The following is a 144,179-nucleotide window of genomic DNA, read 5'->3' as shown; positions in this document are numbered from 1 at the left end:
ACTTCCTGTTCCTAAATTTACTGAGAACTTCCTCATAAGCTCAATACAATTTGCCTGATTCATTTCTTCTCTTAGAGAATTTGTAACCTATGAAAACAAATTATAATACAATAGGACATTTATTAAAGGTAAACCATTCTATTTTAACATATTCTTCTAGAGATCTTAACACAATTCTCTATATTGAGTGAAAGTACATTGGACAAGATTAGAGAGATATGGGTTCTAATCTTGGTCCTGACACTAAATAGTAACCTGTGTCTGTAGGTAAATAATTTCATTTTCTAGTTCTTGGTTCCTTTATTTCATAAACAAACGTTTTGAACTATATGGATTTGAAATTCCATTATAGCTTCAAGAGGCAGCTTGGTAGTAGACAGAGAGCTGCTTTAGAGACAGGAAGAATGGGATTCCATTTCAGTACCTGACACAAGTGTTCTAACTGATCAGGAAGGCTACTTAATCTCTTAATGTTTCATATAACTTTTTATGACTAGGAGGAGACAAAACTATATTGTAAGAGTGTTTCTGTGTCCAAAATCTTCTACAACATAAAAAGCATGATTTTAGTCCCTTTCTGACTTATGAACAAAGGTAAATAATATGTGATAAAGGACAAGAAAAATAGCTTTTTTTAGGGAAAGAGATTTGGGAATTATTTATAGTTTTTCAATTTTGTTGACAATATAACATTTCACATTTCATATAACACTCTATAGTTAATAGGCACTTTCTCACCTATTGTCCCATTTGATTTTTACAATAACCTTGTATAGAGGCAGCATAACTTAACGGACAGAGAATCAGCCTTAAAAGCAACATCAAAGACCTGGGTTCAAGACCCATCTCTGGCACATGTTGGATGACTCTGGGCAAGTTGCTTAACCATTCAGTGTTCTAGGCAATTCTTTTTTTTTTTTTTTTTTTTTAAACCTTATCTTCCATCTTGGAGTCAGTACTGTGTTTTTGCTCCCAGGCAGAAGAGTGGTAAGGGCTAGGCAATGGGGGTCAAGTGACTTGCCCAGGGTCACAAGGCTGGGAAATATCTGAGATTCATATTTGAACCTAGGACCTCCCATCTCTAGGCTTGGCTCTCAAATCACAGAACAACCCAGCTGCCCCCTAGGCAATTCTTTAAGACAATAAGATGAATGGAAAGTGTCAACTTTCATTGACAGAGGGAATTCTCTCATCTAGGAGCAAAGATTGTACTGGAGCCACCTAGTAAGGACTGGCAAGAACTGAATATTTAAATGTTACTCTGAGCATTTATGCCTTTAACCCACTATAAATCAGGGATTGATTTATTGTTTTGTTGATTATCTAGACTAGAGTTATTAAACATGGGGAAATGTAGCCCACAACACACCCCAGGGTAGCCTAAAGTAGATGAAAATTTTGTTCCTATATGATTTGAATGTGTTAATGTATGAATAAAAAAGGAAACATAAATGTGTAGTTTATTTTAAGTTAATATCTAACCAGCAGGGATCATATGGTTAGTTTATTGGCCATCATACATATTTAAGTTTGACAACACTGGTCTAGACTTTAAAGAGGACTGAAGAAAATGTTAATAATGCAGATTAAATTTAACCTTGTGTCCTGGTACAGTCTGTTTTTTTTTTGTTTGTTTGTTTTTAACATACAGATGTTAAACATTTAACAGTACTTCCCTGGCTAGAAATTTCTTTTTCCAAGGAAATCATAGACCCAGTCCTTATCCTATTCCAATTCTAAACTGAGTAATGTTAATAATTTCTAACTCTGGGGACAATTAGGTGGCTTTAGAGCCTGGTCCAAAGATGGAGGGTTCTGGATTCAAATCTGATCTTAGAGACTTTCTAGTTGTATGACCCTGGATAAGTTACTTAACCCCATTGCCTAGATCTTATTCCTTTCCTCTTCTTCTTTGGAACCAATAAATAATATTGATTCTAAGATAGAAGGTAAGGATTTAAAAATAATATTAATCTCAGACTCTGCAACAAAATCTGGAGAATGGAATAACTTTTTATTATTGTTACATTTAGGTTGGAGAAAAAATTGTCAAGTTGACCTTTCAAATGTTTCTCAAAGTATTTTGGTCAGTATGTGTTAAAATGAAAATTATATTTGTACATACACATTCATATATATATATGGGTAAAAGTGGGCTAGCATAATATGAAAAATGCCTCTTAAAAGCCATTCCGTTTATGTAGTTACCTACATAAAATTAAGTTTTATGTAGTTACCTACATAAAATCAAAGAAAGTAGAAAATGTTCACCATCAGGTAAGAAATTATGCAAACCTTTCTTTTCCAAAAAATCCCTTCAGTTTGATAAACCAAAGAATTTGGCAGGGAAGGAATGGCCCAGTTACCAGAGGTATAAAGGAGGGGATGAAGGATGGAAAATCAACTGTTTGACATCAAGACCAATAATAGGAATTTACATTTGATAGCTTTTGGAGGCAAGCAGCCTACCCTTTTGAACCTCTTTCGTTGGCTTCAATCCAGGCAGGTCAGTGATTTCAATACTCAGTTGTTCCAATTCACACCATTAACATTATCTTGGCAGATATGGCATCAATAAATTATTGTTTAACTCTGTGAGGGGAATATATACTTGGTTCCATTTAAATTGCTGTGGTACTCCAGACAAATTCAGAGCTTGGCTTTTGTTGATCTCTGAAACTACATTATATTAATTGTCTCACTTAACCCTACTTGGTATCATATTCACAAAGGAAAGTGTGGGTTTTCATGTAAATGAAGTCAAAGTTTGCTTTCCATTTTTCCACTTGGCATCCCTGCCTCACTTCTCTCTTTCCTGTCCTTAAATGTGACTCCTTTTCCAACACTCACAAGATATATTTTAACATTTGTTGATGCTAACCTGATCAGCTATTCCTCATTTTCCTTCCCTTGCCTCAGAGGAGGGGCTCCAAATTCAAAATAGCAAACAAAAATGTTAGTGGATCTCACTGGGAAGCTAAATATATGATCAGATACTCAGACGGTAAATTAAATAACCACAAATTCTAGCAGGTCAAAACCTGACTTTGCTAATCCTCCTTACTTCTCCCATTCCATCTCTCTGTCCCTATCACTGAATGCTTCTTAAACTGGAAATTGGGTTCATCCCATTTTAAAGTCTTTTCTGACACCAGTTAAATTGAATGCAGATTGTCATTATAAGCCTCACTTGTGTTTTAGTCTAGGATGTGTCCATTATCACTCGTTTGTAACATGCGTTAAGGAACTGCTAACTCTTTAGACTTGGTGAATGTTCACACATTTGAAACAATGCTGCTGGACTTGTCATATCTGAGATGACTCCTGATGACTATTTGGGCTATCTGGGAAAGTTAAAAAGGAAGCAAAGTTTTCAAAACAATTGTCTTAGAAAGCCATGAAAAAATCTTTACATGTTATACAATTTTAGCCTTCCTTGGATTGGAGAAAAAATATCAGTATATCTTAAAGCATCTGGGCTTCATTTGATTGTAAAGGCTGATGAGAATGCAGATATGAAAATAGGCTTGGTGAAAATTCAGGTTTCATTTGGAACAGTAAATGAATTCTGAGGAGGAATAATCCAAAAGAAAATAATCTATATAAATCCTCAATGGGGTTTCTTTAAGGGAAAAAAATTGTATTTACTTAAGCTAATAGGGAACAATTTGTTCTACCACCCCCAATCTTACCCCTCCCCAATTAGAACCAAAGCAATAATAAAATCTTTCTTCAGCAGAAGAATGAGCTTTAATTTGACTGGCTATCTAAATAAACAAACTTCTACTAAAGGGAAAAGCTGCTCCTATCTAACATGGTAGCTGAAGAAACAAATTCATCTGTGAAGGAAATTTCTGGGGACTGATGAATGGAGACCAATTTATTATCTCTTCCATCACTCAAGCTGCCACTTCATCTTTTTCATGTAATTGACCACAATTACCCAGACTATTGGTCACCTACAGTGAACTACTTGAATTTTAAAAATAACACATGCACATATGTCTTACATAGAGCAAATGAAATTTCTCTGCATTAGAAAATAAAATCAAAGAATAGTTGTAGGATGTACAAGTCTAAATAAAAAAAATCTTTTTAATTTGTCTTGGAAGGAGGAAAAAGTACAGCAAATGGAGTTTGTGTGCTTTGCAAGCAGTTTCTGAAAATGACAATGCTGAGCCTATTTAGCTCTCATAATTACCTGTCATCATGTTTCCAGGGCTGGGCTGGTGATGAGGGAAGAACTCATGGCCCTGCAGCACTGACTGGGAGATAGGGATTTGGGAGATGCCTACGGCTCTCTCTTTCTGCACTTCACAGGGTAGGGAAGCTTGCCCAGCTGACACTTTTCAGTGTCTGAATGAAGACGGTAAGTGGCCCCAAGCAATATCACCTCCCCTAGAGGGTCAAAAGAAAATGTCATGAGAAGCTTGCAAACACTGCCAGAACCCAAAACAGGAGAGACACTCCTATTTTTAGGTAGACACATTTCTTTTGCAATCACTTAAGACTCCATATAAAACATTGGGATGACTTGATGGATTAAATTCCCAGTTTTACTGTGCTGAATTCCTGTAAGGATGAGTTTTATTTCAGACTATGGAATGGTGGGCCAGTCTACATTTCTTCTTTGATTGCTTTCCTAGTGTTGCTTGTGAGGACGAGGCTACATAGATCCCTTGGAATGTAGAATCTTAAACTTGAAAAAGATCTGACTGCTCCATTTGCTTTCTGCCCCCTTATGTTCAGGTTTGCTTCCACCAACTTTCATCTTCACATCAATAATATTAATGGGCAAGAAGGCAGTATCTGGGAAGTGCTTAGAACAGGGGAGAGGCTTTCAAAATATCGTTGAACTCACCTTCCATCTTTCTGCCAAGGACATAGGGATAAATACTGCAATTCAAAAAAAAATGCTTAAGATGAATGAGAGTGATAGAGGAACCTTTGGAGGTTGTGATTTGAGAGTTCCTGTCATTTGAATTTAAGGATTTGTTGTTCATTTCAGAGAAGTTGAAGGAGAATGGTATTCTGTGTAGTAATTAAGTAGGAATCTGACTAGTGCACTGATTAATGAAAAAGTAGAATACTGAATCCTGGTCCTTTGTCCTTCAGTTAGCTGGAAGGCACATTGTGCTGCCAATTCATAATAAAGCTCAGAACTAAAAGAAACATCCATGGAGCAATGGACTGATCCTACCTGCAAAACAACTGTAGGATTTGTCTTCCCTTTAGGGGTTCCTTTTGACTGCTTGAGAAGACTTAAAGAATTCATTAGAATACAGGCTCCCTTGAGGTGAAGGGCTGTTTCACTTTTGTACTTGTTAGCACTTTAGAAACAAGGACTTAATAAATACTTAGGGTTTCTTTTGAGGGAAGAGAAGAATGAAGTGATTTTTACAACTCATGATAAGTATTTCTTTTCTTTTTAATTAAAACCTTGTTCATGTCTGACCTTAATGATTTAAATAATAATAATAATGGTTGACATTGACATAGAACACCAATATGTGTGTTAGACACTGCTAAAAGTTTTATAACCCTCAACTAATTTTATTCCTACAACAATCCTGAGAGGTAGGTGATCCTCATTTTATCCCCATTTTAGAGTTAATTGAAGCAAAGAGAGGCTGGATTGTGCAAAATCATACAGCTAATAAGGGTCGTCTGAAAATAAATTTGAACTCAACTCATCTTGACTCTATGCCCAGACCTCTAACCAGTTCACCACCTGTGTATTTATTCCTAATTCTTTCTCTCACCTTCCTTGAGTTTATACAAGATTCTGGTCATAGAAAGATAAAAGTAACAATAACCCCTGCCATTATCCTATAGAAATGCTATAATATATATATATATATATATAGGCAAATATTTTTAAGGGAAAAATATTAAAAACTAGAGGGAGCAGTAAGAAAACGCAATTTATGGAATATAACATAATGTATATAAAAAGTAATATAGTGTGGCAACTTGTCTAAAACATTTACATGTCATTTTTTCCCCTAAATCTTTAACTTTGGCCTTAGAATCAATATGCTGTGTTTGTTTCAAAGGAGAAGAGCAGTGAGTACTAAGAAAAACTGGGTCACACAGCTAGGAAAGTCTGAGGTCAGATTTGAAACCAGGACCTTCTGTTGCTAGACCTGGCTTTTTCTTACTGCCCTCCACACCCCATATATCATCTTAATTCTCAAAACAACCCTGTGTAATGGGTGCCAGAGGCAATATTATCTTCATTTTATATAATAGGAAAATCAAGGCAAAAAAGATGATGTATCCTACTCATAGTCACAGCAATGGTACATAGTAGAGTCCAGCTCTAAATCCAGTTCCAGTGGCCCAGTATCCAGAGATGTTGCCACTGTGAATATTATAAATCACAGCCATGTTGGGCAGTAGCTAGAGTGCTGAGTCTGGAATCAGGAAGACTTGGCAAAATGTAGCCTCAGATGCTACCTGTTAGGACTCTAGGGAAATGATTTAATATTTGTCTACCTTGGTTTCTTAAACTATATAATAAGGATAATAATAGCACTTACCTTCCAGGGTTGTTGTGAGGATTAAGTAAATTAATGTTTGTGAAGTAGTTTGCACAGTATCTAGCACATATCAGGTTCTATATGAACATTATGTATCATCATTATATTATTTTACATTTATTGTGTTCTTTTCATCCACAAGAAAATACTTTATATATACTTTATATATAGGCTTGAACTTTATGCTGAATTATTTTAATTTTTATAAGAAAGAGTACTTTTAAATGGATAAAGAAAATGCTGTAGATTTAGCATATCTTGATATTGGTAAGGCATCAAGAGAAAGAGTTTCATAATATCCTTTATAAAGGATAAAGATGGAGATTGATTGTACAGATAGATGACTTCAGAAAAAGTTGTTTGACTAGAACCAAAGCATATTCATTATGTAAATTAATGTAAATCTGGAGTTGATCAATGCTGCAGTGCTCTGTCCTTGGCCTCAATCAACATTTGATCAATGACTTAGGGGAAGGCATAGATGACATATTTGCCAAATTAGCAGATATCAACAAGAAAAGAATATATGGGAGACAGAATCAAGATCCAAAAGATCTTATCAAGCTATAACAGAGGAATGAAGTTAAGCTAGAATTTACAGGTGATAAATGCTTATGCTTGGTTTATTGGTTTAAATATTATCAACTACACAAATATAAGATGAAGGAAAAATGAGTGAAAAAAGCTATTTTGATTTTAGTGGAATAAAATCTCATTAAGAGTACAAATGGAAAGTAAGAACCAAAAAAAGTCAACAGGATCTTGAGCTGTATTAACAGAAATATGCTATGCAAAGTGAGGGACTTCTATTCCTATAATCATTATTGTATTTGTTATAATGTGTTGGTCAGACCACTCTTTGAGCTGAACACAATTTTGCATGCTAAATATTAAAAAAGACACCAACAATGTAGAGTTTTGTTGGTGAAGGTCTGGCACACGTACCCTGGTAGCTTGGAGAAGGCTTCCCCATTCCCCCTTCACAGTGCCCAAGGACATTTTTTGCAGGCCCAGCTCCTCTGTCCCGCCACCCAATGCAAGCATTTCCTACCTCCACTATTTAGAATAATGTGAGGCAGGGGGCACACAGGCAGTTAGGAGTTGCAGTGCCAACACTGATCTGAAGCATGTGCAGAGAAGAGTGATCACATAATGAGGGGATAGAATCCATGCAATGTTGTTTGCATTTGAATTAATTGAATGTATTAGCAAAGAGAAGAGAAGACTTAGGTAATATATCATAACAGTCTTCAAATATTTGAAATATTTTCACACTAAAGATGGATTAGACATATCTGAATTTAACATAAGTGGGGGGTAGGAAGGGTAACTCCCAGTATTAGAAATATTCTAATGTATGTTGGTCAGTTTGAGAGGAAATAGTGAATCAGCTCTTATTGGAGGTATGTAAGTGAATGTCATTGAACCTTTTTAAAAAATTTTAATTTAATTTCTCCTCTTCCAAATATATGTAGAAATTTCTAAATTTTGTGTTATTTTGACTATGTCTCCATGATATTTGAAATATGTGTTTTGGGATGCTTGCAATATTTTCTTCTTGATGGGGGAGAATTTAGCCATAATAAGTTACCTTTTTGGAATCTCTTTCAGGAAGTGAACAGTGGATTCTTTGAATTTTTATTTTACCCTCTGGTTCTAGAACATCAAGAAAGTTTTACTTGATAATTGAAAGATGGTGTTTAAGCTTTTGTTTGGTCATGGTTTTCAGGTAGCCCAGTGATTCTTAGATTATATCTCCTGTATTTATTTTCCATTTCAGTTGTTTTCCCATTGAGATATTTCCCATTTTCTACTATTTGTTTATTCTTTTGACTTTGATTTTTCTTGATGTCTCAAATAGCTATTAGCTTCCACTTGCCCACTTCTAATTTTAAATGAATTATTTTCTTCTGTGAGCTTTGTTCCATGTGGCCAATTCTATTTTTGAGAGATTTGTTTTTCTCCACAAATTTTTGTACCTCTTTATCCAGCTGGCCAATTCTGCCTTTTATGAAATTCTTCTCATCAGTACATTTTTGTATGTCATTTTCCATTTGGCCAATTCTGCTTTTTGAAAAATTATGCAATGGAGTTTTGAACCTCTTTTATCAATTGGCCTATTCTTTTTTTCAAGGTATTTTTTTTAAAACCCTTACCTTCCATCTTGCAGTCAATACTGAGTATTGGCTCCAGGGCAGAAGAGTGACAAGGGCTAGGCAATGGGGATTAAATGACTTTCCCAGGGTCACAAAGCTGGGAAGTGTCTGAGAACAGATTTGAGCTGGGACCTCCCGTCTCTAGGCCTGGCTCTCAATCCACTGAACTACCCAGTTGCCCCCTGAAGGTATTATTTTTAAAATATTTTTTGTGTCTCATTTATCAGATTGTTGACTTTTTCCCCATGATTTTCCTGTACCATTCATTTCTTTTCCCAATTTTTCTTCTTTCTTATTTGATTTTTAAAATCCCTTTTGAGCCCTTTGATCAATTAGTTCTTTTTGGGCTGAGACAAATTCATATTGTTCTTGGCTGTTTTGGACATGACAGTATTGGCTTTTATTGTCTTCCTCTGAGTTTTTGTTTTGGTCTTCCCCAAAACAACTTTCTATGTTGAGTTTCTTTTTTTGCCACTTACTTATTTTCTAGTGTTTTTCTTTTCTTTTAGATTAAAAAACAATAAAAAAAAACAAAAGTATAGGTGGATACTCTGTTGATGTGGTAAAGGGAGCACTGATCCAAGCTTCAAGTTCTTGTGTCATTGACTTCATATATACCTCTGGGAATTCATAAATTTGTATATCTTCCAAGGAGATATGATCTAAGGAGAAGTGTATTTAATACGCTTCTGGTCTGTGGTCTAGTCTATGGGTAACTCCAAGAACTCTTTTTCACCTTGGAATTGTGACAAAGGTTTTCTGTACCCCTATATCCACATGCGATGGTGCCTGCTAGTGTTCCTCCTCACCCTGGGACTATGACCCAGGACTGCAACCTGGAGCTAAAGATGGACAATATGACAAGAGACTTGAACACAGAACCAACAAAAAGACCCCACTATCTGAGCAGTTGTCTGACCTTCCCCTCATTTACTATTACTGGTGACTGAGACCTTATGCTACTGATCTAGCCACCACCACCCTCACCACCCCAAAAAAACAAAAATAAACCTTTTGCCATATGAGGCCTGCTTTAGTGTGTTTCTTTGTGCTCCACTTCCCTCCCCCAATGCAATAAATCTTTTGTTAGCCTTTTTTTTTTTTTAACCCTGGTACTTCGGTGTATTGTCTCATAGGTGGAAGAGTGGTAAGGGTGGGCAATGGGGGTCAAGTGACTTGCCCAGGGTCACACAGCTGGGAAGTGGCTGAGGCTGGGTTTGAACCTAGGACCTCCTGTCTCTAGGCCTGACTCTCACTCCACTGAGCTACCCAGCTGCCTCTTTTGTTAGCCTTCTAAGTTGTTTTGGTCTAAAAAATTATTTTACCCTGTCTTTTCATGGGTTATGCTACTGCAGAATTTGTTTTGAGGCATTATATCCTAGTTGTTTGGATGATAATTTGGTAGAGGTGAGATAAGTCCATGTACCTTCTCTGCTGTGTTGGCTTTGCCGCAATCATTGAACATTTGTAAGGGAAGTTGCTGATAGTATTTGTTGAGTAAAAACACCTTTATTAAAAGAATTTGCTTTTGAGTGAACAATTCTGACTCCTATTCTGTTGTATACTAATGACAAAATCTAACTGAATTGCCTCACCTCTTGCTAAAGCTAAATATATGCAAAACTATGTTGTACATGACACTCTTTAGCTGTTCAAGGACCCACCAATGTTGCACTTGACAAATAACTGGGAACTTCCTATTCCAACTTCCTTAAAGGGTATACAGTACTATATTCCACTGGTCCACTGACATGTCAAAGAATGCTGGTTGACTGTGTATTCTCGATAGGACTAAAAAAGCAATATAAATCATGATTTGTGATCTTGGAACTTGAAGCTGCTATCAGCAAGCAAGCCTCCTTGGCATTTAATCAATTAGTTTTACCATTAATTTTATTAGAGCCCAAGTTATACAGATCTACTGAACTCTTGAGGAACTCAGGCTGAAAAATTGCCCTACAGATTCATCATTTGGGGAAGGCTTATACTAAATGATCTCTTTCAATGTTTAAGATTTTTATGATTCTATGAACCTACTTTAAAGTATAAGTCAAATGATATTGGCCAATGTGTTTTTTGGAACCTAATTTATTTATATCACTTTTAACAAATTTTTTTAGCATATAAACAAAGGAAAACTAGAATAACAGAGCCTATGAAGAATGGGTGTCTTTGTGCTTGTGAAGGCTAGCCCCAAACAAAATAATATTGTAAAAAAAAGAGTAAATATAGCAAAATAAAGGGGAAACATAAGTAGATTCCTCTTTCAGAGGAAAAAAGTTCATTTAATATAATTTCTAGAAGCTTATAGGATTCTTCCAAAATGCATGTGGAATTTGGTGATAATTGAAAGTCACTTTCCCTTTTAGTCAGTGAGTAAGATAATCAAGTAGAATTTCTAAAGCAACCATTGGTGCCAGATACTGTGCTAATTACTGGGTTGAAAAACCAAACTGACCCAGACAGAAATTCATTTAATGTATCTTCCTGAACACACAGCAGTGTTCCAGAAGTGGTCCAAACATAACAATTTGCTAGGTGAAGTAGGCTATAAAAATAAATCACAAAGACTAAGACAATCCTCAAAGATGTGTGGGGTTGTCTTGGATTTCTGCTACTGGGTTAAGATGGCAACAGAGTAAAAAGCAGCTGCTTAACCTCTCCTAACCCACACATATAGGACTCCTCAAGAAGACATAAAAACAAATCCAGACAAGGGAAGGGACCACACAACAGGGCGCAGCATTCAAGGTATGTGGAATCAGGACACTTCTATTCTATAAGGGGGTGAAACAGCTCTCACTAAAACGCAAGCTGAACAACTCCCTCCCCTCCCACACCATCTACAGTGACAAATCCAGCTCAAAAGAGTTAGAACAAGTTTGGGTTATTCATTAAGTCCTTAACAGCCACCTGGGATCACCAGGGCCTGCTCCAGAGAGCAGCAAGACTTAAGACCCTAAGAGGCTAAAAAATGTGTGGAGTTTGAACAAAGACCTTGAGAGCAGGCAAGAACCTTGGGTTGGGACCCAGTGCAGAGGGGTACACGACTGTGGAAGTAGCTCCCTGAGACTGTTACAGGAGCTTTGGGCAGAGGAACAAGTAAGGGGACCACCAGGAGGCTTGATCCTGAGAACAACTAGACCTGAGTCCTCAGGAGCTTAAAGAGTGCAGAGAGACTTTGGGTGTAAGGATAAACCTGAGAGGGCACTCAGCTCACAAAGGCAAGCCATTCACAAGAACTCCAAAAGAGAAAGATCCACAAGAAAAAATCTTTAACACTTGACAACTTTTACACAGAGAAAATCCAGACAACAGAGCAAACAGCAGAGGAGAACAAATAAATAATCAGATCCAAACCTTCCCCCAAAATGAAAACTGGTCACAAGCTCTTGAAGAGTTCAAATCTCAGATGATGAGAAAGATGGAAGAGATCTAGAAAGAAAATAACAGTTTAAAAGACAGAATGTCGCAATTGGAAAGTGAGGCAAGTAAATTGAAGACCAGAAATGACCAGACTGAAAAAGAAAATCAAAAGATTATAGCCAAAACCAGTTGGTAAAGGCAAGAATTGAGCAATTAGAAGCTAATGATCTCTCAAGACAGCAAGAACAAATAAAGCAAAGTCAAAAGACTGATAAAATAGAAGGAAACATGAAATATCTTAATGAGAAATTGACAAATCAAGAAAACAGGTCTAGAAGAGACAACCTGAAAATCATTGGTCTTCCTGAAAAAGCAGAAATTAATAGAAATTTGGACTCCATATTAAAAGAAATTATTCAGCAAAACTGCCCTGGAGTTCTACAACAAGAGGGCAATATAGACATTGAAAGGATCCATAGATCACCATCTACTCTAGACCCTGAAAAGACAACACCCAGGAATATAATAATAAAATTCAAGAGCTTCCAACTAAAAGAAAAAAATCTTACAAGAAGCCAGAAAGAGACAATTCAGATATCAAGGAGCACCAATCAGGATCACAAAGGATCTGGCAGCCTCCACACTAAAAGACCACAAGGCTTGGAATATGATATTCAGAAAGGCAAGAGAACTGGGTCTACAACCAAGGATCACCTACCCTTCAAAACTAACTATATACTTCCAGGGGAAAGTATTGGCATTCAACAAGATAGAAGATTTCCAAGAATTTGCACAGAAAAGACCAGGACTAAATGGAAAATTCGATATCCAGCCACAAAAATCAAGAGGAATGTGAAAAGGTAAATAAGAAACAGAGGAGAAAGAAAGAAAGCACTTATTTTTTAAATTTGCCTCTTTAAGGGCTTCAATAAGATCTAATTATTTGTATTCCTATGTGGAGAAATGTTACATGTAACTCTCTGTAGTGAACTCTATTCACTATTATAGTATTCACTATTACAGTAATTAGAAGAATTATTCACAGGGAGAGGTTGGAGTACTAAATGGTCTAAGATAATATAGGGGGTAGGAAAGAGGTGGCGTGAATAGTAGAGGTCACCAAGAGAAACTTGAATGAATAAGAAAAATAGGATATTCTATTACACACAAAGAGGACATGGGAAGGGGAGGGGATGAATACTATTATTAGAAGGAGAGGAACAGAACATTAAGAAGTAATATTTAAACCTTACCCTCAGTGGAATTAACCCTGAGAGGGAAGAGTAGCTATATCCATTGGGATATAGAACTCTATCTAACCCTACTGAGAAAGTCAGAAGGGATAAAACAAGGGGAACAGGGGAATGGGGAAGTAAAAAATGGAGGGGAGAAGAAGGGGGAGGGAATTCACTAGCCCTTAAAAATAAAAAGAGGGGAACAATAAGGGAGGGGATAGAAAGGGAAGTAAATCAAGGGAGGGGACAAAGGTTACTGGCTTAAAGCAACCCACTGGTTTAAAAGGAAATAGTGTAAGAAAAAGAAGTAGAACTAGGAGAGGATACCAAAATGTTGGGGAATACACAACTGATAATTATAACTCTGAATGTGAATGGGAAGAAATCGCCCATAAAATGGAAGCAAATAGCACAGTGGATTAGAAACCAAAAACCTACCATATGTTGTCTACAAGAAACACATATGAGGTGGGTGGACATACACAGGCTTAAGGTAAAGGGATTGAGTAAAATCTTTTGGGCTTCAAATGAGAAAAAGAAGGCAGGAGTGGTGATCATCAAGTCTGACAAAGCCAAAGTAAAAATACATATGATTAAAAAAGACAGGGAAGGTAAATACATCCTGATAAAAGGCAGTATAGACAATGAGGAAATAACAGTGCTCTCAATATGTATGCACCAAATGGCATAGCATCCAAATTCTTAAGGGAGAAACTGGCAGAGTTAAAGAAGGAAATAGATAGTAAATACCATACTAGTAAATACCATTACTACTATAGTAAATAGTAAAACTATACTAGAGGGAGATCTAAATATTCCTCTTTCAGATCTAGATAAATCAAACCAAAAAATAAATAAGAAAGAGGTAAGAGAGACGAATCAAGTCCTAGAAAAATTAGATTTAAAAGATATGTGGAGAAAAATAAATAGGGACAAAAAGGAATGCACCTTCTTTTCAGCTGCACATGGTACATTCATAAAGATTGACCATGTAATAGGGCATAGAAACATTGCAAACAAATGCAAAAGAGCAGAAATAATAAATGTAACCTTCTCAGATCATAATGCAATAAACATAATAATTAGTAAAGGCACCTGGACAGGCAAATCAAAAACTAATTGGAAATTAAATAATATGATTCTCCAAAACCAATTAGTCAAAGAAGAAATCATAGTAACAATCAATAATTTCACTGAAGAGAATGACAATAATGAGACATCCTACTCAACTCTGTGGGATGCAGCTAAGGCAGTACTCAGAGGGAAATTTATATCCTTGAGTGCATATATTAACAAATTAGGGAGGGCAGAGATTAATGAATTGGGCATATAACTTAAAAATCTTGAAAGCCAGCAAATTAAAAATTCCCAGATGAAAACTAAATTAGAAATACTAAAAACCAAGGGAGAAATTAATAAAATCAAAAGTAAAAGAACTATTGAATTAATAAATAAGACTAGAAGCTGGTATTTTGAGAAAACAGATAAAATAGACAAAGTACTGGTCAATCTAATAAAAAAAAGGAAAGAAGAAAACCAAATTGACAGCATCAAAGATGAAAAGGGAGACCTCACCTCTAATGAAGAGGAAATTAAGGCAATCATTAAAAACAATTTTGCCCAATTATATGGCAATAAATATAGTAATCTAGGTGATATGGATGAATATTTACAAAAATATAAATTGCCTAGATTAACAGTAGAATAAATAGAATACCTAAACAATCCCGTATCAGAAAAAGAAATTAAACAAGCCATCAAAGAACTCCCTAAGAAAAAATCGCCAGGGCCTGATGGATTCACAAGTGAATTCTATCAAACATTCAAAGAACAACTAATCCCAATACTATATAAATTATTTGATATAATGAGTAAATTCATTTTGTGACACAAATATGGTACTGATTCCAAAGCCAGGTAGACCAAAAACAGAGAAAGAAAACTACAGACCAATTTCCCTAATGAACATAGATGCAAAAATCTTAAATAGAATACTAGCAAAGAGACTCCAGCAAGTGATCAGGAGGATCATCCACCATGATCAGGTGGGATTTATACCAGGAATGCAAGAATGGTTGAACATTAGGAAAACCATCCACATAATTGACCATATCAACAAACTAAAAAACAAAAATCACATGATTATCTCAATAGATGCTGAAAAAGCCTTTGACAAAATACAGCACCCATTCCTATTTAAAACACTGGAAAGTATAGGAATAGAAGGTCCTTTCCTAAAAATAATAAACAGTATATACCTAAAACCATCAATAAGCATCATATGCAATGGGGATAAATTAGAAACCTTCCCAATAAGACCAGGAGTGAAAGAAGGATGCCCATTATCACCTCTATTATTTAACATAGTACTAGAAACACTAGCAGTAGCAATTAGCGAAGAAAAAGAAATTGAAGGTATCAAAATAGGCAACGAGGTGACTAAGCTATCACTCTTTGCAGATGATATGATGGTCTACTTAAAAAATCCTAGAGAATCAACTAAGAAGCTTGTAGAAATAATCAACAACTTTAGCAATGTTGCAGGTTACAAAATAAATGCACATAAATCATCAGCATTTTTATATATTTCCAACACATCACAGTAGCAAGAGGTAGAAAGAGAAACACCATTTAAAATCACCCTAGACAAGATAAAATACTTAGGAATATATCTACCAAAAGAAACTCAGGAATTATATGAACACAACTACAAAACACTTTCCAAACAAATAAAACTGGATCTAAACAATTGGAAAAACACTGACTGCTCATGGGTAGGACAAGCTAACATAATAAAAATGATAGTCTACCCAAATTAATTTACCTATTTAGTGCCATACCTATCAAATTATCAAAAAACTTTTTCACTGAATTAGAAAAAACTATAACAAATTTCATTTGGAATAACAAAACATCAAGAATAGCAAGGAAAATAATGAAAAAAAAATGTGAAGGACAGTGGCCTAGCTGTACCAGATATTAAACTGTATTATAAAGAAGCAGTCATCAAAATGATATGGTACTGGCTAAGAGACAGAAGGGAGGATCAGTGGAATAGACTTGGGGTAAACAACATCAGCAAGACAGTGTATGATAAACCCAAAGAGCCGAACTTTTGGGAGAAAAATCTACTATTTGACAAAAACTGCTGGGAAACTTGGAAATCAATATGGGAGAGGTTATGTTTAGATCAACATGTCACACCCTACACCAAGATAAATTCAGAATGGGTGAATGACTTGAATATAAAGAGGGAAACTATAAATAAATGAAGTGAACATAGAATAGTATACTTGTCAGATCTCTGGGAAAGGAAAGATTTTAAAACCAAGGAAGAGTTAGAGAAAATTACAAAATGTAAAATAAATGATTTTGATTATATTAAATTAAAAATCTTTTGTACAAACAAAAATGATGCAACCAAAATTAGAAGGGAAACAAGAAATTGGGAAAAAATCTTTATAACCAAAAACTCTGACAGGGGTCTAATTACTCAAATATACAAGGAGATAAATCAATTGTATAAAAAATTAAGCCATTCCCCAATTGATAAATGGGCAAGGGACATTAATAGGCATTTTTCAGATAAAGAAATAAAAAATATCAATAAGCCTATGAGAAAGTGTTCTAAATTTCTAATAATTAGAGAAATGCAAATCAAAACAACTATGAGGTATCATCTCACACCTAGCATATTGGCTAAAATGAGAGAATGGGAGTAATAAATGTTGGAGGGGATGTGATAAAATTGGGACATTAATGCATTGCTGGTGGAGTTGTGAACTGATCCAACCATTCTGGATGGCAATTTGAAACTATGCTCAAAGGGCTATAAAAGATTGCCTGCCCTTTGATCCAGCCATACCATTGTTGGGTTTGTACCCCAAAGAGATCATAAATAAAGAGATTTGTATGAAAATATTTATAGTCGTGCTTTTTGTGGTGGCAAAAATCTGGAAAATGAGAGTATGCCTTCCAATTGGGGAATGGCTGAACAAATTGTGGTATATGCTGGTGATGGAATACAATGATACATGTTAAAACCAGTGGAAATGCGCATCTGCTATGGCAGGGTGAGGTCAGGGGTTGAAGGGGAAAGTAAGATCATGAATCATGTAATCAGGGCAACTTTTCTAAAAAATAAAAATTCTTTTAAAAAAATAAATAAAGTTTCTTCCAGAGGGCAGGGAAAAAAAAAGATTGGGGTTGCCCAAGACTCTTTTTTTGGGGGGGTTTAGGCCATTAGATGAACCCAATCCTATAAAACTACTCTACAAAATGATCTTAGAAGGTAGTGTGGACTTTAGCCACCACAAGTCAAGCAAGATCTCCAATACTTGTAAAGTTTCTGACACATAGCAAATTTTTATTGATTGATTGACTTCTCAAAATTGAAAATGAAATTTAAAAAATATTTAAAATTATTATTAATAAGCACCCTCTTCAGGCTCTGGGTACATGGTTAGGCAATAGTATTCTAAAGATATAAAATTCATTCTGCTAACACTAGTTATCATATTCATAATAGACATAATAATGTAACAGAACTCCTTATGCATTCAATCGTGTAAAGGTTATTTCAGAACAAATGATACTATTTCTAAAGAAAGTAAACTAGAAAACTCGATATTTAATTTTTATCCCCCCCCAAATAATACAGAAAGAAAAATAAATGCTAATTTTTCCCTATACCATTCTTCCATGAAGTACTCAAAATAAATTCTAGAAAAGCCCTCATAAGCTATGTATGCCCTGATGACTAGTTCCTCATTTCTCTTGTTTCAACTTTAGGTTTGAAAGATTTTTAATGGATTTTTATTTTGCTTCTTGAGTTTATTAAATTGCATATGTGTTTTTATATCATGTAAATATTATCACACTGAAGATATGATTGTCTATATAACTATGAGATAAAAGCAGATAGATATAACGGTTAATTTCCTATGCTTCCTAAAGGAATCCTAGAATCCAATTAGAATTAGAACTTTGGTGTTCTTCCATTTGCCCTTTAGTTATCCATTTAATTGGGCTTTATTGGATATATATCCAATAAAGCCCAATATATATATATATATATATAAAGTTTAGACAGAATTTTCAAACTTTGAGTATAGTTCTGCTAGGAATGGGAACAATTTCACATATATCATTATTTTTCAGTTCTCTGCACATATGACAGAATTTCATACTTAATAAGTGATGATGCTTCAGCTAAACATTTAGAATGACTACGGCACTTGTGTTTAAAACCTGGGAGTTGTATATAGTAGAATGGAAGGATTTGCTAATAATCCTCATATTTGTGAAGTGCTTTATGGGTCATAAATTACTTTAAATAGGTGATCTCTTTGATCTTCTGTATAATCTTGTGGGGTTGATATTATTATAATCTACATTTTACTTATACTGCCTGAATTCAGTATAACTCAGATTAATGAATGAAAGTTACAAAGGCAGAGCAGGGATTGTAATGCAGTAGTTCTGATTCCAAAACCTATGTTCTTTCCACCAGGATATTACCTATCACCACCATCATCTGTCAATCAAGAATCATTCATTAGGCACTTAGTACCATATGTATGGAGGACTCTCCTATGAGCTGAGGAACACAAAGACTGAAATGACGCATTTTTCCCTCAAGAAGCTTCCATTCCACTTATTGAGCACCTACTGTATGCAAGGAAATAGAATAAGTGTTGAGAATAGAAAGAGATGCGGGACCAAGTCTATGCTCTTAAAGTGCTTGGAGTCTAAGTGATCAGACATGGCAAGGGAATAAACAGTTAAACATTGACTTGGATAGAGGACAAAGACGTGTTTGTAGCAGAAATACAGGGCAATGCCTCAAGCTTGGCCCTTTACCCCATAGCATGGCTAATTGAAGTTTCAAGTCCATTTTCAAGGCTTGGATGTAAGTTACTGAGGATATCATAGGAGATGAAAAAATTCATTTCCCCTCTTTACCTGATAATCGAGTAATAGCTGCCACCTGTCCTTTTAGGCTGCTGCAGACATAGAAGGAAAGGGGGAAAATTCTTCAACTTTTAGTATGTTAGATATGGTGAGGTAAATCTCAGAAAAGACCTAGGATTGTACTGAAATGTCTTCAAGACACAGACACAGGGCACTTTCACAAATCCTTTACCCCACCCAACCTTGACATCACAGAAGAATCCTCAGTCACACAGAGGAACTCCACCAGATGGCAGCAGCTATTGGGCAAAGGGGCATGAAACGGCAGCTTTAGAGTAAGAAAATGATAGGAGGGGGCAGAGCTTCAGGAGACAATGGTTATGAAAGCAGAATGGAGTATCAGTGCTGTGGAGAAAAAGCAACCTATTTATTAGAATCTGTTGTTTGACTGGATTATCCTCTTTACTTCTGCAGACATAATACACAAAATTTGACTAAATTGCTCTGCGCCTCTCCATTCTATTGTGGATTGAATTCCCCAAAAACTTAGTTGCCTCTATTCTACTTAGGTTGAATATACAAAACCCTGCTGAATATGACAATTTTTAGCTGCACCTGACACTGCAAATGTTGTACCCCAGACAAAAACAAAGATTTTTTTTCCAAGATGAATATTCTTATAGGTGTACAGAGTTGCATTGTGTATAGCTGTATTATGATTACTAACACATATATAGTTTAGGCTTACTAACAACCTTAGGGAAAGGTACATTTAGGGATCTTCGGAATAAAGAGTTAGATTAGGTAAAGTCACTATAGTAATAAGAATAAGTAATTATATATTGTAATTATATATAGCCATGTACATAGTTGTGACTAACAAGATAACTTTAACATACTAATGACTTAGAACTTAGAGTATTAACATCATTAATATAGTTTAAGTAGGATACTAACACAAAAATTAGAATTAGTTGTTTATGTTTATGCCTAGACATAGTTTTATAGTTTTCCTACAAGCACTTTACTTGAAGAGTTTGACCATGTTTAATGCTTTCTTATATTATAAGACAGATAGTAAGTTGAGGTACAGTTTAACCTTTTGCAGGTTTGCATTTGATTGTGCTTACATAGATATTTTTATTGTATTCCTTAGATATAGTTTTTGCAACCTGTATTTGTTGAAAAGTTATGTTTTGCAAAGTTAGACAGAGAAGTTGATTGTTACACACTTGGGTTACTTTGTTTCATGTATTGTCATGCCAGTATATATGGAAACACTATTTTTCCCTTTGTTTACTTCCCTTTCCCTTCTTAGACAGTGGTAGACAGTTAGAATAAGGCATAGGAATAGTTTTATGTTATTAGAAATAGAGAACATAGTTTTAAGTTGTTAAGAATAGGGAGGTTAGTTTGGATATAGTGTAGAAGAAGGTGATGTGTGAAAAAATGTATGATGCCTCTAGGTACTAGAAAACCAGGGTTACTGTGGGATCCATATTTCTGAGAGGGGATCAAGCTGCATCACAGAATTCCATAGGGCCCCCCCAGAACTCTAAAGGAGGGGGCAGTTAAAGGCAGTTGAAGTCCTGGTATAAAAAGTCAGGTCACCTTTCTTGCAGGGTCCTTACTCTTTGCTCTTGGCTCTGAGCAGAGGGACAATCTAGGTAGCTCTGGGCTGGGACATTCAGTCACTGACAGCCAGGGCTGCTTTACCTTGGTAGCTAACCACAAAGACAGACCTTCAAGCAAAACACAGTCAACCTTCAGTTTAGCAGTTAAGGTTTTAGAAGGAAGACTAGGACTTAGATAGGAAGTCAGCCATTCCAGTTACATTCCCCCCCACCCCCTCAAGGGAGAATGTGTTGTTAGCCAACAGTTAACAGTTTTAGCCAGATTACCTTCCCTCCTCTTTCCTTAAACTGATTCCCTTCTCCTATTCCCTGAAATCATTAAAAAAATTTAGTTTGTGAAAGATAGAGTTTGCATATAGTTAGCTGGGAATTATACTTACTACCTTCCTTTCACCAAGCCAAGTATTTCATTTAAGCAGGGGCTGTGACTGCTTTTGCCCTGGGGACCTGTGGTCAGAATTGCTGAAGACTTAACCACATACATTTCCCTCCTGTAAGAGAGTAATTCAAACAAAGAAAGTTATTATCGCAAGGGGTTTAATCTCTGTCCACTTACCATCTTGGCCCAGAAGTTCCAAGCTAGAATATCCTCCATAACCAAACAGTTAACTGACTTCCAACTGCTTACAGAGTGGGAGGAGGTAAAGGAGTACTCCATAGGCTCCTGCCCCTTCCATCCAGTCAAGTCTGCCTGTTTTTCCAAAGACCGGGGATTGGGGAGATTTCATTGCCATCTTACAGTTTCCTTAGTCCTACATAGGTTAAAACAGCAATTTGCTATTCCAAGAAAATGTCTTCAAAATGATGCTGAGTTTCTTTGTACTCTAAGTGGGCCTGAAAAAACAAACTATATAAACTAAAATCCAGAGTCAAAGAAGCTAAAGTTGCTCCCACTAAGCAAGCCTCCTTAACAAATTAATAAATTTCCTTTCATTTCAGTTTGGCTGCTCACTTGATTTGACCTCTAGCCTTGGGAGCAATAGTAGGCAAGATTCTGGCCCTGTCCTTCAGGAACCTAGGCTGGACAATTCCCCAACATGACTAGCATGAGCTCAAGGACCATGCCAAAGGAGTCACATGAGTCAAAAGTGTGAAACAGTAAAGCCTCTCATCTTTTGGGGAGACAGATTCATTACAGGTATCCTAGCTATAAATAAATTATCTGAAGGTATAAATTCTCCAAGGAGTATTCCATTCACTCCCCAGCAAAGGCGAGAGTTATACCTCTTCATATATGGGGAGAATTGAAGGATGCTTTTTACTACTTAAACTTCTCTGTTATTTACCTGGCTACTTCGTCCCAGTGAAATGTTTTGCTATTTTATTTATTGCCTAGGCTTTTGATAGACATTGTATTGGAGTAGGGTTCAAGGAATACTTATTATTCAAAAGATGCCACATGTTGACCTTGAGGTTAATAAGAAGTTGCAGCAGAGGTTTGATCAAATAAATCATAGAGACCTTGAGTATAATAGATCGTTGCATATTGATGTATAGATAGACAGATCTATATAGATCTATAGCTATTTGCATATATATTCATATTCTAATATATATATGTTACCTCTATATTACATATATATTCCTTTCACATAAATCCCTATATAACTATATATATATATATTTTTTTCCTCCTTTCTGAAATGCTTCCAATATATAATTAATGTATGGAACCTCTGGGTAATCTTTGAAAGTCTCTTTGGTCCTCTCTGAGGTCTTTGCTTTTCCAACCATTTCCTCTGTTCCTTTGTTGTGTGAGATTTTCTGTTTGGCTAGGCCTGAGATCCATTGCTTCAGTGAATATCTATTTCTTATTTATTAAAGATTCTTTGTTATATGTAAGAGGCTGGGGAGGGAACAAGGAGAAGAAATAAAGTATCTTCCAAATGCATTCTCTTTCCTCCTTTGGTTGACTTTGCAGTATCTGTACTTTCCTCATGGCCTTTCATAGATGCATGTTTTTCTAGGTCTTTATTGATTGAGTCACCACTACTATTACCTGCTGCATCTGGTTTACCTTTAGGTGATCAAGGAAGATAGGAAATTCAAAACAAATGGAAGAGAATTACACTGCAGTAGCATGCAAATTGTCAAAGGCAAGGCCATGACCAAACAATAACCATTTACTCAGTTGACTGTTGATAGCCTGGTGAAGGAAATCAAATTCTTGATTGGATTAAACCTGCCTACTGAGCACACACAAAAGGCTCAAGTTAAATAAAGCCAGCACCTGAAACAAAGAACTAGCTTCTGAAAATAGCAAGCCCAAGGAACTCTTTCTCTAAGGCATACAGCAAAGTGAAGAATAGCTTTTAATAGAGTTTGCAAAGCTATTTTCATGGAATTTGATAATAGAATTTTGCCTTGCCATGACCACGGTTAAATGAACAGAAGTTGAACCCAGAATGAATAGTGGGATTAATAAATACTGTCCTATGCACTTATTAAATGCTCATCTTATGATGGTAATATAAATACTAATTAGTAAAATAGTCTTTGACCTCAAGGGGCTTATGTTCTAATAAGGAAAGACGATAAATATAAAGGAATTAGAATTGGAAGCTGGTTAGGGGAGCAAAGGGGACAGAAATTTGGTTTGGAGATTGGAGGCAAAAGATCACCAATCAGAACCCACAGTCCAAAAATAGGGTAATGGTGATTAGACTGAAATTTAAAATGAGTCCTTTTTTTGAAAGCATCATAAGGTCATATACCTAGAACTAGAAGGCATCTCAGAGGCCATGTAGTCCTAGTATCTTAGACACAAGGGTAGGCACAAAGGTAGAGCAGATGAACAGTTACCTCCAAAGAATGCTTGAAACCAGTGATGGGCAAACTAAGGCCCCACAGGCCAGATGTGACCCCCTGAAATGTTCTATCCGGCCACACAACATTATTCCTAATCTGACAAATACAATGAGTAGGATATAATACAATGAAACTTCAAAAGAGTTGCTTTAAAAACAGACTGACAGATGAGCATTTCCTTTCCTTTTGTCCCCTCTTTAAAAAGTTTGCACATCACTGCTTTAAACCATTCCCAATAGTAGATAATGGGAGAGAATAGGGCTTGACTCATATTTGTTGTTACAGCATAGGGGTCAATTTTGTCTTTGTATTTCAATTGTCTACATAGTAATCCTCTAATAAATGCTTGTCAATTTGAATTAAAGTCCTAACACTGGTTTTGTTTCTCCTTACATTTTCACAGAAAACCATAGAACCATTGCTCAATAGATTTGAAAAGGACCACAGAACACCATGTGAACAGGTGTCTATTCTGTTATTAATGGCTTCTAGGAGTACGGCATTTAACATTCTACCCTATGCAATGAATATTGCCAGTACTGCTCATGTTAGTTATTCTTTAAGATTCAGTTTCTGCCATAGGCCTTGCATGGATCTTCCCTTGTGGACTCATCACAGATTTAATTTGTTTCAAATGCAAGTCTTGCTGTCTTTTAGTTTTTAATAGCCAGATAGGGAAAAACAAACAAACAAACAAAAAAAAAGAGTTTCAATATTCAAAATGTGACTTTTGTTTCTCTTGTATTCCTTTATAATATAACACTTGGCAGACAGAGTAGGTGCTGAGTGAATGTTGGTTACTGATGCCCTGTCTTAGCTAGACAACGTTATAAAATCTTCACTACACATGACCATATAGGATCATTTGTTTCAAGTTCCAGAGCTTAGGTTTGACTTGCTGCTCCACAATCCTTAAGAGTTTTCATTTTGGCCAACCTAGAACTAGTTCCTCTCTGTGAAATCACTGAACAATTGGGATTAGTTGCATCATGCCTTGTAATGACTCCCAGATTTACTTTAGGAAATGAGAGGCAATGCATTTTATAGAAAAACTATGACTCCTCGCCAGTAAAATCCAACTGGGTCTAATCTGTAGAAGTTTGGGGTGTGGTATAAGACCCATTGTTTTAAAATGGCCTATCCCAATGAAGCAATATACTGAAGGATGCCATCCACTTTCCCCCCATTATGTTAATTGTGTTATTTTTAATGCTGCTAAAAGTTTTTTTTTAATATTGATATTCATTGGATCTTTGCACCTACTGTTCTTGCACCTGGAGGCTACTTAGAAAAGGGTACCATTTAAAAGACACACATGCACAACAGCACACACATAATAACAAACCATCAAAATAAAAATATATAATAATAACATAGAAAAGGGGAATGCTGTGACAGAAATGACTTTTACTAAATTATATTGCTTGGAGATAATCTTTCCCAATGCACATGTTCACATTTGCAAATCAGTTTGCCTCCTGCTTTCAGGCATGTAGCATCCTTGTGCTGTCTCAAAGGGGAAAAGCAGTCAAAAAAAAAAACCCCGACTCACAGACAGCATGGTGTAAACATGCTGATTTCACACGGTGGCATTTTAGTAGGACATTTTAATTCTACTCCAGCCACACCATTTAATAAGAAATTTTTAACATCATTACCACTATCATCACTACCATCATAACAACAACAATGTATCCCCCACCCCCAAAAAAGAGCATTCCACATATGCAGGATCTGATGCATATAACTGGTTTTATTCCATTGCATTTACTTTTCTCAGACAAAGGTCATTGGAGTTTCCATTGCTTTGAGTTTATTAATTTTTTTAACAATTCTGTCAGTACAGGAACTCTCACTAAGCATTTATATTTAGAAAACACCTGGATATAATGGCTAACTTTAATCCTGAGTCATAAGAGGGCCAAGATTCTCTTTCAATACTCCCCCTGTCCCCCCAGTTATCAGAAATAAGGAAATATACAAATTTATCACACATCTAATAGAGCAGAGCAGATATTAGAAGAATGGAAGGGGAGTTAGAGTTCATGTGCAAATGAGCTTCTAGATTAAAGGTATTCTAAAATTAACTACTTCTGAAAGGACAGGTAAGGAATAAACCAATTTGTCTTGTCTGCTATATATCTAGTCTTTAAAGAATTATGGTATCACTGATCCTTTCTCCTAATATAGAGTATGTAAATATTTTTGCCTTCTTTTCCCCCTTAGTTTCATTTTCCTCCCCCATTTGCCCAAGATTTAGTCATTCACCAAGTCATAACCATTATTCCTACATAATATTTCTCAAATTCATGATTTATTGATTTCTAACATAATGGAATTGCAGAATTAGAAGATATCCCATATGCCAAGTCCAAATACCATTCAAACCCAGAATCCCATTTTCAACATTTCTAACAAGTGGGCATCCAGCTTCCAACTAAAGATGTCAAGTGCTAGAGAAGCAGAAAACTTCATTCTGAGATAGCTTTAATTATTAGGACACCCTCCCCCCTTTTAGATGCTTATATATATATTTTAGGCTATGTCTCTATAATTCCTATCCATCAACTAATCTCATTTCTTCTTACCAGAGTCAATAGAGTTAAATCAATTTGTTTTCTTCATGACAACTTTTCAAGTATGTAAATATAGTTATTATGTTTATCTTGGGATTTTTCTTCTCCTTGCTAAACATGCCCAGTTCCTTCATTCAGTCTCCTATGGCATGGTTTTAAGTTCCCTTGTTGGAAGGAACAGAAAAATATAGGTAAACAGGGGCTTTAAGATAGCAAAATAATGGAGAAGGAGCTGGTATGCAGCAGCCTCTAATGAACTTCCCAGGCCAGTAATGGATTTTCATGCCTCATCAGCTTCAATGTAGAGGGCAGTCAGCAACAGTTCCCTTCTCTACAGTCATTCTCTCTGGCAGAATTTTTTTTGAGCAGTGGAGTCCAAAATGAAGACCCTTTTCTGATGTTATTAATCACAAAGTTCCATTTCACTTTTGCCTTCACAGATTGAGAAGCATTAATTTCCTGGGATACATAAGCCTGAATTTATAGTCTTTTTTGCACTTTTAATTGGTGCTGCAGACAACTCAGACTCCATACATATCCAAGATCTTGGTAATTCGAAAAGCATGTGCCTTTTATTGTTATCTTAGAAGACAATGGGCTACCATGGACAACTTTTCAAAAGTGGTCTAAAGATGATACATATTGAGTGTTCTTTGTTGCTCATTTATTATCTTATTGTGGAAAGTACTTCCAATTTTTAAAGTCTTATCTAATGTCATGCAGATAATTAGAAATTAGATTTGAACTCAAGCCCTCTCTCCAAATCTCCTGTTTATTTTACTATTATATCATCTCATCAATTACATCTATTTTCCATTCCAGCTCTTTTCTCTCTTATATGCCCTCTTCCTATTATGTGTTAATTCTCATTCTGAATCTCTAAATCTCCAACTGTGTCCTCCATCTCCCTTTAGAATATTTTTTTGTAATCCACTTTGCTGACCCATGAACTTCAGCACACTGAAAATCTGTCTTTAAATAATACTCTTTCCAAAAGCCTCTGTTCTCCCTCTCCTTACCCCTTCTCCTCCTCCATTTAGAGACCTCAGCATTTATATGCTTGGTTTGCTGCTATAGAAGAAGGACTTTCTTTTTCAGTTAATGCATTTATTCTCCCCAACTGTCTATCTTTTAATAGCTCCTACAACACTAAGCAGTATTCTGCATCAAGTGGGTACAATATCACTAAATATCATTTGACCGATCAAACTCTGAATCCTTGGTGCAATTACAACTAAATTGAAAGGGCTTCCTTTAATAACTAGCATTTTTCCACAGGCAAAAATGAGTAATATATATGTATATATATATTTTTTTTCTTCCATGTGATTGAAAAATCAAATACCACAAGAGTGAGAGTGGAAAAACAGAAAAAAAAAGTTGATTTTCTCCGATCTCATCCTCTACTATCATTGCTAATGTGTGCAGCATATATCTGGTTATTGATGTTAGCTCTTTAGGGCCCTGTATTTTTGTAGCAACAGCTTTGGGCTATGTGATGAAATGACCATTCCCTTACCGTCAGTGGAAATTGCATGTTATTAACACCTTGAGTATTTGTGAGATCGTAAAAATTCTGAGGTGGGATTTGGAAAGTCATTTGCAAAATTTCAGGAAGAATCTTACAAGTTACTGGAATCTTGAGAACAAGGAGAAGGAGGTGGAGCTAACAGATGGTCTGGTAGAAATGTGAAAAGTTAAATGGACCCAGTGGGGGTCATTTTCTATCCTGTCTGCAAATAGGCTGAGAACTGAGGTCTGTGAAAAAAAACCTAAAAGGCAAAACTTTGTGGAAAGTACAACAGATGGTTCCAGATTTGGAGTTAAAAGTAAAAAGTAATTGTTTCAGATTCAAGGAGACATTATCCAAGGAAAACATGGAAGTTGTTCAAGAGGAAGAGTCAAGGACTATTTATTAGCTGAGCAAGATTGTAGCTAGTTATTCTTGGAATTGGTGCCAAGTAATTTTGGTTGTTGTTGTTGTTTCTAGATTGAGGTTATATAGTAGTATCATGGGATCCCAGAAGCATAGTTTTAGAGCTTGAGAGGACTTCAGAGTTGATCTAGTCCAAACCTCCAAGGTCCATCCCATCCACCACCTTCAACTTACAGATGACAAGGTTAAGCAACTATCTAAGGTCAGATATGTAATAAACATGTGAAATGGAATTTAAATCCAGGTCCTGAATTCAGAGCCAATGCTCTTTCCACTATACTAGGCTACCTTTCTGAGGCATTATTTCTGGGTTTTATAAGTTTATAAGTTCTCTCCTATGTGGCTTGTTATATGTTAGCTTTTTACTTTCAGATATTAATAAAGCTCTTCTTTAAAAAAGTAAATCTTGAATTTAGTACAAGACAAGTATGGTATGCTGCTGGTGGGTACCTGATCTCACTAATGTTGGGCCACAAGAGGTGAGGGAATTAAATCATAGAGGGAGCCACTGTAATAGATAGTTCTGTAGTTTGGACTTATTAAAGAAGTAGAGAAAACATCAATTACTATTATTTGGGAGTCAGAACAAGTACTCTTCCTAATTCAGTCCTTTCTTCAAAATTCATCAAATGGAAATAAAGATGATGTGGACTATTCATAAAGGAATATCTAGTATGGAAAGAGTTGTGCTGGGGACATAACTGGAGTCATAGAGCAAGGTCATGCTTTGTGATTTTGAGGGAAGAGTGAGAAACACTTCCAGCTGCCTTCAGGAGTTCTGCCTCAAGATGTTGTACCGACTAACTTTCATACAAAAATGTTTGTGACATCACCAAGTAGCATTAATATATATTAAGATTCTGCTACCTCAATTCTTCCTAATTTTCTGGGATTTTATAAAATTCATTTCCCTAGCCAGAGAAATTTCCTCCTTTTTTCCTTCCTACTCCTTCCCCATCAGATTTCCCCCCATTTCCCATTATATAGCAAAGATGAGTCAAATCACTGTTTTCATCTTAAGTACCATCTCCCTCAGGTATTGAAAGACTATTGGTTCTATTTCCAGCATCTCCTTCACAACCATTATCAATAAGACTGATGGCTATAGAAAAGGGATCCACTGTCCTTGCTATTACCAACATCAACTGCCGATCAAATACTATCTCTGAGCAACAGACAGCTATTGAAGATACAGAAAAGTGAGTTCTAACCATTAAAGCCCTTGGCACTGTCAAATGGTTCAACATCAGAAATAAGTAAGGTTTCATCAGTGAAAATAATGTCAAAGATACATTGCCAGTTTCTTTGCTGCTTTACCTTAAGGACCATGGGGCCTTTTCAATCTGATTTGCAGTTTAAACCTCATACATATTACATATGTATATGTCTGTATATAATCACCCTCATTAGAATATCATCTCCTTAAAAGCATAGGATGTCTTTTATATTTATATTCCTAACACTTGACATAGTGCTTTGCATATTATAAAACACTTAAATTTTTTAATTCATATATTCAGAAAGATGAAATAGAACAAGGGATCATTTAACAACATGGTGTTAGTGGTAGAGATGATATAATAAAAGGCAAAAAAAGGCAACAGTTTCACAAGTGAGATAAAGCCCTTCCTGCTAAAAACTGAATGTCTTTAAATTTAAACCTGATTCTCAAAATCTCCCTCTCTACTGATCTTTTCCTAACCTTCCTAACTTTATTTTGCCCAGACTTACCCATGATAATATTATTCAACTTCTATATCCTTTGCCTTGGAAATAGCCAATCCTGCTGTTTCTTTCTCAGTTTTTCAGAATCTATTTTTCTTGCCTTCAGGGGTGAAGGAATCTAAGACAGAGACAAATCCGGCCCTATATCTTTAAATTCCCAGGATTTCTTATACTGGTCTATGACTATGGCATAGGGAATTTTTTTCACCCTTCTATCTGAAGCTCCACTTGAAAGAGCACTTTTCTATATTGAGTACCAAAGCTATCTCCTAAGATGAGTCAGATAGTCAACTAGCACTTATTCAGTCACTTTACTAAGTGCTGGATAAAAAAAAAATAATAAAAATACAAAACAAAAACAAAAGCCGCAGACAACTAAATCCTACTCTTATGGAGCTCACAGTCTAATGGTAGAGACAACATGGAAACAACTATGTACAAAAAGTAAATATATAGGATGAAGAGAAATTAATTTCGGAAAGAAAGCACTAAGATTGAAAAGGAGCGTACGGTTTCTTTAGAAGATGAGATTTTAGTTGAGGCTTGAAGGAAATCAACAAAGCCAAAAGGCAAAGGGAAAGAATGAGATTCAGGGTAGGGGAGGAAGTCTAGGTTGTGGACAACCACTCCTTTCTTTTATTCCAGTCTCTGTAGTCACTCTACAATATTCTGAACTCATCATGCTTGGAAGTCCCTCTAGATACCTCCCACCTGATTATTGTCCAAAGGGTAGGGTTATCTGTAAGTTCTATATGGACGCTAGAAAGTTATATTATCTCTTGCCTTGCATGATGTTTCTCTTTCTACTGGCTAATCCCCTGGTATAAATTATGCTGCTCAGATTTGTTTTTGGTTTTTGTTTTCCATTTAGTCATTGATTGCCAAGTTTTCTACCATTTATGCCTGGTGTGATATATCACATGACTTGGGGCAAATGCCTCCCTATGTCTAGGTCTACATAAGTCCTGACTACATGACTCTTCAGCCTAGTCTAACTTGTTATGGATTCTTAATTTGAACTCCTACATCAGTCCATCCCTATCTCTCTACAATTATAAGAAGTAACTTTGCTGAAACCCCTAAGGTACAAGAGAAACTAGATAATTTTTTCTCGTCTTTAGCTTAGAATGAATGCATTTTCCCACCTTAGGTTTAAAAGTCACTGTCTCTACTTTCTCCCCTTGAGTATCTTCCATTGAGAGAGATTCTCAAATCATCTCAAGAAAACCAAATGAGCATATAAATATAAATGTTTTTTCACTATCTCCTAACTTTGAACAGGGTCATAACACAGTCGGCTATCATTTAATGAAGGAGGGAGCTCATCTCTTCAATTCCCCTGCCTTAGCTCAGACCAATGGTCTTACGGAAGCATTATGTTTCTAATAATGTAAAAATAAGGGGGAGCAATATCAATTTCTAATTTTGGGAAAAGAATGATGAAATGCTAGGTTACCATGGTTTTTCTATTTGGGCCTGATGCATCATTAGATACAAACCTACACTGACAGTAACCACCCCCTCCCCACAAAAAGATTAATGTGGCCCACCTGTAATTCACCACCCGCTATTCCATATAACTCTGGTAAGCATCTCTGCTGACTCTCAGGAATTATCCCAGCAAGTAATAAATCACAGAAGTAATTAAAAATGCCCCCTTAGTGTATAGCCAAATACTTATACTCAGCTCAGATCTAGACCCAATTGTCTGGGAAACCTTCTTGACACCGATTTAAGAATAGAAATAGAGAAGAAAAAGCAATCCCACCCACATGAAGTTTTGTGAGAAATATTCCCTTTCCATTTCTCCCAATTCTCTTTCTCATTCTTCATGTCCAAATGTAGCCCTGACTTCAGTATTGAATCTGGAATGACTAAGAAGGTACTCTATTTTGGCATTATATTTAAATAACACTTAACTAGAATGGCAGAATCAATATTGTTCCATAGACATCTTACCATCAGAGAAGTTACTGGAGAAAAGACATACATAAATGATGGGAAGGCTTCCATATGGTAAACTAAGGTTTATTATATATTAGGTCAAGTCACTAGGAAGTTATGTAAAGGGGGAAAATTTCTAGGTTGCTAGCATATCAAACCAATTTTCTTTCTCTTTTCGCACCTATCAAGGGGGCTGGAGGGAAGGTAGGGGAAGTAGGTAATCTCATACATTACTGGTCCAAGGGTGATTTGCCTTGTGATAATATCTAAACTGACTAAAAAAGCAAATGACGGAGGTGGTTTCTTTGCAAATACACTAAACTGAAAATGCTGTTAGGTCTTGTCTAAACCCTATCTTGTCTTGAATCTCCTTATCTCAGCATCCGAAAGATGGTTAATAGGTATTTGTCAAATTGAAATGAAGCAGAAAGCCTTTGTAAGTTCTTTTCTTTCCTGAACATCCGTTTTTCAGGTTTACAAATTTTGAAATCAATTCTTACTTTTATACTATGAATTCATATTGTTTAGAAGTCAAGAAATAATAATTCTAGCAATTATTATTGACATTAGTATAATGCTTTGGAGTTTGTGTAGCACACATGTTACCCAGGTCTGGAATCACAGAGATTACTGGCTTCCCTGTGAGGTATTTGGATGATAACTACACCATATTTATTATCAGCACAGTTGGGTACTTCCGAGGTCATCTCAATTCTGTTTGCACCAGGCTAGCAGACAAAACAAGGAATAAACAGATAGAAAGATAGATAGAAGATAGTCATTCAGTAAACATTTTTTATTAAGGCTCTACTATGTACCAGGCACTGTCCAGGGCAATGGGAATACAAAGAAGATAAAAGACAATTATTGTTCTCAAGGAGCTTACAATCTCAATGGGGGAGACAACATATAAACAACTATGTATAAGCGTGTAATGTGTAAGATAAATTGGAGATAACCCATAGAAAGAGGGTGCTAGAACTAAGAGGAGTAAGGGAAAATATTCCTGTGGAATGTGGGATTTTAGCTGAGATTTAAAGGAAGCTAGATAAGCCAAGTAATGTATATGGGGGCCTGGGTAGCATTCCAAGCATGAGGGACAAACAATGAAAATGCCCAGAGTTGGAAGGAGTATCTTGTTTTCAGAATAGCAGAGGCCGATGTCGTTGGATCAGAGTATGCATGGGAGTAATACCTAAAGGTATAAGTAGACCAGGAAAGTGGTGATGGGCCAGATGATGATAGATGATTAAATGTCATACACTGTGCTAAGTACCACTGATGCAGATATAAGCAAAATAGTCCTTGCCCTCAAATAACTGAATGCTAACAAAGGAGATTATGCTTGAAGGGGAACCAGGAAGGAGACTGAGCAGTGGAGACATAGTATGGAGATGGTTGGAAAGTGGTATAGATTTCTTATTCCAGGCAAGAAAAGAAAACACTCTTCTATCACAATTTATGATGGAGACAGGGGCAGAGCCCAAGTTTCCTGTGGAAAAGAGATGGAAATGATGCAGAATTAATAATGAAATAATGTGCAGATTGATAAGAAAGGAAAAATCCATTGAGCATTAAAACAATTAATAAAGGAAAAGGGAGAACAATCCTAGCACACATGCCCTGTGGATGGAAGTCTCATCCCAGAACAAACAGTAGCAAGACAAAACAATTATGAGGAGCAAGGACTGGGTGGATTCAATCTTGTGGGATGGTGATAAATGCACATCCACTACTGTGCACTATTTCTGCTCATTGAAGCATTATATACTTTATTCCAGCTCTCTTCAAGTCGATCTTGACCACTGGCTAGCAGTCTGTGACCCTGTTGACCTCTTTCCATGACCAGATCTTCAGATGTAGGTAGCTATTTCTTTATTAAAAAGTCTCCCCTATTTTCCAAATGCAATCAGCCAGTATACTGAATCTCATAAAAATTAACATCCTGGAAACTTCAATTGAAACCATTCTTAAGGAGCAAGAGTCCTACGGGAAATAGAACCATTTCCCTCTAATATACTCTATTACATTTCTAAAATACTTCACATAAGTTATTTCACTTTGTTCTTTACAATAATTCAGTGAAATAGATATCAGAAAGAAATTATTATACAAAAACAATAGATTTGGAGTCCTAGGCCTTAAATTTAAATTCCACCTGCTAATTAACTATGTGGGTGACCTTGTGTAGGCTAACTAATCAATATATATCTCAAGTTCCTTATCTGTAAAATGAAGCAATTGAACTAGATGATCCTAATATCCCTCTAGCTCTAAATTCTAAGACCTTTGATCTATGATCTCTACTTTGCTGCTGAGGGAGAGAAAGAGGAAAGAGGGAGTGAAGGAAGGAAGGAAGGAAGGAAGGAAGGAAGAAAAGGGAGAGGAAGGGAGGAAATATTATCAGGCATTCACCATATTCCAGGCACTGTGTTAAGTACAAATATTTCATTTGATTCTCAGAACAACCTTGGCAGGTAGATGCCATTATTATCCCAATTTTACAGTGATAGGAACCAAAACAACAGTTAGATGACTTGCCTGAAATCCTATGGCTTGTAAGTGGGAGAGTTAGGATTTGAATCCAAGATTTTTGACACCTAAATCCAAACTCTGTCAATTACAAAGAATACTGTCTGGGTGTCTCCCTTGCTCGCTCTAGCTCAGTGGTAAACAGAAGCAGAAAGCAGAGAATACCACAGCTTCTTGAAACTGAAAGTGACCTGAAATGTTTTTATTCAAATCTGTCATTTAAATTATTTGGTGGTATTTAAAGGATTCCATGTTTAAGGAATCCTGGGAGACATGAGATATGGTGAATGGAAACCTCCTGAGCCCCAATTCTTTTCTCAGCTATTCCCTCCATTTCAGAGTATTAACTTATTTCATTTCTGAACATGGTCATGGTATTATGGATGCATTTAGAGATGGGAGTCTTCCTTCCATGGAAGCAATTGTGCCAGACTTTATTTAAAGTCACCTACTCTTTTGCTGTCCTGTTTCTCTCCCTGTAAGCAACTGAGGTGACAATTGAGTAAAATTAGTCCTTTTTGGTGCCACCTTCCAACAGCAACTCATAACCTACAATGAATCTATGAGAAATAGTAACTGAAAACAGAAAAGTTCTTAGAGACATTGAAGAAAAGGTACTTTGTTTATAGAATGTTTTATGTCATGATTATTCCATAGAACAAATTCTACTACCATGGCACTTCCCAAGGCTTTAAAATGAAGATGTTTGTTATTTCTGAATACCTATTTAGAATTATTTTTAAAACTTTAGGATATTTTCATTCTTTTATCCTTAACTCACCTACTTTGTTTCCTTTTTTAAGAATAATACCTAGAATAATTTGCTGCCCATTTTGCATTTTAATGGAATAATCAGAGTAATCTATCTAGTAAGTGAATTAGTGTTTGTTTTAGAAGTTATTTATGAATACCCATACTGATACAGAAATTAAATGGAAGGTTTTAGAAACAATTGCCTCTAACTATTCTTAAGGAAGTATGATGTACAGAAGAGCAAATTTCAGAAATGAATTCACTGACTATACTGATTCTTGAAAGCAAGAGGTAAGATATTGGCTTCTTTCCCCAGAAATAATTACTACTCTTGGAGACCCATCTGCCATCTCTGAGTCTGTCTTCATTCCAGTTTCTAAAGGGAAGTTCAAATCTTGAGCCAGGGTGAATAAAGGGCTCTCAGGGAGTGAGCTGCTCACCTTATTAATGTGAGCAAAAGTGTTCAGAGGGTGCCATGCTACCATCAAGTGCACTGGAAGAGGTAATTTGCTAAATGATTCCCTGAAGCTGTGCTAATTTATCTTACCCAGATGAGCTATTTATTCTCAAAGAGGAGTTTATTCCCCTAGTTTATCAAGGCATCAGAATAGTCAAATTGGCCAGGCATAATGAAACAGACCCTTTTAGCTTCCAATGGAAAAGGAAGAGTTACAATTAGAATTTGAGGAACTATTGTTTAGACTTTCTTTACTCTTTACCATTCACTCAAATCAGTCTCCTTTATTAGTCAATTGCCAGAAGCTTAGCTTTACTCTTAGCCTGCTCTTAGCTCAGATTCAATGTGAACCTATGTTTTTAAAAAATTTAAATTAATTTTTAAAATTTAGAATATTTTCTCATGCTTACATGATTCATGATCCCTCCTTCACTCACCCCTCCCAGAGCTGACAAGCAATTCCACTGGGTTATACATGTATCGTTGTTCAAAACTCATTTCCATGTTATTGCAGTACAGTGATCTGGTAAAGTCAAAATCACAATCCTATCCCCACTGAACCACCTGATTGACCATATGTTTTTCTTATCTGTTTCTGCTCCCACAGTTCTTTCTCTGGGTGTGGATATTATTCTTTCTCATTGTCCTGGGTCATTGCATTGCTGCTAGTAGATAAATCTATTACATTTTATTGTATCACAATGTATCGATCTCTATGTACATTGTTCTCCTGGTTCTGTTCCTTTCATTCTGCATCAATTCCTGTGTTCACGTGGAATTCCTTCAGTTTATTATTCCTTTCAGTACAATGTTATTCAGTCACCATCAAATACCACAATTTGTTTAGTCATTCTGCAATCGAAGGACATTCCTTCATCTTCCAGTTTTTTTGACACTACAAAGAGTGTAGCTATGGATATTTTTGCACAAGTATTTTTCCTTATTATCTCTTTGGGGTACAAACCCAGCAGTGTTATAGCTGGATCAAAGGACAGGTAGTCTTTTAAAGCCCTTTGGGCATAGTGTGAACCTACTTTGGAAAACAACAGTTATTGAACATACAAGGTGGGTTCCTACTTCATCACCACCCTTTCTCCCTTTGATTAAAGGACATGGCTATGAACACCAAAATCTCAGTTCAGAATGTTTCCTCATTTCTTATCTGGCTACACTACATAGAACTTTACAAAAAAAATTTTTTTTAAACCACCTCTGCCTTGGATACCTTTCCTTAGCTCATCCACTCTATTTTTCAGCTTCTTTTGTATGTTGTCTTACCCCATTAGATTGTTAGTTCCTTGAGGGCAAAAGCAAGGATACAGTGGCATTTATTTTCTCTTGATGTTGTCCTGCTTTCCATATGGAAAAAAACAAAAACAACTGGATGTCAAGGCAGGGTAATATTACTCCTGCGGACTAGATACCATGTGCTTTTTTATACTGTTATGTTAGAAAATATCTTTTTTGAGTTCATGTGGTAGATCACTGCTGCCCAATGTATATTAAACATGCAGAAATTATGGAAGGAAAAACATGACATTTCTCTGCTCAAACATACTTTTCAGCTTCAGAGAAAAACTAAACAACTATGAGGATTCCGAAAAGTCTTCTTATAGGAAAAATTACATCAGGGTGACAGAGAAGTGATTCATTTACATAATACAATCTTATATAGGCCTTTTAAGTCATTAAAGAGAAGCTAGATTCATAATACTATACTTCCTTTAATGTCAGAAAAGTTTAACAAACAATTCAACTGAGCCATAATATACATCCCCAAAGGAAACAAACTTCCTCAGACAAATTCTATTGGCTAAGTAAATCAGTCTACAGATTAAATCACATTTAGAGGGTTCACAAATTGATTAATTAAGAAGGATGATATTCATCTTGCCAAAGAGTCAGATACAATTGAGATTACTCTTCTAACTTCATATCTTAGGAAAGTTTAAATCTAAGTATAGTTTTTTATGTCCCATGAGACAGGTTTTGGTCACACAAGATTTATTGCAGGAGGAATGGTCAAGAGTCCCAAATAATAAAAAGTAATATAAAATCCCCATAACAATACTTTTTAGAAGGCCAGGAAGCTTCGTCAAGCAGGAAGCAACACCAATCAAATTCCAGGAATAGCTTTGTCCAAGGTCTACCTCTTATTAGCTGAGAAAAGGAAATCACATCAGGAAAGCTGGGTCCAATCCCACAGACTCATTTCCCACATATAATTATTTGAAACTCTTAATCTTGGAGATGAAAGAATGGAGGCTCAAAGAAAATGGTTAAATTGCACAAGGTAACACAGGTAGTAAGAAGAGATAGGACTTGAATCTATATCTTCTGACTCCAGAGCCAATGATGCTCTTTCCACTAAACTTTACTGCCTAATGAAGATTGTGGAGTCAGAAAATGATTTCATGAAGGAGGTAATGTGATGTAATGGAAAGACTGTTTGAGAGTCAAAAGTTAGTATAACTGGAACTGGGAGGAATTTAAAATTAACATCTTTTATGACTTCATTTTAGAGATGGGAAGACTGAAGTCTCATATGGAATAAGGAACTTTCTCAAGGTACTATTTTTGGTAAGAGGGCAGTTATGTGGTACAGTGGATAAAGTCCCTGACCTAAAGTCAGGAAGACTTACCTTTCTAAGTTCAAATGTGGTCTCAGCTACTTAGTTGCTATGTGATCCTGAGCAAGTCATTTAATCTTATTTGCTTCACTTTCTCATCTATAAACTGAGCTGAAGGAAAAGGCAAAACACTCCTGTATCTTTACCAAAAACAAAAAAACAAACAAACAAACAAAAACTCAAATGGGCTCATGAAGAGTTGGACACAATCTAAATGACTGAATAACAAAAAATCATTGTTAAGTAGAAGAGCTAGATTTCAAACCCAAAACCTTTGCCTCCAAATCCAACATCCTTTTCCATGGTACCTTGCTGCATGTGGAGTTAGGGAAAATGCTCAAACTGCCTGGGTCTCTGTTTTTTAACCCATAAAACAGAAGCATATGGAATTAGTGATTTGTTAGTTATGCACACAAAGGAATTAAAAGGTATAGAGTAGTGATGGCGAACATTTTAGAGACAGAATATCAGCCCCTCACCCCCACTTTGCCCTCCACCCCCCCATCCTCCTTACTCCAGATAGGGGAGGGGAGGAAGCTCTTTCATTACACTGCATGTGTAAAGAGGGGGAGGAGAGTGTTCCTAGCACTCCACTAACCTCCAGCTGCTCCCCTCTAGCTATGTGCCAAGTTATGTTCCCCTCAAACCTAGTTTCTCTCCAACTCTACCATGGAAGTCACCTTTGCCATATACTCACTGAGCTGCCATCTGTGTTGCTTCCTCAGGCAGCATATGAGTCCCCGGGCCCCTTACCCTAGACAGGGGAGGGTGAAAGTTTTCCCATTGGACTTCTGGGCAGAGGGGTAGTGAAATGAGGAATATCCTCAGTCACATTGAGAGAGGGAGGATTATGGCTCTTCCCTGTGGGAAGCCAATAAGAGAATAGATAAAAATCTGAGACTCCTCTTTTGACCCCTTTTGTGATCCTTGTGATTTCTTGTTGAAAAATATTGTGACCTTATTGAAAAGCTTTAAGTTCCTATCAAACCTGAATTTAAAGGGTTAACACTGTTAACACAGCAAGGAATGCTGCTGCCTGGTATAGCCAAGGCCAAAATCTTAGTGGGGGCAATTTGACCCTGAAAGGGATAATTCCCAACTTGGCTTTCTGATAAGAACCTAGTCAAAATTCAGCCTTGGCCTTGGTCTATTCTGAAGCCAATGTTTTGTGTTTTGATATGACATAATTTGTAACCTCTGCACATCTGAAAAGTTTCAGGGGGGTTCTTTTGTGTGAAATGAGTCTTGAAATATATATATATATATGTATATAAAATAAACTCCATGCTCCTGGAGCTAGAGCTAGACCCATGAGCTGAGGAAAAGATCTTCCCTGTCCTTTACTTCCTTATCAACTAAACTGTTCTTATCAGATTATCTGAGATGATAAAGGGATCTGGATACTTCCCTGAATCTCTCTGGCTTTCTAGTATGAACTCTAGTGGACAACTGCAGATGTGCCCACAGATAGGGTTCTGTGTGCCTCACCATCACTGGGATAGAGGAATAAAAGATGATGAAGAGTTTTTGAACTTTATGATAAGTATTGAAGTAGAGAAATCAGTAAGAGGAGAAACTTTGGAGGTGGAGGATGAATTTTTTTAACATGTTTAGTTGAGATATTTGTATGAAAATAAAGTAGAAATACCCAGGTGACACTTTAAAATTCAGGTCTTAAAACTGGATATGCAAATATGTTGAAGAAAAAGATTCAGGAGCCCTCTGCCTAGAGGGGATGGCCTAAGCCTAGATAGTTTAAGTTCATGAGCAGATCACTTCAGTAAGGGGAATAATTGGGGAGATAATACAAGAGTCAAGAAAAGATCTATGGAGACCACCAAAATTTAGCAGAGGAAACATGAAAGAGGAAAAAGGTCTTTAATATCTAACATTTATTTACTAACAGTTTTAACGTTATCTGCATTATGGAAATTTGACTTCATGTGAAGGACTGAAAGAAATCCTCTTTCAAAAAAAACCAAACAACTCCCCACCCCCAATCTCTACCTATGCTTACTTTCCTGTATAATACTGTGCTCTCTCACTTTCACTGCTCTTGCCCACCCCAATGTGTATGTAAAGGAAAATTAGAAAAAAAAAAAAACAAAAAAACTCTACAACGTGAAATCAGAAGAATGAATGTGAGAGAGTTTGAAAGTGGCCACTATATGATAGGAAACTGGCTTGAGATTTCTGGCATTGAGAGAGGATACTTTTGTACTGCTCAGCTTCCTTCCTCCCAAGTCAATCTTCCATCTTCCCCCAGGTACTTCTGTCTGTCCTTGGACCCCACCTATGGCCATTCTCTCATGTCCATTCATGGCCAACCACCAAAGTGTCTGTCCCTCCTTCTTCCTCTGGTTCTGGCCAGGCCCCCCACATGAGTAACCTCACTTCCTGGTGTCTTCCTCTTTCTATTCTTGCTTCTTTTTCTTTGACCCCCTTTTGTCCTGGAACAGTGTGTCAACTCTCTCCTTTGCAATGGTGTTCTTCCTGAGTCCTCTCTTTCTCTTTCCTAGGTAAAAATTTTTTGTACCACTTAAGTAAAACAAGACATGTGTAGGGCTTACAATATAGTACCAGCCACTGTGTTAAACGCTTTACAAATATTGAATTCACCTTCACAACAACCCTGAGAGAAAAGTATTATTGTTATTCCCATTTTACAGATGAATAAAATAGGACTAGTGAATTGCCCAGTGTCACACAACTAAGAATGTTTGAGGTCAAATTTGAAATGAAGTCTTCCTGAGGGTCTTCAAGCAAAAGCTAGATGACCACTTGTCAAGATGTTGGAATTCTTCTTGAGATGTATATTGGCTTAGAAAGTCTGGAAGGTCTTGTCTGACTAAAATTCTATCAGCCTGAAAATAGTGTTGTGGTAGTTGGAAGGTAGGGAAGAAGTAGTTGGGAGAAGTACTCTAGAGTTTTCTGACTCCAGGTTCAGTACTCTATTCACTGCTACATGTGACTGCCCAGGGTAAATGTAGGAGGTCATAAAGGATAAAGACTGATTAATGCTTTCCTCAAGCAAGGCTTGGAGGCCCTGTCTTCTAAAGACTCCCAGTTGATATAGTTTTCTAGCACCTGTTATTTCTGTGCCCTCCAACAACTCTGAAGGGAAAAGAGAAGGAAGAATAAGAAGGATTAATAGGCTTGAGCCTGAGAGATGAGATTAGGCCAGATGTGTGAGTACAAGCTTAAAGCAATGGGGGGAGCCTGTTGGTTTATGAAAGAGTGAATTGTCAGTCTATTTTAGAAGAGAGGTTACTTATATCTTTAGTTGTCCTAGATGTTATAGATAGGATCCCAGCAGTGGATGAAAGCTTCAGACTGGAACCCTCCTAAATTCCCTTGAACCTGCAAGTTTCTGTGATTTGGTGACAAAGTCACTACTTACTGGCCTGTAAGAAAATAATAACATTAAGTTGAGCAGAAATTAGATTGTTAAGGAGTTGAGGAATGCTGAGGAAATAGAGGCAGAATGCTTTGAGAAGTCTTTTGGGGAAGTTTTCCAGTGAAATAAAGTAGAATTGAAAAAAATGTAGCCATATGTGTTTCTAGGCCTTGAGTAAAGTTTAAAAAAAACTAAAGTAAAAAAAAACAACAACTAATCAGGTTGATAGGCCAAGAAAAAGGAGCTTTAAGAAAGTGAAATTTCAAAGTCATGAAGGAGAGAGTATAAATAATGAAGCAATGATCTTGAAGCAGGTGGAAAGGGTGGAATTGAGGATACAAGTGCATCCTTAAAGCAGTGGTTAGACTTGACTAGAAGGATGGTAATTTCTAAGTGACAAAAGAAAAAAATAGAATAGATCTAGGTAACACAGATGATGAGGACAGATTCTGGGAGGTGGCAAGGTGTTCACATCAAATGGTCAGTCTCCTAACAGTAGAATTTCAAGTCATTTAATAGAAAAAAAAAGATGAAAGTGAGGTAGGTGATTTGAGAAGTTGAAAACTTTCAATCATGGGAGTTTGCTAGTTAACTAATAAAGAGCTTAACAAACAGCAACCTTAAAGGATCTACTAGATTTGTATAGTCTCTTCAAAGAGCTCTCAGTCTTGGTGACTACCAGTTATAATTGAATACAATGTATGGAAATACAGGCTGTCTTTGGAGAAAATTCAGAAAACCTAATTGAGTCAGTGTTCCCAGCAGACACCAGAATCAACAACCCTTGGGCCATGCTGCTTTGTGGCATCTCTTCTGAGCACTTTTCTTCTATCAGATCAGGTGATCAACAGCAGTCTTATTAAAAAAAAAAAAAGCTCCAAGAGTGCAGAAAACAAGTTGTATCTGGGGATTGAGAAGGCAAACATCCTCAGCTCTTTGAAAGAATCCTAAATAGAAAGAAAGGAGATTGAGCCAGCAGTAGCAGTTAGATGACACGGAGCAATATCCCTTTAAGCCTGCTGTCATTATGAATTGTTTTGCTAGAGGTTTTTATTGTTCAGGGTGGTAATACTCAGAGCTGGGAACAGGGCTTTCCTAATAGACCTAAGCCTCAAAACCAAGAATGCCAATAGATGTTTGCTTTCTTCCCTTCTGGCCTGATCCTATCAAGATGGCTTGTAAGTGTCTTATTTGAACTGCAAAAATAACAATTCCTCAGCTGTAAAAGGAAGAAAAGGCCAACTTTCTGGATAGGGTAGTTTTGTTTCAGAAGGTTTATTGATGTTGGTATACTTTTCTCTCTCTTCTCTTCTTCATATCTTCCCACTCCAGTCCTCCTTTCCTTTCCCTTCCCTTATCCTCCCTCTCTTTCTTCTCCTTCCCCTTTTCCCTCTTCCTCTGGTCCTTCTGTTATAGGGGTGCAAATGGTGAACCCCTGGGTACAGGAAAGAAACTTTTCTCAAGAATGAGAGGAGTCCAAGCTTAGCTTAAAAGTAAAAAGAAAGATTAGTAAGATAGGATCAATGGCCAGCAAGACAGCATGAGTGGAACAACCCTGGAGGGTTTCCCTCCAAGAAGTGGCACAGCAGCCTGAGTGGAGCAACTATCGAGGCTATAGAGGTGTGGCCTGGAGGTAATATCTCTTTTGTCTATCTCAACTTAAAGGATGTCCAAAGATAAAGGTCTTTGCCTCTGGAGTCACAAGGACAGGAAGGGGGAAGAGAATTTCCCTGTTCACCATCTGCCTGAGTTAAGGGGGACAGGGTTCCTGCCATCTCTGAACAATGCCCATGCCACTTCTCTTTCTAATACTCTCCTTATTATTTTTCATTTATATTTGTAGGTATATAATAAATGGATATATTATTTAGGCATATATTAAATAGATATATAAATTAAGTAGGTATACTTTAGTTGAAAAGGACTGTGTATATGTATACATACAAATTTTTTAGAAAGCACTTCTTGTTAGATGCTTATGTAAATGAAGGCTAAAATGAAGGCTATTTGACAGAACTACTTCTTTACACTTGGAGTTTCTCTGCTACTCAGTGGAATTCCTAGCTCATGGAAGGTCAGATCCTGAAATGCATACTTGGATCATAGACAATGCTACAAGAAAAAAAAACAAAAAACAAAACAACTATGTTAGATAAGGAGGTCCACATTTATCTTAGAGAAAGCATTGAATTTAAGCATTAGGAGGAGACATGGGTTTTTTTAAAATAGTTTTTTATTGTCATTTTTTTTACACTACCTTGATTTCCCCTTTGCCAAATCATGTCCTTTTTATCCTCTCAGCATTTCTCTTATATATCAAGTTTCTGTCCTCTGACACACCCACTACAGTGGCACAATTTCTCATGCCTGTAATATTGCAATTTTCTGCTGTTTGGTTTGTCCACCACAAGACTCTTCCCCAACCATTTCAGTACATTCTCTACTCAGCTGTCAAGCTGATTTTTCTGAAATGTGCATCTGATCCCTACTCAATAAATTCCAATCTCCTTATCACCTCTAAGATCAAATATAAATACTCCATTTGTCTTTCAAAACCCTTCATATCCTGTCCCTATCTCCCACCTTTCCAGTCATCTTATACCTTATACATCTCCACATACTCTCTGATACAGTGAAAATGTCTGTCTTACTATTCCTAGGGCAAAATAATCCATCTTCTGACTCCTGGAATTTTCACTGGCTGTCCCCCATGCCTTGAATACTCTCCTTCCTAATCTTTGCCTTCTGGTTTTTTGGCCTCCCCTTAACCTTGGATAAAACTCCACCTTCTACAAGAAGTATTTTCCTATTCCCCTTAATTCTAATTCTTTCTCCTTTGTAGATTATCTCTAATTTATCCTGCATTGCTCTTGTTCATATGGAATTATTTGCTTCTTGCCCCTCCATTAGATTGTGAACATGAAGATTTAAGCTGTATTATTTTCTCTTTTTAACCATAGGAATTAGCACAGTTCCTGGCATATAATAAATCTTTATCGACTGACTGACTGACTCCTATGGAGTGGAGATCTGCAAAGGAACTGAGAAATGTCCTTTCCTTGTTCTTTGGGAACAAAATTGTTCTAACTTCCAGTGTTATTTGGAGGATTAAATGAATTTTGCAAACATTAAAGCTATATATAAATGCTACCATTAGTATAAGGATAACTGTTTCACAATGTTTAGGTTTTTCCATAGTTGTGGTTTTTATCTATTAACATAGTAATCATCATGAACATTGTTTTCTTAGCCTTGATTACTTCATTTTGTATCAGTTTATAGAAGTCTCTTCATGCTTCTCTCTATTCACACATTATCATTTAGTATACCATGACAATATTCTTTTACACTCAACTAACACAGATTATTTAGCAATTCCCCAATCAATGGGCATATATTTTTGCTCCCAAGTTAGCCCTAGGTAAAACTGTATTTACCCCATTCTTATTAAAGTTTCCTTCTAGTTTGGCAGTCTTTTACTTAAGAAAATGGTAGAATGATCATTTAAGGACTGTGATCAACATTCTGGGTGCTATATTCTCAGGTATTTGGTACTTCAAAAAGTGCTACAATAAATATTTTGATATATAGAGAGAGCCTAACTTTTTATCAATTAGCTCATTTAAGGTATATGCCTAGCAGTGGAATTTATGTATCGAAGAGACATTTTAGCTATATTACTTGGATAATTGCAAATTACATTCCAGAGTGATTGTATTAAATCACAGCTCTTTAATATATTAGTGAGCCTGTTTTTCCATAACCTCTCTGACATTAACTATTCCCACTTTTTGTTATTTCTCCTATTTCCTATTTGGTTAAGAATTTATTTCCCAGGGCACCTGGGTAGCTCAGTGGATTGAGAGCCACTCCCAGAGAAGGGAGATCCTGTCCTTAGACACTTCCCAGATGTGTGACCCTGGGATCCCCATTGCCTAACCTTACCACTCTTCTGCCTTGGAGCCAATGCACAGTATTGACTCCAAGATGGAAGGTAAAGGTTTAAAAAAAAAAGAATTTATTTCCTACTGATATATGTGAAAAGCATATGATCTACCTCTCTTTAATTTTTTATATGATCTTTAATAATCAGATTTTATTTCCAACTCTGCTGTTTCATCTCTTTGGACCTGAGTTTCCTGAAAATAAAGAGAGTGGTCTATGTTTTCTAAGGTCTGAGATTATGATAAGCATTATTTTTGTGTGTGCTCTCGGGCATCACAAAAATATATCCTTAAGTAGGGATACTGGCTTTCCATGAGAGATCACTGGATACTATGGAGAAAGTGCTATGTAGTGGAGAGAACAAATGAAAAAAGCCTAGAACAGGACCAACTAGCTTTTTGAATTTCTATCTCCAGAGCTTAGCATAGTGACTAGCACATAGTAAGCATTCATTAAATGCATTTTCATTCATTCATTCATCTGATAGTTTGTGATATGAAGTTCCCTTCTAATAAAGATGGTAAATTAAATAGTTTATTCTGAAGAACTCCAAGTGTTTTGTTATCCCTAAATTTGGTAGCCTGAGGGAAAACCATATTTGCTCCTCTTCCAGCTTGGCAGTCACATAAAAGAGTAGTAGTTTGATTTTTTTTAAAGGATTGTGATCAACATTCCAGGATGCTATTTTAATTTCATTTTCTCTCAATAAATTTAGAAGAAAATAATTAGCAGTCATTGCCAAAACAGGCTGTACAATTCAATCTAAATACAATTAAATACTGAGATGTGATCCCAGCAAAATTATCTTATGCCCTGAACATTTGCTTGACACAATTGTGTTCTCCCTGACATATTGGAGCAGAGTGAGAGCAGGGCATTGGAAATGAAATGCTCTGTCTTCTGCAAAGAGGTGGCTGACTTATAAGGCATAGTAGGAAAAATAATATTTGAATTTAATCTAATCTAAACAGGCTACTTTTCAAGCACGGTAAGGAAATCAAAGCTTTTGGTTAAAAGAAAATGTACTAAGAGAACGAACAAAATTGCATGATACCCTCAAAGGACAAGTCTAATTTTCCCTATATACTACTACTGCTGCTACTGCTGCTGCTGCTGCCGCTGCTCCTCCTCCTCCTCTCACTACTATTGCTACTACTACTACTTATCTATCTCTTATTTATATAGTGTTTACTAAGCATACTAATAATTTTACAATTGTTATATCATTTGACCCTCACAACAAACCTGGAAGAAATAGGTACTTTTTATTATCCTCATTCAACAGTTGAAGAAACTGAGGCAAATAGAGGTTGGGTGACTTGTGTAAGATTTCATCTATGCTAAGTATCTGAGGCTAGATTTGAATTTAGGTCTTTCTGACTCCAGGCACAGAGGCTATTATCTAATGAGTCACCTAGTTGTTCAAGATGTACACTAAAGATTCATTTCTCTATCCTGGCTACTTCTTTATCATGCTGAGGCTTGGTGACCCCCGATAACAGTACGAAAAGCTCTTAATAAGAATAATATCTTTGGATTTATCATTAATAACTGTATCATCTTAGGCAAGTCCTTTACTTTCACTTGGTTTCAATTTTCACATGTCTAAAATGAAAAAGGTAAGATTGAATGACTTTAAGGCCCTTTATTTTGTAAAAATTGAAAAATCAAATTATGATACTGGGATTTGGAAGAATAAAATCATTTATTTTGCTCTCAATTTTCCTTGTGATCTTCTTTATATATCATTGTTTGTGCAAGAGGCATCATAAAATCATGACCCAAATATTTTCCTTGATGTATACTACTTGTACACTGTACTACCCCTGAATTGAAACTTAATTATCATTAAAATTTTCTAAATAGCATAAGTAAACAGCTACAGTAACCATCTCAGCTAGATTTCTACAGGAGGTCTTTAACTTAATTTTATATAATTATTAACCAAAAATGTGGTTTCTAAAATAATCTGGGAAGCCTCTGAAAAGAATATATAAACTTGGAGGAAATGAAATATTATATCTTTAAGGAAACCTCAAAGTATCAAAATGTGACTTGTTAATAAGATTATTAACATTTTCAGGGATATCAACTATTCCCTTGAAGTGATACTTCATTTCTTCATTTCAACCAGCCTAGTAGGCCACAAATGTTTTTTAGAATGAGCAGAAAATCACAAAATCACAGTTAGAAGGCATGTAGAGGCTATCTAGTCCAATCTGTATCAGACCAAGAATCTAGTAATTGGTCAACTAGTCTTTTCTCAAAGATTTCTAGGAAATGGAAACATCACCAATGGTTGTTCATTTATTTCACTTTTATATAGTGCTAATTGCAAACATTTTTTTTTCTCATCAAGCCTAAATTTGCTTTTCTGCAATACTTAGAAATTATTTTTTTTCCTAATTCTGCCTTCTGGGGTCAAGCAAAAAAAATAATTTCTCTTTCATATGAAAACATAACCTAGTTTTGAATCCTATATCTTCATTTTAGCAGCTGTGTAACCTTGGACAAGACCTTTTATTTCTTTGGGCCTTCATTTCCTCCTTTTTATAATGAAAAGTTGAGACTAAATGATTTCTAAAGGACTTTCTAACTCTTTATTGATCTAAATCACTCTTGTTTTTAAGAGCACTTTAGATTCTTTCATTTTTATCAATGTCCTTAAAATGTGATACCCAGCACAGAACATGATACTATAAATGTAATCTGATTAAGACTGAGGACAGCTGAAATATCACATCCATGTTCTGGATACATAAATAATCATTTTTTCTTTGATTAGTAAGTCAAAGTATGGTTAGCTCTCTGTGTCTCTTTCAAGTTAGTAAATTCTTGTTCTACCTCTGAATATTAAGGGAGAGTTAATCTCTGAATCCTATTTAAATCATACTTCTCTTAATGTTTAGTATTTCTATATGGAAATAAATTACACGTCCCTATATCCAATTCATATTTTGCTTTGGGTAACATTACTTGCTTTGGAGAATTCTTTTGGACATGTGAGCCATATCTTTTATAATTATTAGCATTATCCTTTTCATGTTTAGATAGGGATTCGATAGTAATCCAATAAATGTTAAAATTGGGAACCTTATACCTGTCCTTAGAGGTCAGGCTTCCCCAGAACTGAACTCAGCACCAGCGCTGATGGCTGGGAAACGTATACAGGGAAACGTATAAGCACCCATAGATTTAGCTAACCTATTCCTCTATGCTAGTTACCAGAGCAAGAGTCATAATAACAATAATCCCACTCATATGAGACTTTACAGTTAATGAAGTATTTTGTAAAATGATCTTTTTGTCCACAAAGAACACAGGAGGCAAAGTGAGCATTAGTAATCATTTTATTGGGATGAAGAAGTAGACATATAGAAGTAAACTGATTTTCCTATATATGTCACCAGTTTGTTACTCTTCTTAATGTCATCTGGAAATTGGAAGACTGGATTGGTCTTGCATGAAAGGATCATGGTATTGTGGGAAGATTAATGGATTTGGTGCCAAAGACCTGGGTTTGAAATCTGACTTTGCCACTTCCTTTTTATGACTTGTGTGACCTTGGACAAATCATAAAATTTTCTCAAACCTCAATTTCTTCATATATAATGACAGAGTTGGATGAAATAATTGTGCTTATTTCTCCTTTGTAAGGGGGAAAAGGGTTTTTTTTTTTGGGGGGGGGGACGGGTTCAATATAATAAAAGATGGTTGCCAGAGGATTGAATTATTGTCAATCCTCAATTAAGAATAATCTCAAGTCAAAATTGATTTTTATGGAAGTTTATTTACAATTAAGAAGAGAGAGAGGAAATAAGAATCTAACATAGTAGGTAATTTACTATGATCCTCTAATTAATCCAAGTAGATCTAATTAATCCTCAGCTGAGAGTCAGAGGGCCAGAGGCCCAGAGGTGAATGGAGTAAACTTCATTCACAGAATCTACTAAAGAAATTTCTTAAGAGAAATTCAGGAAGATTCAGTCAGTCTTTAAACTCACTAAGAGGAATTCAAAGAAGATATTTAAAGCAGTCTCACAAGGGTCTCAGTATTCCAACACTCCTCCATGAACCAGAAAAGGTCCATCACCAGATTTTCTCTTCCACTGAAGACCTCTCACTCACTCAACTCCCTCTTTTTAAAGGGGTTACTTATGCTCCATTTCCTGTGCCTCCCTCTTACTTTGCATGTCCAATCACAATAGACGATTCTAATAGTACTGCCTAGGGGGCAGTCAGTTGATTTTGATTCATCACCCACTCTAGCGCATGTGGGTTACAGACCTCCCAGAATTAGAGGTGTTCTCACCTTTGGTGATTAAATCTAAAGATGGGCAGTGTAGACTTTAATTATCAGACCCTTCAAATTCCAAACCTATGATCCTATGACTAGTTTGTTCCTTCTACTACTAGGCTTGATTTCCTTCAGTGACCAATAGAAAGAAGAATAATGTCCAATTATGAATTTTAGTGTTCACCTCCAGGCTTTTTAAGAATTATTGGAAACTTTAAAATAAAATCATAATATAGACATAGGTTCATAAGATTTAGAGCTAGCAGTGACTTTAGACAGACATATGATATGTTCACAGGTAAGCATGTATTATGATAAAAAATAATAAAGACTGAGATAAATATAGAAATTAGTATTTTAATTAAAGCCATGCTGATAAAGTCATTAGACCACTCGCTTGTAAGAATTCAAAACTGCCGCCTAGCCATAATTACCTCCCCTCTCCTCCTGCGCCCAGTAGCCAAAGAGGAGAGCTAAAGGGCTAAAAAAAGGCTTTACTTTCGGATTTCCTCTCATTTTAAACTGTTCTCTGCGTGGTGATGCAGACGTCCCCACACCCAAAGAACCGGAACTGGAAACCCGTTGGACCACGGGAAATGTAGTTTGATAGTTCCCACGTGTTCATAGAAAATATATATACTTTTAGATGGCATCTCCCAAATTTCACTTTTACACATGACACAAGCCAGAATATGATGGTAGAAAAGGTCAGAGCTAGGCAACACAACCTATGAAAGTTTAGGAGGAGAGAACAATTTCAGCTATGAGAAATGGAGGTGCCACTTAGGCTGGGACTAGAAATGAGAAAAAGTTTCTGAAGGAGAGAAATGAGAGAATTTGTTCAGCTAGCCAATCTATACATATTTATTGGTATTTAGTAGGTGGCAGCTACTATGCTGAGGAGGCAGAGGAAAAAAATTAAAAAGCATTGCCAAGGGGCAGCTGGGTAGCTCAGTGGATTGAGAGTCAGGCCTAGAGACAGGAGGTCCTAGGTTCAAATCCGGCCTCAGCCACTTCCCAGCTGTGTGACCCTGGGCAAGTCACTTGACCCCCATTGCCCACCCTTACCACTCTTCACCTATGAGACAATACACTGAAAGTTAAGAGTTTAAAAAAAAAGCATTGCTAAGCCTCAGAGAGGTGATGTTTTAATAGAAGATAAAAGATGTCTATAATAAATAGGTAAATGCCAAATAAGGAATGGAAAGAAAGTAGCTTAAAACCAGCAGCTAGATAATACTGTAAAAAGCTACTGCAGAAGATAATATTTTATCTGGGTTCTGATGGAAGCCATGGATTCTAAGAAGTAGATTTGAGCAATGTTATTTTTGTTTTTTGTTTGTTTTTTTGTTTTTCATTTTGTAAAGGAAGAAAATAGGATTTTAAGTTTAGGGAATAGATATAAGCTAGAACTGTTCACAACTGAATACTCTGTGTATGCCACAGAGAACAGATCAGTTCTCTTGGAAAGCAAATTGTTGTTGTTCATCCTTTGTTTCAAAGAGGACCAATGGCATCCCAAGGTGATGTCTTGACACTGAAATGAATTAGATTTAAGTAAGGCAGAATTGTAGTTATTAGCATTACCATCTCTTCCACAGTCATTCAAGTCCAGTGGTAGGACAAAAGTCAAATTGATTGATGATGCCCCAAGATGTAGTGGATGACCTTAGAATCTTTGATGTCTGACCAAGCTGGAAGTGCTCCACAGCACCTGTTTCAGCCATATTCTTGGCTGTTAGAACAAATTGTTGTCATCTGCCTGTTCCTCCAGGTGAAATCTTTACATGCTTAGGGTAGACACCACCACTACCAACTCAATGATGGGTTTAAGTCCTGTCAGTTAACCTTCACCTGGTTTTACCCGGATATGGTTGCTACACATGTTATATCTTCTTAGAATCACAGGTAAGAGCTGGGTGAAAGGTAAACATTAAAGGTATTAGAGATAATAATAAAGCATTAAAGGATTTTGAGCAGAGTAATAATACAGGAAGCTATGTGGATATTATTTGAGCATCTCTGTGAAGGATGTATTGGAAAAGACAGAATTTGGAATCTGGAGAACCAGTTTGGAAGTTACTTGCTTAAAGAAAACCTTTAACAGTGGGAGGAGAAAGGAGATACATGTGAAACACGCAGAAATGATTTTAACAGCTGTTTGTATATAGTGGTGAGGGAGAAAGGAAAAGGTCAGAGATAATTGAATTTTCAAGAGACAGACCATTCAAACTAGGTTTTAAAATTGTTGAATTCACTCAAACAACTGGTCATTTGAAAAAAAAATGATGACTTAGTAACAAGTTACTAATCAGTTATTGAAGCGTAAAAGCTATTTTTTAAAATAACTACTTATAATTTTTTGCTGGCTATGAGGAAAAAGACTTTTTTGAACATACTTAGCACCTGACTGACAAAGAAAAAAAGTATTTTATGAATGATTAAAATATGTGATTTGAGTTTCAGAGATGTCCGAAAGGTGGGAGAGATTGAGAATGGAAAGCAAGTGATATAGAACAGACATACAGACCCTAGAGGATAGAAAGACAGTTGGAATCTTTGAAGCAATAAGATGAATATTGTTATGAATGTCTGTAATGAATTTTATTCATTTTTTCCTTTGAGCTCATTTCACCCAAGGAATTGTGAGGCTTAAAGTTAAATACTGATTATTTGCAAATAATCTTGTAATGAGCACCTTAAGATAGTAAATCTCCAGTGAGTCATAAAAATATCAAAAATAGAGCACACACATTTAAAAAGAAATTAGGTTATATCAATCATTTTTGATAAATGAAAAAATCACAATTCCAAAGAATTTTACTCAAAGAAAATCACCAGTTATCTTCCCCATACAGTCTACTTGAAGAGGAAGTTTTGAAGAATAATGAAATAATGTATTTTTTAATTATTAGGGGAAATAGCTATCTTTACATTCACCTATTTATTGTCCCATTATATATCCAAGGTTGTGCTAGACAATCAGAGCTGTAAAGGTATAGCACCTTGGTCTACACCATAACTGAAAGAAGGGCTCTTTTGAAGAAGACCTCTCAAACTTCTACTATGTCTGCATACAATGAAATAATACCTCATGAATTCACACACCTCTTTACCTTTAATTGTTAACCAGAAGATCTAATTAATTTAAAACAAAAGCATATAATGAAATGACAGAGCAAGAAAATAGTAACAAAACCTTTCCTTCCTCCCTTCCTCCTTTCGTTCCTTCATTCATTCTATCATTCGTTTGTTCCTTTCTTCCTTCTTTCCTTCCTTCCTTCCATCTTTCCTTCCTTCCTCCCTCCCTCCCTCCCTTCCTTCTTTCCTTCCTCTTTCCCTTCCTCCCTTCCTAGGATTCTTCCTTCTTTCCTTCCTTCCTTCCCTCCCTCCCTCCTTCCCTCTTGAGTCTCTTTGGACTCTTCTTGCTTCTAACTTCCAAAGAGAATATGGACATTGCCAATCACACTTCAGGTTACTGAAGCAAATGGAAAGAAGCTAACATGAAAGAAGCTAGCAATCTCTACCACATTCCTATCTTACCTTGCTACACTAGAGACATTGAGGAATTTCTCTGAATTATAACTGAGAGTCTTTTTGGTTGAACTCTCTCCGAATTCAAAAGCTCCTTTGCATCGTATTATCTGTTATATATGCTCCTATATATACTTTCCTTGATTTTACTTTTTTGATCAACTTAGATGAATGAATATTTCATCTACCTGCTATTCATAATCATTGTGGAACTAGTATTTAGTGGGAAGGTGGTCTAGCCTTGGTTATAAAGCCTTCAATATTGAAATAACGATCAGAAATACATTAAATCTGAAAACCACATCCCCTAGACTAATAATATTTAAGAGAGAAGACTGATCTAATTCTATCCTAGTACCCCACCTCTCCTTGAGGGAAGCAGAGTAGCTAAATCTCTGACCACAATTCCTTTCTTTCCTAGCAGGATTAATGAAATAATCCTGTTCCTTGGAGAAGGATAAGGTTAGAAGAGGCTAAAGATGCCTGTTTTTTCCCCTTCAAGTCATGCAAAGAAATTTCAATGATACATGGAGAGACAGCCCTCACTATACTGTGATTTCATCACTGCAGGGATTTCCCCATGTGGAAACACTCTCTTATCATTTCAGCTTGCAAACAAGTTATGACTTGTTATATATGTATTAGTGTGACAGTTTTCAAAGATTTACCCTTGAAATTCCTTTATATTCTGGTATATTATTGAGAACTCCAAAGACCTTTTTAGTTTGTGGCCTTTATGTGTTAATATTTTCTATATTAGATATTAAAATGGATCATTTAAAATATTTATTAATTCATTAAAATAATACCACAGCCATTATATGATAATATAACATTTTTATGATAAATAACTATATTTTCCAAGACCAAAAATAGTGAAGAGAATGCATTGTTGATCATATTTTTTTAAACCCTTACCTTCCATTTTAGAATCAATACTGTGAATTGGTTCTAAGGCAGAAGAGTGGTAAGGGCTAGGGGGTCAAGTGACTTGTCCAGGGTCACAGAGCTAGGAAGCGTCTGAGTCCGGATTTGAACCCAAGACTTCCTGTCTCTGTGCCTGGCTCTCCACTGAACTACCCAGTTGCCCCCTGTTGCTCATAATTTTGCAATTTCTTTGATGTTTGGCTTAATGTAAGTCAGCTGTATTTTCATATCTGCTTATGCATTTAATATGTTATAAAGTGCTATTTTGGTCGAAATCTATGAAAAAAATCTGGTTTTATTAGAAATATACAGTTGAAAATAGGAAGAGTAGTTGATAAGGAAATATGTCTTAATATTTTTATGAAAATAGTTTTGTACTCACAAAAGCTTTAAAAGTATCTCGGGGAATTCCAGAGTTCCATGGACTACATTTTGAGAACCACTGTACTAGGGACTTTCATACAGAACATAAAAGAATTGGAAAAAAACCCACAAATTTAATTTGGGACTTGGAACAAAATTGGTTTAGTAAACAAATATTTACTGACTTGCCTTAACACAAAGTTGAAGTGACTTACTCAGGGTCATGAAACTATTAAATATCAGTGTGGATTTGAATCTAGGGCTTCTTGATTATTCATTTTATACAATTAATGACCACTACAGCTGAGCTTTGTGAATTTTAAATAAATGTTTCTTAAATTAATGCTTTTATTGACTCACAGGAAGATCAATTTAATTTGATCCTATTTTTGAATATTGATTCTTTGCAATCATGACATTATTATTTTATATCCTTACCAACAATACTTAAGTAAGTAATAAAATAAGGCATTCTTTGAATCTTACCCAGATCACAAAAAGGGTTAATGTACTCCTTTTGAAAAGTTCACCAGTCTGTCAAGTTCTTGACATCATTTCCGAGCACAAATTTTATCGTTAAAATATTCAAACCATTCAGTGGCAGAGCTAAAATGATATTTTTTCCCCTGTCAAGGGCAACCCGATATTTAAATTAGAAGGCAGGATTGCAGTAATGAAACTATAATGTATGTTTCAGTATTCAACTAATATAGAGTTTGAAGGCTATATTTTTTCTGATGTTACATATATTGAGACTGCTTTATATTGTACTCAAACATGAATCTTAATAGCCTGGCAATGTGTTATTTTTGTATTCCTCAAATTAACATTATTGCATTTACCAGCACAACTTTGAATTTTACCAGCATTATTGTAAATAAGGCCTTTCTACCACAAGTGTTTTTACATTTCAAATGTTGATATTGACGTGCATATTTTTACATAATGCAAATCTGCTTTTGGAAGAAAAGTGTCTTGAAAAATAGTTTAGTCAGTTTATTACCTTAAATATGTTATGATTCAAGTTCCCAACTTTCGTTAATCACAATTTCCTGTGAATCATTAAAAAAAAGAAGCATTTTTCCTTACCATTACCATTTACAGAAAATGGAAATATTAGATAAGGGAAAAGGGATAAATAGAGTTAAATATACAACAAATTTCATCTGTATATAAACATGTAGGGCACTGACAATTCCATGGACACATCTCTTTGATGTCTAGACACTTTTCTACATGTGGCTAGTTAGTGTGGTTAATTTAAAAGCAACTTAAACTTATGGATCAGTTATGTATAAATGGAGATCGTGAACCTTGGACTTCATTCCCCAGAAGTCCCTTAGTATTTCCCAAAATTCCCTTTAATCTCTCCTGAGCCTCTACATTTGCATAGTCATGCTTATTGTTTTGTAGCTCTTCCCTCTCTCTCTCTTCACCAGTGCTGCTTTAGTTAGTTTAGTACCTTTTCACTCTAGTTTTTTATGTTAGTTTTTTATATATAAAACTTTATAAACTATAAAAGTTATTGAGCATTAATTTTTATCTCTATAGTTAGCATTTCTATTTTCCATTGGCATATCACTATTTGACAAATGTGGACTTTAAGTAAAAAGATAAGGCACAATGATTGTACCAATAAATTAAAAAGAACTTCTTAAGCCCTTACTATATACTAGGCACTTTGAGATGGACTGGCATTACAAAGAAAAAGTGAAAATGATTTTTGTACTCGTGAGTCTTACATTGTAGTAAAAGAGATAACATACATAGGTGTATATATATATATATATATATATATATATATATATATATATGACATAAAGTAGTTACAGAGAGAGAGAGAGAGGGAGGGAGAGAGAGCAGAAAAGGGGGAGAGGGAGAAGGAGACAGACAGAAGGACAGAGATCATTCCAGGAAGGATCAAACATAAAAGCAGATAGACTTCCACTCATGAGGAACTGCAAATAGACAATATGTGTAAAATGTAGCATGGATATGTCTAAACTGTAGTATGGATATAGGAATAAGGCATAAGAAAACTGGTAAGATAGAAAGGCTCCAGATAGTAAAGTGCCTTAAATGTCAGAGGATTTTATCTTCAATCCTGGGGGTAATTGGGATCTGCTAGGGTGTATTGACTAGGAAGGTCATACGGTCAGCACTGTACTTTAGAAAATTCTTGTTGGCAGCTGTGGGGAGGATTAGAGTGGGTAGAAATTTGAGATATATAGGCCAAATTGAAAGCTATTGTAATAATCCAGGTGTGATGTGATGGAAAAGGGTGATGGCTATGTGAATAAAGAGAAGCAGATATATACTAAGAAAGTTGTGGACAAAAATGGCAGTATTTAAATCAAAAGTATCAATAAGCACATGAGAAAGTGTTCCAAATCTCTAATAATTAGAGAAATGCAAATCAAAATAACTCTGAGGTATTACCTCACACCTAGCAGATTGGCTAAAATGAAAGAAGGGGAGAGTAATGAATGCTGGAGGGGATGTGGCAAAATGGGGACATTAATGCATTGCTGGTGGAGCTGTGAACTGATCCAGCCATTCTGGCTGGCAATTTGGAATCAGGCTCAAAGGGCTATAAAAGAATGCCTGCCCTTTGATCCAGCCATACCATTTCTGGGTTTGTACCCCAAAGAGATCATAGATAAACAGACTTGTACGAAAATATTCATAGCTGCGCTTTTTGTGGTGGCAACAAATTGGAAAAGGAGGGTATGTCCTTCAATTGGGGAATGGCTGAACAAACTGTGGTATATGCGGGTGATGGAATACTATTGTGCTAAAAGGAATAATAAACTGGAGAAGTTCCAGGCGAACTGGAGAGACCTCCGGGAACTGATGCAGAGCGAAAGGAGCAGAGCCAGAAGAACTCTATACACAGAGACTGACATTCTGTGGTAAAATCGAATGTAATGGACCTCTGTACCAGCAGCAATACAATGACCCAGGACAATTCTGAGGGATTTATGGTAAAGATGCTACCCACATTCAGAGGAAGGACTGCAGGAGAGGAAACATATAAGAAAAACAACTGCTTGAACTCATGGGTCGGGGTGGACATGATTGGGGGTGTGGACTCGAAACCACCACACCAATGCAACTACCAACAATTTGGAAATTGGTCTTGATCAAGGACACATGACAAAACTAGTGGAAATGCGCACTGGCCATGGGTAGGGGGTGTGTGTGGGGGGGTTGAAGGGGAAAGGAGGAGCATGAATCATGTAACCATGTTAAAAATGAATATTAATAAATGTTAAAAAAATGGCAGTATTTGACAATTCATTATCTATTGGGGGGCAACTGGGAGAGAGTTAAGTGTGACACTTAGGTTATGAACCTGAGTAACTGAAGGAAGATGGTACCCTTGTGCATAAGGAAGATTCAGAGGAAGCATGGTTTTGGGAAGAAGATAATGGGTTCTGTCTTGGAACTGGTGAGTTTGAGATTCTTTTGTGACATTTAGTTCTAAACCAGGCAGATGGGAATGCAGGACTGGAGGTGAGGAGGGCTAGGTTTATAGTTCTGGGAGTTTCCTGCCTAGACAAAATTTTCGAACCAATGGGAATTAATGAGACGCCCAAATGAAAGAATCTGGAAAGGAATGAGTCCATGATAGTATCTTGGAATCCAAACACAATATGAATGACAGTAAAGGAGACTGAGAAGGAATGGTACGACAAGTAGGAAAAGAACCAAAAAAGAATAGGGTAATGAAAACCCTGGGGAGCAAAGAAAAGCTCACCCAGCCTCAGGGCAAGTGAGATAAAAGTTCGTTACATACTAGGGTGTCAAGAAACCTGGCTTCTTAATGGGAAGAATTATATTCTATTGGGGTTTGGAAACTTGCCTTCCTGAAATTCAGAATGATGAAAAAAAAGTATTGCTGTATCTTTATAGCAGACTAAAATGCAGTATAGGGGAAAACATGAGCAGGGCCTGTTGATATCCTGCTGTGAGGGCCTCTGAAAAACTCTTCAAGATATGGGAAATGTTACTATGTCCCAGGGATTTCAAGAAATCCAATCCCATAGCAAGTTCAAGCCTGGCTTGATGGTGTTAGATTCACGAACTGTTTTTTACCAGTGACAACTAAAAGTAGATTTTTAGTTGGAACTAGATAAATAGGCTAGAGTTATACAAATGCTATGTGTAGAATGGATTGCTCTTTGTTCTTCCCTCTACGATCAAGTAGAAAATAGCTTAGTGCTCTTTTACATGAAAACCAACCCTCCTTCCTCCCTCCCTATCCTCTTTCCTTCCTTCTTCCTTTCTCTTTTTCCTTCCTTCTTTCTTTCTTTCTTTCTTTCTTTCTTTCTTTCTTTCTTTCTTTCTTTCTTTCTTTCTTTCTTTCTTTCTTTCTTTCTTTCTTTCTTTCTTTCTTTCTTTCTTTCTTTCTTTCTTTCTTTCTTTCTTTCTTTCTTTCTTTCTTTCTTTCTTTCTTTCTTTCTTTCTTTCTTTCTTTCTTTCTTTCTTTCTTTCTTTCTTTCTTTCTTTCTTTTTCCCCAACCTCCTGTCTTAGAATGGATATTAAGTATAAGTTTCAAGTCAGAAGAATGGTAAGAGTTAGGCAACTGGGATTAAAGCGCTTGGCCTTAATCACACAGGTAAGAAGGATCTGAGGCCAGATTTGAGCAAAACACCTCCTTTCCTATGTCTGACTCTCTACCCTCTGACTTGCTTAGCTGACCCATGATAACCTTTCAAATACATATACTCATTACCTCAAAGACTTCACTTGGGTTGATACAATTTAACTACCTTTATATATTACCTTTAGGTTCATAAAGCACTTTCCTCTACAAATCTTAAGTTCAGCTTTTTAATTTCTTTCTTGAAATATAGTACTCTGAACTGAAAGCAACAATGGTAATCTTACCAGAGGACTGAATAGAGTGAAGCTATTAGCATCATCTTTATGAACTCTTTTATTTCACTTAATAGATTCAAAAGTCCTACTACTAGTCTTCTATATTACATTGTTGTTTCACTTTGAGGTTGTAGTCCTAATGTCTTTAAAAAATAGCTATCCAGTTTTGCAGAATCAAATGATATTTTTTGTAATGAAAAATCCAATAAACAGAGATGGATGTAGTGGTCTCTACAACTTAGTCAATTATGTGACTGTAAAGATGCAGTCTGCTGTAGAAAACCATGCATGGAAGCCTACTTCTTCCCTTCCTATAACTTCATTAACATAGCCTCAAGATATGTTTAGATCATTTTCATAAGAGATTTTACATAAGGAAAATCAATTGACATATGGATAATGCCCCTTTCATCACCTTTTTGAAAGTAGCTAGGGCATTTGTGATTTCAGTCTCCTCCAACTTCTATTCTTTCTAATACATAAAAACTGTTAATACATGGTTTTTTTGAGTAATTTTTTACATTCTTGCAAAGTTCTACCACCTTTAGCACAGGCAACTTTTAGTCTGATTCAGCTATCCATAATGCAATTTTTTTTCTACCTTTCAGATAATTTTCAGGCAATTTTATTGGTATGGCACTGAATAAGTACATTGATTTAGGAAGAATTGTCGTTTTGATTGTATTGGCTCAACCTATCCATGAACAAATAATGTTTTTTTTCTTCCTGTTGTTTAGACCTGACTTTATTTGTGTGAAAACTTTTATATTCATCATTAGTTCTAGGGTTTATCTTGTCAGGTAAATTTCCAGGTATTTTATATTGCCTACAGTTTTTTAAATGGGATTTCTCTTTTTATCTCTTGCTGCTTTATTGGTAGTATAAAAATGCTAATGATTTTTTGGGTTTATTTTATATCTTGGAACTTTGCTAAAATTGTTAATTGCTTTGATTAATTTTTGGTTGATTCTCTAGGATTCTGTACATATATACCATATCTACAAAGAGTGATAGCTTCCTAATTGCCTATTCTAATTGCTTCCATTTCTTCTTCTCTTGTTACTATAGCTATCATTTCTAGTATAATATTGAATAGTGGTAGTGAAAATAGGTATCTTTTATTACTAATCTCACTGGGAAGACTTCTAGTTTATCCCCATTACATTTATTGTTTGATGATGATTTCACATAGGTAACTTTTTACCATTTTGAGGAATATTCCATTTATTTCAATATTCTCTAGTATTTTTTTATTGGAATTAGGGTCATGTTTTTTTAAAAGCTGTTTCTTGTCTATTGAAATAGTCACGTGGTTTTTTGTTAGTTTTGCAGCTGAGATTGTCAATTATGCTGATATTTTTCCTAATATTGAATCATCTCTGTATTCCTGGTTTAAGCCTACCTGGTCATGGTATATGATCCTTATGATATATTGCTATAATATTCTTGCTAGTATTTACATAAAGTAATAATAAGTATCATTTATATGCTTTAAGACTTGCAAAGAATTTTACATATGTTATCTAATTTGATACTCATAAAAGCCCTGTGAGTGAGACAGGTGTTATTATTATCCCTGTTTTACAGGGGAGGAAACAGAGGTACAAAGGTTGTGCCTTGCTTAATGTTATACAGCTAGTAAGAAATTGAGGCAAAATTTGAACTCAAGTCCCCCTGATTACAGTTTCTGCATTTTATCTTGTGATACATTGCCTACTCAGATGGAATGTAATGGTTACACTATTATAAACAATGAGATTAGCTTGTGATAGAAATGTTCCTAAATTCTCATTAAATCTCATATTTTATTCCCCTTTCAGCTTCATCTTGAAATGTTTTAGAGATAACCTATTTAGTTGCCTTTCATGCTAAGCTTCCTATAGACTCCCTTCCATTCCATTGCTTTTCAAAGTTTTGTAAAGCAGTGGTTCTCATAATCCTCTGTAACCTTCTCTTTGATACTTTGTTAATGACCTGGGGGGAGATGGGGAGGGAGAGAGTTATTTGGGTATTTTAATATAACAAATAATCAAATGAATTTAAATTAAAAAAGAATGAAAAAAAAAGGAAATGACTTGGTACTGCATTACCATTCCCAAAGGTAGGCTTCACATCATCATATTAACTTTAGATGTTGGGATGGTAAGTAATTGATTCAACACAAACAAAGGTGTTTTTTTTAAAGTGTTTAATCTTCAAACACAGAGTAAACACATACTAGTGATTCTGATTCTACTTGTTAAATCCTGCCTCAATCAGTTCATCTCCAAGATCTTCTCTTGCTTCCTTTTCTTCTGCACAAAGATGATGTATGAGTGACACCAAATATCTCTGAATAGACTTGCAGTGATGGGCAACCTTTTGAGCTTGGTGTGTCAAAATTAGCCAAAAAACCAAGCATAACTTGGGTGGTGTGTCACTTCGAGAAAAAAACCAAAATTTCATGATATTTATAGTTTAATAACAAAAATGTATAATTGTAATATATAACTATATTTAATAAACCAAAATAGGTAAATTAATATAGGTAGAATTGTCATCTATAGTACACAGAGTGTCTACACTATACTACAGCAAAAGTTTCATCCTTGATATGTGGCCCCATACTTCTATGTGTGCAGCTGCATGTGGCCGCATATCATTGAAAATGGCTACATGTGTCAGTGCTGACACCCGTATCATAGGTTCACCATCACCAGAATAGGGTATAAGATTTCCAGTTCTGAAAAGGCAGAAAATCTTGCCCAGTGGGAGCTTGAGATAGAGTGCCAGGACCTACCCCTCCTCCCCAACCCAGACAGAGTGTCATGTCCCACCTCCATAGTGTGATGTGCCCCTCACCCACCACATGCTGGGTACCCTGCTCCCCTTACTCCACACAGGGAGGGAGAAAATACTCCCATTGGCTTGCTGGATGGAGGAGTGGGTAAAGTGAGGAATGTCCTCAGGGAGTGTAGACAGGGGAAGGGGAATGGCCCAAGCATTCTGCTCTGCTGCCCTCCAGCATTTTGTCTGTGAGCCACCCACCTTCCTCACTGTGTGCTCCCATTTGTCTGCAGGACAGAAGGGAGAGGGGAAGCCCTGTGGAAAGGGGGAAGGGAGCAGTTCTGCCCAAGTCCCTCTGCTTTCCTAGTAATAAACTTTGGGGGTGGAGAATTGGGAGGGAGGGTGGCTGAGTGCCCATAGTGTGCACTTTGCATGCCATCTTTGGTACCCATATCATAGGTTCGCTATCACTGTTCTAGAGGGTTTGGGAGGATTCTATGGATGTCACTGTCAATGGGAAAGCGAACTGTAATGTGAAACAAAACAGAACACTTCATATACTTGTTCTCTATATAACAATAGTTACTGACAATCAGTATTACTTAATTCTATGTGATTTGGTATAATATTTATAGTTGACCCTAAGGATTCCCTCTTTGAGAAATTCTATCCAATCCTTAGGACTTGATCTCTCCCTTGTAATGGATAAGAGTCTAGCCATAATCTACTAATAAGAGTTGCCATGAGTTGCCATATTATCCCTGCTTAGCTTTGGGAAAAAGTGTTTACTAGTTGAAGTAATTTCTGAACTCTTTTGGACTCCCTACAATTGCTGTTATTGCTTTATTTCAGCTATATTTCTATAAGAAATGGTCATAATTAGAATCAGTCTTAATTTTTACCCATTTTACATTTTTTGTAGACAACAGCTATTTTAAAGAGAACAAATTGAAGCTGCTATAATCTTAAGAAATGTCTTTTCAACTTCATCTTAAATTGGTGTTGAATTTTAACTCTAGTCAGTGTTTTGACATCACATGGGTGGTTAATTCTAAAATCACTTTTATAGTAGAGATAAATCATTTCTAACCATTAAGCTATATTTAATTTTATTAATTTTTCAATTTCAATGCTTTGAGTCCCTCCTTATAAAGAAACTCTTTGTGATATGTGGGCATAAGCTTCAGAGAGCCTTTGGTCATTTTCATTTATTAACCCTCATCTGTATTTTCAAACTTAGTATAAGAAGGTACTGGTAGGGGATGGGGGAAAGAGATACGACCAGCACTAGGGTGGGAGAGGCTGAGAGACTGTTCCTGGAAGGGCATCATGATATAAAGGAAGTACCATAGAGAAATTCTGAGCATGTTCAGATGTGCAGTTGTTCTGCTTATAGTCTGCTAGCTGTAAGATAAAGGTGAAACATTTTGATTAGCTTCATCATCAAAACTGAGGGTCAATTCCCCCTTGTCTGACTTTTTCATTCTTAGTTATGTGCCAGTGAGAGAAGAGAGTCAATACTCTGAGAAAAGAGACTTTCAGCCCTCCTTATGTAAGGTTGACATGTGGCCGGGGACACAAGCTTTTGTTCTTTGCCTCTTTCTGCTTATTCTTTACTATTTTAGATAAAATAAACTAGAGATGTCTGTGAACTGTGAGTTTCTTGGAGGTTCAGCAGTAGAATTGATATTACATTGGCCGTCCAGATATCAATACACTGAAGAAATAGCCTTAAAATCCAACTCGGAAGTAGCTAAGATGTGTACTCACACAGCGATTGTTATATTTGGGAATGAATTTGGTGGGATAACTGCTATTGTGAAATTATGTTAAGTATGAATCCATTCTTCCTAGGGAATAAGATGGTATGGGAGAGAACAGGTCCTCTAGGCAAGGAGCAGTCGGATTTATATTTCTATTTTTGCTTTATCTGCCAAGTAAATTCCCCTTTTGAAAAACTAATTGACATTAATTGATTAAATAGAAGTTGAGAGTTAAATGTTAGCAGTAAAGCAGAGCAGAATCAGGCATAAAGCCAAGACTTAAAGAAAGACATGCACTACCTTTTCAGGAACCCTAAGGGTGTCAGATGTAGTCAGTTGTATTCTGAAAAAAAATTGCTCAGTAGCTTAAGTTATTCTTTCTCCCCAACCTACTTTTCCAGACTCAATGCCTGTCATCACAATGAAATCAGCAAATATCAATGTATAAGTATTTGTTTTGGGGAAACCTGTTATGTTCATGTGAGAGCACTACTTCATTTCAAAAAGTGGATGTTGATACTTAAGCTTCATTCACTTTTTTTTAAACCCTTATCTTCATTCTTGGAGTCAATACTGTGTATTGGCTCCAAGGCAGAAGAGTGGTAAGGGCTAGGCAATGGAGGTTAAGTGACTTGCCCAGGGTCACACAGCTAGGAAGTGTCTCAGGCTAGGTTTGAACCTAGGACATCCCATCTCTAGGCCTGGTTTTCAATCCACTGAGAAACACAGGTGCCCCCTATTCACTTTTGTATATTTGATTTTTGAATGAATAAATGGTGAGCACTTCAAATGGGTTCCCCAAATAACCTATGAAAATCAATTTTTGTTACTATTGGACACATGATAAAGTAAACCTTGCTAACTTCTCTATTCAACTCTCTGTGAAGAATCTGTGAGCTATCTTTCAAATTAGTTGCAACTTCTTTATGCCTTTTCTTAAGACTGTAAATATGGATGTGGTTTAGTTCAGCTCTCTTGTCGCTGGACAAAGACAATGTTAATAAAAGCAACAGTTAAATCAAATTAGTGATTATGAAACTTGATTCTTTGTGCTCTCTGAACCATTTCCAACAATTCTTCACTGCTACTGTGCACACACTTTTCAAACAGTCAATCAGCAACAGAATTCTTGACCCAGAGTTAGGAAGATTTGAATATCAGACACTTACTAGCTGTTCAATTTACTTAATTGAGACTTTTTTAAACTTAGTTTTCTTATAAACAGAAGGATTCACTTGATGACTCCTAAACTCCCTTCTAGCTTTTTATATGACTCTTCAATCATGTGGATATAAATTGATAGAACATTTACTACAGCGTCAGTACAATTCAAAGTGTTTTATGGGGAGCATATGAAATCTAGTCATAGTCTTGGACCTGAAATACCTTACAATGTATTCAATGAGAAAACAAATACAGTAGCAAATCAGTGAGAGAAAAAGACAATCCATTTTAAAATTATCAAAAGGAATTGGAAAGAATAAGGGCTTTCGAAATTCAGATAAGTGAGAAGCTAATGAGGGTTAACACAAGTGAGTGAGGGTTCATGGAAGAAGGAGGAGAAGGATTAAATTAAGCTCCAAAAGATGAGTTGGAATTCAAAAAGTAATAAGAGGAGAAAAATTTAGGGCGATATATGCTAAGAGTAGAGAGTAAGGGCTGGGAACAATCTGAACACTGACCCCAAAGCTAGGAATTATTTATTGTTGTTTCTGGGTAACTTTGAACAGATTAGATTGGAGTGGTTTATGTGTTTTAGGGATCAGTGAAAAATAAAGTTGAATATGTTAAAATGAGATTAGGATGAATTCTTATGTTTATTTGTTTGTTTGTTTTTTCCCTCAAAGCAGAAAACAGTAGAGATCCATAGAAAGTTTTTTTTTCTTTTTAAACAAAGTACTTATAGGAAAGCAATGTCTTAGGAAGATACTGCCAATTTTATGGAAAATGGAATGAAGATATTGTAATTAGGGAGTCCAACTATGGAGGCTATAACAAAGATACCCACATGAAAATTATGGATCCATTTGAGGCTTAGAATTAAAATAAAGTAGATGTAGGAGTTATTTAGGAGGGGGGCAATGAACAATGACTTGATTACTAGCTAGATATTGGAGAATAAAGGAGAGGAGTTAAAGAAAATTCATATTTTATGGTAGAATTATTGGAATTGCTATTGGCTGAGAACAGAATGTTGAGATTGGAGACAAATTGGGAGGCAAGGAAATTCCATTTTAGTTGTGCTGAATTTTAGTTAGCAGTGACATTTCAATGAAATATCCATTGGATGGAAATGTAGACCTGAGCTTAAGAAGAGAAGACAGCTTAATGTGATATTTAAATGCTCAATAATGGATTAAACTAATGAAATGAAACTAATGAAAATTTCAGAGAGAAAAGGAAAGGGTCAAAGACTTATTAATAAAATTTGGGGATGAGAAGCAAAAAGAACCAATGAAATAAACAGAAGATGTTGCAAAGTTGGGAAAGAGACTAGTACAAAAACTTATCCCTTAAACTGAAATAAGAATGTTTAATAAATTTAAGGAGATTTCATTTTCTTTTTAGTTCAAGTGATGGCTTTGTGGATATTTATTATGTGTTCTATGGGTTCCTTTTGTAAATTATGTCTAAAGTGTATGCTTCACTCAAAAGAAAGCTTATTAATGAGTGGATTTTTGATATTTTTAATTTTTGTATTCTACTCTTTAGAGATTGTCTTCAAGCAGGACCTATCCTTTTCAATGTTTTGCATATAAAGAAGATGATTTAATATAATAGTTTTCACCTTTGATTTTTAGATTATTGGAGAAAGATATTTATTTTTTCTTAATAGCTCATTTTCCTATAATTGGTTATTTGCTATTAATAGTATGTTGCCAAAGATATTAAAATGATATGGTGTTAATATTAAATACATTCTTTACGTCATTAATAAATCAAACAAATACCACATTGATGTCACAGATCAAAGTTTTAAAAATCGAATTAAACTTTTGCTGTTATTTTATTAATGACAACTTATAATAATCTACATATTTATAACTAATGTTTATGGCATATATTAACTTATTTTAGAAGAAAATCACTTATCACAGATTTTTAAGATGACTATATAACTGATGTTAGATGCAATGACATCAATAAGAATAATATTATGCTGATTTAAACTGGGTGCTAGGTTGTTTGAAGAGAGAAAGCTTCATTTTAGAAACACGAATATTTCTCCCACTAAAAAGCTATCTCTTCCCTAGCCAAATTTACTCCATTTTCCCAGCAGCTCTTCTGTTCTTCCATTTTCTCTAGCATGCTCCATATCTAGAAACTTCCTTGATGGATACTTTCATCTCCCATTTGGCCTCATTTTGAAGTATTTATCTTTCTGAGATTCACGTATGAGAAATTAATCAGATGGACCTGAGTGAGAACTCATTCCTTTCCATAAAATACCTAGTTATTTTCAGCTTTCCTGAGCTGCCCTCATTCATTGAATAAATAGTAATCCTGTGTATCAGTATATTTGTGGTGAAAGAATTAACAAAATCTTGGGAGCAGCTCCCTCCCTCCCAATTTCCTCCCTACCAAAAAAGTCCAGTGTGGACTTTTTCTCCTACAGAACATCATAGCTGAGGTTTCAACATTTATGTTTCTATTCTTTTCTTGACTTTCATCTCAATTTTTTGGTAATATTGGTATCAACCTCAACATGGAATATGGACAGGCACCCCTAATTTGAAGATGTCAGTTGCTGTCCCAATTTGAGTGATGTCTTTCTCTTTTTACCTTTATATTTCCTTACATAAATAGTCCTTTGGGCCTTTTTTCAACTGTGCCAAATAAAGGGGTTCATTGCTTTTAGACTTTATTGATTTATTTGATTCTTCTGTGAAATATTTTCAAAACAAAAAATATGCCACTAAAAAAAGACACATTTTTCAATTTTTAATATTGTATAATGAAAAATGGGGAGATAAGAAGTAAAATGTTTAATTAAAAATTCATGAATTATATTTTTGCATATTTCATAATATTTTCAAAAAAAGAAGTCTGTAAACTACTGCAATAATTTTATAATAAGAGTAATTTTGATTATTATTATTATTACTAGAAGAAGAGGAGGAAGAACAAAAAGAGTTATTCATTTCGATGAAGTAGTAGCAGCAGCAACAGTAGTAGTAGATGCTTTGTCATGCCATTCATGTTAGCCTGAATTCTTGAAAGAGTGTGTAAACTATGCTAAGACAGCATACTGAAAAGGTCATGAGTGATGGAATATGTTTAATAACTAGGATTGTTATTTGAAGGCGGGTTGTTGGACAATTAATAATTTTTTTTCTTTTACTGAAAGTTGCGAAGATTGTCGACTAAACTATGAAGAGGTTTTGAATTGTCAGTGAAAGCCAATCCTATTCTGAAGAATTCCTCTGAAACATTTAAATACTTTTATTAGAGTATTAATAATAATAGTAGCAATAATACTAGCAGCAACATAAGAATACAAATTGCCTGTGCCATATACTGAAGAACAGTAATTTTTTAAAAGTAATAACAAGGTAGTGAATTTTCCCTGGCTATCTTTAATCTAAATTCCATAAAAAAGATGAAATAAGTAGTCAAGAAATATGATATTACAGGAAGAACCCTGACCTGAGAGTCAGAAATCATGAGTTCAAATTCTGTCTCTGATGGTTATTACTTGTATGACTGTGGAAAACTGAATCAGGCTCATCATGTATAAAGGGAAAGAGGGCCGACTCAGCTGATCTTTGAAGTCCCCTTTTCACTCTTGATATATGATTGATTCCTCTGAGGATTTTTGATAGTACAGGAGAATAGGTTCCACAGATAATGCAAAGATTATATCAATAATACACTTATATACTGTGTCAAGGTTTACATAGTAGTTCAGTTCAGTTCAGAATAAGCACTGAATGTCTCACCAACAGGTAGGGCATTGGCATTGAGAGGACCACTGAATAGTTTAGGATTTTGGATTAGTATCTTGTCCAGTCTAGGATTCAAGGGGAAAAAGTGGCCCATAGTAATTGTTTTAGAAGATCTGAATATTTTGAATAAATATCTTAAGCATTGTGAAAGGATAATTGCAGATTAATAAACCCAGTGACTACTTCTCTTAAACCTCTGTGGTGGCAAAAAACTGGAAAAATGAGGGTATGCCCTTCAATTGGGGAATGGCTGAACAAATTGTGGTATATGCTGGTGATGGAATACTACTGTGCTAAAAGGAATAATGAACTGGAGGAATTCTATGTGAACTTGAATGACTTCCAGGAATTGATGCAGAGTGAATGGAGCAGAACCAGAAGAACAACTATGCACAGAGACATACACTGCTTGAATGTAACGGACTTATCTACTAGCAACAATGCAATTATCCAGGACAATTCTGAGGGACTTATGAGAAAGAACGCTATTCACATTCAGAGGAAGAACTGTGGGAGTAGAAACACAGAAGAAAAACAACTACCTGATCACATGTGTTTATGGGGATATGATTGGGTATATTGACTCTAAATGAGCACCCTGGTGCAAATATCAATAATATTGGAAATAGGTCTTCATCAATGACACATGTAAAACCCAGCTTTGGCTATGGGAGGGGTTTCGAGGGGAGAAATAGACTATGAATCCTGTAACCATGGGAAAATGTTCTAAATTAATTAATTAAATAAAAATGTAAAAAAATTTTAAAAAGGCAGCTAGGAAGCTGTGAAGATAGAATACTAGATTTTGGAGATAGGAACAACTGAATTCACATCTTACCTTAGATACCTACTGGCTTTGTGACCCCAGGAAAGTCAATTAATATTACTTATCATCAATTTCCTTATCTGTAAAATGAGCAGGAGGAGTGGAGAATGGATGCAATGGCCCTTTTAAATCTATGATCCTTTTTTACCCTCCCTTTTTTGCTTCGTATAAGTGAATCAAGGTAACTAAGGCCAAATTCAATATTGTTTTGCCTTCCTTCCAAAGAACATTTCTGCTATGCCATGATAACTTTTAATAATAACTGTAATAGAATCCATGATACATTTTCGTTAAAAGTAATTAACTTGAACAACTATGCAATTAAAGGTAGCCCTAAAATTATATAACAGCAGGGTTGTGCCACCAAGGGAAAATAATTTGTGAAGGGACTTTTAATTTAAGTATCTGAAACAACAGAAAGGGAGAAAATATTTAAGATACTCTGACACATTTCTCTTTGCATTTTCCTTCCATAGTTATCAGGTGACTTTCTTGAAAAAATAACTGTGGACTTTTCAATTAAGTAATAAAATGTGTATGTATACACATACACACACACATATATATATAGATAGATATAGATATAATCATACATGAATAGATATTCATGCAATGCATATACATATCCACAAACACATATTTGTGCTACAGAGATGTTTCTATTAACTTAAGCTTAAATAATGACACATTAGATTGTTTGCCATCTAATCAGCCTTCATGTTATCTTGCTAAACATTTGCCATAATTTTATTCTGAAAAATACATGTATGCTTATACATATGTACTCACACACATACATATGTATATACAACATGTTAAAATCCATTATGATAATCTCTAAATAACATTCTATGCAACATTATGAATTATAATGTTATATATGGCCATTTGAGCATCAGAATTTGTTTAAATCATAAAAAGAGGCATCTTTGTTCATTTTCAAAGTTCTTTGCTTAATGTAACATTTTAAATAACAAACCTGACATATGCTTTATATCTCAATTAATGCCAAATTTTCTGGTTTATTTTCAGTCATATTTTCCTTAATCTCTTCAATCCTTTTCTTTTGGAGCATGGAATATTTACACTAATATATCATGGAATTTTAATTCTTTTTTACTATTATAATTCCCATATAATTTGGGATGCTTTTAGGGAAAAACTCTGATGCTACCTTTTACAATTAGAAGCAAAACTCACTAAAGACTAGAGTACCATATAATAGACTCATAGTAAACAGGTCATTTAAATTGCATTGAACAGTGGAATATTTGATAGATCTGGAATCAGTGGACCTTTATTCAAATACTAGCTTTACCACTTATTACTTATTTTTGATTTAGCCACTAAATCTCCCTGAGTTTTAGTTTCCTTCTTGATAAAATGAAGTTACTAAACCAGCTGCTTCCAAGTTCCCACTAAATTCCAAATCTAAAATCTTATGAATTAATTTTTATGGAATTATGAGGATGGGATGATCCATATGAGAGCTAATGAGAGTCAGAAATAAAGTAGATAAGATAACAATAATACCCTCTATATGCCAGACACTGATTTATGAGCTTAACAATTATTCTCTCCTTTGGTTCTCACAACAACTCTGTGATGTAGGTAACCTTATTATCCCCTTTTTATATCTGAAAAAACTGAAGCAAACAGAAGTTAAGTGACTCACCCAGGGTCACATAGCTAAGTAATAGAGTCTGAATCTATGTTTTCTGTTTCCAGTCCAAGCACTCTATCTACTGTCCATCTAGTACCCCAGTTTGTGTTACAATCCACCAAAACTTTTAAGCCCCCATTGTAAAACATATACAAAAAATCTACATGTCAGTGGAGTGGAATTTTTGATGTTATGAGATACGTATTGATTAAAAGGTGATTTTAAAAGTTGCAATAATTATACATTAGCAAGTTGTATGCCAAAGAAGGAATACATTCCAGTCATAAGGAATGATTTATAGAAATTCAGAGGGTCATTGAATCAGGTAAGACAAGTAGTTCAGAATCATGAACCATAAAAAAATTTTAAAAGCAATAAGAAGAAATTATTGGAAAGTCTTTCTGAGGCCTTAAATGTCAATTTAAAGGGATTTTGTTATCCTAGAAGCAATAGGGAGCCAATAGAGGTTGTTCAAGTAAAAAAAAATCAGAGCTATGTGTTAGAAATATTATTTTGACAGTTGTATAGAGTATTGGGGGGAAGGATATTGAAGGAAGGTGGATCAATTTGGAGGCTAAAGTCTAGAAAAGGTTGAGTATAGACACAAAAGAAATTGATGCAAAAGATGTAGAAAAAGGCATATATGATATAAATCTATACGTGTGTAGGTGTGTGTGTATGTGTATTTCTTGATTTGTACTTGGGAAGATCTGGGTCCAAATTTCATTTCTGATACTTAGCTGTGTGAACCTGGACAAGTTACTTAAGCTAAGTTAGCCCTTATAAAATGTTACAGCTGAACTTCATGGCCTCTAAAGTCCCTTTAGACTTTGAATCATTGATGCTATGTTTCCTATGAGTAAAAATGAATAGGTGTTAGTATTCAGAGGTGAGGAAGGAGCCACAGTCAAAGGTTTCTTTGATGTTATAAACCTAACTAAGAATGTAGTAGTGTTCTGAAAGGAAATAGAGAAGTCCTAATGAAAAGTGAGTTTTTCTTGTGAAGGGGGAGATGATGAGTTCAATTTTTGATATTTTGAATTTGAGATGGTAGTGGATAATGACTATTAGGTTTTTCACAGTGTGTGACTAGAATCCAAACAAAAGACTAAGAATAGAAATATAGATTAAGGATTAATATGCATATAGATGATAACTGAACTCTTTGGTACAGGTGCAAATTTTCAAGAGAGCTGGGAGAGAGGAGAAGAGAGTTCCAGGACTGTACTGTAGAGGATACAACTGTTTAGAGGAAATTAGCTGGAAAATGAACCACCAAAGGAGATTAAGAAGGAATATTCAGTTAGGAGAACAAAAAAAAAGTTTCAAGGCAGCAAAATATCCATTTTAAAATTTATAAATAAGTGAAAGAAGATGATGACTAAGAATTGGTCTTTGAATTTATCAACCTTTTAAAGAACAGCTTCAGTAGAATGGTGGGTTCGGAAGTTCCATTGCATAGGATTGATGAGTAACTTGTTCATCTCTCATTTTTGAAGAGGACTTATGACATCAGAGGACAATGTCTGGATGCTCATATGAATTGTATGTAAGTGAGATAGAACTGCACAAAATCATCAGCCTTATTCTCTCTTCCAGAGTCATGAAGTTCAGCAACAAGAAAAAAATCAGGACGACCAGTAATGGCCCAGGAGGCAGTGGATGACCTTGTCCTCTTTGATATCTGGCCAAACTCCAAGTACTCCACAGTGTCTGTTCCCTCCATTGTCACAAAATGTTTTCATCTATTCAGTTCACCAGGGGAAGGCTTAGGGTAGATATCCTTTTAACCTAATAGTGAGTTTGAGACTTGTGGGTTGATGAGTAAGTTGGTAATGAGAGAATAAAACAGGAAGAAGCCTAAGGGAGAATGTAAATATATCTGATTTTAAGATCTACACAACTCAACACCTCTGCACAAAAGAATAGTAAAAATGGGGAAATAATACATTAAAATTTAGAATGCTTTCTCTCTAAAATTAGACTACACATTAAAATAAATATATATCCATATTCCTAATAAAAGTGAAGAATTTGTTCCTATAGTATGCACAATCATTATGTATTTAGATTATGGCTAATGCTGAGTATGAGACTGAGGGCATCTAATAGTGATTGTTTGATATTGGGGTATGCCAAAACAGTTGTTAGGACAAAGTTAAGATGTGAACAACTTGAATCTCAACTCCTATGAAAGTTGTGTACAACAAGGTTGGTTTTTGTTTTTTGTTTTTTGTTTTTTGCAGGAAAGTATCCCAGATGTAGAGTGAATTGTTAAATCACATTTACCTCTATACTTTTGTCTAGATGCCCAGTATCTGTCAAGGAAAGAAAATGGCTGGTTATATTACCTTAACTCCTTTGAGAGCTTCAAGGTTTTTTCACTATTCTTTGACTCTTCCTGCAAAAATAAATTTTTAGAAAGTAAAAAAGAAAATCCTGGAACATAAAAATGACGTTGAGATTGATCATAACGTATAATAAAATACTAAATCATTTTTATATTCACTAAGAAAAAGTGTGACGAGTCAAAGACAAGATGCTTTTCTACTTTCTTAGTGACAAGACGCTTTTCTACTTTCTTAGTACTGTGATTTCCACATTAGTAGAAAGCCAAATCAGAACCATCTTTGGTTGTAGTACCCCTTAGTTAACTTTTGATCTATGGTTTCTTCAGAGATTTCTTACCTATTTGATTAGATCTCAAAAGACATGGAAATCAGTCCAGATCTATTCCCAACGTAACAGTAAGGTACTCATAGGTGTTCTTGAGCTTTTGATCTGAAAATGAATTTGATTTCCTGTATCTGTGAGATACTGAGGGAGAAAATGTTCTTATTCAGTTAAAACAGTAACTTTCATCTTGTGGAATATTTACAGTTTTTTCTCTCCTAAAATTTGCTGGATTATGAGCTCACAAGAACTAATTAAGATTTTTTGTGCTCTGGAACTAATTGCTAAGGTTTAACAAAACTAAAGCCATTTTAAAATAAATAGAACTGATTAGTCATCTAGTTCCCAATCAAGCCACTAGGCCATTGACAAAGTGATAGGTCACATTGTATGTTTCCTCTAATCACTAAATTCGATGTCATTATCTAAATAAATTTCATGTTTACATTTCATATAAAAATAACATAATTCTGTTAAAAACCAAATTATATATATTTATATTCTTAAACAATAAAATCACTGGATATTTGTAAATTATTGTGAGAACTTATTCTGACCTATGCACATCATTATTTATTTATTAATTATTCCTATATCTGAGTTCAAAGTTAGAGGCTCCAATAAGTTCTTTGCCTTTTTTAAATATTCCTTTATTCTGAGGAACATCAAGAAATGTTTTCCCTTCATAAAACCTGGTTAGCAGATAAGGGATATAATATCGATTTTCCTATTAGGCTACGTGATTCCTCACCATTCCTCCAGGAGTGAGGAGGGATTCAGAGTCTTGATGGACAACTTTTTCACTAACTATTCACTAATTAGAGATACCTTGAAATGTCTAAGGGAGGGGTCTCATATTTATAGACCTTCATGGAGGAACTTCCTTTTATTTGATGATTGAGAGGATCATAGACCATTAAATTATTGGTTAATGCTAACTTAATCAATTAATTAATATTCTTATCTGGAAACCAGTCTCACAAATTTTAATATTTTACATTTTAACATTTAACATGTCACAATTGTTACATGTAATTCCAGTTTTCCCAAACATTAAACTTCCCATTGTTCAGAAAAATAAAAATAAATTCTTCTCATAACCTTAACATTTTAAATTTGGTAGTTCTATTACTACTGTAGGCCGCATGAAATTCCATAAGTCTCAAAAGAGTATGTATTAAGAAAAGGAGAAAATTTGTTGCTAAAAGCCTTAGAATAGCATTATTTGGAAATAAGATCTATTCAGACAAGAACATTTTATTAATTGTTTTAGAGATATGTCTAAGATTATAATCATGCAAATACTGGTTTGATCATAATTGTGGAAATGATCAGTTATAATAACAAAAAAATTAAAACTATGCCTGTGCATGTAAGGGGAACCATAAAAAAAAAAAAAACAACCACCCAATTACTGAACACAGTTTAGGCAGTAATCAGCTTATTGGCTGATTTTGCTAAATTTAATCAGCTTTTTAATGTAAATTAAGCCCTACAGCTTGTATACAGAGAAAACTTTGGTCAAATAGCAAATTTACTGAGTAAATTAAAAAGTTTGATTAAATATTTCACTCTTCAACTAGTGATTGTGGCATCATGTAGACGAGGACATAATTGACCAGGAACTTTGTTCAGAAACATATCTCCTTATATTTTTAATGAAAGAATTAGAATGCGAAAGTAGTCTGTTTTAGAGAATCTGCCTTCAATCAAGAACATGTGTATTGGAATCTTGCCTCTGACACATTACAACTATGTGACTGTATGCATTAACTTCATAGGACTTCAGGATTTCATAGAACTTGAGATTACAAATCACTGATGAATACTGATCAATAGCTGAATTGTTTCTATGCAGGGTCAGGGGATTCCCTTCAATGAATAGACCAAAAGAAAGAGGAAGCAATTTTTTGGGGTCACCACTGAATTTAATTAGAACTTTGAAATATATTTTTAAAAAAGAACAGTAAAGGGCAATCTCAAACTCATGATATAGCATATTACACAAGGCATGAGTCAACTGTTAATTTTGCCTTAGATATTTCCAATAAGATCTGTCTTGGTATGTATATGTCCTAAATTTTCCTACTATATTTTTGATAGTTTGAATGTTTTTAAAAAGTTGATTTGTTTAGGTGTTTAAATAGATAAATTTAATTATTTTCCTAGAGTACAAATCAAGAGACTATATTTCTTGGTTTTGCATTTTCAAAATGAAAAACATACTCTAAGCTTTAAATAGGAATATGTTTTCATAACAATCAACAATATTTTTACTAAAGAAATATACTAAACAAATGAAGCTAGATATTCTCCAAGAAACAGATGTAATCTGCAAGTGTTACATTATACTACCTGAATCTAACTAAAGGAATTCATGGATTCTATAACCTTATTAACATCCAGAGTTAGAGATTTACAGTTGAGATGATAAATCATCCAGTTTCCATGATACCAGGATACTAAACCATTGGCAAAATGGCATGGCGAATTCTATTTCTTCTCCAATTACTAAAATATTGACAGATTTGCCTACAATTACCTATTACAAAAATGCCACCTGATTGATTTTATTATGTATAATTGGCCCCATTCCATGCAGTAGCATAATTTTGTCTATATGACCATTTCAATAGGCATCACAAATAAAATGTAGAATACATTGAAAATTATTTCTCTGATCTGTCATATTTCAATATAACTAGAATTCATGATTGCTATAATATGGCCTCTCCATCAAACCTTCTATGGGACAGCAAAGGTGTAGCATGGTAAATAATTTTTGTATACTGTTTGATCATAGTAATTCATCAGTAAATGATCAACCTTCCAATGATTTTTCTTTCCAAACTCTGGTAGGCCAAACATCATATAATACATATTTCAGCCATTTTCAGGTCCAAAGACTCTGAAGACTGTTGAAGTATTGTCAAAACTGCTATTCTATCTCTAGTGGCATTTCCTTTGAGAAGTTAGGGTCACCTCCTCATTATGATGAAGTAATAAACTGTAAGGGTTAAATTAGGAGTTTGACAAAATAAGAGAGCAGCTTTTAATGATTTTACTTTTAATGAGAATATAGTAAAAGGAGGGAAACAAAGGAAATAGATAGAGAAATTACCTAACTAATTACTCTATAACTGCCATTAGAGAAAGTCCAGCTGATTACCTTTCCACTCAGCTCACCAGGTAGAATCAATCAATCTATCTATCTATCTCCCAACCACCAACTAATCACCAATTCACACCACCAGCAACCAATACCCAGTGACCAACAACCAAATACCAACCACCTCCCAACCCCCAAAATGTCAAAATACCCCTCTCAGTCCTTTTGCTGGCCTTTTATATCCCCTTATTACCTCACTTCCTGTCTCTCTGGTTTCTAGTTCCTTTCACTATGGGCTGGTGCATATTTATACATCTCTATGGTAAAAGGACCTCCAGGTCCCCAGTGAAATTAGAGAAAGGGATTAAAGAATTCCCTTTTACAACCCCCCTGTGATTCCTTAGGAGACTAGTCTCCCCAATGGATCATTTAAATGTAATTGTCTTATACCTCTAAAAATACTCTCATTAAAGGTGCCTACAATATTACACTTTCTAATAGAAAATTATAATATTAAGAGGAAAATAGAGAAAGGAAAGAGAAAGGAAAGAAAAACCAATGGTAGATAGGCACACTGACAAAAAAAAGCAATTAAGGGGTAATCCCCTTTGGCATTGACGTTTATATTCATTAAATGTGTTCAACCCCCTTCAGTCAATAAATACTTCCCACAGTTCATTCTATATCTTTTGATGCAGTGTAGGTTTCTTTATGGTATCTTCTTAAAATTGTTCATTTTCCTTGACTCTGGGAGTTAATGAGCTTCTTTTCCTGTGATTTCTCAATAATTTTTAAATCTTGGATTTTATGAAATACAATTCCCAAATTACAAAATACAATCTCCAAATTACAAATGATTACAATTACAATTTCAAATAATACAATCCTAAACCTTAGAATTTTTATAAAAATTATACTCTATGGGAAATAAGAATTTGGAGATATCAGTTTAAATCTAACAAATACTATATAATTATAAATACAATCCCCTTATTTTCAGGGGAGATTGGGTTACAATAATGTAGATTTGGGTAGATTTAGAGATAGTTATAACAGGATGAGGAGGAGTTGTGGTGGTTTGAGTACGAGCAGAAATGTGTGGAGCAGGACTGGATAGAGACTGAGTAGGCTCTAATGATGAGGGAGTGTTGAGAGATAAATATCTCTTTTTACTCAGGGGATTTATCAACGTTTTCTCAATGCTTTTTACATAAGACTTGAGATCCCCCAGACTTTCCTCCAACTTCTTTTCAAGTTCACTCCAGTTATTTTCTAGTTCTTCAATGAGAGCTATTAGTTCAGTAAAACTATTATTCTGTTTCTTCCTGAGGATAAATAGGCAAAATGCCAAGCCTCCTATAACTATAAGCATGGCTAGGAATAGTGCTATATAAAGCCACTGTGAAATATTGTGTTGGATAATGAGCCTTTTTAGTTAGACAAAAAACAGCATCCCAATTTGAACTAGACTACTCAATGTCACATTTAATCTAATTGTTAATTTTGTTTGCAGTTCTACTTTCTGTCAGCAGATGGCATTATTTAACAAAAAGGATCAACAGCTGTAAAAGAATTAACTGCTAGGAGATAGTTTCAGTAAAAAGTAAGGAAAGTGATCAGAAGATTAAAAGAATTAGTCAAACTCCTAGCTGTCTCACCAATTAAATGTAAGGGTTAAATTAGGGGTTTTGACAAAATAAGAGAGTAGTTTTTAATAACTTAAGCTTTAATGAGATTATAGAAGAGTTGTAAATTAATATTATCCCTTTAATCCAGAGAAAAGAGAACTTTTAGCAGCTTTTAACAATTAACAATTTATTTTGATTAAAATAGAGATAGTAAAAGAATATAATAAAATGAATATAGTAAAGGAGAGAAATATAGGAAAGAGATAGAGAAAGAAATTGCCTAGCTAACTACCCTACAACTACCTATACCTCTCTATATCTACTGTGATTGCTGTTACAGAAAGTCCAGCTGCTCACCCTTCAGCTCAGCTCACCAGGCAGAATCAATATATCTATCTATCTATCTCCCATCTACCAACAAACCACCAACCCATACCACTAGCAAGCAATGACCAACTACCACTGACCAACTACCAACCACCTCCCAACCCAAAAAATGTACAAAAGCCCCTCTCAGTCCTTGTGCTGGCCTTTTATAAACCTTTCTTACCTCACTTACTGTCTCTCTGGTTTCTACTTCCTTTCCCTGGGGGCTAGCATAACATTACACATCTCTATGGTAAAAGGAACTCCAGGTACCCAGTTAATTTAGAAAAAAGGATTAAGAATTCTCTTTTACAGAACCAAGACATTATTGGAGAATATGTCTTGATGTCTTAAAAAATAAATGAATGTCATCAAATTTACTTTTTTATGCTGATCTTCTTCATCCTTACAACATTAAAATATTACATATTTGGATACCTAAAGCTCTTGTTAAATATAAAAGCTATATTGATATTTTGGATGTTTAAAATAAAGTGAAAATCCTGCAATTGTGTTCATCTATATTCTAGTTCTGATATGAGAAGGAATCTATGTCATTAGAAAAAATTCAAATGAAAATAAAGAGATAATGATTCAAAGCTTGTGAATGCACAATTTTATAAAATTTAGTAGGTTTCAATGTTTTTTTATTAATTATAGGAAGTTAAGGTTGATTTTATTTCTCCAAATTCATTTTCTTATATTAATAAGTTTTCTTTTTGACATCTAGAGAAATGAAATAAAGTGCAGTAGAAAAATGCTGTATTTAGAGTCAGAAAACCCAAATTTCCATTTAATGTATCTGATACTATCTTTATGATTTTGAACAATCTAATTAATCTCTTTTGAACCCAGTTTCCTAATCTGCAAAATGACAGAGTTTGATTAGATGACCTTTAAGTTCTAAATATATGATCCTGGGATCCTATGAAATTTGGATCTCAAAAACTCTTCTTAAAGTCATTGCTTACTGGATAAAAATATATCCTGTTTGAATATTTTGATAGTGCCATTATTTCAACAGGTTAACACTACTTCCATTTATGCTGATTGCAAACTCTTTGTACTGTTTTTATTTTTGTGTGATTTTTTCATGGTCTAATAAAAGAAGACATAAAATAAATTTAAAGTTTAAAATGTATTTCATTCAAACCATATTTTCAGAGGGGCTGGAAATTGTATATGCTGCATTCTAACTAGTTGTGATTATTTAACTACTTGAATTTTTAAGAAAAGATTAGTTAACTTTATAAGGCAAGAAGAAAGATGCTTTGAGATTCATTCTTCCTAGTGTGTCTGCCCTCTATGTGATGTTTGGTATAAGAAGACAAGGGATGAAAGGGGTTTTATATAATAGTTCTTTTATAGAGGCAAGATGATCTGGGCCTTAAAAAATGCCCACCTTAAAATGTATTGTAGCAGACAATAAAAAATAACTTCAAAAGAATAGAATGCCAGCATGATCTTATAAGGAACAAAGTCATTCATACTACATTTACATATTCATCCATTGCAACAAATATTAAAAATGAATATTTTCAGAACACTGTGCTTGATACACTAAAGGGAGATACAAAATTTAACCAAGAAAGTCTCTGTCCTTAAGAGTTCAAGGTCTCATAGAGGAATGAGACATATACACAGAGATAATCAAGTTATTTTATTTTTATTTATTAACTTATTTTCTATTATAACATAGTAATATATTATTATATTTATATTATATTTAATTTAGTATTAATTATGTGCATAATTATAATTAATAATAAATTTATTTTTAAGCATTTTGTACCAGAATTTTAGATAATCAAATACTCAAATGAATATTAGCTTGTAATTTGAGAGATTCCTCTATCTTCCCTGCTTATCCAGTGTGTCTGTCCTCCCCCAAATTCACCACAATGCTCCATCCAACATGCTAGAGGCTTTTCTTGTTTGTTTGTTTTTTCTCAAAATTGTGAACAGAATGTTAGAATAATCTGTCTACGTATCATCCTTTGCTCTTGTCACATGAGCATCTCATCTTTTTTCCCATCACACAATTATTTGATAGTGCCCTTTCCATCTGCTTTTCAGATTGCCTTACTGGTTAGCCATGATGCACCTATCCATTGCTCACCCTCTATGTGATTCTCATTTTTAGTTCTTCATTGGAGGTGGTGTTCACGATCTCATTACCACACAGCAACATCATTATACTTTTGGTGCTGCTGCAAGATACATACTTGCTTTCACAAGAAAGAAGTCATAATCATAATACATGATATATGTATTACTTGATAAATGCATTGGGTAGTTGTCAAGAATGTAGGGGAGATGGGATAAGGACAAGTCACTAGTAAGACCAAGAAAAGTTATTGAAGGAAGTGGAATATAAGTTGAACTTAAAAGAATGAACAGGAGGCAGATAGGTAGCACAGTGGATAACATGTGAGGCCTGGAGTCAGAAGGACCTGGGTTCAAACCTGGCCTCAGCCACTTCCTAGCTGTGTGACTCTGGGCAAATCATGCAACCCTATTTGCCTAGCATTTGGCCTTCTTACTAAGATAGAAAGTAAGGGTTTTTTGTTGTTATTGTTCTTTTTAAAGAATGAATAGAAATTCAGCAGATGAAGAGAGGATATTATTTCAGGTAGAAAGAATAATAAGTATAAAGTTGCATAGATGGAAGAATTCAGGAGGTGGTCAAGGGGCAGAGAGTAGGCAAGAGCTGATGACTTATTGACTTTCCTTCATTTCCTAGCTAACATCCTACCTTGTACAGGCAACCTTTTTGAATTCCCTTTAATTTTAGTGTGTTTTCTCTCTTTTGATTATCTCCAAACTTATAAATCTTGTTCATAAATATTTATTTGCTTGTAATCTCCCCCATTAGATTGTCAGCTTGAAGGTAGGGATTGTTTTTCTTTTCTTTGTACCCATAATACTTAGCACAGTGCCTGGGATATGGTGAGAACTTAACAAATGTTTGTTCATTTGTCAATTTAACTACTTTGAATGGAATAACAATGTAAGACTAGAAATAGGACAGGATCAAACTGTGGTGAACTTTGGATGTCAGACAATGGATTTTGAACTTTACTTTGTAAAAGAGTGACTAAAAATTGCATATATCAATAATACTGTCCTTGTTCCCCTTTTGTTACAACAACCACTTTCTCAGTATTGATTTTAGCTTTATAGGATCATAGGACTTAGAAGTTAAAAGACCTTAGAGATCACCAAATCTAACTACAATTTATCTTTCTCAATCAGAACTCTGTTTTTCAAAGTAGGCAACTCCCTTGGTTGCTAGAAGCAAGGAAAAGGGGTGATAGTGTATTAAATAAGGACAAATTTTTATTATATTTAATGAAAGCTCACATTATTTTAATACTAGAACATTCATCTGGAAATTCATGCATATATTTATTTTGGCACATAAAATGGAATATACATATTTGTTTTGTGACATTTGAAATTGTATATGTCATATTGAGCTCAAATGGTCACATGAATACTAACCTAAAAGTGGCATAATCTACCAAATGCCTTGTCCCAGTCCAGCCTTCAATCTTGACCATGTTTTCAGAAGTAGATACTTTAATCAATGTAGCTAAATCTACTAATTGTTAGTCATTTTTTCCTGACTAAATTAACCAGCTTATGAGTCTTTTTATCATGGAGTTAGAGAGTGAAGAGACCTTAGTTGTTATCTGGTCCAGTTCCTTCATTTTACAGATGAGGAATTAAGCCTGAGAAAGGTTAAATGATTTGCCCAAGTAAGTGGTACAGCAAGGATTTGAACTTAATTCCAATGAGTTTAAAACCAATACGTATTTCCAATCTAACAGAATGCTTCTGATATCTTTTGGTTTTTGATTAAGCTTAAAATACTAATATATGTGATTCCTGAATCATTCACTGAAATTTGAAATATTTTAGTTAATAAACAAGACACTTTTGTTGTATAGTCATTTTTTCATCATGTCCAACTATTCATGATGCCTTTTGGGGCTTTTCTTGGCAAAGTTATTGAAGTGGTTTGCCATTTCCTTTTCCAACATATTTTACAGATGAGAAAATGTTAGTAAATGGAGGTAAGTGACTAGTCCATTTTCACAAAGTTAGTGGGTGTCTGAGGCCAGATTTGAACTCAAGAAGAGGAATTTTCTTGGTTTAGGGCCTGGCACTCTATCCAATGTACCACCTAGCTGCCACCAAAGAAGATACTACCATAAAACTATAAAATAACAAATGTTCCAACCTTCTGAAAAAGAAGTCAAGAACAATCAGATAGTTATAACTAAAGATTCTAAGATTGACTTCATTTGCTTCAAGTCTCTAAAATGTACTTTAAAAGGAATGGTTAGTGATTATATTGAAACCAAAGCATTGATCAAAAGGAGTCAGCATGGCTTAATCAAGATGAAATAATGCAAGCCTAGCCTCATTTCTTTTTGTGACAGCTATTAAATTAGTATACCAGAAAAAGAGTTTTGACTATGGCTAGGAAACTAAGAATTTTTTCCAGAGTAGAAAATTGTAACAAAACTAGAAATATATGGGTTTCTTACAATATTTAAGCTGCTATAAGAAGAAAGCAAGGAAGGAAATTTGTGATTAGAATGGAGCTATAATTGTGCAGACAAGGAGAAGATGGAAAGTGGAGGCATAAGATGAATGAACAGTTTCAATGTCTTCCAAGGTTCTTTACTCAAAAAGTCTAGAGAAGCATTGGTGAAACTTCTAGAGATCACATGCTCACATTGCACCTTCAAGCCACTGTGAGCCCCCTTCATTAATCCAGAGTGTAGGGAGGAAGTGCTCATGGGCTGCTGGGCAGAGGGGTGGAGCACACTAAAATGTCCTTAGGCATGGTGTAGAGGAGGAACAGAGAGCTCCCTCCAGCACCCTGGGGCATGTTACCATGTCTTTGCCAACACTGGTCTAGAGCGTCTAGGCTCCAAAACTGAATGAGTAAAAATGAAGTTGGTCAGGTGAAAAGTAAAGAATAGCCAGTACTTCAGACTCTGATCTTCTATCAGGATCTGGGAAAATTAAAGTTGGACACTTCAGTAGCCTTTACTAAAACACTCTGGGTACCTTCCTCTCCTTCCTTTCCTTTCTCTCCAACCCCACCTCCAGTAATATTACACGTTTAAAGAGGACCATGGGGACCTGAATGGAAATGGTAGAAATTTCTCAATCTTTAAATCTTCCTTTAGGAATCTAGGTGGGTACTGATGTGCAGTAGGGATGGGACAGAGAAGGAAGGAAATGACAATTTATTAAGAGCCTATTCTGTATTAAGCATTGTACTAAGTACTTTAAAATATTTTATCTCATTTCAGAAGTGTAAGGTTGTACATCTTGTCAGCAACTAGCTCATCAAGGGATCTCAGCCTTCTATCACACTAAATATTTAGAACTCTAACCCACCTTGGACCTCCCCTGAGGGTATTGGATGGAAATCCTGGTCTGGGAAAGATACCATGACTGGAGGACCCCCAAACCAGCAGCAAAGCAGCACAAACATTGAAACAAATCAGAGACTAGGGATGTCAGAGATGGATGTTCAAACTAGTTCAGACTGTGGGGATACTAGACATAGCCTGCATTTTGTTGCCACTTTTTTCTCCTCTCACAATTTCTGTTTCATCTCTGATCCCCTGGGGTGGGTTTCTCCTACTGCCTCTAACTGGGCATACATACATATATGCATATATCCCCAGTCTGTATTCAGACAAAGACAGTTTTAACAAAGAAAAATCAGATAAATCTACGGAGAAGTGTAAAAGATCCTACAGCCTTTTTTCACCCTAACAGAGATAAACATGACCTCTCCAAACACCTAATTAGCAAGAATGATTATTTAAAATAGGAAGTTACCAGCCTATATATTTTCCCCATCATCACTTTTTTTGTAGTCAAACCTAAAGGTATAAGGGGAGAAGTCTTCTATGTTCTTTGATTTTACACCCTCTTTACATTTAGTGATAATTTTTAATAATCACTTTCTTACACTTTGTGGTTCATGTTCTCTCCCTCTCCCTTCCCCCCTTTGCCCCCAAATGACAGGTAGTATAATACAGGTTGAACATGTGCTATCATATGATATATATTTCTATGCTGGTCACATTGTGAAAGAAGACACATATTAATTACACTAGAGAACAATCCATGGAGGAAATAAAGTGAAGATTGTTATGTTTCAATCTGAATTCAGACTTAATCAGTTCTTTCTATGGTAGTGGATAGCCTTTTTAATTATGAGTCCTATGGAGTTGTCCCAGATCCTTGCATTGCTGATAATAGTTAAATTATTCACAATTGACCATTATATATTATTTCTGTTACTGTGTCTCCTACTCAATTTTTTTTAAACCCTTGTACTTTGGTGTATTGTCTCATAGGTGGAAGATTGGTAAGGGTGGGCAATGGGGGTCAAGTGACTTGCCCAGGGTCACACAGCTGGGAAGTGGCTGAGGCCGGGTTTGAACCTAGGACCTCCTGTCTCTAGGCCTGACTCTCACTCCACTGAGCTACCCAGCTGCCCCCACCTACTCAATTTTTAACTTCCTACTATTTGGTTTTCAGTTACCACTCAACTGAAATTTTCCTTTCCAAAATCATTATAAATCTCTTATGTGCTAAAACAAACTGCTTTTTAAAAATTGCATTCATCTTTATGACTGTAGCTTTAAATACAGCTGACCATTCTAATCTGGATACTCTCCATTCCTTTGTCTTCATCACATTTCTCTATCTTGGTTCTTTTCCTACTTGTCTGACACCTGCTTCTTAGCCAGCTTTTACTAGATGACTATCTAGTGATATCCCATCCCTGAACAATGTCTTTTCCCTTTTGGGTATTCAAAAACGAGTTTTCTTTTTTTCTGTCTCTATACTCTTTCTGTTTGTGATCTTATCAGTTTTTATGAGTTCAATTACAATCTCCCTGTGGATTTAGTATCTTATTCCATAATCTTTATACATAATCTCATTCCATATCAAGTTCCATATCTAGTCAGACGTTATTTACTGTCTGTTGGATATTTTCATCAGTATCTCACAGGCATCTTAAGCTCTATAGGTCCTAAAAGAGATTGGTACCCTATTCCCACTTAAATCCTTCCACTCTACCAAACTCTTCTATTTTTATTGAAGGCATTTTTAGGTATCTCTGTACCTTTAACTCCTCTCTATCTGTACTTTTCCTGTTCACATAATTTTAGTGACTTTTCCCAGTTGCTCATTCTTTCATGACTTTTCCCTTTTCACTTCTTTCTTCTGACTTTGTGTCTCCAAGATAACTTCATCTAGGTTTTCTCAATGTCTTCTGAAACTTACCATGTTTAAGCAATTAGTCTAGGAATTAATGACATTGCTGAGAATTAGAATTTCCCCTTTATCAAGTCTGTGGCTTAGTACATTGAACATATTGCCTTTCTAATGATAAATTGTGAGTGCTATTAACTCTTGTTATCAAGAAGTAAATAAGATAATCTGAGTGGGTTAAGGAAGGCATTTTGGGTTTGAGGAAGGATAAAAAGGGATATTAGGTGATTATAAGGTGATTGGAGGAGGAAAGAAGGTATGGGAAGGTATATAGGAAATAAAGGAAATGGGGTATGTAGGAGAGGGCAGCTCAAACAGGTTTATTCCCAGAAGTTTCAGACAGAGAATACCGGGAGGAAACTAGGGCCAGTAAGAAATGTTGAGGTTTGGCTGGAGAGGTGTTCTTGTTAGTTTCTAAAGTCTCTTGAGAGAGGAGTTGAGAGGGCCCCTCCCTGCCAGTCAAACTGATGGCTGGAGTAAGTCTTGAGGTTGGTACTTCTGACAAGATGGATGCCCCCAGCTCAAGGAAATAGAAGAAAAATGATTCCTTCCCCTTGAGCCCATGTCTTAATTTTCAACACAATGATTCACCAGAGGGTTTGAATAGGTAACAAGGGGATTTATTAATACCAGGGTCAGTCAGAAGGGGAGAGGAATTCAGGGTTTTCTAACTGCTGCTAGGGAGAGGGGTGAGGGTGGGGGATGGGTCTCGAAGAGATTTAGACAGAGAGAGTCCAGCTCTCCCAGTCAGGAAGATTTGGCTGCCTTTTAAGTGAAGTCCTTATCAAATCATTAAAACTAGGGGTAACTTATTTGAAGATGCTCTACTAACCTATAGAAATATAAACCCACAATGTCTAATCACCAAGCCCTCCCTTCCACCCAGGACCCAAAGGAAATTCAGGGAAGGAGAGGGATGGAGATGAGAGATCTGGGAGAGGTCCAGAGGAATGAGATAGGTCCAAATTTCCCTAAGACAAAATAAGCACAGGCCAAGGCCGAAGCAATTAGGCCAAAGCCAACAGGTTAAGCCAAAGCAAAAGCCTCCAGCCACAGCGAAAGCCAGAAAGCAAAAGCCCCCTCAGTTGGAACTTCACCTAAGTTCTAACTGACTTTCTGAGGATTCTAAGATGTTTAACTAACTTTTTCTGACCGTTAGAAATTACAGAAACAAAAAGTTTCTGTTAGCCACCTTGCATTACACTCTTTGTAAGTAAATAAAACTCAGAAGTGCTCCTATGTCACTAAAATACTTGGAATTAAAACATTATAGAGATGTTAAAAACTTGTTTTATTATTCTCTTTATCTTTAATTTTTTACAAGAAATATATGTGTTACTGCTAACAAACTTTCCAAAAAATTATTAGGGGAGAGGAACTTTAAGAGTGAAAATGTATTTATTATCCCCCACATTACTCAGGAGCTGTCAGTCACTTGAAAAATCCTCACTAGCTATACTTAAATATTAATTAGCAAAAATTTGAAGATGACCTCATGGGAAAAGTTAAACATTAGTTATTGTTTTGTTTTGTTTTTCGCTTTCAGGGAGAGAAAAAATAATTATATATTATGTATCCAACTACACTTTTCTGAGGCTTCTTTAAACAAGTGAACGAAGCCAATTAATTTACTCAGATTGTATACAAATGTGATGTGTATCTGAATTTGGTAAATAATATGAATATAGTTAAACCTCACTGACTGGAAATACCAGATGCCAGAAGAAATGAATTTTATATGAACTGACTTCATGTTATCCTTTAAAAAAGTAAAAATGAAACAAAATCAAAGGGTAGCATAGCATCTAGGTAGCTAGGGAATAGAAACTGTCCCTAGTTGTTTCTGTCCTAGGTAGACAATTATTATCTTAAGGAAGTTTTCCATCTTTGGTTGAGAATACAATCAGCACACACTGCCAGAGGTTTTAGACTTTACCCAGTAGATTATTGTTGGTTTTCTATCAGTGGTCAATTCTAGAATAAGCTTCTCATCCAGAAGCAGATATTCTTTGTATAGCTTCTCTTTGATTTTTAGAACATGCATTTATTCAGTGCCTACTAAGTGCAAACATTGAGATTATAATAATGAAAAACAACATAGTTTGTACTCTGGAGTTGTTTAGAATTTAATAGAAGCATGAAATATGTCACCTAATAACTAGAATGCAAATTGAGAAATGATTAAGTGCCAAGGAGAAGTAAAAAAAGAGCAACCTGAGATATTTAAGGATGTATAAATGACTTCTAGCTGAAATAGGGGTAAATTTTATAGAGGAAGTCATCCTAGGAGGCTTTGAAATTAAAGGATGTCAGTATTATAAATTTATGTGTATGTTTGAGGTTGTGTTCCATGTATAAAGGAATGTGTAACCAAAGAAATAGAGTCAGAAAATAGAAGTAGATCTGAGAACATTTTATGAAGAACATAGGATGTGTAGACTAGTAACATAATATAAAGTATAAGGGAGGATTTTTATCCTCTAACATGAACAGCAAAGACTCAGACAGTTTAACTTTATCAATCAACCAAAAATATATAATAGATACAAATAAACAATTAATTTGAGAGGTTTATAGGGTTTAGGTCATTAGATTAAAGGTAAATGAAGGTATATAAGGAATATCTTTTGTTTGGCTGAGAAGATTAAGTCACACCTCTTGTGTTATACATAAAAACAACTCACTAGTTCAGCATCTTTTAGTTGAGCAATGAACTAGGAAAGTTTTGAAAGAGTTTCATTTTTGATGAATTTGAGAATTGAAGCCAAATTTTTGAACGGGAATTGATTTTGGGAAGGGAGTAAGAAGATTTTCTATCTCTCTTCTTGCTCCTTCACATTACCTATGCCATTGAAGATATAGGGACAGTAACAAACCATAGATACAAAAGAGATAACAGAACCAATAGAAATTAGCACATCTAACAAGGAGCCATAATTAACCAAGGAAAGACAGCTTCAGGTTGTAAGGCTTCTTGTGTAAGAGAAATGCACTTATGGACTCTACAAAGTTAGCTACCAACTCTTGGAGCTCAGTAGAGAGCTACAACTAAGGGGAACATCATGAGGACTTTACAAAGGGAGGAAAAGACTTCCAATTACTAGTATGCTTTGTGAAGAGTAATTAATGTAAAACAAATGCTTTTAAGTTCATGTAGCATTAAAATTTAAGATATGTACATTTACTTATTTTTTTCAGGTTACTTAAAAAGTTTTTTTTTTACCGATTACATGTAATAAATTTCTACATAAGTTTTCTGAAGTTATATGATCCAGATTGTCTTCCTTCCTTCTTCCCTCCCCACTCCAGGAGCTGACAAGCAATTTAATCGGGGTTATACATGTATTATCATGAAAAACACATTTCCACATCATTTTTATAAGTAAATAATCTTATGAAACCCAAAACCCAAAACATATACTCAAATAAACAAGTGATGAATCATATGCTTTCATCTGCCTTCCCAATCCAAAAATTCTTTCTCTGGAGGTGGACAGCATATTTTTCACAAGTCCCTTAGGATTGTTCTAGATCATTGCTATTGCTATTGATCATTACACAATATAAAATATGTACATAAAAATCTAACCTAAAAATCAATTATGATAATGATTAGTACCATATGTAGACTAATCTAATTTACATTCGAATTTCTATTATATTATCTTTGAATACTTTGACCCACAAGGGGATATTTTTAATAAAGTACAATCTTTACCTTTATTTGTGAATTCTCATTACAGAGCATTGGTTAATTCTGACATGGCTAATATGACATAGCTAGTATGACACAAGAGACAATAAAAATATCTTTAATTTCAGGGGAAAAAAAGAATGGAAAGAAGAAGAAAAGAAAAGACCTCCTGTACCTGACTTCCAGGTGTCTGAAATTCCCAGAACCATGGTTACTCTATCATATTGACACATTTTATCCTCTGTGGAACTCCACCGAAATGTAAATATTTTCTCAGATAAGTAGAATTTATTCCCCTGCCTTTACTAATACTCCTAAATTTAGCACTAATTAGTCATGTCAACAAGAAAAGTGACATAAAAAAGATTACTAGTAATTCAACTTATTTCAAGATACCTTGATGATTGAATGAGGGCCAATACACCAGGGCAAATATGGAGGTAAGTCAGAGATACAAATTTTATTTATATAGGTGGGTGTTAGTATGGATGGAGGGAGTTTTCCTATAATAGGCAGAAATACTATTAGAAGGAATACTCAAGAAATATCTACACTATCCCCTTCCTCACAGACTCATATCTTTGTTACAAATTTCCCAGAATATCAAATATACACTGAAATATAGCCAAAATTTCCCAAAACACAAAATTCTAAAATTCTCTTTTTTAGTTAAACCTCCAAATTAATGGAATTTTCCAATTCATAGATAATAAACATGGGATTTATTTTATGAAGAAAGTAGTATACAAAAGGCATAAAAGTACTAATACAGTTAAGAGCAAATTGCAATAGGATTCTAGCCAGAGCTGAATTTTTCTTTAATTTATACTCTTCCTGTGTGGTCTGAGTGGAGTGGAAAAAATATCCAACAAGACTTGAGAGCATGAATAAACAGTGCTGAAATGTGTGTTAAGGAGTAGCTGAGATAGGTTTTGCCATCATCAAATTGTGCCCCATTTATGCTGATAATCACTCACTTGGTCACAGAAACAATAGGCTTTCATTCATTTTGACAGATAATTCCTCAAATGGTTTTGATCTTAAATTTTCCTGTAACTAATACATGCTTAAAACTAAATTCTTTGAGAGTTTTTAGTGAACTCAAGCCCCATTCATGTTTAGCTCTTAATTATGCAAAGTGCTATCTTACAAGTTGAGAAACTCCAAAACAAATCAGAACAGACCTCATTAGAAAGTGTTTCATGTAATTAGTGTAAATTATTTTCCTTCTGACTTCTCTGAATAGAGAACAAGCCTCCTAGGAATACAAAGAGGATTTCACTATGCACTGAGTCAAAAAAGGAACACTGGGAATCTGGCCAGGATCCAAGGTCAAACATTTTCATTTAAAAAACTATTGATCAGTCTTTTGTTAGAACCTAAGACATATATAGATTAAAAGAAATAAGACCCAAGTCTACAAAGGAGTGTAATAACAAAGGTTCACATAACCATTACGGATTACACTAAATGTTAATGATGAAGTATATAGCATTTTTTAATCATATTCCTGATCTGTGCCCAGAGAACAAAGGTTTATCTGAATTTAACTGATTATTCTTATCAAGGTTGTGATTTCATCTTTCTTCTATTTTAATAGATTTGTGATTGCAAATGAGTCACGTTTATTAAAAAAAAAAAGGCTTGACAGTTATATTTGTCTGATTAAGGAATTAGATCTGAAAGTGATCTCAGAAACTCTTAGTCCCAATCCCTAATTTTGCATATAAAATTCTTTAATCCAAGGAGGTTGAATAGTTTACCCAAAGTCACACAAGCCGTAAGCAAAAGAGATAGAATTTGAACTCTTATTTTGACTCCAAAACCAGTGGTTATAACTCTACATTCAGATGGTTAACACACACATATACACATATATGTATGTGCATACACATGGACAGATGTGTTAGATATTGTGGATAGAGCATTTTCTGTGAAGACAAAAGAAGACCATTTGACTGAATGTCTGAGCAACAGCTGTGAAAGATGTTTTAGATATAGAAAAATTTAACTTGGCAAATATTCAGATAAAGGAATGATAAGGGAATGTAAAAACTTAAAGATGATATATAAGGTTGTAAGCCTGGAAAGATTTAATAGTTATATCTAAGTTTAATAGAAGGATGAGACTTACAGAAAGGTCATGTGTCATATTTTGGCTATTATTCACCAAGAAAAATATATAAAGCTATATCTGTATAGACATTTGTAGTATAGACTATATATACAACATGTACACTTACATATTACATGTGTACATATATGTATATAATGGTTTCATCAGTGAAAGACTTGATTCAGTGAATGGATGAACAGGTAAATATTTATCAAAAACTGGTTGTTTCACCTGGTCTTAATTTTGTGGGCTGAAGTGTTAATACATTTACATTATAGAGGACTTCTTTGTCTAAAGCATCAAAGCAGCCTATGACCCTTTCTTTAAGGAGTGCATGGCTGGGATTGTTCCAGGAAACATTCTCTGACTACTCCAATTAGTAGGCTGGTGAGTAGGTCATTAGTAGTAGAGAAAATGAAACAATTACTTGAGTTCTCTTTGTCTTAGGAAAACATCATAGAGAGACGAATGAAGTGCCACTTCTCTAGGGCTCAACATCACATTTTCATAGTTGAAAACTTCTAAAAAGAATGCTTTGTTGATTCTCTACTTCCAAGCATTTGGAAAAGTGTGTGGTAAATATCACAGTTTCAGTTGGATGTTAATTCTTCTGTGGATAACTCCTTATCCTTTTACTTCTTCAGCAGAAATCTTTGCTTGAATTCCTTAATACCTTTGCTTTAGAAATGACCCCTAAGGAGATCATCTAGGAGTTCTTAACTTATTACTAAATGAAAGAATAACAAGAGGAAAAGATTTTTTCTTTGTGGTAGACTTACTGATGTTATTATTTTAGAAGCCTCCTTAGACATTTAGAAATGGAAATCTAGTCTGGAAATGCAAATACTCCTCAGAAATATAAATAATAACTCAGAAACAAAGTGGGAAATGACGCAAAGGGTTCCAGTCATAGGAATTTATGTCATGCATACACACATTATACACATATAGAACTCAAATAAGAGTTTCATTTTCTCTCCTACTAATCAACTACTGATCAATGTTATTTTTTGTGTATTTTATTATATTTTTTCCAGATTACATGTAGATACAATTTTTAATAAATGTTTTCTGACATTTTCTGATCTGTTCTCTTCTTCCTTCCCTCTCACTCCTCCTCCTCTGTAAGATAGTAGGAAATATAGTATAGGCTATATATGTGCTATCATGCAATACATTTTTCCATGTTCAATATGTTGTGAAAGAGGACACATGTCTTATAAATGGAAAGAATATATGAAGAAAAAAATGAAAAAAATGGTATGCTACATTTTGCATTCAGACTCCATTAGTTCCTTCTATGGTGGTAGATAGCTTCACCAATTATTTCCCTCATAATAAGCACTTAATCCTCACCGAAATGTATGGATGATTCCACAGTATCAAAGGGGACAACTAAGTTCATAATATCAAAGATTATTAAATGAAGGAATTGTTTCATTCGTTGTATTTACCTATCACCTGTTATGGTGCCTGGACCATAATGGCTACAAACAAATTCTGTTTGGTTGCTTGGTTGATTGATTGAAGAGACAATGCCCAAGCTAGAAATACTTACTTTTAATATACATTTGCATAACTTTATAGTACATAATTTCCATTCAGATACATTATTTCTTGTATTTCTTATAACAGGGGTTGGCAACCTTTTTGGCTGTGAGAGCCATAAACACCACATTTTTAAAAATGTAATTTCGGGAGAGCCGTACAGTGCTCACAGTGCCTGCTCCTGTAACAGTGCCTGAAAAAAAATTGACTTTATGGTTCCTGAAGAAAGAGCCATATCTGGCCCTCAAAAGAGCCAGATATGGCTTGAGAGCCATATGTTGCTGACCCCTGTCTTATAAGATTATAAGGGGGGCAGGTGTTATGATCAGCATTTGTATGTGCTGTGTGTCCTTGTTCATGTCCCTTATTATCCCTGAACTTCAGTTGACATTATCTGAAAAATTAGGTAGTTGTATGTCTGAGGCCCCTTTCAAAACTATTTTTATGACCCTTATATATTATATATGCACAATTTTTCTGAACAGATAACGAAATCTGATCTTGGAGGTAAAGTAATTTGTTTATGAAAACATAGCTAGTGAGCACCAAGGATAAGACTATAATGGAAGTCTTCTTAATAGTATCAGTTAGAAATACATTCACAAAATTGTAGGGAACTTCAGATTTATTTTCCAAAGTGTATCTGAAATATATACATAGTACATATATATGATAGATTTGTGTCTGTGTATATTTTTATAATACATATATTTGTGTCTCTTTTCTTTGTGGGGTGGGAATCTATAAATTTGCTTAGCATATTAAGAATTAACTGTGAGTGAAACAATTTCTCCCCTTTCTAGACCCCAAAAAATAGGATATATAAGTTCAATAACCAGAAGAGTTCTGCCATTGTCTTCGATTTAAAAATTTCAGTGCTTTCTGGATACCAGACGTTTTTGTAAAGAAGTCATGCATGTTCCTGATTATATCTAACACCTTGATCATAGAATCTTAGATTTTTAATTGTAAGGGACACTCAAAGACTAGTTAGTTCAATCTCTTCATTTTACAAAGAAGGAAATTGAGTCACAGGAATGTTGTGACTTAATATTGCACAATTAAATGTACAATGTCAACAAAGCAATACTGGAACTCATGTGCTTACAATACAGAACCAGTACTCTTTCCATTATACCAAACATTTGTCTCACTGTCCTTTCATATATTCTTAATAAAATAGAATTTGAACCCTCTTTTTATTTCCCAGAAAGCCATCCCTTAAAATATTTTTGAAGAAGAGAAAAAGAATCAGTAAAAAAAATGCACACACCTTTTAAAAATTGAGCTATGCATAGGAAATTATTTCTTTTCTTCTTAAATTGTATATTATTACTTTGGGGTTATTAATGTAGCCATCAAGGTTTTTTTTTCTGTATAATTATTCTATCCTTCACTGAGTTAAATATCCCTAACTTGATCATATCACCTGAAATGAATATTAATAATGATATCTATATAGTTATCCAAGTCACTGATATGTTACTCATCTTCTTTTTCAAAAAGAACCAATGACATTATGATGTTGGGGTTAGAGTACAGTGTATTTGACTATGGTGGACCAGTAGCAAAATAGTTTAATAGCAAAATAGAAAAGTAATGGATGATGGATAACATCTTGACTTGCATATGAATTGAAGTGGAAAGACAAAAAAAAGGGAAAAAAGTAAAGATTGTTGAGAACCATTCAACAGCTTCAGGGGTCTGGAAGGTGCATGGTTTAGGTGAGAATGAATGAGGCAGAAATTGGAGGCTGTTAGTTAGTTCATGGCTACTCCAAAAAGCCTCTGAGCTTTCTTTATTTTATACATTCTTTTCAGAGCAGTTTCTTACAAAGCACAATGGAGTTCATGGCTGTGTAGACACACCAAGGTTACAGAATGACATCATGATTAGTATATGGCTTACAAGAAATTTTCCTCATGAAGATTATGCCCGGATGAGACAAGGCCCAAGGATGAAAATGAGTCTCCCTTTATTTAAATGCTATTTTAGTTAAAAAAGCTTCCATACTTCAAAAGATATCTTTAAAGAATGAGCCTTTAAAGTTGTGGGATATGGGGTATATTTAGTCATTGGAAAGTACCTAAGGGGGAATGGAATTTTTTCTGGCTCTGCCTTAGTGTCCTTGGAATGTCTGCAGCAGGAAAAAGAGACACATAGCAGCTTCTGTTAATTTCTGCTTTTTTGGCTTGGGAAAAAACTGTTAACTCTTTAACTGCTGGTTTACTATAGGGTACTTAGAGGTTTTCCTTTGAGGCTATTCTAAAAACTAGATAATAATGCTTTCCCTAACAAAAGGAACTAATCAAAAAAGAGCCACAGGAGCTTCCAGGTTAAGATGGAGGCAGAGTAAAAAGCAGTTGCTTAACGTCTCCTAACTGAAACGTATTGGACTCCTCAAGGGGACATTAAAAACAAATCCAGACAAATGAAGGGACCCAACAACAGGGTGCAGCATTGAAGGTACTTGGGTTCGGGGCATTTCCATGCTATAAAGAGGTGAAACAGCTCTCACTAAAATGCAAGCAGAGCAAAACCCTCCCCACACACACCACCCACAGTGCCAAAGCCAGTGCAAAAGAGTTAGAGAAAGTTTGGGGCACCCATTAAGTCATTGGCAGTTCCAGGGCCTGCTGCTGAGATCAGCAAGACTTAAGACCCCAAGAGCCTAAAGAATGAGTGGACATTGTACACAGACCTTGAGTACAGGCTCGGGTGAAGGTGTGGATGCAGGCAAGGACAAGAATCCTGAGCTCAGGCTTGGACCTTGAGTGGGGACCCAGTGCAGACAGGTATACGACTGTGGAAGCAGCTCCCTGAGACTGATAAAAAAGCTTTGGGCAGAGGAACAAGTACCCTGAGAACAACTAGACCTGAGACCTCAGGATCCTGAAGAGTGCAGACAGACCCAGAGTATGAGGATAAAGCTGAGAAGGTGCTGGGCTAACAATGGCAAGCCAGAATAAGGAACCCCAGAAGAGAAAGATCAACAAGAAGAAATCTTTAACACTTGACAACTTTTACACAGAGAAAATCAGGCAAGAAAATAACAGTTTAAAAGGCAGAATTTCACAATTGGAAACTGAGGCAAGTAAACTGAAGACCAGAAAGGACCAGATTGAAAAGAAAAACCAGTCTCTAAAGGATAGAATTGAGCAATTAGAAGCTAATGATCTCTCAAGACAACAATAACAAATAAAGCAAAGCCAAAAGACTGATAAAATAGAAGGAAACATGAAATATCTCAATGAGAAATTGTCAGATCAAGAAAACAGATCAAAGAAGAGACAATTTAAGAATCGTTGGTCTCCCTGAAAAAGCAAAAATTAATAGAAATTTGGACTCCATACTAAAAGAAATTATTCAGCAAAACTGCCCTGAAGTTCTAAAACAAGAGGGCAATATAGACATTGAAAGGATCCATAGATCACCCTCCACACTACACCCTGAAAAGACAACCCCTAGGAATATAATGGTCAAATTTAAGAGCTTCCAAGTAAAAAGAAAAAATTTTACAAGAATCCAGAAAGAGACAATTTAGATATCATGGAGCACCAATCAGGATCACACAGGATCCTGGCAGTCTCCATGCTAAAAGACTGCAAGGCTTGGAATATGATATTCAGAAAGGCAAGAGAACTGGATCTACAACCAAGGATCACCTACACATCAAAACTCACTATATACTTCCAGGGGAAAGTATGGGCATTCAACAAGATAGAAGATTTCCAAGCATTTTCACAGAAAAGACCAGGACTAAATGGAAAGTTCAATATCCAACCACAAAAATCAAGAGAAACATGAAAAGGTAAATAAGAAACAGAGGGGAAAGAAACAAAACTCATATTTTTTTTAAATTTGCCTTTTTAAGGGCTTCAATAAGATCTAATTATTTGTATTCCTATGTGGAGATATGTTATATATAATTCTCTGTAGTGAACTCTAATCACTATTATAGTTTTCACTATTATAGTAATTAGAAGAATTATTCATAGGGAGAGGTTGGAGTACTATATGGTCTAAGATGATATGAGGGGATGAAAAAGGGGGGTGAATAGTAGAGGACACTGAGAGAAACTTGAATGAATAAGAAAAATAGAATATTCTATTACATACAAAGAAGACATCAGAAGGGGAGGGGTTGAATACTATTATAAGGAGAGGAAGAGAGCATTAAGAGGTAATATTTAAACCTTACCCCAGTGGAATTAACCCTGAGAGGGAAGACTAGCTTTATCCATTGGAATATAGAACTCTATCTAACCCTACTGAGAAAGTCAGAAGGGATAAACCAAATGGAGCAGGGGAGTGGGGAGGTGAAAAAAGGGAGGGGAGAGAAAGGGGGAGGAATTCATTAGGCCTTAAAAATAAAAAAGAGGGGAATAACAAGGGAGGGGGTAGAAAGGGAAGTAAATCAAGGGAGGGGACAAGGGTTACTGGCATAAAGCAAACCATTGATTTAAAAGGAAATATGTAAGAAGAAGGGGTAAAACTAGGAGAGGATACAAAAATGTCAGCAAATGCACAACTGATAATTATAACTCTGAATGTGAATGGGATTAACTCGCTCATAAAACGGAAGCAAATAGAAGAGTGCATTAGAAACCAAAAGCCTACCATGTGTTGTCTACAAGAAACACATATGAGGCGGGTGGACATACACAGGTTTAAAGTAAAGGGATTGAGCAAAATCTTTTGGGCATCAAATGAGAAAAAGAAGGCAGGAGTGGTGATCATGGTGTCTGACAAAGCCAAAGTAAAAATAAATATGATAAAAAAAGACAGGGAAGGTAATTACATCCTGTTAAAAGGCAGTATAGACAATGATGAAATAACAGTGCTCAATATGTATGCAGCAAATGGCATAGAATCCAAATTCCTGAAGGAGAAACAGGCAGAGCTCAAGAAGGAAATAGATATTAAAACCATAATAATGGGAGATCCAAATATTCCTCTTTCAGATCTAGATAAATCAAACCAAAAATAAATAAGAAAGAGGTAAGAGAGGTGAATGAAATCCTAGAAAAATTAGATTTAATAGATATGTGGAGAAAAATAAATAGTGACAAAAAGGAATGTACCTTTATTCAGTAGCACATGGCACATTCACAAAGTTTGACCATGTAATAGGGCATAGAAACATTGCAAACAAATGTAAAAGAGCAGAATTAATAAATATAACCTTCTCACATCATAATGCAATAAAAATAATAATTAGTAAGGGCACCTGGATAGATAAATCAAAAACTAATTGGAAATTAAATAATATGATTCTCCAAAACCAGTTAGTCAAAGAAGAAATCATAGAAACAATCAACAATTTTATTGAAGAGAATGACAATGATGAGACATCCTCCCAAACTCTGTGGGATGCAGCCAAGGCAGAACTCAGGGGGAAATTTATATCTGTGAGTGCATATATTAACAAATTAGGGAGGGCAGAGATTAATAAATTGGACTTGCAACATGAAAAACTTGAAAACCAGTAAATTAAAAATCCCCAGATGAAAACTAAATTAGAAATGCTAAAAATCAAGGGAGAAATTAATAAAATTGAAAGTAAGAGAACTATTAAATTAATAAATAAGAGTAGAAGCTGGTATTTAGAGAACACAGATAAAATAGACAAAGTACTGGTCAATATAATAAAAAAAGGAAAGAAGAAAACCAAATTGACAGGATCAAAGATGAAAAGGGAGACCTCACCTCTAATGTAGAGGAAAGTAAGGCAATCATTAAAAACTATTTTGCCCAATTATATGATAATAAATATAGCAATCTAGGTGATATGGATGAATATTAACAAAAATATAAATTGCTTAGATTAACAGCAGAAGAAATAGAATACCTAAATAATCCCATATCAGAAAAAGAAATTGAATAAGCCATCAAAGAACTCCCTAAGAAAAAATAACCTGGGCCAGATGAATTCACAAGTGAATTCTATTAAACATTCAAAGAACAACTAATCTCAATATTATACAAATTATTTGACATAATAAGCAAAGAAGGAGTCCTACCAAGTTCCTTTTATGACACAAATATGATACTGATTCCAAAGCCAGGTAGATCAGAAACAGAGAAGGAAAACTACAGACCAATTTCCCTAATGAACATAGATGCAAAAATCTTAAATAGAACACTAGCAAAGAGACTCCAGCAAGTGATCAAGAGGATCATCCACCATGATCAGGTGGGATTTATACCAGGAATGCAAGGATGGTTCAACATTAGGAAAACCATCCATGTAATTGACCATATCAACAAACTAAAAAACAAAAATCACATGATTATCTCAATGGATGCTGAAAAAGCCTTTGAAAAAATACAGCACCCATTCCTATTGAAAACACTGGAAAGTAAAGGAATAGAATGTCCTTTCCTAAAAATAATAAACAGTATGTAACTAAAACCATCAGTAAGCATCATATGCAATGGGGATAAATTAGAAGCCTTCCCAATAAGATCAGGAGTGAAACAAGGATGCCCATTATCACTTCTATTATTTAACATTGTACTAGAAACACTAGCAGTAGCAATTAGAGAAGAAAAAGAAATTAAAGGTATCAAAATAGGCAATGAGGAGACTAAGCTATCACTCTTTGCAGATGATATGATGTTATACTTAAAAAATCCTAGAGAATCAACCAAGAAGCTGGTAGAAATAATCAACAACTTTAGCAAAGTTGCAGGATACAAAATAAATGCACATAAATCATCAGCATTTCTATATATTTCCAACACATCAGAGTAGTAAGAGGTAGAAAGAGAAACACCATTTAAAATCACCCTAGACAATATAAAATACTTGGGAATCTATGTACCAAAACAAACACAGCAATTATACAAAAACAACTATAAAACACTTTACAAACAAATAAAACTGGAGCTCAACAATTGGAAAGCCATTAATTGTTCATGGGTAGGATGAGCTAACATAATAAAAATGACCATTCTACCCAAAATAATTTACCTATTTAGCACCATACCTATCAAATTACCAAAAATCTTCTTGACTGAATTAGGAAAAACTATAACAAAGTTCATTTGGAATAACAAAAGATCATGAATATCAAGGGAAATAATGAAAAAAATGTGAAGGAAGGTGGCCTAGCAATACCAGATATTAAAATATAGTATAAAGCAGGGGTCATCAAAACAGTATTGTACTGGCTAAGAGACAGAAGGGATGATCAGTGGAATAGACTTGGGGTAAACGACATCAGCAAGACAGTGTGTGATAAACGCAAAGAGCCCAACTTTTGGGACAAAAATCCACTATTTGACAAAAAGTGTTTGGAAATTTGGAAAACAATATGGGAGAGATTAGATTTAGATCAACATCTCACACCCTACACCAAGATAAATTCAGAGTGAGTAAATGACCTGAATATAAAGAGGGAAACTATAAAAAAATTAAGTGAACACAGAATAATATACCTGTTAGGTCTCTGGGAAAGGAAAGATTTTAAAACCAAGCAAGAGTCAGAGAAAATTTCAAAATGTAAAAGAAATATTTTGATCATATTAAATTAAAAAGCTTTTGTACAAACAAAAACAATGCAACCAAAATCAGAAGGGAAACAAAAAATTGGGAAAAAAATCTTTATAACAAAAAACTGTGACAGGGCTCTAATTACTGAAATATACAAGGAGTTAAATCAATTGTATAAAAAATCAAGCCATTCCCCAATTGATAAATGGGCAAGGGACATGAAGAGGCAATTTTCACATAAAGAAATCAAAACTATCAATAAGCACATGAGAAAGTGCTCTAAATCTCTAATAATTAGAGAAATGCAAATCAAAACAACTCTGAGGTATTACCTCACACCTAGCAGATTGGCTAAAATGAGAGAACGGGAAAGCAATGAATGTGGAGGGGATGTGGTAAAATTGGACATTAATGCATTGCTGGTGGACTTGTGAACTGATGCAACCAATCTGGATGGCAATTTGGAACTATTCTCAAAGGGCTATAAAAGAATGTCTGCCCTTTCATCCAGCCATGCCATTGTTGGGTTTGTACCCCCAAGAGATCATAGGTAAAGATACTTGTACAAAATTATTTATAGCCATGCTTTTTGTGGTGGCAAAAAACTGGAAAATAAAGATATGCCCTTCAATTGGGGAATGGCTTAACAAATTGTGGTATATGCTGGAGATGGAATAGTATTGCACTCAAAGAAATAATAAATTGGAGGAATTCCATTTGAACTGGAAAGACCTCCAGGAATTGATGCAGAGAGAAAGGAGCAGATCCAGAACATCATTGTACACAGAGACCAATACACTGTGGTAAAATAGAATGTAATGGATTTCTGTACTAGCAGCAATGCAATGACCCAGGACAATCCTGAGGGATTTATGTAAAAGAACCCTACCCACATTCAAAGGAAGATCTAAAGGAGTGGAAACATAGAAGAAAAGCAACTGCTTGAACACATGGGTTGATGGGGACATGATTGGTGATGTAGACTCGAAACTACCACTGCAATGCAACTATCAACAATTTGGAAATAGGTCTTGATCAAAGACACATGTTAAAACCAGTGGAAATGTGAATCGGGTATGGGAGCAGGGAAGTTGGGTGGGTGAAGGAGAAAGTAAGAGCCTGAATTATGTAAGCATGTTAACTTTTCTAAAAAATAAAAATTATTAAATTAAAAAAAAAGAAAAGAAAAGAGCCTCAGAGAGGGGTCATATTTTTTGGGTTAGCCAATCAACTCGCGGCCTGGCCTTTCAGGCTCAGGCCACCAGATTCAACACAAGGCCTTGTCAGCCATATCAATCTTGATGAGGATCCAGATAAAAGGCCCTATCAAAGAAATCTTCACATGCTTGGGGTAGATATCCGTTTAACTTACTGTTGGGTTTGAGGTAAGTTACTTTCAACCTGGTTTAGCCCATCTCCTGAGATGGGCTAAACCTAGAATGACCATTATGCAGACTACAGCTTCTTGGAGCCATGGGTGAACATTAGATGACAAGTGGACATCACAGATGGATGAGAATCCCTGAAAAGAACTTGAAAAGCCCTCAAGACAGAGTCATTAATCCTCCCTGATCGCCCTATATCTTCTACTTCATGGATAGAAGTTCTTAGCACTGAGTTCTGGGATAAGGCCATGTCTCTGGGGAATTCTAATTGAGATCTTGTTCAAGGTTAATTTTGATTCATTAATTAGTTCCTTCAAAATAGTTCTTTATTTAGTTCAATTAATAAGGCTTCAATTTGTTTTGACTACCCTTTGGTTTTTGGTTTTATCCATAATGAGAATATTACGTTTGATATTATTTATTTCCTTCAATAGTGTATCTGTTCATGATCAGTTACGTAGATGAAAGTGCTTACTGTTTATTTGAGGGCTAATTGCAGATTCCTGGGGAATTTCAATTGAGACCTCATTTGAGCATGATTTTGATCCATTCATCATTGTTATGAGTGTACTTACCTCTAGGTCACTAAAAATCTTCAAACAAAGGTTGAGATATCACTTCTTAAGAATGGAAGAAAGATGATTCTTATTCAGATGTAGATGGCAAAAGATGAACTGTGAGGACCCTTCCTATTCAAACATTCTATAATTCAATGATCTAAAAATAAAGAGGAAGGGAGAGAGTGTCATTTCTGGATAAGAATTTCTATCCTTCTTTAAGGAATTTGCATTAGAGAGACAAGTAAACATATGCAAAATAATTTCTTTCATTACCAACATATAGGTTATCTTTTTAATCATGACCATGGAAATTTAGAGAGTTTGTGTCTAGAAAGGGGAAAAGAGTTTCACCAATAGTGATGTTTCTTTTTTAATTCTTAACCACTATCTAACTACTAATTATAATTTCATAATCTAATAAGCTTCTAGAGAATATTAAAATATTCCAAGACAGGTTTTAGTGACTATGGACACCATATTTCAAGATCCTATTTATTGCGTAATGATGTCAAGGGTATATAGTAAATGTCTGAAAACAGGCATTTTCTCCAGTAGCAAGCTAATGAACATTTTTCCTTAAAGTTTAAAAAGAAACTTAAAAAGACCAGTAATTTGAATCTTGTTTAATTCCTACTCATTTCAGATAATAGGCTCTTCTCCACTGACTGACTACCCTTTCTTGTTGCAAGAATATTTAGTAGCTAGTCATTTCATTTTTACTGGGTATTTTGCCTAGAAGGCTAAAATATAAAAACAAAAAAATTGGAATAAAAGTTGAGTGATAGAAGAGGAAGGAGTCATTTAAATACAGATTCAGTGTTTTTCTTACTACATCACATTGTTTATATTCTTTTTACATAGTTTTTGCAAAGTCCATATATAATAGAACCAATAGTAATTGAAAATAATCTATGCTATCCAATTCTACTTTCAGAAGTTTGAAACATCAATTTTGGAGACATATATTCAAATAAATATTTAGAAAACATTGTTTTTTTTCTTATAATCTTGGACACCCCACTGGTCTTGCTTAAGCAGAGGGGAGGAGAATCTGAACCCTGGAAGCTGGAATGGGAGGAGTCTGTGTTGATTCATAATGTTTCTGGAAGGTCTTAGTCCCTGATTATCCTCAATCAGGAGAAATATTGGAAAGTTATGGTCATTGAGGTTGATCCAGCATGAAATTGAGACAAAACAATTCACTACTGATATTTCAAGTTTTTGTTGTCATTTATGATTTTCCACATGTAGGTCCTCGTGTACTTTCCTCAAGCATGATTCTGCCTACTGAGGCATAGGAAGCCATTTCATTCTTTTTTCTACCAGAAAATACTAAAAAAATTCACATGGGTACAGTGTTGTTGTGATTCTTCTGGTAATTTATTAAGCATAACATTGGCAGGTCTCATCCTTTGAAGGAAAGTAGCTCTGAAAGAACTATTACTTTCTAGTATCTAGTTTTTCTCTAAGTTTTCTAATTTATTTCTACTGCAAGATTCAGGGTGTATTTGGGAAAAATTTAAACTAGTGGCAGAGCCAAGATAGAGACGTAAACAAGAGCAGATTAGTGATACCACGAGAATCTTCTCCAACACAGAATAAAATATCACCACAATATGAATACAGGAATGAAAGAACCAACAAGGAGACAGAGAGAAACAACTATTAACCAAAGAAAAACCTAAAAGATAGGCAGAGTACATCTGGGGCACTGGAGTGAAGAGAGCAGACCCTGCAAGAGGTTGTATCAAAAAGTCAAGAGTAAGCCACGCACTCCCACCCTGCATCTGTTGGCATAGTTTAAGAATCTAAGCCCAAGTCAAAATTCAGGCACTAAGACCCTGCCTGGGCAAACAGTGGTACAAGCCAACTCACACCCCTTGAAATTTCAAACCTATGGAGAAGTCTGGAGTCCCAGCCCAGGGCAGTTGGGGCTGAACTGGTCTGATCCTTGTGGACCCAGAGCAAAGCCAGAAATTTCAGTCTGGGCTTGAGATGAGGACATAGTTCACACTTTGGGGTGAGGACACAGTTGACAGGGGGGATTCCCCCAATCTTTTTTCCCAAAATTATGGGCAGAGTTTCAGGACAGGGCAATCAAGAGTGTACCTTATTGCATTAAGTACACAGTAAGACCAAAAAAATTGAACCAAAGCCTAGGCCTAGAATTTGATCAGCCCCAGACCTGATCAAGTTCAGAATGAGATCAAAAGCTTACACCCAAGCCTGAGGCAAGTCCTTAAGAGATCTGCATCTCAAGGGTCTATTGATCAGCAGTGGGAAGAGGTTCTCAGAGTTCTCAACCCTCAGACCATCACAACAGCCTCCAAAAACTGAAAATGGTAAAAATCCGGAAAATAAGCTTAGAATAATATCAATGAAGGACAGAAGTTTAAGGAGGTACCCCAACTTTCCAGAAAACAGAGTCTACCTATAATTAGATAGGAAAAATGAGCAAACAACAAAAGGCACATAACTCTAAAGAACTTTTATAAAGACAAAGAGCAAGGTACAGACACAGAAGGTGACAGCAAAAGCAAAGTCCAAAACAAAGATATGGATTGGACATAGATTCTGGAAGCACTCAAAAAAGACATCAAAAAAACAATTAAGAGAGCTAGAGGAAAAGTGGGGAAGAGAAATGAAAGTGATGCAAGAAGAGAGGAAAGATTACAAGGAGAAATGGGCCAATTGAAAAAGGAAAACCACAAACTGACAGAGGAAAATCAGGTCTTAAAAATCAGAATTGACCATCTAGAAACCAATGATTTCATGAGAAATCAAGAAACAATAAAGCAGAATCAAAGGAATGAAAAAATAGAGGAAAATATGAAATATCTTACTGAAAAAACAACTGACCTAGAATATAGATCTAGGAGAGACAATTTGAGAATTATTAGAATCCCTGAAAGCCATGATCAAGAAAAAAAACTTTAGACTTCACACTACAAGAAATTATCAAAGAAAACTCACCAGAGATCCTCAATCAAGAAAATAAAATGGAAATGGAAAGAATTCACAGATAACTTCCAGAAAGAAATCCTCAAATGACAACTTCTAGGACTATAATAGTTAATTTCAAGAGCCACCAATCCAAGGAGAAAATCCTTCAAACAGCCTGAAAGAAACCATTCAAATACCAGAGACCTACAATCAGGATCACACAGCTGAAAGGCATGGAATATGATATTCAAGAAGGCAAAAGATTTGTGTTTACAACCCAGAGTCACCTATCCCAAAACTGAGTATATTCATTCAGGGGGGAAAAATGGACATTCATTAAGATAGAAATTTTTCAAGCATTCCTGAGGAATAAACCAGACCTAAAAAAAAATGACTTCCAAACATGAAACACAAGAGAAGCCCAAAAAGGTAAATAAGAAATAGAAAATTTAAGGGACTTATTATGGTCAAAATGTTTATCTCCATGGAAAAAGGATTTCTGTAATTTTCAAAAATTACTCTTAGTAGTAGAGAAGATAGAAAAATTTACTCAGAAAGAACATAGAGAAGTAAGTTAATTATAATGATATGATGTATATGATGATATATGATATGACGTATATGTAAATGTGATGATTTGGAATGATATGTATGCATATGAATATGTTAAAATCAGGTAAGGGCTGAAAGATAGGGTTTTGTTTACAAAAAAGGGAAGGGAGATATAGAAGAGGGCAAATTATATAACATGAAGAGGCATGAAAAATCATTATAAAGAGAGAAGGATAAGGGTGGTGACAGGCAGTACTGAAACTACTATCATTGTAGCTGACTCAGAGAGAGAAAAACAAGTATACTCAGTGGCTTAAAGAATTCTATCTTACCCTATTAAGTGGGGTGTAGAATTCTATTTTACTCTACAGAGAAGTAGATGGGGAATAAGACAAGGGAAAAGTGAGGTAATTAGAGGGAAGGGGAAATGGGGATGTGTCACAAAATCAAAGTACTGGTGAGGAGGAACAGAAAAGAAGGGAATAGATAAAGATCTAAAGGGATTGATTATATGATGGAGGGAAATATACAGCTAGTAATCATAATGCTGAATGTGAATGGAATAAACTCACCCATAAAATGGAAGCAGATAGTAGACAAAGATTCAAGGTAAAAGGGTAGAACGTAATTTATTATGCATCATCTAAAATAAAAAAATCAGGAGTAGCTTTTTATTCTGATTAAGAGAGATAAGGAAGGAAATTACATTTTGCTAAAAGGTACTATAAACAATGAAGTAATATCATTACTAAACATTTATGCACCAAATGGCATAGCATCTAGATTTCTAAAGGAAAAATTAAGTGAGCTCAAGGAGGAAATAAATAGTAAGAACATACTAGTGAGGGATCTCAACCTCCCCCTTAAAGAACTAAATAAATCCAAACAAAAAATAAATAAGAAATAAGTAAGGAAAGCGAATGAAATATTAGAAAAATTAAAGATATTATAGATAAAAATTTATATATATCTGGAGAAAATTGAACAGGGATAAAAAAAAGATTCATGGGACCTGTAACCCCCTTTGTTTTTAGCATTTTTATTCTCATTATAAACTTACTTCACTTTACCCATTATAGGTAATAAATTTCTCAATAATTTTCCAAAGTTGTATGGTTCAAATTGTTTTCCTTTACCCCTTTCCTCCCAGATATGGCAAGTGTCTATATCCCCTGTTTGAAGGGGATTTTTAAATGCTTATCTTGTTCTGGAATATATATACTTGGATGTTGTGGGTTTAAGTTAATGGGTGGGATTGCCTTTTGTTTTAACACTGTCTCTCAATAACAAAAAATGATGAAGCGCATAGCTATGTTTCAATAATTCAGTGAGTCTATGGTGTCAACTATGTGTACATTCACTTCCACAACTGATTCAGGTCTCTACACATCTTTGCCTTCTCTTCCTATACACCTGTGGTTCATTTTCTTCCATAGATCCCATGTAGACAATATACTCAATATCCTAATGACCTTTCTCTAAGCCTTTTTTTTTTTTCATCTTTTTCTTATCAATGGGGCACTTCAGATACTATTTACAGAAGTAAGTTAATAAGCTGGAATGAGAACTGCATAGATAGAGGGGAACTTATAGAGCAAGTCTAACACCCATATTTTATAGATAAAGAGAAGAGACATAGAGAGGAGAAAATGTTTGGCCAAAATTCACACAGGTCACAATTAGAATACCCACAACAAATATGGAATATTTTCTAGTTGTCTGGGTCCACATAGAATGTTGAGGTTTTGAATATTTGTCCACCTCTCAAGAAAATGAGATTTCATATCATCTGGGGAATGAGGCAGACATTTAAAAGGCCCATCTTAAAGGAAGAAGAAAACAGGGAAAAGCAGAGAAAGGAAGCTCTCTTCAGAAACAGGACAGCCATGGTGGCTAAGAAAAAAGTGGACTAAATGTTAACAACTAAAAGTAGATTTTTAATAGCAATGTTCCTTTGTAAGCCAGAAGGGAGAAATGAAAGTTAAAGGGGAATGCTAAAACACTGATTTTTATCACTTCCATTTTAGCTGGGTTTTATTGATACCTCAATCTGAGCTCATAAATATAAAAACAGCTGCCATTTACATAGTAATTTAAGGTCTTCAAAGCACTTACTGTGTCTTATTTCTTCAGATTCTCACAATAACCCTGTGAATTAGGTGGATTCTGTCATTAATATCCTCATTTTACAGATGAAACTGAAGCTGAAAAAGGTTAAAAGACTTGCTCAGGATACAACTTTAAGTATCTGAAAGAATTTGAACTCAGGTCTTCATGACATTAAGTATAGGACTTTATGTACTTGACCCACTTAGCTGATTCATTAATTTACTTAGCTAAAAAGTCATATTTTTTCTAATATAATTTTACTTCTCATAAATTTCTGTGATCTACTCAAACTTTTATCCTCTTATTCCCATTGATTGTAAAGGCAGGAAGCAGCTCTTGGAACAAGAGGAGATAGACTTTTTCAAACATAAGGACAAGATCTCAAACCCTAGTCACTTATTGGAGAATCACTTTCTCTTGAAATTGGCAGCATAATCATGAATAAATTATGTTTCATAATCAAATTCCTAAGAACATAATTATCATGAATTTTGACCCTTTTAAAAAGTTAATCCCAATAGACTATGAGCCAAAATTTGTTTTCCATATACCACTAAGAACAGCAGATGCCCTGGCCTTACACACCTGGCTATGGATAAATACTGCTAATTTAGTAACTTTAGAACTTGAAGGGACCTAATAAATTGATCTTATAAATGAGGAAACATATTCAGAGAAATGACGTGACATTCCCAAGAATATACAGCTAAGAAGGTAAAAAGATAGGACTTGAATCCATGTCCTCTCACTCCAAATACTTCATTTACTTCACTATATTTTGCTGTATATCTAATTCCTATGGCTACTAACCAGAATTTAATTATTCTATCTTGAAAAAACATAGAACACATTTTATATATTTAATAATATAAACTACCACAATTAAAACCACTAAAAATACATTTTTCAAAAAAATTGAAACAGAATCTCAGTACTGGAAGGAATCTTAAAGGTTATATGGTTCAAATGCTATCTGAAATAAATTTCCACAATAGCAGTGAACACAGCCTATTAATTTATACTATATGCTTTGTAAATGCATTTAAATTTTTAATTTTGATTTTTTTTATTTTAACACAGTAATCCTTTCATAAATTCCTGTCAACTGCTGAATTAATTGAGTCAGTGTAAGGGAAAAAAGTTTCTCCTACAAAGATGATAAAACCATAAAAAGGAAATGTGAATGTGAAAATGGCTCCATATCATCTGCTCCATTTTAATGATATCATTATAGTGTGCTTTTAAATAGTTAATTTTGTCAGCTAGAATGTAGCTATAGGGAGAGGCAAAGTCTTGACTGTCTGTATGATATAATTTTAGGCTCTACTTTACTCCTCTGCCTTCTCCTCTTACACCCCCGGTCCCATCCCTGCTTACTAAGTAATAATTGAAATTTCTTTATCAGGGACAAAATTAATTTCACAATTAGGCCTGAGATTTAAATTGTGAATATGCTTGCACTGATAATATTCTGTCTTAAATTTTCATTAATTCATGAACAGCTGATGTCACGGCCTCTGGGTAGAGTGATGCTTGATAGGAAATAGGTGAGAACATGAAGTCACTGGCACTGGAAGTAGAGCAAAGCATGATGCAAATAAATGAAGTGACTCAATAATGAAGTAGAGACTGGAGAAACATCCTTCATCTCCTTCATGATTTTGCCAAGAAATAAAAAGTAGTCCTAGGATTATTTTCACAAGGTAGGCTCTAAACATTTCCAATGATCATGTTAGTGAACTATGTTTCTTAGAGGAGCAGGTCCCTTGAATTTTTTCAGTTTTTAAGCGAGAAATGCATAAAGTATATGATACTTTAGGCAGCTTGATGTAATGGTCAGAATATGAAAATGTATATAATATATGGATCTACATCTTGACTTCCCTTTACAACTAGGTGAAATGACTGGGCAAACAACTTTACAAGTACTCTTTGAAAGGCTGTTTTTCCCTCTCTGGATCCTGCTTTTCTCATTCATAAAAAGAATGATCAGTTTGATGATTTTAAGTCATTTCCAGTTCAAAATCTGTGATTTCATGAATTTTAAGTAAAAATATAAATTTCTATATAATTAATAATAACTAATAAGTAACATTTTTCTTTTTAATTGATTTATTGTTTAAAGAAATTGAGTGGATTCATTGGTTGTGCTGACATTATTTAGTTGTATAGTCAGAATGTAAATGTCTCCTAAGTGTGAAAATACAGAATAAATTCTGTCACTTTTTTGGGGGAGGGGAAAGATTCTCATCTCCAACTGCCTATTGGACATGTCAAATTGGATGTTATATAGACATCTTAAACTCAACATACCAAATGCAAACCAATTATATTTTCTCCAAACACTCCCCACTTCTTAACTTTTTTATTATTGTGGAGGATATTACCATCTTCCCAGTCAACCACATTTAAAACCTCAACTTCTCTTTCTTTCACCCAGACTCCATATCCAATATGTTGTAAAGTCTTATCCTTTGTAACTTTTTAACATCTCTCTTATATACCCCATTCTCTTCTCCAACAGTACCACTATATTGGCAGAGGTTTCATTACCTTCTCTTTGGACTATTATAATAATCTTCTAGTTAGTCTCCTTACTACAAATCTCTTTATCACACAACTCCATTTCTGTTCAGCTTTCAAATTAATCTTTCTAAAGAACAGGTTTGACCATATCATCCCATTTTCCACCCCTTGCATTCAATATATTACAGTGGTTTTGAATCACCTCCAGGATCAAATATAAAACTCTCTGCTTGGCTTTTAAAGCCTTTCATTACTTAACTCTCTCTTACCTTCCAGTCTTTTTATACCCTACTTCCTTCTATGATTCAATGAAAACAGCCTCTTTGGTATTCCTTAAACAAACACTCAATATAGAGACTCTGGAACGTTTTCACTGATTATCCTCCATATCTGGAATTCTTCCCCTTCTCATTTCTGCCTCCCAGATTCCTTCAAACCCCAGATAAAATTTTACCTCCTACAAGAAGCTTTCCCCAATTCCCCTTAATGATAGTTTCTTTCCTCTGTTGGTTATCTCCAATTTATCCTGTAAAGATACATAGATTGATCTATAGCAAGCAAACCAGCCAGATAGATAGATAGATAGATAGATAGATAGATAGATAGATAGATAGATAGATAGATAGATAGATAGATGGTAATAATTGTTTTCAGGTTATCTCCACAATTAGTGAGTTCCCTGTGAGCAGGAAATGCCTTTTGTCTTTCTTTATATCCTCAGTGCTTATCATACAACCTGGTACATAGTAGGAGCTTAATCAATGCTTGTTGACTCCTACACAACAATTAATGGTATTCCTAGGTTCTAAGTAAGGAATACTTTACTTCAATGTATTTATTATACCTAAAACACAAGAAAACTGATACAACCATTCTGGAAAACAATTTGGAATCAGGCCTAAAAGACCAACAATTTGTTCAGTGATGTTGACCCAGAAATATCACTATTATGTTTGTATCACAAACTGGTTAAAGATAGGGAAAATAACTTATCTGTACAAAAATATCTATAACAGCTCTTTTTCATTGACAAAAATGGGAAAATGACTGATTCCATCAATTGGGGAATTGCTGAACAAGTTATAGTATCTGATTGTTAATGGAATACTATTATACCTTAAGAAGTGACATCTGGATGGTCACCTTTCAAAAATAACCTGGTAAGATATATGAAGTAATACAAAATGAAATGAGCAGAACAAGGAAGACATTGTACATAGCAAAGCAATAATGTGTTATGATCAACTGTGAATGATTTAACTGTTCAGCAGTGCAAGGATTCAAGACAACTACAAGCACTCCTGACAAAACAGACTACCACCACCACAGAAAGAACTGATAGAGACTGAATGAAGATTGAAGCAAACCAGTCTTCACTTTACTTCCTTCATGCTTTTTTCTCTGGTATAAGCAATATGTATCTCCTTTCACAATATGACAAACATGGAAATATATATTGTATGATTGCACATGTCCAACCTGCATCATATTAAGTGCCATTTTAGGAGGGGATAAGGGTGTGAAGGAGGAAGAGCACATGGATTGAAAAATGTTAAAAAACCAATTATTATAATTTTATCTCCATATAATCAGAAAAATATAAATTAAAAAAAAGAAAAGTGAGAGTCTAATTTGCTCTGTCTCCATCCTTTCAAAGTAAAGGGTGAAGGCAAGTATCTTTGTTTTTAATTGACAGAACTTTTCATACCAATTTTTTCCTGTCATTTGGTTATAACAAAGATGAAATAAGACTGCAGAATAGGTAAGCATATGTTAAAATGAATAATAATATCTTTGAATGAGACTCAAAACATAGTAAATTCCAGTAAATATAGTATGATTTAGAGCTTTTTATTTTCTATTATTAAAGAATGTTAAAGGAAGTTACCTTTAAGGTCATGTAGTCTAAACTTCTCTGTTCAACAAATAGGAAAGAAGACTGAGGCCTCGAGATGAATAAGAATTGGCTAAATTTTGTTTTCTATTTCAAGGAATATATATGATTTTGACATGCATTATAGACACCTTAAAGAAGAGGCATTAAAGCAACATTTTTCTCTATTGAGCTTTTAAAAATATAGTCAGCAAACAAATAATCCAGTGGAATCTTGTATTTTCTACATCCTTCAGTGACTTTGCATGACTGAATAAGTAGTTTGTTTATAAAACAACATTTCTCCAAACTTTACAGATTTCTTCCCATGCCTTAGATTATTCTTATAAACATATTTATAGAGATGGAAAACATATATATATATGATTAATATTTTAGGAGTTGCCTATTTTTCAAAGACTTTGAAATTCTCCCCTCTTTTAGATACCTCATAGTTGCATAGATTGTATAACATCTCATTTTTATTCTTCTTATTTGATATTGATTTTGATTTTAAGAAGCTAGTGATTTGACTATGCACACATTTTTAATTGAGGAATTATCTCTTTGTGAATGCAGTAGAGCATTTTTATTATCTCTGGCACCTAGGAATACTACAACTAATGAGTCACTTGAGTTCAGGAATAAGGCTAATGTCAATGGGAGTATATTCACTGAGCCTGGTGACAATATGGAGAACTCATGAAAGCAGGAATACTAAAGAGGAATGAACCAGACCAGTTTGGAGAGAGAGCAGGTGAGTGCTCATCCACGCTTGAGGTGCCACAACATTTCTAGACTGGTTAAGATGAGAATCAGTCTCAAAAACAAAATTTTAAAAAACCCAGAAAGAATAATTAGGTAAAGTATGAAACAAGATATCTCATTTGTTAACTATCAGCAGTGATACTGCTGTGTCTTGCTCAGGTCAATCTATATGTGCATAATAAATATTTCAAGGAAATTAGAACTTTTATGAGCTCTAAGTTTTTTTTTAAGTTAAGATTAAGGAATATACTCATGTCCTCTTATTAAATGTCATTAGTATCTTTATTAGGGGTAGAATACACGGCAGGCTGCTCCATGTGCATATCCCAAATGGCATTTCAGAATACCCTAAACTATGGTTTTGGGGATCAGCTACAGGACAACAATGAGCAGACTTATAGAATGATATATGGTAACATGGTCAGTGGAGACAGAGAAAAAAATAAATGTTTGGGTACTGAGCGGGCACATCTGCAGAGTGATAATTATTTGGGTGATAAAGTATTTCTTGTAGCTGATTTATTCTACAGAGACCTAGTAAAATGTGAGGAAGTAAGTATTTCTGATACATTTTTTTCAGGCTGATCTTTATAAAATGGAACACATAAAATAAAGCAGCAAGAGTACTGTTTTGTGTATGTGTGTGTGTGTGGAAAGAGACTATTGTAGATAGATCTGCATCCTATGCAATAATTAAAATGAGTTCCATGTGTGTCTCTGTTGAGAAGACAAATTAAGAATAAATACATATCACCTCAATGGGGTAGAACCTCAAAATAATTGACCATAATACAAACCCTTTTTAACTTGATCATGACCACGCTAATAAATTCATATCTTGAAGGGCTTAAACACAGGAGAATAAAGGACTTAATAATAATGAAAGTTAATGGATTACAACACGTTTAAACTGTATATTCAGAAAGAAGATTTTTCATTGGGGAGCTTTCACTTTACTAATAAATGAGAGCTTCTTGTCCTGAATATTATAAAGAAGCTTGGGTAACTGTGTGACCAAGGTCAGATCACTGATCAAAACACTAATAGTAGAATTAAGAATCATCTCAGAAGACAGCTGAAAGTCACTTCATCTCATGACCTTGGAAATTACTTTGGAAGAAAAACATTTTTTCCTGTGGATTTGTAACTAGCTAACTGAAATTCTCTTACTTAGAATTAATTGTTTGAAAGGAGAAGTAGCTTATTTATTTCATTTCTATAAATATTGGGCACCTAAATGAACCCTAGTGGGTAAGTGAAATTTTTATTTTCCATTCTTGTTTTCACTTCTATTTGGACATAGACTCAGTCCACAAAAGATTGACACATATGCTGAAAATTAAACATTTATAATGTTTTGTCACATATTTTCTTAAATTTATGCTTTTTAGTTCTAAAGAGCTCCATGAAAGAGAGACAATTTGCTCAATGACCTAGAAGAATGTGTTACTGAAACATAAGATTGATTATTTAAAGTGGCACTATATTAGAGGGGATAAAGAATAGAACACAGAATGAGGAAAGACATGAATTCAAATTCTATTTCCTAGTTATGTGTTCATTCAGGTCACCAACTCATTGAATATAAGAAGCCACCCCATCCCCTCCTCTACCCTACACATTGAGAAACAATAAAGCCTTAGCTCTTCCAGGGATGCGAAAATAATATTTTATATTTATGCAACACTTTAAATTTTGCAAAGTTTTTAATATAGTGTCTCATTTGATTCAAATAGCAATTCTATGAGACTAATATTTTATTTTCCTCATTTTATTATATGGGAAAACTGAGTTTAAGAGATGTAGATCATTTATTCAGTCATACTGCTAGTCTCAGGCAAGATTTGTGTCCTTTTCCTCCTGTTGTCATGTTAAGTCTTCAATCTGTTATGACACACTGACTCTCACTGAGAATAATCACAGATGTAAGGCTTAGTTTACTGGGTTGTTGTCAAGATCAAAATGATATAATGGATGCAAAGTGCCTTATAACCTTTAAACCTTATGGAAATAGTTATTATTAAATGACTCTCCACTGTTGCATTAGGTTAATTACTCACTTTGTTTGAACATCAGTGGTGAGTGGAAAGTGCTTGACTTCTGGCTCCAAGCCGAGACCTGAGTTCCCTGTATGCTATATTCATTTCCACTTATTGGCTGTTGAAGCTGTCCAAACAATTCTCCCATTATCTGGATAGTGAATTCTTATTATCTGAACAAAAATGCATAAAGTTGACCAAGTAACTCTTGACATCAATCCCTCAATGATCTTTCAGTCTCTTATGGTGTCTTAGATGTGCTGGATACTGTTGCTTGGACTTGGAATTTCACTAGCAAAAGGCACTCACAATGAGGACTCTACCTTCTTACATCAATGCAGATTGGCAACTCCACTGTAATTTCTAGACTTAGAACTGCCATAGGTATATTGAGAGTTGCCAGTGATCACCAAAAATTACATATCAAAGACAGAGACACTCTGAGACTACTCTTTTCACTGTACCAAATAGTTTGGTATCATTTATTCTATCTACAGATGTCAATGTTATTAGGCTAATAATGACTTATAGAGATCTATTGAAATAAATTCACATAAGACTTAAGTACTTCTCAATGTAAATAATGACCCATTCACAAGCCTCACTGCTGCTACATCAATTTATTGTATGGTTTGCCAGGCACTTTTACACAGCCATTTCTTTATGTAATAAGTGAACTTATTTTTAAAGCTAGGTTCATGACAAGTTTCTGATGAACAAAGAAATTAAAGAAATTAAATGAAAAATCTAGATTTAATAAATACTATGTTCAAAGCACTATGGCATTTTTCAACATATGATACATTTCTTAATCTTGAGGGAAGAGCTTTACAATTTATCGAATTACTTAACAAGAAAATGAATTGTCCTATAAATGATACTGATTTTATAATTAGCGTGTCTTTGTATAGTACAGTGGAAATAGTCTTGAACTGGAAGTCAGAGATTTGGATTTGTCTTCTCAGTTGTACTATCTGTGTGAAATTAGAAATTAAGCCTCTCATTTTAGTTTGCTTCTCTGTAGGATGATTGAATTAGATTAGATGATCTCTGATACTTCTGTTACTCTTTAACCAAAACTATTCTATTCCCTATTTTTCCATTTGATATATTGCCTAGGAACATGAATATGGAGTTACTACCATTTACCAAGATAAAAAACAACATAGATACATGATCTAGACATAAAGTGAGATATCATAAACAAATTAGAAGAGCAAGGAACATATTATTTTCAGATTTATGGATAGGAGGACAAAATAGAAAAAAAGAAATCTTTGTGAGATACAAAAATGGAAAATTTTTAATTAAACAGGTTTTTTGTATAAAGAAAACTAATATATCCAATATTAGAATAAAGTAGAAATTGGATAAAACTATAAACAATTTCTTAGAGAAAGGTCTCATATGTAAAATATGTAGAGAATTTTGTAAAAATTATAAGAATATGAGCCATTCCCCAAATTATAAATGGTCAAAAGAAATAGATACTTTTTGGATAAGGAAATCAAAGCCACAAATAACCATATGAAATGTTCTTAATAATTATTGATTAGATATGCAAATATATCATCTCACATCCATTAAGTTAGCTAAATGTTTGGAAAAGACAAAATAAGAAATGTTGATGGGAATATAGAAAATTTAGGACACTAACACACTGTGGGTGAAACTGTGAAGTAATACAAACATTTTGGAGAACAATTTGGAATTATGCCCAACATGTTAAAAAACTGTAAACTTGTTGACCCAGCAATATCACTATTAAGTTTGTTTCTTAAGACGAAGATGGAAAAAGTAAAAGAGTCTACATGTTCTAAAACATTTATAGTAGCTCTCTCATGGTAGCAAAGAAATAGAAATTGAAGCGATGCCCATCAGTTGGTGAATGACTAAACAAGCTGTAGGTTATGATTGTGATATAATAGTACTGAATCATATGAAATTACAAATTGGTTAATTTTTTTAAAAATATGGAAAGACATTAAGTTAGGAAGAATGATATGAAAAAACAAAATAATATCATATAAACAATATAAATATTGTTTGAAGAATTACTTGTGTAGATACAAAGAAGCCATGGTTTTATATATTTTATATACAAATATATATTTATATATATGTGTATATATATATATATATATATATATATATATACACAATTTATATATAAATACCCATATAACTTTCTGTGAAATGATACTTCCTTTAATGGAGAGAGGTGAGAGAGGGAGAGAAATATCGGGGAACTTTAATGTAATAAAATATGTATTTTTATTTGACGCCCAAAAGATTTTGCTCAAGCCCTGAACCTTAAACTTGTGTATGTCCACCCACCTCATATGTGTTTCTTGTAGACAACATATGGTAGGATTTTGGTTTCTAATCCACTCTGCTATTTGCTTCTGTTTTATGAGTGAGTTTATCCCATTCACATTCAGAGTTATAATTATAAGTTGTGCATTTGCTTACATTTTCGTATCCTCCCCTAATCCTACCCCTTCTTTTTAAACTATTTCCTTTTAAACCAGTGGTTTGCTATTAAGCCGCTATCCCTCATCCCCTCCCTTGATTAACTTCCCTTTCTACCCCCTCCCTTATTATTCCCCTCTTTTTGTTTTTAAAGGCCTAATGAATTCCCTCCCCCTTCTTTTTCCCTCCCTTTTTTGACCTCCCCACTCCTCTGCTCCCCTTGGTTTATCCCTTCTGACTTTCTCAGTAGGTTTAGATAAGAGTTTTATATTCCAATGGATAGTATAGCTACTCTTCCCTCTCCAGGTTGATTACACTGAGAGTAAGGTTTAAATATTACCTGTAAGGAATAAAATTTAGGTATTTATAGATATATATTAAAAATATGTGGCCGCCAGGAATCAACAATTTAGGTTGATTCCGTAATTAAATCAGACCCAAGTCAGCATCGGGTTGAAGAGTTTATTTACAATCGGTAGGTAAAAGTAGGAATAAAGAGAAAAGTAGAGGCTAGTCCAGGCCAAAGGCCTGGACTGAGAGAGAAGGTTAAGGGGGCTAAATAAATGAAACTGTACGCCACAAGACCCAACAGCCAGATAGGCAGAGTTTAGAATTGGCCCAGCAAGACCAAGGAAGTCAGCCTAACTTACCCACATGACAATATAGAGCGTAAGCGTTCTGTGGTCTCAGGAGATGCTTCTTCTTCCAGTTGGAGACGGCAACTGCCCCCACAGGAAGTTCACTAACTTACTTAAAGAGATAGTGTCTTTCATCACTTCCTGTGGTCCACCTCTAATCCAAATGGACAAATGGCAGTTTCTACATTGATTTGGACTGCCCAAAGGGCAGTCCCTTATTCTTGATTTGTTACTTATTGTCATGTGTGGGTAACTCGTCTCCCCTCCCCACTAAGGGAAGTGAGAGTGACATCATTAGCACACCTGGGTTGAGTAGATTTTTGACTATTAATGGGATCGATCTAATTCTATTTACACATACCTCTTAATGCTCTCTTCCTCTCCTTCTTATAATAGTATTTGTTCCCTCTCCTTCCCATGCCCTCTTTGTGTGTAATAGAATATCCTATTTTTCTTATTCTCTCAAGTTTCTCTTGGTGTCCCCTACTATTCACCCACCTCTTTCCCACCCCCCATATCATCTTAGACCATTTAGTATTCCACCCTCTCCCTGTGAATTATTCTTCTGATTACTCTAATAGTGAATACTCTAGTAGTGAATAGAGTTCACTACAGAGAATTATACATAGCATTTCTCCGCATAGGAATACAGATAATTAGATCTTACTGAGGCCCTTAAAAAGGCAAATTTAAAAGTTATGAGTTTTCTTTCTTTCCCCTCTGTTTCTTATTTACCTTTTCATGTTTCTCTTGATTTTTGTGGTTGGATATTGAACTTTCCATTTAGCCCTGGTCTTTTCTGTGCAAATACTTGGAAATCTTCAATTTTGTTGAATGCCCATACTTTCCCCTGGAAGTATATAGTCAATTTTGATGGGTAGTTGATCCGTGGTTGCAGGCCCAGCTCTCTTGCCTTTCTGAATATCATATTCCAAGCTTTGCGGTCTTTTAGCGTGGAGGCTGCCAGATCCTGTGTGATCCTGATTTGTGCTCCTTGATATTTGAATTGTCTCTTTCTGGCTTCTTGTAAGATTTTTTCTTTTACCAGGAAGACCTTGAATTTGGCTATTATATTCCTGGGCATTGTCTTTTCTTGGTCAAGTGTTGAGGGTGATCTGTGGATCCTTTCAATGTCTATATTGCCCTTTTGTTGTAGAACTTCAGGGAAATTTTGCTGAATAATTTCTTTTAGTATGGAGTACAAATTTCTATTAATTTCTCCTTTTTCAGGGAGACCAATGATTCTCAAATTGTCTCTTCTAGACCGGTTTTCTTGGTCTGTCACTTTCTCATTGAGATATTTCAGGTTTCCCTCTATTTTTTGTCTTTTGCCTTTCTTTTATTTGTTCTTGTTGTCTTGAGAGATCATTAGCTTCTAATTGCTCAATTCTAGCCTTTAGGGACTGGTTTTCAGCTCTAATATTTTGGTTTTCCTTTTCAATCTGGTCATTTCTGGTGTTCATTTTGCTTATTAGTTCATTTTATTTCTGAGCCTCACTTTTCAATTGCAAAATTCTGCCTTTTAAACTGTTATTTTCTTGCCTGATTTCCTTTTGAGCTATTTCCCATTTCTCTAACCAAATCTTTTCTAACTTTCTTGTCATTTCAGTTTTGAACTCTTCAAGAGCTTGTGACCAGTTTTCATTATTTTGGGAGGGTCTGGATGCTTGTTTGTTCTCCTCTTCTGTTTGCTCGGTTGTCTGGATTTTCTCTGTGTAAAAGTTGTCGAGTGTTAAAGATTTCTTCTTCTTGTTGTTAATCTTTCTCTTCTGAACTTCCTGATTCTGGGTAGCCATTGTTAGCCCAGCAGCTTCTCAGCTTTATCCTCGCGCTCAGGGTCTGTCTGCGCTCTTTTGGGTCCTGAGGTCTGATGTCTGGTTGTTCTCAAGGTCAAACCCCCTGGTGGACCCCCTTGCTTGATCCTCTGCTGGAGGTTCCTTTACAAGTCTCAGGGTGCTGCTTCCACAGTCATATACCCGTCTGCACTGGTTCCCCACTCAGGGTTTCAGAACCTTTGCTCCTGCCTGTGTCTGCCTCCACCCACTCCTCCACCTGTGTCTGCGCTCTGTGTCCACGCTCGGAGTCGATGTGCTTTCTTTAGCTTTTTGGGGTCCTAAGTCTTACTGCTCTCAGGAACAGGCCCTGGAGCTGCCTATGACTAAATGGGTGCTCGAAACTTGCTCTATTTCTTTTTAGCTGGCTTTGGCATTGTAGGTGGTGTGTGTGGAGGGTTGGGGGGGGTGGTTGCTCAGCCCGCGATTTAGTGAGAGCTGTTTCACCCCTTTATAGCATGGAAATGTCCTGATTCCACGTACCTTTCATGCTGCACCCTGTTGTGGGGTCCCTCCGTTCATCTGGTTTTTTTTTTTTATGTCTCCTTGAGGAGTCCTGTATGTTTCAGTCAGGAGAGGTTAAGAGCTGCTTTTTACTCTGTTGCCATCTTAACCCGGAACCAAAATATGTATTTTTAAAAGAATATGGGTGTTAGAGATTCAATATACCTCAGGATGACAGATACATCTGTCAGATGTCTTGCTTGTAGCTATGACCTTATAAAGGCCAACATGTGCATCTTACTCATTTATTAGATAATCTTGTAGCATATGAAGCCCTCTGAAATAAAGCCCCCATTTATCTTTCAAGTCTAATTTCATATTTTTCCTATTTGAATACTTTCCATTCCATTCAAACTGATCAAGAAATTCACAAACAAGTATTTAAGTATCTGCTTTATTCTAGGTAATGTTCTAGTCATTGGACAAAAAGAGACACTTCTTGTTCTCCAGGAGTTTAGATTATATTGGTGGATAATATACAAAATAAGCATATGTATTCATAAATCACATATATACATATTGGTTATGTACAAAGTAAATACATAACTATGAGATAAACTTTGAGAAAAGGTAACCATTTGAACTATCAGGAAAGATTTCTCATAAAAGGGGGATTTATGAGATGAACTTAGATGGAAAACATAGATTACAAAAGATTGAATTGAGGTGGGAGTGCCTTCCAGGCATAGAGACATATTTCACAAATTTATGGAAATAGAGATTCATATATGAAGAATCACGAGACAATTTGGTTGGTCCATAGAGTGCATGGACAAAAATGTGTCTATGTGTATACATTTTTGAACATGTATGTTCATGTGGATATATAGGAAATGAGTCTGGCATTCATCTACAATGATGAATACATAGATTATCTATTTTTCTGTCATCTATATCTATGACCTATTTACTTTCTATCCATTTTAATTTTCCTCATATTATTAATATAGTATATTTGTTTTTCTCAGTCCAAATTACTTCCATTGTTTTTTTCACAGTATTATTTGGAGAGGTTGAGGGTAAGGATGGTTAAATACAAGAGAAACTGAAAGAGGAAGAAGAGGAGGAGGAAGAATAGTGGAGGCTTAAATTATCCCTTCATGTGGACAACATTAGAGGGAAAAGGCCAATGACTTCTGACAGAGAAAACCCAGAATGGCCCAGAAGACCTGCTGCTTGTTGAAAGGTTTCCTCATAACTACTTATGAGACTTATAATTATAATCCTTATCCTAGCACAATTAGCCAGATATTCTCACAGTGACATCCTAGCCCTGATGACTTTGCTTCTTTGTCAATGTCCATTGAGATGACATTCATTAGGAAGGCACAGACAAGGGCAAATGAGGTCAGAGATACTAAATCTCTTATCAATTGGAACATCTTGTTAGTTCACCACCATTACATAGTCAACAGCAGTTGAGCTGCTCCCTGTAATGGGGAGAAATAAACTTGTCTCAGATGTACCTTCCCAGGATTTGAAGGCAAAGCTGTGAAGCTGCCTTTAGAACTATGGTGGTGAACCTAAGGAATGAATGCCAGAGGAGGCACTCAGAGACCTCTCTGTGGGTACATGCACCATTGTCCCAGCACAGAGTTTGCCAGAGTTCATTAATGGAACACCATAGGGAGGCAGGACCAGACTGCTCCCTTCCTCCTCTCCATGTAAACCTGAGGACTTTTCTCATATCACCAGACCCTCTAAAAGCTTTGCCATCACTGTCCTGGAGTACAAAAAGAGGCAGCATGCCCTAGCCATGTTGGTGAACCTATGGCACATGTTCCAGAGGAGAATACTCCCCTCCCCTTCTCCACCATATGTCAGGACATTTCTCACATCAGTTGCCCTTCTGTCCAGCAGCCCAAAGGGAGTGCTTTCTCTCTGCCCTATCTATGGTAAGGAAGTGGCTCACATGCTTTGTGAGGGTTGCAGCTTGGACATTTGGTCTCCAAAAGGTTCACCATCACTGCTATAGAACAAATAACAAATGGCATGGGATCTGAAGAGGCAATCTTAAATCATGAGAATTTAAAGATTAACAAAGAGAAATATACAAAGAAAAGAGGACCCAGATAGAGCCTTGGGTTGTACTCACAGTCAGGGTGAATGATATGGATGGTAAGTTATCAAAGGAGATTGATGACAAGCAGAGGTAGGACAAAAACCAAAGAGAACAGAGTCATGAAAAGGCAGAGAGGAGAAAGTATGCTGGAAGTGATGGTAGTCAACAGTATCAAATGCTACAGAAAGGTCAAGAAAGATGAAGACTCAGAAAAAGAACATCAGATTTGGCAACTGAGAGACTAATAGTAATGTTAGAGAGAACAGTTTCTATGGAGCAAAGAGGTTAGAAGCCAGTTTGCAAAATGTTGAGAATTTAATAAGAGGAAAAGAATTTTTGGCAATCAAAATAATCAGCTCTACCTTATTTTTTAGGAAGTTAACTGTAAAAGGAGAGCAATATCAGATGAAATTTTAAGAATATTATTGAGTGAATTATTTCTTAAGGATGAGAGAGATCTAGGCATGTTTGTAGGTAGCAGAAAAGGAGTCAGAGCTGAAGACTAGATGGGGTATGGATGATTGTGAACACAACATGCTGGAGGAATCAAGAATACATATAGAGAGCCTAGTCTTAATGACATTAGACTTGATCAAAATCTAGAGACAATAGGAATGAGTGAGGAGGAGTTGAAATATAAGAGCAAGAAGTGAGAACTTAGGGAAAATGGATGCAGTTTTCTCACTAAAGAGTGAAATAAGGAATAAAGGATAGCTTAATTAAGCTACTTCAAAATTTATTTTAATGTCTGTTTTATAGATTTATATCCTCTTCATGTAATCCCATAAGATATTCAGCATTTTGGTGATAAATTATAAGTAATAATCCTAGTTGTTGATTAACTATATAAGAGAATCAATAATCAATAATTAGAATGTTAATAAATATTTTTTAATTGTAGCACCTTGCAAAATATCCCTGCCAAGAGAGGAGAGAGGAGTTTGTGCATGCCCTCAACATCTTAGAATGTGAAAAGATGTTCCCAGAACTGTGAGTTTATGATGCCTCAATTGGCTAAAGAATAACCTTGGCTGTCTTTATGTCATCACATATGGAACAATGGTCATGTAATCTGTCCCATAGAAAGAAAATAAGAAAAAGATTCAGATTTTTTCCAATTAAAATTACAGCTACCTACCTTTAGGGAACAAAATTTATGGTTGCTTTTCTTTCGTAGGAAGAGACATAGCTGACCTCCCACATTGCTCCACCCAGAATTTTCATAATCTGACTCTTTTGGCATAATGAATAAATATTTGTCACCTGAAAAGTTAGGCATCTTAGACCATGTTAAGTGCGTTTGCAGATGATTGACTAATTTTCATATTCACAATGAAGTCAGTTTTGCTCAGAAGACCATTCCAAGTATCTTTCTTTTACAAATGTCCTTTTCTGTGAGGATTTTTGAGGAGTAGTATTGGAGTTTTCAGGAAAAAAATGCTTTAAAAGCCTCTGGAAGGAATATGATGGAGAAACAACCAGACATCAGTAAAAAGATGTGGCAATAGTGAAGCTCAAGTTGAAATTGGATAAGATAAATCTGTAACAGACCCAATCCTATAGCCCCATTTATCATCTCATCAATAAACATTCCATTTACTGCACTTATACCTTCTTGGCCCTGGTGGTCCTCCATATATCCAACATAGTAATTCATCAATTCAGTTTATGGGTATTCCTAGTTTCCCTAAAAACAAAACTTAGGTTTATATTCCTACAGAAGACTAGATATCAATGTTTTCTCTGCATTAAAATGTATTAGAACATATATTATATTTATTCACATTTTATGTGTATATTGATGTACTCATGTTGAAGGTGTATGTTGTATCTTCTCCACTTGTGCAAAGATTTTAAGTTCCTGGGAAGTAAGAACTATTTTTTCTCTTTGTATTTCCAGGACCTAGTACTATGTCTTGTACATAGTTGGTGCTTTATAGATGTTTGTTCAATTTTGTTGAAAGGTAAGTTTAAATTGAAATTTTAAAAGAAAGTTCCTTTTCTCATTACCTATTCAACAAGAAGCCTACCTTACATAGGATTTTAATTAAAGTCTAAGATTATCCAGGCAATATGGGGAATCTGAATGAATGCATAGTTATCCTGACAATTGAGGATTTGTACAGTGCAGTTTCTTAATAACTAAGTAGAACAATGAATTATGCAAAGAGTTGCTCAGTTTTCCAAGTCAGCACTTTTTTCTATTCCCAGAAACTTCTATCTGAAATCTGTTATCATCCAATGAAATTTCTCCTTCAATGTATATCTTCTATTCTCCACACCAATTGTGAAGATTCTAGTATAATTTTTTAAAATCTTAATGTATGATTAAATGCTGGCTGAATGAAATTCAGATTCAAGCAGTGGGACTTATAGTCAAGATTATAGTCAGAAACTTAGGCCTTATGATTACCTCAAATAGGTAATAAGGGACTGAAATTTATTTTTGGCATGTGAGTCTTGGAGATAAATGCCAGAGTTTCTTCTCCAACTTAACTGTTTTGGGTGAGCGGATGATGGATGGTGGGAAGGAGTAGCTATCTCTTATAAAATGAAAATCTGGAGCAAGGATTCCCTCAACTTCACACATCTAAAATTTCCCTCATTTAATCTATTTTTGACCTCTCACTGGTGCCTCACTTTAGGTAGAGAAGATTCTTGTGGGCATGGTTGATCTCATTTCCTATAACAACTCATAAGAGAACCTACCATGCTATTATGCCTGTACAGAACTTATGCCACAAGAGGAAATTATCTTTCAACTTAATTCGTTAATATATAACATAATGCTTATCTGAAAGGCTAAAGTTTTTCTCATATATTCAGATTTTTTTCTGTTTTAAAAACCAAAGTGAGAATTTGCTAAATAAGACCAACATCTGAAATTTTTAAAATGACCATGTTACCTGACTTGAATACAATTAACCCTTTTACATTAAAAAGAACAAAAAATAATCTCCATTGTCTATAGAAAGAGGGAAAGGAGGAGTGAGTATAGTAATTATATCTGATTTTTACATGACACCTTAGTAGAGAAGCATCAATCTTCTAGACTTTTTTTTTATTAACAAAATAGTACAGACCATGAAACGCTTTTGGAAGAAAAATGCAAACCTTTTGTCCCAGTCTATAATTCAGGAGTGATTTCCTTACCTTGTATACATGAGCAATGTCAGATAGAAAGGTGTTGAATGGAAAACAGTTATTGCCATTCAAGGCCAGCTCTCTCCTTATTTTCTTGCTTCCTGGTTTAGGAATTAATCTCATTATCGAAGTAAGACTAAATTCCCTGGTTGCTAAGATATTTCAGGATCATCAGCAGGGGAAAAGTTAAAGGTGTACATCCTGTGATTTCTTAATGCCTGTAGGGTAACATGATCCATTGTTCCCCTGCTCTACTCTCTGCAATCATGCTACTATTCCTCAATCCAGTATATAATTTAACAATCTCCCTCATTATTAACACATTTCAATAAAGTTCAAATTTGTATAGCTTCAGAGCCATTAACATTTTGTAGCCCATTCTGGGTGGCACATTGCTCATTCAGAAAAATGTCTGAGAGGAGCAGTGTTCTGATATATTATACTCCTTTGTTAATCATTTAAAACTTGGGACATCTAACAGCATATACATCTTATTTAAAGTGTCAAAAGAGGACAAAAAAATTGCATTGACTTAAAGATCCTTGTTACCTAAATTTCAGGGATCACTGCATATATTTCCCCTTTTCTCTCTTAATATTTCCTTCTTTCTTTTCTTTTCTTTTTACATCCCCCTCTGTTTCTCCATTTCTCTGGGGAATGAAATTGGGGAATGAAAGGCAATTGAGGAAAGGACATATTGTCTGCTACCATTCCATCAATATTTTATCCATCAGACAACATCAGCATTTTGAATCAAATTATTTACTAGAAGCACAGGAGAACAGAGTGGGAACTTTTATTCATCATTATTTTATTATTATATAAAAACAAGAAAGACAAATTGTAAGCTGAATCTAGCATCAAGAAGACTTTGGTTCCAACCTCACTTCTCATATTTAATTATTATATGATTGAGCAAATCACTTAGTCTCAGAGTCTTTTTTCTTTATTTGTAAAATATGAACAATGGAATTAATACTAATTCAGGAAATTGTTGTGAGATTCACATGAAATAATGTATGAAAAAGTGCTTTGACTACTTTATGTAAGCACCAGCTATTATTATCATTGTATTCTTGGGAATGTTTTCTGAGAATTTACTTTACAGGTCTATCCATTGTTCACAATAAAGCTATGACCATGAAAAGTGGAAATCTCATGTATAAAGAAGCAATGTGTCAATTGAAGTTTGAAATAATAGTCATAAGCAAAAGGATTAAATAAAAAATGAAAAAAATAGCATTTCAGAGTTGCAAAAACTGTGACTACTGTCTTGGCATATCTTCATGGTGAAGTCATTGACAAACTTAGTGATTACATATCAGCATCAGGGTTCATTGTTATAATTATTGTTATCATACAACCAAAATCAATCTCCTGGAACGAAGAATTTTTTAATGGAAATAGAGTGGAAATCTTTCTTAAATGATAAGTTGACTCTTAGACTCATGTTTAAGCAAATCTAGACTAGATAAATGTGAAATGAAAGGAACAATCACAAATCTAGAAGAAAAGTCTTCCTTTTAATACTTTCTAATACAGAGTTGCCAAAGCTAGGCTTATTGATCAAAGTGCTAGGGTCAGTGTGGTACCAAGGCTTTGGTCTTACAATATTGTGGAGACACTCATGGTACATATAAATGAGGATAAGAAGGATGTTGAGAAATAGCATCTGAGATGTAGCAAATTAGGATTTAAAAAATAACGATACCTCTGGAATAAGAAAATCCTATTTTCTCAATATTTTATTTTCCCATCTGCTAGAACTCACCTTGTATGCAGGTCAAAACTGTGTGATGTGAGTTAAAAATGTCTCCTGAAGACACTATACCTAAATTTCATTATCCTCCATCCCCTCTCATTATAGGATCTAACATTTGGGTGTTAAAAGCACCAAAACATCAGGGAGTTATTGAAAGCTTAGAAATTGGAGACAATATGGAATTGTAGATGGAATCATAAAGATTTAGGCACTAATCTTGCCTCTGTAACTAACCCTCTCAGTGACAAATCATTTTAGTGCCAAGGCAACTTGCTGTTTTGCATTAGCATGAGGAATCCCTTCTTCAGAAAGCTGCTATACCAATAAAATCTCAGATCTGAGCACCTGATTGGAGAGGAGGCTAAAGTATAAAAATGCACACAGAAAGAAAAGTTTGACAGGACTTAAAGCAGGGTTCCTTTTCTTCAGATTTTTACCTAAAGCATTTCTAACTACTTATAGTCTATTGGGTCAGTGAAGTATCAGGTAATCTTGGGGAAATGGAACTGGTGCAATACTGTCTGGATTGTGGAGTTAACCTAGATGAGAGCAGACACAAGATTAAAAGAGATAAAATGTCCATCAAAAGAACTATGTTTCAGTTCTGTCTGGCAACCCCATGCTGTGAAGATAATTAAAGTCATTCAAATTTAGAAATTAAAAAAGTGGACTTCTAATTCTTTTCTACACTTAAAATTCCTTTTCAAATTGCTATAGTGATATGAGATAGCCCTACAGGTGCTAAATTTGTTGTTGTGGAGTCACTTCTTGCAGAGAGAGAGGGGGGTAGGAGGAAGAGAGAGTGACAGACAGACAGAGGAAAAAAATAGTCAATGTTATGTGTGTTTATGTATGTACACAAGGTTTAACTTCTCTTGTTCCTAACTCAGACATTCCTTTCCAATTTTAAACATTCTCTGGCAGTTCCATTTCATATTTAATGTGTTTCATTTTACAAATGTCCCAATATTTTACAGAATGACTGCCAACATCCTGAAATGTTGCGGCACTGATGAAGTTCCATGAGACTTGGCAGGATTTCTCAATTCATACTTCATCCTTGCACCTGCAGGTGGCAGAAACTTGGGGCTTATTCTAGCTCCTGTTATGTTCTCTAAGATTAGCATGTGAACAATGAATGATTAAAGTTCTCTCTACCTTTCAGTGTCCTCCTCCCCATTCTCAACATCCTCATCCCTTTTTTAGGACAGTAGAAGTATTCCAAATAAAGAGAAGACTAGAGTTTCAGTAACTTTTGAAACTTACAGAGAGATTCATTAACAAACTAGGACAAGCCTCAACTTGCCTCTGTCCCAAATCTTTATTATAAGTGTAGACATTTGTTCCCCTTTCTTATGTGAAGATGAAGAAAATAGCTAAGGAACTCTTCCCCTTCTCTGACCCATTGCTCTTTCATGTCTGTGAATGAGATACAGTAATAATGAAAAGAATAATTTATAATGGATTTTAATGAATGGAAATAGAGTTGTTTTGTATTCATCTATATTGGACTGTAGGAAAGCACATTAAGGGATAGATTTAATTTCAGGGATTAGCTTTAAGAGGAAAAGAAGGGAATTTGGATACAAGGCCTGGGAGAGGTTTCTGAGGAGAGAGGGATTGTGGGAGTTGTAGTGGCAATTAACTGACATTTGCACTCTCTGCCCTGATCTCTACCAAGCTAGAAGGAGGCGTTTTTGCTCTGACAGTGTTTCCCTTGGAAGTCTAAAATCTTGTGGAAAAATTAGGGACTCCTTCGTTGAGAATATGCTTTGGAGTGAACTGTTTCCCTGAGTATAGAGATCATCTGCCAGTTATTCATCTTCCAGAAATCCTCTTGGACTAAGGTAATCCAAAGATTTTCATCTGGGACTTTGGGTTACATAGTATAGCCAAACCCAGGCTTTCCTTTTCCCTCTTTTTGTTAATCTAGAGCAAATAGATTAGGTTAGAGTTAGATAGTTTGGGGTTTTTTAGATAAGAATAGGGAGCTGTAGTCAGGGCCCAGAGAAGACCAGAAGCCCATCTCTTACAAGATGCTTAGAGGTTGGGTAGAGTCTAGCTTTAACAGTGTTAGGATCTTGCCTACTAGTTTTCCTTACTCTAATTATAAAATAAATTTTGTTTTATTAAAAGTCAAGGCGTTTGTGCTTAACTGGCACTGGGGAGGTTCTTAGATGGGTTATATCATCTCACATCCTTCTAGGACAGTTCCCTATTCCAGGACTTCATGGAGAAGTTTGCAAAATTCAGCAACTTGAACAGTCAGAGATTTAGTTTTGAACTTTACCTTGATGTTAGCTAGAGAAATGTGTCCTTGACTTCATCTATATCTTCTTAATTTCTTATACAATTTGAGAGAAACCAAGCATATAGTTATCATTATAGTGGGGTGTTGAAGGTTGAAGAAATACCAGAAATTAAACTAAAACCAGCAGCGTGAATCCTTCAAGCCTGATTGTTTTCTTCAAATACATTCAATAAAATAGATATTTATTAAAGCATACATATGCTACTACCATTAGAGACAACATGTAGGAGAAGACTTAGTCATCTTGTCCATAAGCCTGTGTTTGAATTCTACCTGTGATATATGCTGACTGTGAGGTTCTGGGCATATTACTTAACCTTTCAGTCTCTAAGCAACAGGGAGGTGTTGATGTGAATTGGTAGAGAGAATTCTTCATCTAATTCATATACAATAATAATTGTTCTACAAATCCCCTATCCTTAATAGGTAATGATATGGAATTTATGGACTTTATGATATGTTTCAAATCTAATCAAGAATTTGTAGAAATTATCATGGGGAAAACTTTATCTCTAATCTCATTAAAACAAAGGCTTGTCAGGGCAATAAGTATGTCTCAGTTAGTGATATGCTATATAGGATGTCATATCATGAAATCATTAAAGCTAGGAAATACCCCAAACAGAAAGATGAAGGCTTAGAGCAGTGATGATGAACCTTTTAGAGACAGAGTGAAGGTCCCCATCCCCATTCCACACTCCCAGGCCATGCTTGCCCCCTCAGAGACCTCATGCCATGCCCTTCTTCCATCACATCTGGTTATACCTCATCCCTCCATTACCCATTGGGCTGCTGGGCAAGGGGTGGGGGATGTGAAAAATTGTTGTTAGGCACAGTGGAGAGGGGGAGGGGAACAGCTCCACCTGAGTCCCTCTGCCTTTCTAGTAATGAACTCTGGGGGTGGGGGTGAGAAGGAAGGGTGGCTGAGTGTCCACAGTGAGTACTCTGCATCTTTGGCCCTGTGCCATTGGTTCCCCCTCATTGGCTTAGAGTTTCAGTTACTTTTGAAAATTGCTATTCATTAATAAACTAGATTAAGCCCTATTCTACTTAAGTCCCAAATCCTCATGTCAACTCTCATTATGGATGGGTCAAAAATATTTTTTTTTGCTACAAAAGGTCTTCATTTTTTGAAGAATGAAAATACTTAAGGGACATCAAAAATAATACAACCCCACTTATTAAAAGCTAGTAATAGCTATCATTTTATATAGCACTTACCATGTGCTGGGCATTATGCTAAACACTTTATAATTATTATCTCATTTGATTCTCACAACAATCCTGGGATGTAGGTGTCATTATTATAATTACCATTTTACAGTTGAAGAAACTGACAAAAATGAAGTATAAGTGTTTTTCCCAGGGTTATACAGCTAAGTATGTGTCTGAGGCTAAATCTGAACACAGACCTTGCTGACTATAAGAACAGTGCTCCTTCCACCATACTATGTAGCTGTAATTCTCCCATAGTGTCCTTTGCTACCCCTTTAACTCCAATATAGAAAGTATAAATGACTACTAGGTTTACTGGAACTCTTGCCACCACTGAGAAAACAAAAATCTTCATTTGAGATTTTCACAATTTATTTTCTTCTTTTTCTTCACTTCATTGGATAAAACTATTTATCTCAGTGACTTTATTTTCCTCTTGATCTGGCAACCTAACTTTGCTTCTCTGTATTATGTATACAAGGTGGAGAGGACAAGTCTTTTCTCTTTAGAGGTCATCCTCGATGGATATTTCCACAGTAACCTTATAAAAGCTGTTTCAAAAGCCATTAGGATTAACATGTGAAAAATATTAATGGAGTCTGAAGGCTTAATCATAATAAAGTGAGTAATGCTCCAATAATATTATCTTCTAACAGAAAGGTTAAGCGAAAAATAGATAATTAACTTACTAATGTCACATTTAAAATATTATTTGTTTTCCAAGCTACTATTCACAGATTTAAACTTTTATCTAGTATAGCATAATTGACATTGCTATTTTATTCCTTATAGATTCAAATTAAAATGACAACTGTGACTTCAGTGACTAAACAAATGTTTCTATTTAAGAAAATATGAAATGATTAGTTTTTAAAATACAAATTGTCAATAGGAGAGAACTCTAGATAATGATCTCAAAAAACAAATAGTTCCTAAATGTGATACCTGAAGAATTTTGAACAATTCTAGGTGTATGTAATAAAAAGAAAGTATCTTAGTGTGAAATAAACAGATAAGAAATTATAATCATTAGTGAATCTTAGCATACTGATTAAATAAATTAGACTTTTTATGGGTAGAAAGTATATATGAGGTAAGAAAAGAACTGGGAAGACATATAGATTTATTTGAACCTATATTTAATTTGAACCTAATTTAATAAACTAGCATGGCATAGTCTGTATATGCTTTATATATATGAACATATATCTGTATATATAGTTCTACTCTGTAATCACAAATAAAGATGTTCATATATTATATAAAATACAAAAAATGCTCAAATGTCATTGTAATCTCATAGATTTATTCCTTCTGTGTATCACAACCATCCATATCTACTAATACTATATGACTGGTCCAAGTTATTTATTATTTACCATAGAAAGTCAACTTAGTGTAGTGTGCAGGAATACATATATACATACATATATACATATATGCATACTCTATATATTTATATGTGCATGACTCAAACTTTTAAAAGATCAGTATTTTTAATGAAGTCATCATTTTGGAAGCTATTGTCAAATAGTGGGGCAAATATGCTTTTAGGGGTATTTTTAAGATTGCCATATGGAAGAGGTATCATAGTCATAGAATTTGATCTATAAAGGACCTCAATTTCCATATTGCTTAACCCCATTGCTCATTTTACAATTGAGAAAAGTGATGCTAAATGAGATTTACTGACTGTCCAGCACAGAAAACAGATAGTTTGCCAGAAGCAGGGTTTGGAACCAAGTTTTCTAACTCCAGGATCCAGAAGCTTTATGTTGTTACACACTAGTCCCTGTAGTGCAAAAGAAGTAATGGCAGGTGAATGTTGTAAAAAGGAAAAGTTGGATTTGATACAGAGAAAAACTCCCCTACAATTAATGCTATTCCAAACACAAATGAGATACTTCAGAAAGTGGTGGGAAACATTCCACTGAAGGTCTTTATTCAGAAGGTAAATGTCCACTTGTTGGGTTAATTCTTGAGAGAAATCTTTTTCAGGAATGGTTTAGATTAGATCAGGGGTCAGCAACGTATGGCTCTTCAGCCAATTAGGCTCTTTCTGCAGGAGCCATAAAGTCAATTTTTTTTCAGGTGCCGTTACAGGAGAGTCCACTGTGAGCACTGTACGGCTCTCACAAAATTACATTTTAAAAAATGTGGCATTTATGGCTCTCAAGGCCAAAAAGGTTGCCGACCCTGGATTAGATGGTCATTGAGATTGCCTCAAATTTTGAAATTCTGTTATTTTGTACAACTTTTTAAAAAATTTTAGTTAGTAAATTAAAATAGATTACTATTATCTTTCCTGGGAACATATACTATTTCATTCATGTACTCTCATATTACCCAGTGCCAACATAAAAGAAAAGACTGCAAAGGCTACATTAACAAGGGTCTTTATTTGAGACAAGGGAATTTTAATTAGGGACACTACACAACACTGAAGTAGTGGAGTACCTAAATAGCATATTAAACACAAATTCTTAGAGAATATTAGGGTGGAGGGAGTTGGGTACAATTGTTGGAATGGTGCAGCTACAGGCTTGAGGAGATTGGGATACTCTATGGTTTTATGTGCTACAAAGTTGAAAGTTCGTACATATGACTAGGGAGTTTAGAGGAGTGGCGACATGGGGCTAGAACAGAGGTCCTTAGGTACAGCAACAGGCAATGTCCAAAGACACCATGGAACCAGTTTTTAACTGTTTTGAACCAACTCTGACCATCTTTAGTCAGTTTGTGACTGGGGTTGCGATAGGGTCAACTCATAGCTAGATGCATTCAATGTCAGTCACCATAAATTTTTAAATATATGATGCAACATAATAAAAGGGCTAAACATATTTTCAAACTGGATATTTTCCATTAAGTCAAATTTAAGTAGCCATAAAACTTGTTTGATGATAAGTATCCCAAACTTTTATAGTTATTTTTTTCTGTCAGTTTCTTACATATCACCTTTATCGTTAGAATTAAGAATTCTAATATTTATTATTTATCTACTATATAATATTAGTAGTTACACTGAGCTAGATTTTTGGGGAGATTCTCTACTCTCTTTGAGCTTACAGTCTGATAGGAAAGATTAAACTTTTTCAGAGGTCAAATAAATAATAAAACATTAATGCAAGTGTAGAAAAGCAATGAGGAAAACTATGACTGAAATATATTTCCTCCTGGAAACAGAGCAGTAACATCTCTATTCTGTCAAGAGGAGAGAGATAAGAAGGAGCTGGAGGAAGAGGAGGAGGAGATAAAGGGGGAGGTAGTAATATTTACTCTCTACCTGAATCATTGACTGACCCACATGGATCTCTAATCTGGAAAACACTCTTTGAGATAATCAACAAAGACATTTAAGCCAAATAAAATATTTTACTGTGAGAACCTTAATTGGAATGTCACAACTTAATGGTGGAGTACAGGAAGGGAAGTTGTTCCTGAACTTCCCATAAGGAGAATTTACTCCTCCCAAAGCTTTTAGCTAACTAGAAAGAATACTGAATTAATAATTTAGTAACCAAGTTTCATGAGAGTAACTAGGTGGGGCAGCAGGTAGAGCCTATAAAGACTTAACATTTCTATATTTTTTCTTTTTTTTTCTAATGGCAAAAGCAAAATTTGTTCTGTAAGACTTTATATATGTAATTCTTTTTCTTTTTCTTATCTTTTCAGTAGTTGGTGTGGAGGGATACTGCTCATTGGGAGAGACTCTAGAACTGAAATAATAAAAAAAATTGAATTAAAAAAGCCAAGTACTTCTATTATTTTACTAGTGTGGAATTTGCCTTCCAGAGAAAAATGGCCTTAAAAGACTTACTGTGGGGAGAATATTGTACACAGTAACAGCAATATTGTGAAATGATAACTGTGAAAGACTTAGCTACTCTCAGCAATACATAGATCAAAGACAATTCTGAAGGACTTATGTCAAAGAATTCTATCCACCGCCAGAGAAAGAACTCTTGGAGTCAGAATGCAGATCAGAGCATGTGATTTTGCACTTTAGTTTCTTTGAATTGCTATTTTGGGGTTTTGGTTTTATGTAATTATTCTTTTCCAAAAATGAATAATATGGAAATATGTTTTGCACAATAGTACATGTGTAACTCATATTGAATCACTTGCCAGTTATGGGAAAGGGGATGGAAAGGAGGGAGGGAGAGAGACAATTTGTATCATATAACTTTGGAAAACTTATGTGGCAATTTGTTATTATATGTTATTGGTAAAATAACTTTACCGAAAGAATAATTACTGGGGCAGAGTTAAAAAAATAAAAATAAAAAGCATGATTTCTTGGCAAATTTCTGGTACACATAGAGACAGCTGTCATTTATTAGCACTTTCCATGCACAATCTCATTTGATCCTTTGAACATAAACAGCTTCTGATTTTTTTTTATATTATCTTTGTTTTACATATAAAATGTTGCTGTTGTTACTGGTCCTTCATTTTTGAAGAGGACCAATGACATCATTGAGTGATGTCTTCATTAACTTGTGTATTATATTTTAGTGAAGCAGAGTTGAACAGTCTTCAGCCTCACTCTCCCTTTCAGGGTCATGGCAGTCCAGTGGCAAGACAAAGGACAAAGGTCAAGATGATGGGAAATGGTCTGAGATGCAAAGATAGCTTTGATGTAATATCTATAGCACTTAAAGCCTAAACAACATGACCTAGCACTCATTAGTTCATTGTCCTAAAGCTGGGGGAAAAGATGAAATGGTACATATAACAAAGTAAATGAGAAGGTCCAGAGCTTGACTCCAGATACTCAGAAGGTAAATTCTGCAGACTTTTTATTATATTGGCTGCTAGGTGGCAGAGTGGATAGAATCTCAGAATTAGAATCTGTAAGAATAATTCTTAACTGAAGTTGGAAAACTATCACTCAAACCTCCTGTGGGGATGGGCTATCTTTGGGCCAGCTGCTGTTAGTTCCCACAAGAGGTCAGTTAAAGAAGATCCATACAAAGAGGGCTCAATAATATGGCTCCACAGAGGGAATCTAGTCAAATCTCTTTCAAACTGATGGTTATGATGAGAGATGAAGTTCTTCCTGTAGAGAGGATATTACAGGCTAACAGTGTGTGATCCTCTGTCAGGATTATATGTGGAAATCAACAGGATTCCCTCAAGTGATGGTACCCCACCAAATGTGAAACCTTGATATGATGTAGGATTCTATTCAAGGGTAAAAGATATTATAATCAAATGAACTGTATATACCAAAGGCTATGGTCACTAAAGGTAACTTCTTTTAAATAATCAGGGAAGGTACAAACAGGGAAGGTATATGGAAAATAGGTTTGATGGGTGAGGTAAGAGGAATGAGGTAATCTCTATCAACTAATCAAGATGGTTCTGAGGAAAGACTCTCTATCTAACTTCTACTTCAAGTATCTAACTAAATAAATTCATGAATAAGCTTAGCAGGATGATATCAAGTGTTGATTGTAGTTATTCTTTATTGATTTGATGATGTTAGTCTTGGTATCAGTTGATGGGATTTATATCTGTAGTAGAGATCAGGCTATTAAGAGGACTGACTGACTCAGCTAGGATCAGCACAGTAGAATAGGTAATGATATTCCTGATATGGATCAGCAAGGATCAAAAGAGGGTCCTAACCAGACCTCCCTCTAACCTTGACCTTAACTCAGGACTGAGTTGAGTTGCCTGGGGCTCACTCCCTTATATAGTGCTGTTCTAACTGCTCCCCCTCCAACTGCCTTCCAGTTTCTTGGGGGTTCTGAAATCTGAACTCCATATCCTTGCCACTTGCAGAAATGGTTACAAATTGAGATCTGAGTTCAAATCCTACCTGGGACATTTAATCTGAACCTGATCCTAAAGCAAATCACTTAGTCTCTTTTTGACTTAATTTCCTTATTTGTAAGTTGGAGATAATAGCACCCTACTTCAGAGGATTGTTTTGAGGAAGTAATATGCATGAAGTACTTTTCAAATCTTAAAGTGTTAATAAGTGTGGCTTATTCATATTATTGTCGTTATAATATATCCTCCCATTATAGAAATTCTTTCTTCCTTTTTCCATCAAACATACCTATTAGAATTATATCTTAGAAAAAAACACAACCTATGAATATCTCAATAGCATCCTAGCTTTCTTTTGACTACACATTTTATACTACCATTTCTTACTGAGTTAACAGAAAGTAATAAAGTTTGTCCCTTCATCAAGCAAAATGCACTTAAGATACAACTGAGCTTTCTCTGGTTTTCCAGGTGTGACTGTGCTCTCTGTATTCACATCTTTGTCTTGTTTCTGAGAAATTACTCAGCCTTCACTTTTTTTTACTATTCACACTAGACTAAACCTAGAATTGGGGACAGTGAATGAATTATGCAATACGTTTGAATTTCCCCTTCCTTGGCTTCTCAGTACTATCAGAATTCTATCTACTATCCCTCTGTTTTGGCAGATCAGATAGCCACTTAGGAGGGGTGAATCCAAGTAGCCTAAGGATCTGTTATTCCAAAAATGTCTCCCTTGAAGAAGGCAAAGGATTTTAGAGATGTAACTTGCTATAGTGGCTAGAATGGGCTCTCATTTTACAAGTTAGAAAATTAAAATTCAGAGATGTTATGACGTACCTAAGACTAATCTATTTCAGAGCTGGAGATGGAACCCAGTTCTTTATATACCCAATCCTCTGATACTTTTTTGGTATTATTAGACTGTATGCTCCTTGAGGGAAGGAACTTTCTGTATACTCACCACTTAGCACAGTGACTGGTACATAATAGACATTTAACAAATATTTACTGAATTAAATTGTTACTTCCTCCAGAAGCTCTCTGTCTCCAAAGTTCTCTGATGACATGGAAATATGTTACTCAGTGACATTATTTATTTTCACAGCCCTTATGAGGCTTTGAAGTGATGGGATGAAGAACAGATGAATTCTGCTAGAGATAGGAGGGTGAGAAAGGTGGATGTCAAAATATTTATTTCTTCTGTGTGGGTGAGATGAATAGGTTGGTGCTGTAGTGAGACATAAAATAACAGTATAATATTGATTTCTTTTTCTATATGTGTATAGGGGAGATAACCAAGCGTTTTAAAAATGCAATGATTCCTATATAGTGGAAGAGAGGTTGCCAAATATAAATTCATCTACTTATTAATCTTACCAACAACGAAACTGAGATAATATTTGTAAAGCACAATGCCTGGTATATAGTAGGCTATACATAAATGTTCATTATTTCTCCTCCCTTTTTAATTCTAGATGAATTCAATTCATTGTAATCAAGCTAAATGACAAAGAAAATGACAATTTAAAATATTTCTTGAGATTCCAACTTCTAGTCTTCTAGCAACTTAAGGGAAACATGGTTATGGACAAGAAAAGTGACTGGAGTTTTTACACATTACCTTCCTTCTCTACCTGACACAAGTGATGAATTCTTGCAATCTTAAAAAGTCCAATGATAGCTATTTTCTATGAAGCAATCTGTTTATTCCCAATCCAGACCCCTCCCTCTAGCTTGCTCCCCCTTTTCTCCTACCCTGCTTTTTCTCTGGAAACCCTAACAATTAGAATACTCTAAGACTGGAATGTTGCAAGCTAGAAGCTTCCATTTTCTTTACTAGTTAACTATATAGGTTTTATTTTTATGATTCCAGTAAGAAACAAATTATTGGCAAATGTAGTGGATTAGTTGCAAAGAAGATTTACTTCAGGAATGAAAGTATACAACCTGATCCTAATAATACAAGAAGAGACTGGCTGAGAAGCTGCATTCTTGTCAGTATTTTTGTATACTATTTTCTCACAGCATTTGAATACAACAACCTATCACATTAAAGGCTTTGAAGATATAGGTTTATATCCCAGTGTTAGAGGTCAGTGGGCTGTCTTATTTGGGGAGAGAATAGGGATTATATTTCATTGTGCCTCTGCCTTTCTGTGCTACCTTAAGTTGCACGGGAGTAGATGCCTCATCTTCCTTCAAACACACCAAATAAGTACTTTTCAAATAATTTTGTTCCTGGATAATTGTGTTTAATTCTTAGAAAATCTCTGACTGGGCTATTTGAATTAACAATATTTCAGGAGCCCACGGACAAGTGAAAGGAAAGAGAAGGAAGAAATCTTGATTTATTTTTGCCATTCAGTCTACCGTAGGAGTACTGAATGTGTGCAGAAAACTAATTTAAGGGATGAGTGGGAGGATGTGTAGAGATATGTTTTAGATAACATATCCCCTGCCCTCATGAAGGATACTGGCTAGTAGGGGAATAGGACACTTACACAAATAAATGTAAAAAAAAAGTGACAAGAATATGTTAACAAAGTACATTGTGGTGCCCCAAAGGGAAAAGGTTATTATTAACTATTGTAGTCTTAGGACTGAGACATGAACTATATTTAGATATTCTCACTGAAATACAGGCTTTGAAAAATTGTAGTATTTTGCCCTTGTATGACTTTAACTTTTCTACTATTTTTAAAAAAGACATTCAATAACGCTTTTTTCTAATCTAAAGCAAAACCTGCTTTTAAAGAACATTTAATCTCAATTAAAATACTAAGCTACTTAAAATTAGTATAAAGAGACCTGGGTTTGAAACTTTATAACTTAATTCAGTGATGAATAAACTTTTTAAAGAGAGGAACAAAGAAAAGGAAATGCTCATCTGTCAGTTTGTTTCTAAGGCAACTCTTTTGAAGTTTCATTGTATTGTATCCTACTCATTGTATCCATCAGATTAGAAATAATGTCACAGGTTGGATAGAACATTTCAGGGGGCAGCATCTGGCCACTGGGCCATAGTTTGCCCATCACTAATTTAATTCCATAGATGACTTAATCTAAAACTGAAATAACAATATTTGTAATATGTATTTCATAGATTTGTTGTGAAAAGTAATACATATTACATGATCATAATATAAATATTTTGTTAATGTTGAAGAAGTTGATTTAATTGAGTACCACTTTGTGTGATGCCAGCCATGACCTCTCTACATACATAGCTCTCATTTGTAGCCTTTTAAAGGTGATATAGGACTTTTTTTGCAACATCCATGGCAGCTGAGCAAATGAAATTGTTATTATTCTTGATTTACTGAGGAGAAAACTAAGGATTAGTAAAGTCACTAACCCAAGTCACCAGGCTAAGTGTTTATATCATGATTTGAAGCCATGTATCTCCTGACTCAAAGGCCAACAAATAATACTGCCTGACCTCTCTCTGTAGTATGATTGGTTGGCTGATTGATTGAATAAATGAAAGAATAAATTTTTTAAAAGCTCAATACTATCAAATACCAGGCTAAGTGCTAGGTACAGAATAATTTTTTAAAAAGCAAAAACAGCAAAGAAAACCCCTGACCTTAAGAATATCATAGTATATTAGGATAGTGGTAGCCAGAGAAATGAGTTTGGGTATGATTAGTCACAAGAATGATGAGTGGATCCATAGGGTAAGGGCATTGGCAAAGGCATGGCATGCATGACCCAGCCCCTCTGGTCCCTCTGGCCCCTCTGGCCCCTCTGGCCCCTCTGGCCCCTCTGGCCCCTCTGTCCAGTAGCCCAATGAGATCACTTCCTCCTTCTGTTCTCTGGGGTAATATAGGGTTGGGGGTGGGGCTCATAGGTAGCTTGAAGGTGCTGTTTGGGCACATGATCTCTAAAAGGTTCACCAATGCTGGAGTAGACCATTGGTATGCCCTTTCCAAAATCAATGTTAGTATTGTTTGATTACTCTGCTCAAAGCAAAATTTAAAGCAGGAGGTTAGCTGGGGAGGGGTAGGAAAGTACCTGCATGGTTGTGAGCAGATAGAATCCTAGGTGGAAGCCTAGATGGGAGAAAGGAAACATGATCTCATTTGGATTATCTAGATATGAAGGACTAGGACAGTTTGCACTCATTCACTCAGGGATTAAGAAAACTCATTCCTGGGTTAGAGTAACAAATTTGAATGGATTAATTTGTTGGAACAAACAAGCAAAGACACACACAAACAAACAAAAAAACCTTCAATGGGTGCCTATCTCAATAAGACCCTTTAAATTTAGTTAGACTGACTGGTCCTTAGGGAACAAATCTACCATCTTATCCTTAAAGTTTCTGTAACTTGGTAGGAGTTGCTAAAGCTTGCAATCTGCAGACATAATTTTCCACAACTCCAGGGTCACCCCCACACCATGCTAAGGCATCTGAGGTGTACTTTAATGAGAAAGTTGTTATTACTATTATACAAATGTGAGCTATTAAATTACATCATTGGGATCAGTAAATACTCAAAATGACACTTATTTACATATGAAAGTGGACAAAGATCTGTACTGCCTCCATGTTTTAGAGAAATAAAGAAACCCTTTAATATTGAATAAGCTCATGCAAATGACCTCAATATGACCCTTCGCTTTACACAGTTTTAGGATATTTTTTTTAAATGTGCCAAAAATGGATTAGGTCATCTTTGATTTCCTAACATAATAAAACTTAGAAAACAGCTTTTACAGCACTCCAGCACATTGTAATTTAAATGGAGTGATTTTCTAGTGCTGCCAGGTAAATGGTTGACCAAACAAAAGTCTGGCCTAATTTGAACCTGTTTAAAGAACTTGTTACTTTATGTTAGCACAAGGATACAGGAGAGGCTGTACATTAACCTTGCCCTCCACAGGCAGAGACTTCATTGTATTCTATAATTTTCTGGTGGAACTGAAGTTTTGTACTGAATGAAGTTTGCTCTAGGTGCCACTTTTACCATGAGTAGTATAATACTAGGGTACAAGGTGAAATTCTCTCCAAGAGCTACAATCATACATACCTGACCATCATTTAAAAGAAAGTAAAAGCTTGAAACTGTTTTTAAGTCACAGCAAAAATAGGCAAGATGCATGGAGTCAGAGTCAATGAACCTAGAGATTTAAATAAAAATGAATTCACTTTTAGAAAAGGAAAGAAGTTGGCATTAGAATTCTAAATATATCATAGAGTCCCAGAATATTGGAGAAAAGGACCTCAGAAGCTATCTGATCTAATTGACAGAAATAAGAATCCCCTCTATGAGGTTCATTTGCATCCATTCATTCAAAGAGTACTTAAATATTTGCTACATACCAGGTAATATATTAAGTAATATGTCTCATAATTTTGTAATGTTGCCAGGTAAAATGGCTGACCAAACAAAAGTCTGGTCTAATTTGAACCTATTTAAAGAATTCATTTCTTATGCAAACAGAAACAATTTTGATGCATTATCTCATGCCCATCAGCCTGGCTAAAATGCCAAAAGGACAAAAAGGCAAATGTTAGAAAGGATATAGAAAAGCAGGGGCACTCATACATGATGGAACTATGAACTGATCCAACCATTTTGGAGAGCAGTTTGGAATTATGCCCAGAGCTATAAAACTGTCTATACACTTAGACCTAACAATACCATTGCTGGCTCTATTTCCCAAGGAAATCAGGAAAAAAGAAAAAAACCTTATATGTTCCACAATACTTAGAGCAATTCTCTTTGTGGTGGCAAAGAACTAGAAATCAAAAAGATGTCCACCAATTGGGGAATGACTGAAAAAATTATAGTATGTGATTGCTATGGAATGCTACTTTGTCTTAAGAAACAATGAGTAAATTAATTGCAAAAAAATCCCAAACAAACTTGTAAAGAACTACATGAGATAATGAAGAGTGAAATGAGAAGAACCAAAAGAAATGTACATACAGCTTCAGATTTAATATCTGAAGAATAAATTTTGAACATTCACCTTCAGAGAATAAACTCAGAAGTGGAAAAATGAAAGAAATAATACACATATACATAACCTTTGCCAGACAATGCCTTCTTTGATGTGAGGAAAGACTGAAAAAATTAATTAAGAAAAGAACTTATTTCTTTTGTTAGTTTAGAGACCGAGTGCCCAAACTACAACCCTTATGCTGCATGTGAGCCCTCTGCCTCACCCCAGACAGGGGAGGGAGGAAGCACTCCCACTGGGCTGTTGGGCAGAAGAATGA

This window comes from Gracilinanus agilis, chromosome 3 (genome assembly GCF_016433145.1).
Source record: "Gracilinanus agilis isolate LMUSP501 chromosome 3, AgileGrace, whole genome shotgun sequence".
Lineage (NCBI taxonomy): Eukaryota > Metazoa > Chordata > Mammalia > Didelphimorphia > Didelphidae > Gracilinanus > Gracilinanus agilis.
Note: the sequence above shows the minus strand (reverse complement) of the source record.